At 43.2% G+C, this 121,896-nt stretch overlaps 8 protein-coding genes across 13 annotated transcripts; 7 read left to right on the top strand and 1 right to left on the bottom strand.

The window, feature by feature from the left end:
* Positions 1-611: 611 nt before the first annotated feature.
* pth3r (parathyroid hormone 3 receptor) lies at positions 612-16,605 on the top strand. Its single transcript, XM_035403400.1, has 13 exons — positions 612-1,172; positions 4,446-4,551; positions 5,621-5,731; positions 7,488-7,612; positions 8,136-8,230; positions 9,588-9,741; positions 10,837-10,990; positions 11,197-11,257; positions 11,406-11,472; positions 11,857-11,951; positions 12,694-12,835; positions 13,284-13,325; positions 14,329-16,605. Exons 1-13 carry the CDS (start codon positions 1,083-1,085, stop codon positions 14,752-14,754), a joined length of 1,668 nt encoding a protein of 555 aa, XP_035259291.1. The 5' UTR covers positions 612-1,082; the 3' UTR covers positions 14,755-16,605.
* A 4,846-nt stretch (positions 16,606-21,451) lies between these two features.
* ddx42 (DEAD (Asp-Glu-Ala-Asp) box helicase 42) lies at positions 21,452-34,264 on the bottom strand. 3 transcript variants are annotated; one of them, XM_035404137.1, is made up of 18 exons: positions 34,116-34,264; positions 32,745-32,964; positions 31,622-31,766; positions 30,888-30,949; positions 30,268-30,304; positions 29,346-29,498; positions 28,773-28,877; positions 27,945-28,064; positions 27,321-27,497; positions 26,584-26,712; positions 26,375-26,474; positions 26,088-26,135; positions 25,859-25,956; positions 25,172-25,448; positions 24,736-24,962; positions 24,444-24,554; positions 24,145-24,255; positions 21,452-24,053 (listed from the first exon to the last, which is right to left on the bottom strand). In XM_035404137.1, exons 2-18 carry the CDS (start codon positions 32,951-32,953, stop codon positions 23,406-23,408), a joined length of 2,757 nt encoding a protein of 918 aa, XP_035260028.1. In that variant the 5' UTR covers positions 32,954-32,964; positions 34,116-34,264; the 3' UTR covers positions 21,452-23,405. The 3 variants fall into 3 exon arrangements, with proteins under 3 accessions (XP_035260028.1, XP_035260029.1, XP_035260030.1); XM_035404138.1 differs by having other exon boundaries at positions 32,745-32,961; positions 34,116-34,261; XM_035404139.1 differs by lacking the exons at positions 30,268-30,304; positions 32,745-32,964; positions 34,116-34,264 and having other exon boundaries at positions 31,622-31,672.
* Positions 34,265-34,289: 25 nt separating this feature from the next.
* On the top strand, positions 34,290-48,930 carry LOC118220317 (STE20-related kinase adapter protein alpha-like). 4 transcript variants are annotated; one of them, XM_035404140.1, is made up of 14 exons: positions 34,290-34,529; positions 35,061-35,131; positions 35,474-35,537; positions 35,621-35,678; positions 37,698-37,726; positions 40,002-40,116; positions 40,997-41,118; positions 41,198-41,306; positions 41,652-41,775; positions 42,548-42,719; positions 45,682-45,786; positions 46,487-46,737; positions 46,921-46,963; positions 47,077-48,930. In XM_035404140.1, the coding sequence occupies exons 3-14, from the start codon at positions 35,526-35,528 to the stop codon at positions 47,230-47,232; spliced, it is 1,296 nt and encodes a 431-aa protein (XP_035260031.1). In that variant the 5' UTR covers positions 34,290-34,529; positions 35,061-35,131; positions 35,474-35,525; the 3' UTR covers positions 47,233-48,930. The 4 variants fall into 4 exon arrangements, with proteins under 4 accessions (XP_035260031.1, XP_035260034.1, XP_035260032.1 ...); XM_035404143.1 differs by lacking the exon at positions 37,698-37,726; XM_035404141.1 differs by lacking the exons at positions 34,290-34,529; positions 35,061-35,131; positions 35,474-35,537; positions 37,698-37,726 and adding an exon at positions 39,723-39,886.
* Positions 48,931-49,522: 592 nt separating this feature from the next.
* ccdc40 (coiled-coil domain containing 40) lies at positions 49,523-58,676 on the top strand. The gene is made up of 17 exons (XM_035406294.1): positions 49,523-49,785; positions 50,696-50,807; positions 50,930-51,013; positions 52,149-52,368; positions 52,904-53,061; positions 53,154-53,276; positions 53,394-53,515; positions 53,881-54,124; positions 54,527-54,709; positions 54,873-55,118; positions 55,566-55,779; positions 56,053-56,222; positions 56,391-56,482; positions 56,632-56,752; positions 57,020-57,208; positions 57,692-57,850; positions 58,340-58,676. Exons 1-17 carry the CDS (start codon positions 49,766-49,768, stop codon positions 58,589-58,591), a joined length of 2,709 nt encoding a protein of 902 aa, XP_035262185.1. The 5' UTR covers positions 49,523-49,765; the 3' UTR covers positions 58,592-58,676.
* A 1,684-nt stretch (positions 58,677-60,360) lies between these two features.
* Positions 60,361-73,744, top strand: LOC118221326 (RUN domain-containing protein 3A-like). Its single transcript, XM_035406295.1, has 11 exons — positions 60,361-60,792; positions 63,115-63,242; positions 65,224-65,357; positions 65,819-65,904; positions 66,467-66,556; positions 67,326-67,406; positions 70,241-70,406; positions 70,661-70,818; positions 71,349-71,468; positions 71,850-71,950; positions 72,510-73,744. Exons 1-11 carry the CDS (start codon positions 60,686-60,688, stop codon positions 72,650-72,652), a joined length of 1,314 nt encoding a protein of 437 aa, XP_035262186.1. The 5' UTR covers positions 60,361-60,685; the 3' UTR covers positions 72,653-73,744.
* Positions 73,745-80,257: 6,513 nt separating this feature from the next.
* LOC118221112 (protein FAM117A-like) lies at positions 80,258-90,996 on the top strand. The gene is made up of 8 exons (XM_035405841.1): positions 80,258-80,865; positions 83,428-83,573; positions 86,025-86,120; positions 86,698-86,814; positions 88,417-88,545; positions 89,022-89,193; positions 89,600-89,765; positions 90,350-90,996. The coding sequence occupies exons 1-8, from the start codon at positions 80,742-80,744 to the stop codon at positions 90,612-90,614; spliced, it is 1,215 nt and encodes a 404-aa protein (XP_035261732.1). The 5' UTR covers positions 80,258-80,741; the 3' UTR covers positions 90,615-90,996.
* A 7,757-nt stretch (positions 90,997-98,753) lies between these two features.
* On the top strand, positions 98,754-104,586 carry slc35b1 (solute carrier family 35 member B1). Its single transcript, XM_035407385.1, has 9 exons — positions 98,754-99,412; positions 100,002-100,105; positions 100,302-100,432; positions 100,905-100,935; positions 101,904-102,064; positions 102,357-102,483; positions 103,025-103,131; positions 103,399-103,552; positions 103,786-104,586. The coding sequence occupies exons 1-9, from the start codon at positions 99,291-99,293 to the stop codon at positions 103,836-103,838; spliced, it is 990 nt and encodes a 329-aa protein (XP_035263276.1). The 5' UTR covers positions 98,754-99,290; the 3' UTR covers positions 103,839-104,586.
* Positions 104,587-108,019: 3,433 nt separating this feature from the next.
* On the top strand, positions 108,020-111,007 carry ndufa4l (NADH:ubiquinone oxidoreductase subunit A4, like). Its single transcript, XM_035402158.1, has 4 exons — positions 108,020-108,197; positions 109,239-109,327; positions 109,581-109,641; positions 110,335-111,007. The coding sequence occupies exons 1-4, from the start codon at positions 108,147-108,149 to the stop codon at positions 110,389-110,391; spliced, it is 258 nt and encodes an 85-aa protein (XP_035258049.1). The 5' UTR covers positions 108,020-108,146; the 3' UTR covers positions 110,392-111,007.
* The last annotated feature ends 10,889 nt before the right edge of the window (positions 111,008-121,896 follow it).

Below are 121,896 nucleotides of genomic sequence, written 5' to 3'. Positions count from 1 at the left end.
TAAGATGGATTGGTCCAATATCTTTCAAAATGTCTTATCCAACATTGTCCAATATTATAGGAAAAGGCTCTGTGATGTTGTCCTTGCCAGGGGAGGCTCCGCGAAGAGCTAACCACACAAACCCTTTTTGTGGTATAAATTATTCATTTGAAAAATGTGGTGATTCCATTGAATCCTACAATATTTTCCACATTCAGGAAAATTACAATTTATCTTAATAATGGTGTTAATTTGTTTCTACAACAATTCCTATTCAATGCTTTATACAAAAAGTTTTTTTATGCATCTTTATCCATTGTGCCAATAATGCTGGACCTGACTTTGTACCATCTAAGTACTTTGGAAAAGTAACTGCTAGTTCAGTCAGTACACTTGGGAAAAAGGTGGCATATTCATTTATTAACAGAAAAAGTTCCATGAGATGCAAATCAACTTATAGTCGAAACACGATAACTGTGAACTACTGACAACTAAGACCTACAGAGAGGAAAGAGTTAACAACAGTGGGAGCTGGGAGGGTAGTCCCATCCCTCACAGTCAACAGTGGCGGGAGCTGCACTGTCAGAGATGTGAGGAGACAGCCACACCATCCCTCACTCCCCCACCTTTTCACAGCCGACTCAGCTCAGAGAGGGAGTACAGCTCAGAGGAGAAAGGCATTCGTCCCCAGCTAGAGCCCAACCCCACACTAAAGAGTGAGAAGAAGATGCCACACTGCTGAAGGAGTGCACACTCAAAGGGCAGTCAGAAGAGCGGACTGTGCAGAGCTACGGGAGTGATGAGATCCAGATCCCATAGGCTGAATGGCAAAGCATTTCAGAGACACTAAGAGTTTGCTGGGATTCTTTCATTAATGGGACATTAGGACCAGGGTAATTCCAAAGAGGATCTTCCAGTGATCCTCTTTTTTTCTCTCATTAACGGCGAATGGGGACAAAGATGGCAACAGTTGCAATGCCGCTTATACCCAAGAATCGCGGTTGGTGTTTTTGGGAGCTGCTCACCCAGATAGCCCCCTAAGGAGTTCAGAATCCTTTTCTACTGGAGTACAAAGCTTCGCTTTTGGGGTTTAAATAGATAGGATGGCTGCATGGGCCAAAACAGGAACTATGTCATCTGTGAAAGGAGTTGTCTTCCTTCTATGTTTTACCTTGGAGGTGATCAGTGCATTGGTGAGTCTGGCACTAATTACAGCATTTTGTACTCACAGAGAGATTCAGGTCACAAGATAACTTTAGTTGTTACTGTATGTCATGCATGATAATTACAATCTACCACATGATCAAGACCAGAATAGCACATGTACCACTCCTCATATGAACTGTGCTTTCAGATCAGTTTGACTGAGTAAACATCAGTGCTGTAAACATCAGGTTAATCAAAGGACCTTTATTTAAAATCAGCAGAAAACAGTCAGTCCTTTAAATAGTTTATTTCTGCTCATGGTGTTGATATTAAGAAATGTATATACCTCATTCTGTTACTGGACAGGGTTGTCAGATTTTCCCCTAATCATCACAAGAATGTAATGTTTAACTTGTGTTGGAAATCATGAACTGTACAACCATGTAAACAATTTAAATTGTAAATAAATGTCATATAATCACAGAAGCATACCAAATTGGTTGGCCTTGGTGGCACAGACTAAGCAATCAAATGACATGATGATTAATGCATGATGGATTACTGCATGCAAGAGTCACAGCTTTGACTGCAAACAGTGCTCCTCCCAGGGAAGAACAATAAATACTGTACTGTGGTTGGGTGGGCACCAGGCACATCTTAGGAAGGTACTACCTGGGGTCCCATAAAGTCCATTAAAGTGTAAGTTCTGCTGACAGAGTGGGAAGCCAGAGTGGGTGTGTGCTGAGAGAAAATCAGTAGCCAAATGTCCAGAACGGGTCACAACCCTGATTTAGCATTCCCGAGGTTGCTGTGACACGTTGTTTGAGCAGCGTCGCCTCGGCTCTCTGCAGAATGGGGATGTGTGCTGAAACAGAATTGGCCTCAGTGGTGCCCTTGCTGTCGTTCTAGAGCCTAATCGGTGTGTGAAGAACAAGTTTCAAGGTGTCCAATGGCTCAGGTTGTGGGTTGGGTGATGTTGTGGTTTCGGTGCTGCAGGAGATTGATAGCCTTAGCATTATTACAGGTGACGGCCAGAGTATAGCCTAAGACTATCTAGCATGAACCCCAAAACAAGAAACACCAAAGTCTATTTCAATACTACAGACCTGCTATGGAACACACACATGAAAAAAAACTTCATTATCTTGTCATAGCATCCCACTAATCTAGGCTCTGTTGTCACCAGATGCCAGAAAGATTTTCAGCCCTGTTATCATATCTGCCCAATATAACATGTCTCTTTCGGCCTCTGAACACTTTAATGCATACTTACTTATTGATGGACAGGTTCAAAACAACTGTGGATTGACCAGTGCTTTAATGTGCTTCAGTTAAACTGATTTTTGAAAGGGAATTACATTTTTGTTGAGAGAGCCACTGGAAATGACCTTTGTCATTAGATGTCCTACTGTATGCAAAGGGAACTATCTTTATTATTAGATCAATGTTTTGAAAGAGCTTTACAAGTCACATGCTAGTGCCCTCATTGATGGTTATAACTATGCTACTGCTGATTTGAAAGCACTACCTTCATTCACCTAACACCTTATTGCTAGTGAAAAAACTATGTAGAAGCAATCACCCCTGGTATATTGATTCATCCTTGTTTGATGGACTGCTTCAAGAAAAGGTCTTGACGTAATGATCTCAGATCAGCAGTGGCAGATTTATGACCATCAGTGAGCGCATTGGCACATGACTTTAATATATTGTAAAGCTCTTTTGAACCCAGTCATAGACAAAGATTCCTTTAGGGAAAATGAGAAATAGAAATAGACCGCACAAGAGAGATTAGTAACAAAAATATGTCTTCAGTCTGTTGGTTCAGACATGTACAAATCAGTTTTCAAACCATCTAATCAGTTCAGGACTGCATGTATGAAGCATCTGAAGGTATCAGTCCTAGGGTAGGGTGGTGGGCTGTTAAAAAAACTCAAACAAATCTTTTAGCTATGCTCACTGTCTTATTTTGGTAAAGAACAGACAAAGGCTCTATGACCATCAGAGAACCTGCCAAAGGCAATGATGGCAAGAAGGTAGATTTTCTTACTAATGACTGACATAAACACAACAGGGATGGGCTTTCAGCCCAAGGTGAGTAGAGTCGGTCTGCCATGGGCTATTTCAGCTCTGGTTATTGTCTCCCTCTGCATTCAGCCAGTGTCAGCCCAAAACAGACTTACTGCTCCCACTCAGTGAAGCAGAAAATGACATACCCCCTCAGTGGGAGTGGATCTAATTAAGAACAACAGGAGGATCTGTCACAAGCTAATTGATTTTCAAACACATTCTCCCCCCATCAGCAAAATAGACAGATAACTATCTGGCAGTGAGAACTTATGAGCATCTCACATTTAGCATAAGAACTAATAATAAATAATCTACAGGCATGGACTAAGATACATTGTTAATTACCTGGCATTTTAATATGACTAATATATATTTTACTCAAGTCTAAAGATGGATTTCACAGAAACATGACTTGGGTGGGAGGCCAGATACACTCGTGCACATATTCAATACCGCAGATGCTGTGAGCATACACTGAAGCATACACACACACACTCTCATACTCACATACTCACACACTCACTCATTCACACACATACACACACACACTCTCATACTCACATACTCACGCACTCACTCATTCACACACATGCACACACACACACCCACACAAAGCATTTCTTGGGAAGTGTCCAGGCAGCCCTATGTTTAGGAGAGCACAGTAGAACGTGCCTCTACAAAACCCCTGAGATACCCACAAACATTGAACTAGCCATTCAAACCAAACCAAAACCAGCCTGGAGGGACACCATCGTTCGTTGAGAGTCTACTCTTTTTCATTCTGACCATTTCTCTCACCTATTTCTTTCTTTTTGTCTCTGTTTATTTCTTCAGTCTGATGTTTGGCCCATGTGCCCCTCCCCCACCTCAGTCTGTCTAAGTGAATGTGAGAACTGAGGCGCTCTGCTGGTTTTGAGGAGCGCTTGCGAAATGCTTTTCGACCACAGAGCCGCCTGTGTTCCATCGTCCTCAGCTACGGGGGAGTTCCCCACCGGGGTGCTCCTGTGCGAGGGGTTTGAGAGGGTCCGACACATACCGCAGTCTGGCTCAACAATTTCACAACACTTGGAGGCAGCGGATTAAGCCCCTGCATGTTTGCAAATTTAGCTTCGGCGACAACCACCTAATAAATTTGAGGGCGCTGTGGGAGACACAATACCCCATGACCCTACATGAGGGCTCTCTCTTTCTGTAAGAGCAGTGATGTCGTATGCTGACACATGATGGAACACCCATTTGTTTCAATACAGGTGGATTCGGATGATGTCATCACAAGGGACGAGCAGATCTACCTCCTGCTTGGAGCCAGGGCCAAGTGTGAGAGGAGCATTCGTGCCCAGCTGGACACAGTCAGAGGTTTTGGCACCAACTTTTTCTCTGAAGAGTGCAAGGTTTTAGGTCTTGGGCTGTCTGTGTCTGTATTTTTTTGCAGCATGAGGCAGACTTGACTCACCTAATTTATGTTTCAGATACCATGTACAAATGCTTTGTTAATGTCTTGGCACTTGTTAGGGAACACGTAGAAGTAAAATCCATATTCTGGCCACCATGTTATCCTGTTAGACAAAGGAAAGGAGCAGGACAAAAGTCAGTGCATCTGACTCATGCTGGTGCTTGATTGGACTAAGAGATTATTTTTAATATAACTTCAGGGCCCTGTCGTGTTTCAATCAGTGAGGTGCATCAATGCAGGTTACCCAATTTCCTGCAGCCAATGGTCTCTATGGTAACAGAAGCAAGTTTAATGCTGAACAGTCTAATGAGACCACCGGGTCAATTGCATTGTCATGTTTTGTAGTGATTCATATTCACAATTTTACACGAGCCAAAGCTATGACTTGTTGCCTGTGGAGAGGCACAGCTAAATAAGCACCTCCATTTTCTCTCTTTATTAAAAGTATAAATTATAGGCAATCATTTGAAAGCAATATTGCCATAAAGTTTTGCCATATGGGAGTCTTGTGAGGTGGCACATAAGTGGCCTCAGTGCACTGCAAAAACAAAAAAAAAAATCTGAACAAGAATTTTTGTCTTATATTTAGACTTAAAATCTTATTTCTATTACCTTATTTCTTTTTTGGCTAAATAAGACAAAAATGTTAACTATGAGGTGGGACAGTTTGATTAATTTCAAGTTTTGCCTATGGGCTAAGGCAATTTCATTCAACAAGGAAAAAGTAACTTAAAACAAGCTAATATTTTCTACTTGAGAGAAAAAAGATTTAATGTCTCATATGAGACTAAAACACTTGTCAAGACAGACATTTGCAATGTGTCACATAGAAATGGAGGGGTTTCAGTTGGCAAGGTTGTCCTACCTCATTGATGTTAGTTTTCCTCTGTGTCTTATTATCATAATACAATACAATAGATTACTATAGTTTAAAGCAGTTGTGTCTTTTGGTAATACTTGGTTTGTTTGCAGACACTGACTGCGTGCCAGAGTGGGATGGTATAATCTGCTGGCCTAAGGGGAAGCCCAGCCAGCTGATTTCTGCTCTCTGTCCTGACTACATCTATGACTTTAACCACAGAGGTGAGGAGTCCCCATCCCCTGACACTGCCCTGACTGCATCTACATGGCAGATCAAGGAGATAAATTCTATCTGGGAAGAAGGGCAATAATAAGCTAAAAACACAAAATCAAAAGGGTATATTTTATATATTAATAGAAGATGCAGGGACAAATCACATCAGGGGAACAATAGATGCGTATTCTAGTGACTTATTGTCTCTTCTCTCTCCAGCTTCTTTTGATATCTGGATTGTGAAAAATAATTTGCGGCAGCCTCCATACCCTCCTGTTTCCTTAACAGTAATGATCAGTGACAGGTCCGCTGCCTCACTGGATTTATGTAGGCTGGCGGGGAAAGAAATCACCTGCAGTGGTGACCTACCTGGTGCCCTTTCTTTGTCCATCAGCTGTTTTACATTTAAGTAGTTTTGAGAACACATTCTCAGTTTATGTTTATGGAGAGCTGCTGGAACTATCCCTGTTAGTGCTGGCCACCAGCTCTGACCACCAGCTATACAAGCAATGGCAACATTTTAATAAAACACGACCAAACAGGGAGATAAGTGCCCACCCCCCCTCCTCCAACCCCCCCTTATGTGACATGGGTTGCATGTTTATTCTCACCATATCACCCATGAATGCTATTAGCCTGAAGGGAAGGATTGCTGAGGCAAGAGACAGCAGGCGGAGGAGCGGTGTGGTCTGTTATCTGAAGAGTATGTGGGCTCAGGAAAGCTCTGTGAATTGTCAATTATCTATGGTGTTGTGTGAGAGTCGCCGCTTCTACTGATTCCATTGAGACTTTAGCCAGCTCGTCTGTATGCCTGAAAGACCTGATGTGAGGCTTGAGTCTCTGCCCCTTTTTCCTTCATTTTTTTTCATCAGAGGGCAGGCAACTGTCGACGAAGAAAGAGGCAGCTATTTGTTTTTTTAATGTTAAGGGCACCCCTCCTAATTTCTAAACGGTTGCACTACACAACACCTTGAGAAGCGTTGCTCAGCGTGCACCCCAGAACGGACTTCCCTGACAAAAAAATGTCACATTTCGACATCTGTCGTTTCCTCCAGTGTGCGTGGTGTGCAGTGAATGATGCCTTGCTCTGTTTTTGCCTTGTCTTTTCTGACCAGGAGAGAAAGAGGTTTGCACGATGAAACCACTAGTTAAAACAATATCCTAGGCCTCTACTGCATGACCGTGTGGTCAGCGCACTATCCATTTTGTCATAATAATATTGAACAGGACAGGATGTGGGCAGGGAGGTAAGAAAGAGGGTTTGAAGTAAAACAGCAAATACAGCTCAACTAGCTCAGTTTCAGCGATGGCCACTGAGCTGAAAATAGACGGGGGTGAAAACTCCTTTAATAAATGGATCATTGTTTTGAACCTCTTTTCATGAATTTTTCTTGAAGAAGTGTGCCAACAATCTGAAGAATCATTTGGCAGGTATAGACACATCATCCTAGGGAGTTTAGCAATAAATTTAATTTAGAAAAATTGGTTTTAATCACTAAGTGAGGACACTTAATGGGTAAGCACCACATAATGACATACCCCAAATATATGACACTTATACATTTTAGTCTGCAGGTTTTTTGTAAAATTAAGCTGAAATTGTTGTTAGCATGGCTTCAAATTTGACAAATAGATCACACCTTGGAAAAACACCCCAAGTCACGCCAGAAAATTTCTTCTGTGATGCGTGACGTAATACACGGAAAACAAACATGATGTGATATGATACTGGTCTGACTGTGTTCGTCCTCTGCCATCTCCCAGGCCGTGCATACCGGCAGTGTGATGCCTGGGGGAACTGGGAGCAGGTGCCCAGTGTGAACCGCACATGGGCCAACTACACTGAGTGCACCACCTACCTGCTGTCCACTCACAGGAACCAAGAAGAGGTTAGTGCCATTCCCATTTACACAACAGAACACCTCACACAAACTGAGAATGTTACAACTCACTTGTACAGCTGAAGGATACAATATTTCCTCCTCTTCAGCAACCACATTTGACATAGTGTCCATTTATACAGTTGGATATTTCATATTGCTGTACCCCTGAGAGTGTCCTACCTGGGAACTGAACCTGCAACCTTATTGTTACAAGGCCAGTTCCTTATTCATTATACTACACTGCCTCCAAAATGTATAATCTATACTATACTACATTTGCAAATTTGTTACTTGTGAGGATTTATATAGCCTGATTTTCAGGCATGAACACAACAGATATTGTCACAAATCCTTCCTTTCACCTGAAGATGTACAGACCTACAGGACTGAAAATGGCAGACTATTATATTGGCAATGCAGAATGCAAGAATAAGAAGATGAAGAAGAAGAAAAATAATGCGTGTACGCACGCGCACACACAGACACACACAAACACCTGTGGGTTCTCATCCCCATCTCCGTCCCACAGGAAGTGTTTAAGCGCCTGCATCTGATGTACACCATTGGGTACTCCATCTCCCTGGTCTCCCTGCTGGTGGCTGTCTCCATCCTGTGCTACTTCAAGTAAGATGTGAGGAGAGCTCAGCATGTGTGAAAAGGCCTTCAGTGAATACTAATATCCACACAACCCTGACAGAACACCTGAATGTGCAGTAAACATTGATATTTGTGTAGGTGCTCTGTATTTAACTATGTATTCATGTGACATCGTGAACACTGAACATGTGAACAATTGTGATACAATCAGCTTGAACTTAATGTGACGTTATTATCATGAATGTTTTCATTTAATCTCTGAATTATTCACAGTGCTAACATTATTCCAAATCTTGATAAAATGGGCATCTATCACCCCAAGCAAAGTTTGGTCCAAAGACTTACCATTAGAGTACATGCGTGTGATATCTATGAGTTTCTCTTGAGATATCTGGTGTGACCTGTGTGTATGTTTTAGTGCTTTATGATAGTTGCCTCATACTCTGCAAATACATGCATTTGGACACTTATATAATGGGGAGAATCTGTACAGTTGAATCAACCCCCCCAAAAAGAAAAATAAATAAAAAATGAAAATACAGTAGATTAAGCACTGAACACACTCTTTAATGCCAGACTCACTGAGAATTGATCAATAAAGTAAGATGGATTTTCACTTTGATTAAACATGACAAAAGAAAAGAAAATGAACTGGAGTACAACATTGAAGGGAATCACAGGGTCCTGATTGATCATGCGGGATGAATTGTCTTCTGCCTGTACCATCCTGTGGCCTTCTAAATATTTTATTGGCTAAAATTTAGAAAAACTGAGCCATAAATTAGTAAACTGCATAGAGTCATAAATTAGTAACAAAAAATACAACAGCAGTGTGTGGTTAGCTTTTTTATTTTTTAGCAGTACGTTTACTGGCTGAAATCATCCATCCACCGATGTTCTAAACTGCTTATTCCTGGTCAGGGTCATGGGGGGAGCTGGAGCTCATACCATTCACTCATACCTATGGGCAATTTAGAGTACCTTATATATATTTCAAAATATACCAATTACTGCAGCTTTCATTAAACATATTTGGAGTTCAACCATATATTCAGTCCAGCCAAGATTTATTCAATGTATTTCAGTAGATTCTTCAATAAATGGCAATATATTTTGTTACGTAAGGGACGAGTATTGTGCAGTAGTGTGAATACACCATGTACCTGTATTTTCCTGTGTAACACTGAACCTAAATGTGCTCCCTGAAACAAGCTTGGAAAAAATGATGTGTCAGAGACAGACTGCTATGTGTTTTGTAAGTTATGTCAGGAACATGAAGACTCACAGTAGTACGTCAATGTTTGCCCCTTCTCTCTCACTCTATCTGTCTCTCCTCTCGCTCTCTCTCTCTCACTCTCTCTCTCTCTTTCTCTCTCTCCTGTAGGAGGCTGCACTGCACTCGTAACTACATCCACATCCACCTTTTTTCTTCCTTCATTTGTCGTGCCATCAGCATTTTTGTGAAGGATGCTGTGCTGTACACTGTATCTGATGAGGGTAGGACTGAGGACAACATCACTGGACACAGACCCCAAATGGTTTGTCAGCACCTCTGCTTCTCTTATTCAAGTGTTGTTTTGTGCCCTTTATTCTCTGTCAAAGTTGCCAACATGACCAGTATTGGTAGTGTTTTCATCTCTCACTGATCTCTCCTTTATAGTCATGAATTGTGAACAGTGTTTGCTCACCTGGTTCCTGGTCTTTAGAGTGTGATGACCATCTCCTCTGGTTCTTAGTCTTTAGAGTATGATGACCATCTCCTCTCTGGCTCCTGGTCTTTAGAGTGTGATGACCGTCTCCTCTCAGGTTCCTGGTCTTTAGAGTGTGATGACCGTCTCCTCTCTGGTTCCTGGTCTTTAGAGTGTGATGACCGTCTCCTCTCTGGTTCCTGGTCTTTAGAGTGTGATGACCATCTCCTCTGGTTCTTAGTCTTTAGAGCAAGATGGCCGTCTCCTCTCTGGCTCCTGGTCTTTAGAGTGTGATGACCATCTCCTCTGGTTCTTAGTCTTTAGAGTGTGATGACCATCTCCTCTCTGACTCCTGGTCTTTAGAGTGTGATGACCGTCTCCTCTCTGGTTCCTGGTCTTTAGAGTGTGATGACCGTCTCCTCTCTGGTTCCTGGTCTTTAGAGTGTGATGACCGTCTCCTCTCTGGTTCCTGGTCTTTAGAGTGTGATGACCGTCTCCTCTCTGGTTCCTGGTCTTTAGAGTGTGATGACCATCTCCTCTGGTTCTTAGTCTTTAGAGCAAGATGGCCGTCTCCTCTCTGGCTCCTGGTCTTTAGAGTGTGATGACCATCTACTCTATGGTTCCTGGTCTGTAGAATGTGATGACCATTTCCTCTCTTGTTCCTGGTCTTTAGAGTGTGGTGACCATTTCCTCTGTGGTTTCAGGTCTATAGAGTGTGATGACCATTTCCCCTCTGGTTTCTGGTCTGTAGAGTGTGATGACCGTTTCCCCTCCGGTTCCTGTTCTGTAGAGTGTGATGACCGTTTCCCCTCCGGTTCCTGGTCTGTAGAGTGTGATGACCGTTTCCCCTCTGGTTCCTGGTCTGTAGAGTGTGATAATTGTCTCCTCTCCATGTGTCCCTCGGGGCTTTAGAGTTTCATTATCAGCTCCTCTCTCTCCCTGCAGGCAGGCTGCAAAGTAGCTGTGACCTTTTTCCTCTACTTCCTGGCCACCAACCACTACTGGATCCTGGTGGAGGGGCTCTACCTGCACAGCCTCATATTCATGGCCTTCCTGTCTGACAAGAACTACCTTTGGGCCCTCATCATCATCGGCTGGGGTCAGTGCCAGGCCCAGCCCTTCCCTTCCTGATACAGTCACAAACTCTGGCTGAATATTTAAATGTAGGATTTCATAAGAGCAGCTGTATGAGAGTATTGGAAACCTAGAAACAAAGGTAATTATCAATGAAGCACAGATCAAAGGTCGAAATAGTGCAGCACATTTAACTGCCTCGCTCTGTCTCTGTTCCTGTTTCACATGTAGGGGTCCCAGCTGTGTTTGTGTCCATTTGGGTCAGTGCCCGTGCTTCACTTGCTGACACTCAGTGAGTAACATGGAACGCTAACACACTGAATTCTAAAACTGTAATTACAAGCACACACACATGTTCACACGCACGCACACACATGCATGCATATGTGCACGCATGCATGCACTCACACAGAGTCACAGAGGCTCATTTCTGTCTCCAGATGTTGGGACATCAGTGCAGGAAATCTGAAGTGGATCTATCAAGTTCCAATCCTGGCAGCAATTGTTGTAAGCCTCTTTGTCTTTCTGTTTCTACTTTCTGTCTTTTTGTTCCACATCTTGAAGCTAACATGCACATGCATCATGAGGTTTAATTATGAAATTTACTCACATGATTACATTGTGTTCACAAAAGTAGATCTAAATGCAAGTCCTACTGTAGCTTCACAACGCCTTATGAGTAATAACTGAGTAAAAAAATTCCAGATATCAGGAGGGTCTCTCTATTGCTGGGGCCCCTAACTCACCACCTTTCTCTAATCTTTCTTAATATTCTAACATTGGACAATTCTTTTAAATACGTAAGGCATAAATCAACTGTTGTCAGAGAAAGCCAGTCATGGTTCTGATAAGATATCATACCTCTGATCTTTGTGTCCTTCCTCAATCCAGGTGAACTTCTTCCTGTTCCTCAACATTGTGAGAGTTCTGGCCTCCAAACTTTGGGAGACCAACACAGGCAAACTGGACCCACGCCAGCAGTATAGGTCAGTGGCCATTCAGTCTCTCCCCAACAACTCACCAGCTGACCTCTAATTTAATCTGCATCCATCCACGTTCCTGCAACCTGAACTTTACATGGCACATGACCTACTGACAACTCATTAGAGCTATCAGAAACAGGCTTTCCTTCTAAATGTTTTTAAAGACACAAGGCACTAGGGATAGGGCTGGAGGCTGTCCAGAGGGAAATTCATTTTGGGGCAGCCTAGTATGATACACACATACATTACTTGTACTGTTTAATTTCAAGGATATTTAAAAAAAGCAACTTCTGAACATAAGCATTCATACTATGCTTAACTGATCTCAGGACAAAATTGCCAGTTTGACAACACTGCACATGAGGAACAACAAGCTGGACATGTTTTTATGGGCATGTATGCAAACATTCACTCTCCTGAAATGATGGAGGATGTTCCTGTGATGGGCCTACAGTTACAACAGGGAATTCAAAATTTGGGGAGAAAAAAATAAATAAGAATGAATAAATCTGTCTATACTGATGTGGTAATTAAGATACCAAGTTGTACTTCCCTCATGCAAATTTAAGAACGGAGTTGCAGAATACCTAAAACAGGAAGCATTACAAGTTTCCCACAATGAGAGCATACGCTAATGGATGAAATAATTTAATGAACCACCGTATGCATAGAATATGACCATGACCAACATATGATGTGCACACGGCTTACATATATCTTGTGTGATGTTCTATTCACCGTGCAGGAAGTTGTTGAAGTCCACACTGGTGCTGATGCCTCTGTTTGGGGTGCACTACATGGTGTTTATGGCTCTGCCGTACACAGAGGTGACTGGCTTGCTGTGGCAGGTGCAGATGCACTACGAGATGTTCTTCAATTCCTCACAGGTCAGATTTATTCACCCGTGCAAACAGATGCATCTGGTATTGGAGAAGGTCAGGCTTTGTGTTCATCCAGTGGTGGTAATAATAGACTATGACGGAGGATGTGTGAAGGATATACAGGTAGGACATTGGGTGCGTTTTCTCTGTGACTATAGAAAATATATTTTATGGAAACCTCCATTCTAGCACTTATCATCCTCTCTTCTTAAAGAGCACAAAGGTATAGAAATTGAGTTCTTTTTAGCCCTGCAAGTAATAGAAAACAGAGTGCAGCAATACAAAATGAGACTCAGAATTAGCTTTCACTCCTTTCCCAGTATAGCTGATTCTAAGTCATTTCAAATAAAGGCAGGCATCGAAATGAAAGAAATTGGTATGAAAATGGATAGGTTTGTTGCCAAAAAAATGTAGGGAAGCATTACCTTACTGTGCACAATTCTGCTCTGTTCAGGGATTCTTTGTGGCATTCATCTACTGCTTCTGCAATGGAGAGGTAAGTATGAGGGCGTTTTGGCTGTACCAGTGTGTGTGCCTGTGAGCAAATGCTCACCTACAAGGTTCTAGATTTTTCCATTTGGAGGCCCGTGGGCCGCTAGTTTTAGTTTATTTGTTTTGCAATTCATTGGTGCACAATTTTTGTTTTTCCATTTCATTTGTGTATTTGCATTTTGCACCTCAGAGGTACCTAGCAAAGATATATCAAGATAATACTAAAGCTTTAATACATTACATTATTTTACAATCTTTCAGCTGCGATATTCTAACACATAGACATCAAATCACAAGCATCAGACTAATGAGGCTGATACACTGAGAACACACACAGCCAGATTGCAAAATCTCAGGCTTTTCAATAGAGGCACTAACATTGGCTTTTCCGTGGCTGAAAACTGTGAATTTGGTCTATTTTTTAACCTAAAGCAGTAACAATGTGCCATGAAAACCGCAAAGATTTGTTAGCACCCTGTCCTCATTTTTCATTTTAAATTCATGCTGGCATAAGCAATCCATGTGAAGCCTGCATATTGCACATGCACCCTGCTTAGCGCAGCAGTCTCACATCCACATCATCTTTTTAATTAATTAAAGGAAGGTATTGATTATTAATGTTGGGTGAAGCGCCCTTGGCTTGAACATAAATATCTGATTAAGGGCACTTGGTCATCAAGGAGGAAAACCACACATAAAACCCTTTTCACAAGCCCATGGGAAGTCAATGTTTGACATCACAGACACCATATTTGCTCCATATTTTTTCTACAGTCTGTGGTGAATGCGCAGGTGTGTATGTGTATATGAGTGCACATGTTGGTGTGTGTTTGTTTATGAGTGCACATGTTGGTGTGTTTGTATATGAGTGCATGTGCTGGTGTGTCCTTGTATTTGTGCACATGGGTTGTGTACATGCATGTATATAGGTGCATATATGTAGGTGTGTGCCTGTGTCCGAGTGTATTTGTGGTCGTGTGGATGCGCACTAATGTCCGTGTGTGCAGGTACAGGCAGAGGTGAAGAAGGCGTGGCTACGGCGGAGTCTCACTCTGGACCTGAAGCAGAAGGCGCGGGTGACGAGCAGCGGGGGAAGCTGCTACTACGGCGGCATGACCTCCCACGCGACCAACAGCGTCAGCCTCAGCGTGGCAGCCACCAAGGGCCTGTCCCTGACGGGCGGGCGGCAGCGCCTGGCTCCGCTGCATCCCCTGTCCAGCCTCCCCGGCTACGTGCCCGGCGCCTCCGAGGCCCCCCTCCCCTCGCCGGCCCAGCGGGAGCAGGCCCAGAGGAGGCCGGGGCTGCTGCCGCACAGGCCCAGGGCCATTGAGAGGAGCGTGGAGGAGAGGGACGCTGTGGTCCCGCTCTCCTCCGACGAGGAGCCCTGCTGCCCCTGCTCCCTGTCCGTTAAGGAGTTTGAGACCATCCTGTGAAATCCCATTGCCGTCTGTTGTCTGTGTCTCCACAGAGAAATCCCCTTCCCTGCCTGTCATTGCAGGATGACATCCATTGTAATTGGTATGCGGTAGTTTCTAATTCTGTGGCATGTTCCATTCAACACTGCCGTGACAAGCTGGTTGTCTGCAGGCAGCAAAGACTCAAAGACATGAGACATGCTGCCATGTGGAAGTTCATAAGAAAATGAGGCTGCTGTGATGTCATTAACCCACAGTGACCTTTGGTCAGGTTAACTAGCTACAACATCCTATTGTAAACTATTGAATAGGGAAAGTGATTTTGAACCATTTAGCCACTGACTAGGGAAGTCAACTGAATTACAGTGAAGCAACAATTACAACATAAACCTTATTGTCTGTTGAGCTCATAGGTATGCTGTTGTTTTTGTGCCATTTTATTGAGTATTGAGTGCTGAATGGAAACTACCGTTTGCTACTGTAAGGGGTCACACCGGATTTAAAGAAACACCTGCACAAGTGGCTAGTACAAAGCTGAAATATTTACCCAATAGAAGCTACTTTTACTTGCATTTGGCAGCTTGGTTAGTGTGAATTTCAAGCCCTTTAACTACACAATAATTCAAGGCAAAATCCAAAGGCATTTGAGTATTTTCAAATACAATGCTTAAAAGCCAAATGTTCTTCCAAACACTTTTCAAATCTATACAAGTAACTTTAAAACCAGCAGCATTTTTCATTTTTGGCTTCCATTCAGGAATAATTGCAAAAATTTGTCTCTGTCGGTATCTTTGGCACCCCGATACCTAAGCCCTGATAACTAAAATAGCATTGCAACCATCCACATATGACTGTAAATATAACAAAAGTATTGTAATATGTTAATATGTAAATGTATGTGTAAACATTCAATCTCTTTGTTGTTATTAAATTAAATGGTGAGGAAGTCAAAACTTACATGAGAAGGGTTGGTGCTGATTATGGCCTTTGTTTAAATACCAGCATTAAGAACCTCATTCATTTATTCATTCAATGAAGACAAATTATTGGTTGATTTGTTGCAAAATATCTCCCAGAAATAAAATACTAAGTATTTGAAAGCATTTCTTACAAAAACCGTATAAAACTTTTTAACATAATCTCAGATACGTGAAAATATTTAAGTTGAATTAAATAGTCTGTATAGGAAATGTGCTGTTTCAAACAGATTTACATAAAATAATTAGAAAATACTTTAATACACATTAGACCCAGGTCTGATATAGCGCATTGAACACGGAACCAGTTTAATACTTGACAAGCTTGAGATATTTATGGCCTTGCTTGAGCTATTTGTAATTACTGGCAAGTTGATTGTAGTTTTATTTGGTAATTTGATGTAACTTTGTTCAGCAGAGAAGACTTTTGAGTTTGCTTGTGAAAGTCTCATGTAAAATGTGAAACGTAAGAAAAATGTCGGAAACAGTCCCATTTGCTGTTATCTGAAAAGGAAAGTAGTCAGGATTCATTGGACGCTAATCCGCTTACATAATGTCTGCATTCTGCCTTGTTGTTGGCTGTGCTGTATGCTCTCTGGTCTGCTTCACTGTTTACTGTGCCTACAGTTTGCTTGCCTACTTTCTAGTTTGACCTTGAATATTATCATTGTGAAGGCTATGTGGGTTTTTGATACTCTAGAAATCAGAAAATCTTCAGCATGAAAAACTTGACATGTCAATCACTGCATTGGTGTTATATAATGTTGGTGATAAGGCTGCCATCTTTATTCATGGCACAAGATTGTACTGTTCTGTAAAACTGCAATATAAAATGCAAGAGAAAAAAAATGAAGGGCCGTTTCATACATAAAAATCTTCAGTGCTGTCTTGAAATGCCTCATCTTTGTGTGAAATGTTTTTTTTTTCTAAAAATAAGTCTGAAGCCAAAAGATATTAATAGACGTGCCACCAGACAAGCCTGCTAACACAGACCAGTCACTGGTATGTCGTTACCTCGTTATTTATGCTACTTATAACGTTGCAGTAACATCAAATTAGACGCCATGGGGACAATACAAGTGAAGCTCCTTTTAACGGCACAAGTATGTTGTGTAGCGGCGTTGTTCTCACCAGTAATGTCCATAATACTGTACATTGTGGGGACTACAGTCTGTGGTGAATGCGCAGGTGTGTATGTGTCCCTGTATATAAGTGCATGTTTGTTTGTGTTTTGAAAGTACATTGTGCAGCGGAATTTTTCACACATCCCAGTAACCTCGCATTGATGTTTTGGGGACTATAAAGTTAAGTTCCTTTTAACGTTGCAAGTGGCCTATGGTATGTACCAGCCTTGTTCTGACATCCCAGGCAGTGCCACCCCCCACGGCTGCCAGATTTACAATTTGTCCAACCCAGGCAACATACGCAACATACAAAGCTTAATCACGAACAAGGTGGGATGTAGCCGTGCTGTCTAAATGGCGGACCAGGGGTGTTGACCCTTAAATGAACTGTGAATATTTGGTTACGCTCATGTATGTAAAATTACCAGTGTGCCAGTTATATGTTAAATAGTGCTATTTAGCAAGGTCACCACATAGCCAGTGATAGCTGCGTACCCACATTTGCCAGCTAGAAGGTCAGCTATTAGTAAGCTTGCTATCTAGCTACAGTGCCTAATTTGCCATTTCAGCATTTTTCAGCATTCAGCAGGAAAAAACAGGCAATAATGTCTGTTGTCATGGCAATTGCAGTTTCAGACCAAACGTAATTTAGTTATAATCCAAATACATTGCTTCACCGCCAGCTTCCCCTTTGCGCTAGGCCTACCACACAGACCTTTCTACAGTTAACTGGCTTTAGCTAATAACTTCATTAGCCACCAGGCTAATAGCGTGAAAGAAGGTCCTACGTTGGTCCTACGCAAATAAACACACAATTATCCATTCTTTGTGTTGCATCCAATAAGGGGTTGAAACATCCCAATTGCACCTGAACCAGAAACGGATGGATGCAGCCAGTGATAATCCTGTGTAGCAAAACAGAGAGAGAGCAGGATCTATAAGAATTTCTTGACTGTGATCATTTTTCCCTGGACCTCGTGGGCCCCCTGACAGCATCGGCCCCAGCATTAATCCAGAAACTTTTCAGTTACATTGTGACAACATTGTCTTTAGGTGAAAGTAAAGTTCCTTAAATGTCTTAAAATTAGTGTACGTGCACTTAGCAATTTACACAACTTTCTTATTCTTACATATTGAATATACAGTGCCATGAAAAAGTATTTGTCCCCTTCCTGATTTCCTCTTTTATTGCATATTTGTCACACTGAATGGTTCAGATCTTTAGAGTGAGACTGAGTAAACAAAAACATGTTTTTAAAATAATTTCATTTATTTAATGAAAAAGTTATTGAACAACCATTTCACCCATGTGTAACTGACCCCTTAGTAATCAACCAATTAACAAATTTTAATTTATAATTAGATTCAGCTGATTGAACACAGCCAGGCTTGATTACAGCTAGCCCAGTTGAATTTAAATCTCACTCATACTGAACCTTACCATCGGAGTTAAATAATCACCAAAATGCTTATACAAGCACACTATGCCATGTTCAATGGAAATTCCATAAGAGATGAGGGAAAAAAGTTTTAGAAAAACATTAGTCTGGAAAGGGTTACAAAGTAATTTCTAAAGATCTGGGTCTCCACTGAACTACAGTGAGAGCCATTATTTCCAAATAAAGAACACTTGGAACCATGGTGAATCTTCCCAGGAGTGGTCGCCAGCCAAAGTTTCTCTTCAAGGGGCTGCAACAACTTATCCAGGAAGTCACAAAATATCCCAGAAGAACATCCAAAGAACTGCAGGCCTTTCTAGCCTCAGCTACGGTCAGTATTCATGACCCCACAATAAAAAAGAGACTGGGCAAAAATGGGATTCATGTGAGAGTAGCAAAGCGGAAATCACAGCTAACCAAGAGAAACATCAATGCTCGTCTCACATTTGCAAAAAAGAACCTGGATGATCCCCATGTGTTTTGGCATAATGTTCTATGCACAGATGTTTAAAAAGTGGATCTTTTTGGATGACACAGGTCCCATTATGTCTATGATGCTTTGCTGCCTCAGGACCTGGATGAGTTGCCATTATTGAAGGAACCATGAATATGCCTCTGTACCAGAAAATTCTTAAGAAGAATGTCCCGTCATCCATCTGTGAGCTGAAGCTGAAGGAGCAATTGGGTTATACAGCAAGACAATGATCCAAAACACAAAAGCAAGTACACACCTGAATGGCTGAAATGAAACTAAACTAAAGTTTTGGACTGGCCTTGTCAAGTCCTGACATATACAGGTGTTGTGGCAGGACCTGAAATGAGCAGTTCATGCTTGAAAACCTACCAGTTTGTAAATGGTAAACCCCATCAAGGCAGACTCCCTGTTACTTCTTGTAAAAAATATCTACAGAGCAACAGCTAAAGCGTAAAATGGCAACGCACCCCCTCACCCCTTTGGCACACAACCCCTTCCTGCCATGGCTCCTAGAGTCTGGGTCCAATCATCTCCTCAGCTGGTATTTCCTGTCTGTCCCATTCACCCTCAAAGCAAACAGCCAGGGGCCCAGGGGAGGGACAGCAGTCTGAGTGACAGATATATCATGGAGGGGTGTGGGGTGGGGTGTCTGCCCACTTTGCTGCCAAAGCATTACAGGCCCCAGCATACTGCAAGATCCCACCATCAGAACACCAGGCACATTGTCAGGGTACCCAGTAAAAAAAGAGAACTGCTAAATTGTAACTAGCACTATTTAATACTAGCTGAGACCTGTTTGTGTGTTGCAGTTTCGTTATAGAGACATTCCTTTCCCATTTTTCTGTTGAAAGAACTTTTCTGAGATCCTGGCCCCTGAGTGAGAAGTGAGAAGAGTGTCTGATTCTCTCCAAAGCCAGAACTTTCCAGGCATCATCTTCGAGATGTAGGAGTGTGCACAAACATCCCCCCCCCCCCCCCCCAAAGCTTTTTACCTGGTCTGGATATGGTGACAAAGTGGGTAGGGGCAACCCATGCCAGTGTTCATTTCAAACATCAAGTGGACAAGCGGTTCAAAGGCGAGTCTCACTCGCCCCTCTGTCTGAGGGGCAAACCGCACTCCTGTGCATCATTTCCTGTGCCACTCCAGCTTAAGAGATGCTAGCCTGTTTCCATCGGCAAATATTTGTTTCTTCACTGGGGCAGGTTTACAGGAGCCAGAGCCACTGAAGACTGGAAAAAGCAGAGGCACTGACCTCATAGACAAGATAGTGCCAATCATTCATTGTGCATCAGCCTGGGTCTTTAGTCCAACAACACACTGACAGAAGAGCAGTGTGAATGTGGCAGTAAATCTGGCTGAAGGCAGGTGTGAAAATTTACCAGTGACAGTTGGTACAAATCATGCATAGGTGCAAGAAGCATGTCTGGACAATGGTAAGCAAATGACATCATCTAAAGAGATCAGGGTTTAATAGTTAAATGAAGCTTTGATTCTCAGTAACCCTACGATTGCCATGTGAATGCTGTCCTACTCATCCAGGAGTTGTGTCAGGTAGGGCATCGTTGCTTTACTCCTATGAATGAAATACGATAGAACATTCATGAAAGATCGCTTACAGTAAAGATCGCTTACAGTTAAGCTGAGCTGTCACTTGCAACCAGTAATGAACACAGTGCACCAGTGCAATCCGTTGTGTGCAATTGAGTTATGTAACCAAAATCTGAAAGAGTGTTTACGATTTCAGATTTCAGTTCAGGTTAGAGGACTGGAAAATCAGTGACCTGAAAGGAAGAATGCAGAGGCGAGAGTCCAGAGATGGGAGCCGTTTAAGAAGATGTGGGATATCTCTTTTTACTTCCACAGTAGTATCCCCCTCCCATTGAAATGCTCATTTCACCCGCACCCTGCATCCTGTTTTCAGGTCCCAAAATCTCTGCCCCAGCCGCCATCGCAGTCGGGCCAGGAATTTCACACCAACCCTCAGTTCTTCCATCTCCAGCCACGACTGTCTGTCTGTCAGACCAGCCGGTGTGAACTCTTCATCCTGCTCCTTCTCCTTGACCCTGGTCTTAGGACAAGGGAAGCACAGCAACTGCATCCAATTACACCCAGGCTGTCTTCTGTTAAGCCTACTTGTATTCTGCAAACGTTCATACTTGTAGCATGCAAGAGAGTACTACTTTTAAAATAATGAGAACGTGATCAAGTCGTACTTGATAACATCCTCACTAGGAATAAATGCATTTAATCCAACACAAAAACAATTTAGCAAATACTTGACTACTGCCATTAATAGCTAACTGGGTCCCTCAAGCTGCAAAATGAAATAGCTAGATCGGGACTTGGGGGATCGAAGTACAGCAGCAGTGTAAACTTGTTTATCTGTATTTTTGCCTATATCAATATCGCTAGCTTGCTATGATAGCTAGTAAGTAGACAGCTAATCTGCGGCTATTTTATTACTATTCTTGCCACAGTGACATGAAGAAAAGCAATGAAGAAAAGCATGAATTGGCATGCACTTGCTGTTTACGTAGCTAGGAGGTGCACTTATGCCAGACATTATGACAACTATGCTATTCGCCCTATATAGCTTGAACAGAAAAGAGTCCCAGTTAACGTTTTAAAAAATGAGCTGCAAATGTTTTGCGCTACAAGTTAATTTGCTTGACTGGAAAGATGAGAACGGAAGAAACCTGTGTTGGAAAACAACTTAAATTTATTAAAGAGTGACAATGCGGAAACCAACAACAAGTTGACTTTATGTACATTTTTAACGAGAAGGTACTGAAGAATTACTGGTGAGAGCAAGATAGACACATTTACATTTAAATAACACTCTTCAGGGAGCACTAAAATGGACTCAAAACGAAGTGAAGCAGTTGGAAGGGTTCAAACTCATAAAACAAACAGATCAGAGACATCCCAGAGGGAGCTGAAGGCTAAAGCATTTGGCTGGCTCGGGTCAAAGCGTCAGCCGAGGTCAGGTTTACCAAGAGCCAGAAAACCATTGTTGAAAGACAGGAGAGGTGAGATCTGTCACCACTGAGTCTGAGACCTCGGGATCATATTTACAAGTCAAACTGTGAGCAAGGTATGCATGCAGTTCTGGGAATGCACCCATGAGCAAGTCAGGCATCTGCTCATCAACAACACAATGTCGTAGCGGAGTGCTGGCTGAGACAAGCCAAAGGTTGTACATGTATATGTACCACAGCCCCAACCCAGACCACCCCTCAGCAAACAAGAAATACTAAACTAATAGGTGGAAGGTGTAGCGAACACCACTTTATTCTTGACCAGAATCAGAAAAGCACACAGGATCAAAATGCCTAGAGAATGATAAACGAGATGAATTTACATTGCTTTGAATTCCACCATTTTGGTAATGAATTCAGACAGGGATTGGAGAAGCATTGAAAATAATGGGTCATTTTCCACTCCAATTTAACTGTGGTATAAAAAAATAAAAATAAAAAAAACCTGAATTTACTTATAGCAAGCAACAGGATTTCACAGTTGTCCTTAGCATAACACTATTTCTGACAAGACGGTACACTAGAAACAAGTTCTGCACAGATGTAGGGTTTAATGTGATATCGGCTAGAGTCAAAGACGAAATGGAATACACCTCTAATGGAAGAGTTCATAAAGCTAAAGGAACAGGACTGATCAATATACAGCAAAAAAAAAATTTCCATCGGAAATCTGATAACTGTATCGCTTTCACACAAATGCAGACGCGCACACATCCAAACATTATCATACACACACAAATGCGGCCCAAAAAAAGTTATGACTTCCCTTCAAAAAATATATATATATTTTTTTTTTTAAACTAAAACCTACCCATGCCAGGATCATTTCAATATAACCTTCAATGACAGGCCCTTACTTCTATCCTTGGGCCCCCTGCCCAACCCAAATAATAATATCAGTATTGACACAAATACAATCTTAATAAAACTTGACAAGCCTTGAGAATGTGAGTCTGCATCATTGTGCACAGACCGAAACACATTCAATCCCTTCAGCTGCATCATAAGAAACAGACCTAGTCTGGTCCAACCTACTACCCAAATTTCCTGGGCCTCATACCTCACAAGTTCAGACAGGGGGAAGAGTAGGGGCAAAAGCAATCATGCACACTAGACCACAGGCATCACAATACAAGTCCCAAGCCTACAAGGGCTGCAGTGCGTTGGTTTTTGGCATATTTCAGCACTAGTGATTAATTTCAGTCGTTCATTGGCTGAAGAATTCACACACCTTGTTCACAAGCCCTTAATTGCCTGCCGACTGCACGGAAACCAAATGCCTGCAAACACCGTGGCACTCTAAGATGTGCGTTTGACAGCCCTGCTCTGAACTACCAGAAGTTAAACCAGATCTGCTGATCACGACACACGCTGTCTTGCTGCATGGGAGGTCACTGAAAGCAAAACGCTTCCATCCCAGCCCGTGGGAGCACTGTTAAACTCAACTGTAAAAGACCACAGTAGAAAAAATGGAAAAGCAATATTACAAGATTATGAGTCTCACTGCATCAGATCTATGATGTTCCTATGGTTTCTGAAGAAGTAGCTGTCTGTCTATGAACTGTACGCGGTCATGTTAGATTGATTTTTTTGGGGGGGGGGTGGGGAAGCTGGCTTAGCTGTCCCACCGGGTCTTTTTGCGTTTGGGAGGATCTGGGACTGCAAAGCTGTCTTCGGCCCTCTCGCTCCTGTCCCCCCTGCCTTCGCCCCCTGACCTGTCCCCGGTCTCCCTGTCACCCCTCCACTCCTCCCGCTCGCCCCGCCCCTCTCTGTCCCGGCGGCTCCCCTCTCCGTTCCTGCCGTCTCCGTAGCGCCCGCTGCTGTGGCGCTCCCGGTCGGCGAAGCGCTCGCGGTCTCCGCCGTGCCGCTCCCGGTCGCCGTAGCGCTCGCGCTCTCCGCCGTGCCTGTCGCCGTGGCGGTAGTGGCCCTCCCCGTGACGGTCGCGCCCGTCGCCGTGGCGATCGCGCGGGGCCTCCCGAGGCGCGGGGGGAGCCGGGAAACCCTGGGGCGGGTTGCCGTAGCCCTCAGGCAGGGAGCTGAGGGTCCCGGCGCTGGTGAACCCCGCCATCCGGGTCCCTGTGCTCAACTGAGGGGCGGCGCCCGTGGGCGGAGCCGCCCTGGGACGCTCTGCCTCGTCGGGGTCGCCCGAGGGCACGGAGCTGAGGCTGCCGGCGCTGGTCCAGCCCGCCGAGCTGCTGGAGTTGGTGCTGGTGACCTTTGGGGGGAGCCCCGACGCCGCCACAAAGTGGTTCTTGTACTGAGCCTGGAAGGCAGAGGTGCGAAGGCAGGTTAGAAGGGAACGTTCAGAGCAGGCAGGCGGGAACGAGAGAGGACAAACGGACGGACAAACTCACCTGGAAGGCCTGCTTCATGGCCGACATGCGGTCCCCCATGGCCCCGGAGGAAGGCTTGTAGGATTCGTAGTTGGAGAGAATGCCGCTGCCGCTGCCACTGCCACCACGGTCCTGCCGGACAACACACAGATTCTCAAAACAGCCCCCGTGTGGCCGGAACCCGCAACTACAAGCCGTGCCGATTCTTAAAACCTGGTTGCGAAATGGGAGACGCTCGTAACTGTGACTCCATATGGGAGTTGAGCTCTCCGGCTTGGATGTGCATTGACAGGATAAGCTGCCAGTCAGGGAGGGCGTACCGAGGTGTCTGCTCCCAGCCCGGGCCTTTCTCTGTAGCCCAGGCCACCACCCCCAATGTTCAGCTTCTTCCCTTTGCCTCCCTTGAAGCGGGACTTCCTGAACCAGGGATTCTGCACAGAAACACAGATACACAAATATTAGTTAGACCCAACTGAAAAACAGGAAGTGAATAAAAATCATTCCATCCTGACATCACAAAAACTTACAGAAATCTTTATTAGTGAACAGTCTGTAAAAGGTATGAGGTGGGGGTGTTGTGCAATATTAGCTATCCCAGAGTGTACCCTTTACCTGCATTGCCAGGTCCATAAGCTCCTTAGAGACACTCTGATTGGCTCCTTCAAGGTTGCGCACCAGGTCCCCAGCGAATGTGGTGTCCTTGTTGGTCAGGAGGGTGTAGGCCACGCCTTTCTCCCCGGCGCGGCCCGTACGCCCGATGCGATGGGTGTGTGTGTCGATGTCTCGTGCCACGTCGTAGTTCACCACAGTGCGGATCGACGGGATGTCCAGACCACGGGCTGGGAAGAGGAAAGGGTTAAAAAGGGAAACGGAAGAGAAATAAACGGGCAAAGGGAAAGAGACATTGCAGAGCGTCTTGGAACTAAAGGAACACTGAATTTTAACCAATAGCAACAACAATAAAGAATAAAAAGGAGAAAAAGCAGAAGAAGCATCAGCAGAAGACACAGAGGAATAACAACTCCATATCCCAGCTCTCCTTTCTCACCGGCTACGTCGGTGGCCACCAGCACGGGCAGGTTCTTCTTCTTGAAGTCGGCGATGACCTTGTTCCTCTCGCTCTGGTCCATGTCCCCATGCAGCAGGCCCAGGCTGTAGCCCTCCTGCGTCAGGTTGGTGGCCAGCTCCTCGCTGTTGGCCTTCTTGGTGACGAAGATGAGCACGGAGCCGGCAGAGGTGAACTCCACCACGCGCCGCGTCAGCCAGCCCCACTTCTCCAGCGCGCTGGGCAGGATCTCCACCATCTGCGTCACGTCCTCGTTGGCCTGAGGGGCAGCGATGGATACGCACCCTGAACACACCCTTACACACACCACACTTTACCAACTTACTTACAGAGGTGGGAAGTCCTGGGGTCAGAAAGTAAAGGTCCTTGCTCGTGTTTCTACCAGCCATGAACTCATTTGACAATTGTTTCTACCTCCTGGCTGAAGAATTGTGCTAATTAGCAAATCCAGGTGATTGGAACACAATACAGGGGAGGACTTTTACTTTCTGAACATGGATTCTCCACCTCTGCTTATTTGTATCTACTACTGACTCTTTTAATCCTGAACACTGTCCAAGCTGCCCTCTGCTCACGGACATGGATTTACTCGAGAAGTACAGACCATGATTAGGACACTTTTTGTTACCCCTACAACGGGGAAATGACAAGAGTGTGCGGGGGCTGTACCTCCCCGATGTCTCCCTGAACCACGCGGATGGGGTCCACCAGGATGTCCCGGGCCAGCCTCTCAATCTTCTTACGGAAAGTAGCGCTGAAGAGAAGAGCTGTGGAGACAGAGTTCCTGTTTAGGAAGCAGAAACGCACTCATGCTGCTTCACACTCACACAAGAAGCAGAGACAGGAGTGACGTTCAGACTCTCTCACACACACACACACACACAAACAGGGTACTTACTCTGTCTGTCGGGGCGCACATGACTGGCAACGGACCTCACCTGATACTCTGAAAACCAAACAAGCAGGCGAACACACACACAGCACAAGGGTTCAGTAAAATATTATATCTTAAGGTCCCATTTACATAAGTAATGTACAAAACCGCACATTGACCACTGACATGCAGCTTGTACAAGCGTGTGGCCACGGGCCTCGAGCCTGATTTGACTGAACGGCTCCGCTAACAGCCGTCCTTCAACAGAGACAGAGCAGAGGCCCTGGGGGGGGGGGGGGGGGGGCACCTACCAAACCCCATGTCGAACATGCGGTCCGCCTCGTCGAACACCAGGTAGGTGACCCTCTGCAGGGACGTGGCCTTCTTCTTCACGTGGTCGATCAGGCGGCCCTGGGGAGACGAGACGCGGTCAGGGAAGGAGGCTCGGGGGGACCGAGCGCGGCCCGGGTCCGTCCCCGCCCCTCCGGCCCCACCCCGAACCCCCGAGGGAGGCGCTTACCGGGGTGCACACCACAATTTCGGCGCCCTCCTGCAGGGCCTTGGCCTGCTCCCACATGCTGCCCCCTCCGTACACGGCCACCGAGCGCAGGGCGTAGGCCTTCCCGAAGCGCTTGCACTCCGCGTGGATCTAGGGAAGTCACAAGAGGGGCCGTGCTGAGGGGAGACCACATGCAGACCGTACACCCTCACTGAAAACCAACCCCGCACAACTAGTCGTATACCTATGGCGACATCTCCAATTCTTGCTGAACAAATGCAACTACAGTGCCAACAAGTACAAGGCGTCCATGGGACCATTACCAGAGCTGGTTAAGTTGGGTCACTGAGCATTTCTTTTACTACACTGCATTACCCATAAAGATGAAATGTCACCACATTGTTGCCGTTATGACTTTCTCATCCAACATTTAGCACATCGTCAGATTTCATTTAAAAAAAAAGATTTCATTAAAAAAAAAGTTTGTGTCTCCAAGCTTTCTGACAGAGCCATGAAATACTGACAGACCACAAAGGAGTATGCAATGATTCAAGGTTTCTTTCTATTCATGCATCAAACTCAAAAGGTTTTTCTATGACTGACAATTTCCAGCTTTGAGGATATAGCGATGTAGTGTCAGGATCAATCAAGGGGTGGAATCTGTGAGATGAGCGAGACAGAAAGCACAGCTCCCACGCCCAAACGGGGCTCCTGTGTTCACGGTTCACCCCCCTCCCCCGTCCCGACCGGGCTCTGACCTGCTGGCACAGCTCTCTGGTGGGGCAGACGATGATGGCGATGGGCCCCTCCCCGGTCTGCAGCTCCTTCTGGTCCATGATGTGCACCAGCATCGGCCAGATGAAGGCCGCCGTCTTGCCGCTGCCCGTCTTGGCGATGCCGATCATGTCGCGGCCGCTCAGGGCGATGGGGACCCCCTGAAAGAGAGGGGTCCACGGGGGGTCAAGGCCAATAAGAGCCCCCGAGCCACCGAACCCTGTGCGCCGGGTGGGCGGAGACTGCGGCCTTGTCTTAACAGCATTTGCGATTAGCGCGTAACACCAATGGGCTTTATCTGGGTGCCGGTTATGGATGTACGGATACGGGCGTGTAGTATAATGGGTAAGGAGCTGGTCTTGTAACCTAAAGGTCACAGGTTCGATTCCCAGGTAAGACACTGCTGTTGTACGCTTGAACAAGGTACTTAACTTGCGTTGCTCCAGTGTATATCCAGCTGTATAAATGGATGCAATGTAAATGCTATGTAAAACATGGCTCTGGATAAGAGCGTCTGCCAAATGCCTACAATGTAATGTAATGTAATGGATGTGACGGGTGCGGAGTGTGTGTTCCACAGGTGGGGCGTGTTTTGCAGCGTCTCATACCTGGCACTGAATGGGCGTGGGCTGCGTGTACTCCGACTTGCGGATCTGGTGCATCAGCTGCTCGTCAAAGCCAAAATGGGCGAAGCTTGTGCTGGGTTTGGGAGGGGCAGCGCCTGACACCTGTCAAAAAATTTTCATACGTAAATTGAACACAAACACACACACGTGAGCGCACACGCACAGTATAGGCTGAAGGCAAGGATTAAAGTCGTTTCTTTCGATCTACAGTACTGTGCAAAAGTCTTAGGCACCTGTAAAAAAATGCTGTACAGCTAAGATGCTTTCAAAAATAATGAAATGAAAGGTTATAAATATAAAGAACAGTAAATAGTTAAAAACTAAATAAAATCAATGTTTGGTGTGACCACCCTTTGCCTTTAAAACTACATCAATTCTCTTAGGTACACTGTCCGGCAGTTTTATAAGAAAATCGGCTGGTAGGTTGTTTCAAGCATTTTGGAGAACTTGCCACAATTCTTCTGCAGATTTTGGCTGTTTCGCTTACTTCTGGCTCTCCAGGTAATCCCAGAGACCCTTGATCAAGTTTTTATCTGAAATGTAGTTCATTACTTAAAATATTACTTTATTTAACAAAATACAAAAATGTATCTGTAAAATTTCATTTTTTGGAAAATTCATGTTTGTAAATCTCAAATTTGCTCTTTTCTACTGACACACTAATGCAGGAAACAAAAAATAAACCAAATAAGACCAAATATATACTATTTATTATATTTAAAAATCTAGGGTGCCTAAGACTTTTGCACAGTACTGTACATGTGAAATGTTGCACCGCTGTACAAATTGCACGCATTTCTGTGCACCTACCCGTAGGTTGAGTTTCTGTCTGAGCTCAACCACCTGTATGGGAGTAAGGATATTCAGCTCTTCGTGCTCGTTGTAGAAGTTCTTCTCAAAAGGGGGGTAATCGATCTGTAAAACAGGAGGAGCCGGTCAAACACAGAACCAATGCACAGCAAGCCAGAACCAAACTCACAACCATACTACCCCTACCCTGCAACTGCATGTCAATAAGCACATACAGACTTTGAATTTAATCAGTAGATAATAAATGCATGCATTAAATGTTATTTTGCACAAGTCTGAATATAATTCAGGGCGCGGGAATTGTGCTACCCTTTCCCATTTCTACTGTTGAATGGCTCTTTGGTATAAAGTACAAATTTAATTTAAGGATCTCACATTCAGAGGCTGCTTAAGAAAATAATTGAGCCCAATCTGAGAGCAAAGTGTCACAATCAATTCAACAGCCAACTGCTCCAACCAAGGGGACAATCAGTTTTTGTTTCTCATTTGACAGCACCCAGGATAAGCTCAACGCAGCAAGGTCAAGAGCAAGACAGAACGCAATCCCCGTGCAATCGGGAGGCGAACTCTTGCCTCGGAGTGGTCGATGGGGGGGAGGGGCAGGATGATCTTTTTGGCAAGAGGGGCGATGGGGTTCCCGTCGCTGTCGTAGTCCACGTTCTCCTCCTCCTCGTCCTGGGTCAGGCCGGCCGTGGGGTTCTCCGCCATGTACCGGAAGTAGGCCTCCTGCACAGAGCACAGCAGGCCTGCGTCACAGCCTGACCCACCGACCAGACCACCCCTGGCCTGGGAGGACCACACAAATCTCAGGCAGCCAAGCACGGGGCCTGACATCTCGCTTGGTACCACAGACTGTGGAGCCAGCCTAAAAAACCAGAATCGTGACCCGTGCGTCTCTGTTCAGGGAAGTGCTCACATGAAAACAAAATACTAGAGCTCCGTCAGTCGTGACAGACCTCTTCAAAATGCAACACTGAACAAATACAGGGAGAAATGAATGTCTTAAACTGTGTCTTTACAAAAAGTTCTGTCTCAAGGGTAGCTGGTGCTGAATGGGGAGAGTGGGCGGAATGGTCTATGAGGCTTGTGTTTACGGTCACAGGTCCGAGTCACTGTACTACAATCGCTGAAACTTTTGCGGTTGAAAGTTTCCTAAAAAAAAAAAAAAAGGGGGGGGAGATGAAACAATAATATTGAGAGCATAAACACTATTGCAGAACACATTAGTTCTACTGTAAATATATCTGCTTTCAAAGTCACATTGTCAAGACTGAGGAAGTGGTGTCAAATCCACTGAAATCTGTCCGTGTGTCTAAAAGGGATAACCTGGATTCAGCCATTAAAAGTAAAACATGGGCCTTAAAAGCAAGATGTCACAGGGAGAGAGAGAGAGAGCGAGCGCTTTCTGGCCAGGTGAGAGGGATGATGGGACTGAAAGAGATGGCAGGTGGGCAGCTCAGAGATACAAGAGCAGAACGCTAGTAGTTTCACTCACTTGGTCATCTTCCTCTTCAATGTCATCACGAATACCCCTGGAAAAACAAGCGGAGAAAAAAAAAACTTCCCTGCAACTCGTTCACACACCCGTCATCACCCCCCCAAAAGAACTCTCCCGCCTCTGCTCGACTAGCCCCTAAAACTTCCCCCCAGGCACATCCTCCTCCACTGAGCCGAAGAGGAATCAGGCAAGAAATCAAGACCAGATTCACATACCACTTCCAGTCAGACTTTTCAAATAGCCACTTTTGAAGCTTTTGATTCCAGCCATGTCACACCATCGTTTTCACCATTACACTTATCTGGTGATATACATTTTGTAGTCTGGAGGTATCATAAATGCAAGTAAACATTGATGGCCACACTCTATCTTTACTGATATTCCAGTAACAACCTTAATACGCAAAGAAGAAAAAAGGAGATACTGTGACCCTATCGTATGGGACCACCTCTGGCCATATCTGTACAGATACTGCCAAACATCGACAGCTGTAGTAATGCAAAATAGCATTTTCTAAGTATTGACCTTCTTGTAGAACACACAGAGCAGGTACACACTAGGGAAAAGAAAATACCAGTATGAAAGTCTTTTGCTGTGAAAATGAAGGATGTACTTACTTTTCTGGTTTCTTCTCTTTCTCCTTGTCTTCTAGTTTCCTTAAGTCTTTTGTAGCTTGGTCCTGGAAAAGTTATAGATATGAAACAGAGCTATGATAGAACACAGTTGATGGTCTAACCAGATAACTAATCCAATCTGAGATAACCATTTGCTTACAGAGCAATGAATATTCTTCCAAATCTTGGAACTGATCTCAACACTGACTTTCATGGTAATAATGTGGTATGTATTTCCTTAGATGCTTTTACTTGTTAGCAAGTTTCTCTTGAAAAGATATTTCAAAAATATACATTTTTAAAGATATGGTTGTAATTGTACATACATCCTCCAAATGACTCTTTTCCCAAATGGTCGTATTAATCTTTAGTATCTCAATATTTTTTATATTTTTAAAACAGAAATTTTAGCTGGATCTTCCTCAGCCACAGACTTATATCAAGTTTGGAAATTAAACTTTGTTAGACCTTCATAAGAAAAAATATGATGCAGAAAGTAGTCACTGTTGCCTCAAAAGACATTTACTGAGGAAAAGAAAATGCATGAACGACATTCATTTTTTCAGCGAACTATTGGGTCAGAGAGAAATTACTAACGTTAAGCCCGCATTTGACTTCCATATAGATTTTAAAGGCTAATACTGGACCTCCAACATCTTCATAACAGATTGCAGCTCAAAGCCTGCCGCAGATTGCAAACACACAAGTTCCAAACAAATGGCCACTCATCTACTCACCTCCACCTCAGCCATGAAGGCATCTAATGGGTCTTCCTCACTGTCTGAGCCCTGGGACTGGAACTGCTGTCGTGTTGGAGAGTTCTCTGCAGGGATGTAAGGCAGGTCCACATTGCTGGACTCTTCTTCATCATCTTCAAAATACCTGGAAGACAGCAAGACAACCCCCATGCCAGGTGCAAATGTTGACCTTTCCAATACGCAAGAGAGTGGAAACAGGAATATCTATAATACCTGGACAGGCTGATATTTAGTGACCAAGGCTAATGCAAAGACTACAAGATCTGTACAATTGGCAAACTATTTCAACAAGGCCTCAGCAGGGTTTCCCACAAGTCAGAAATGTACTTGTGGTTGAGTGGTGGGGGGTGGTTGTGGTATGAGACCCAATCGGCACAAAAATTGTACATTACATACATTGCAATAAATAAAAACTAAAATCAATATATTAAACATGTTTCATATATTAAACAGATATGACAAATAACAAATGGCCACCTTAACACTTATTTACGGTTTCCAATATTTTTCATAATTTCACTTCACAACTCCAACACCAAAGCTACATTATTGACTAAATGAATAGCTAAAATATATTAAAAAGCTAGCTAGTGCCCTTGAAATATATGAACCATTTTTTATGCAACTTCGGGAGAAAAAAAACAAGCCCAAAGCCACGTAATATAAGCAAATTTGGCAACTCTGGAGAGCATGCACGATTCTGCACATCCCCTTTTTGCACAAAAATAGTTGGAAGGGGTAGAACAAGGGGAGGTTGCCTGCTAGTTAATTGATTGAGGATTGCGTCATTTTCTGGGAATAAGACTGCCGTGGGAAAGCCTGTTAGGTGACTTAGGATACTAATTGGTATTCCAGAAGTGCATGCAGGATTAGAAGTTCATGACACTGAAGTCAGTTTTATTTAACAATGAAAAGATCTACAATCAATCAAGAACATATCACCCAATCACTGATGTGTGAGTGTGGACTGGGAATATGTGATGCACACTGCAGCACATCATGTGTATTGTGGACAATGAATTTGGCTGCAATACAGTGACATGAACTATCCTCATTAAGCCATTCTGCACCGATGCAAATCCAAAAATCACACAATACTCACGCATTCTCTTCATCGAAATTAGCCCTTTTTGTGCCAATCTTGTAGAAAGAGGGAAGTTGCTGGTTTTTGCCATATCCTGATGCAGTTGCTCCAAATGAAGAGTGTGCTGGCTGTGGCAAGCGGGGCTCCTCTTTTTTGCCTGTTGCCAGGCTGAAACCGCCGAAACCAAATCCCCTCTTAGCCCCAGGGCCGCCCTTGTTCCAGTTCATGACTGTTACTGCTAGAAAATGTAGTTCAAATGAAAACCAGACAGGAAAACCACAACCATCTTTAAAAAATAATCATTCACCGTTAGCAGATAAGATTCCTCAAAGACCCAGGAAATTGTCAATACAAAAGGGTACAATACTTATTTTCCTTAAGACATCCTGTAAAATGCTTCTATTATCCACTGTTTATATTTCTAATGTTTATGCAACTCAACGTGCATATTGTGTTAAAACCGACACAAAATGTAAAGCCATACGGCCAGAGCGAACTGCTGACGCTTTTGGTGCACTTCAGAGTGCTGTACACCGTTAGCCAATTCAGTTAGCTTTTAAAAAGAATCCGGGTTCACATAACTGAACATACAAAGGACAAACTGGATATAACCACCATGTTTTCTAACATGCATATCTATAAAGTAAATATGACGCACGCCCGCGTTCACTAACTATATTGCCGTACTTAATTGTTATGATTTATCACATGAATTGACGTCCACTACAATACAAAATAGCACCAAACGTCGTGGACGTCGGACCTGGCTAAGTCAGGGAGCTAGTTAAATGTATAATGACTAGCAAAATCTTACGCTGCTTTACTACGTGTTGTAATACGGTCCCTATGTGTACTGTATCCGTTGATAATTGAGCCAAGTTGATCATTCATAATTCAGTGTCAACTAAGGTGAGTAGATACTGACAAATAGCCTCCAGTATAACCAGCTAGTTTAGGTACATACATTACCGTTAGCTACAACGTGTCTGGAGCTAGCAAAGGTGGCTAGCTAGCAAGCTAATTTGACACAACAATGGGCGTATTCACAAGCAACACACCCCAGATATCAAGTTACTTACACTGTTAGTACAATAATCCCAATTGCAATTTAAACGGAAAATTGATATACATTTACAAGGCCTCGACAAAATACAACTCGAAACAACAAAAGCTAAATATGGTTAGCACCCCAGCTTAGCGAGCTAGCAGTGATACGGTTGGTTATTCTCGGTTTTACACTGCTTTCGCTAATCGTATAGCTAGTTCGTGCAACAAAGTAAGCACTAGCCGACGTAAAGGATATGCACATTTGTATACATTCAATTACACTACGAGACAACCTAAACCCTTCAAATGTCTGTAATACGACATTGTTTACATGAAACTTACCAAGTTTCCAATTCACACTGAAATAATGGATACAGTCACCTAGTAGTAGCACGGGCCCTGGAATGCAATGGTGTTTAGCGTCATCAGAACTCAACTATGGGTGCAACGTAATTGACGAGCGACGAGAAAGGTCTTCTTCTTCTTCTTTTTCTTCTTCTTCTTTTTCTTCTTTGGGTTTGGTTGGCGGACGACGCTAAAGTTGGGGTTGTCCATCACTCTTATATCCAATCATCTTTTGGCTTTCGCCGAAATCTACGCCTTTTTAAAGTACCAATCCTGTATTAGTAATTTCCTTGGAGCCATTTTTCATCCAACCAATGAATTATTGGAGGTGTCGCTCGATGGGCGAAGTCAATCGTTGCCTCTTGCAGTTTCGATAGAAGAATTTTGATTAGGATTACCACATATATATGGGTATGTAAACTGTGTTTATGGCCACTTAAAACGATTGCATCTAATATACGGTTGGCTGGATAGCTAGCAAGCAGCACGTCGTGGATTAGCTCTGCAGCAGCTGCTGATATCGCCGGGTCAAAATGGTCTTGTTGTCCTGTTAGCCACGCTAGCTATTGACTATAATGTTTCTTGTAGCTGGCTAGCCTTGATGTATTTATGAAAAAGTAATTAATGTAACTAATTTGCTGGAATACGTTTTCTTTTCAAAATATGGGGCAACAGCCTTGATCTATCAATGCAGTAAGCTATCATTAGCAAATTCAACGTTGCTTAACTTCGAACAGTCTCTGTGGTGGTTTAGCTACAGTCTATTCATTTGTAGTAGTTTTATTTGAGCAGCATTACATCGCTAGCAGTCTCCCAAGATTGGTTTTATGTTACTAAAGTCTGCGTGTGTGTGTGCATATAATCACATTTGACAGGGTACTAGTTTGTTTTTATATTTGAATGGTTGTTAATTTGTTTTTTAAAAAATGTCTTCCTCTTTAGTTGATTATTGGATGTTCCGAAGCCGTCATTACTGAAACACAAACTGTGCCAGCGCCTGCCCACCTCTCTCTGTAAGTCAGTGTGATTTTTGCAGATCATTGACTATTTTAACCTAACCGAGCTTAAAGAATAGTTCACTTTTAAATATATATATAATTTCAGTTTTGGTCTGTGCTTTTGCTAGGCCCAGACAGGGTTTGTGTCCGATGAAAGGAACTTCAGATGCTTAGAAATTTCTTAGGACCTGCCTGTTTCACAGTGGTTGGTGTGAGAGCGTTAATGGGTTTTCTTAAGCAAGAATGTATTTAATCAAAGTCTAAAGCAGTTCGTACAGCTTGAAGCAGTGAAAATCCATAAAAGTGTGATGGATAATATTGAATATTAACTAAAAAAATCATTGTTCTCCTCTCTAGGATTTTATTTTTGAATGGACATTCTGAAGCTGTAGCTGGAATAGCAGGATCCATGTCGTTTTTGGTAAGTCAGTGAGTTTATCTTGCTTATGTGGATAAGAGTGGTTAAGTGTGTGTGCTTTCTCATTGTTTCACTTTTTTCATCAGCGTTGGGTGTCCGAGAAGCTAAGCGTGGAGAGCTTAAGGGATCTGGAATTGTTTGGAGGTAAGTAAAAAAGGAAGTTGGAAATACACTCACAATCATTTCTTCAATTCAGCAAAACACCTTGCTCTGGCTTCAGATAACTGACTTTTGCCTAGTGCTGGTTCAAGCAACATACTGTCACAAACAATGGAATATTGCTGTATCAGGGGTGTTTTGCAATTTTGTTAGTATGAGGATTCATCACAAGAGAATTCATGCACCTGGTTAATGAGTTCTCATTAATAAGGAAAGTCTAGGTAAAATCTGAGATGCAACTGGATATGTTGCGCAGACAGTGCAGTGAAGTGATGTCAGTCAAGGCAGACCAGGCTCTGAAAGGCAGTTGGCAGCAAGAAATGGAAGCAGGGTTTCCCTTGGCTGACATGTACTGGCTTTTGGCTGGTCAGAATTGGAATTGTTTGGACAAATAAATCTTAACCACCATAAAATATTTCAACAAAAAAATACAGCTTTTGAAAATGTATTAAAAATAAAAATTCAACTTTGAGGTTAATAGTGTTTTGTTTTTATTAATATATGCTGACAAATACTGAGACTGTTGGGTTTTTCAGCTTCTGTGTTCATGTATGTGTATGTATGTATGTATGTGTGTATATATATATATATATATATATATATATATATATGTATATGAGAAGATGGTGGAAGCCCTTAAAACGAGAGGTATGCATATCTATTAAATTGTCAGTATGAGGTCAGACAGAGCCAGTGGAATGACTGATAAACATACTGGCATTGGTGCCCTTTGAAAATAGACAGCCTATTCTCTGTTCATTAGTCACAGCAGATGCATCAGAAACAGAAAAGCATTTAACAGACATAGACGCCAACACAACTTGTAGAACTTTTTATTTTTTCAACAAAAACCTTGTTACACTTATTTCCCATGGTTGCTCATTTTTAAAATTAAGCTAAAGCAAAATTACTTCTTTTAAATGACTAATACATTTCTTTTGGCCATGTTTAATTTCGGATTCAATTTTATACGTGGAATATTCATTATTCATGCATTTAGGTAGAAAATGTTTCATTTGGCCAATAAATTGCAATTTTGCTGGCCACCTTGGCCAACTCAAATAATGTGAAATGGAAACCCTGAATCAATGGAAGATATGTGACATAATCACTTTTTTTAAATTATTTTTTTTTAAAACTATTTGGCCCATACTACTGTAGCATAGTATATGTGGCAATGGAGCAACAATAGACCCCTATCTTACTTAGCTTTTCTGTAACATAAAGTTGTCTTGATAGGAGCGAGTGCGAGAGACAGTAAAATGCTATTTAAAATTAGCTATTTAAAAACATCATTGTTGGCCTAAGTTAGATATTGGAAGAACAGTCAATCCTGTATCCCAAGTATAAAATTAAGCAGTCGCTTCTTCTGAACCACCTTCCATTCCAAATGAAGAAGGAAAGCACTGGAGCTTCCCATGTCCTTTAGTGTGCATATCTGTGCCCTCACCATAGCATAGTTTACCAACTCCCACAAGCATCTTAGCCTGGATCATGATCTGAGTAATTAAGTGTCTGTCTGCTAATTTCTCATTCCATCACCTCTACTATATGCTGCACAAGCTGTGTAACTCTGGCTCATTCTATTGTAGGGGTTTTCTGTTTCTGTTTAAAGTATCCTTTGAGTGACATCCTCTTTCCTCAGTTTTTGGAGGTTAGTTTACACTAAATGTGTCAGACTACCAAGTCAAAATCACAAATTCTTGGGAGACTTCACTTCTATGATACAACTATAATACTTGCTGTGGAAGTGTTATACCACAGAGTCACAAGAACCGGGTAAGCTGCATTGTAGCGGACGCTCTTTCATCGAAAGTGTCGAACATGGTGAACCAGACTGCAAGTATACTCTCAATTAGGGCCCAGAGTTGTCCTGTAGCCTTCAGAAGAAGCAGACTTCAGGGATTCTTGTGCCAAATGGTTTCTTAATCAAAGACCAGACTCTCTCTGCCTCTTTTTCTGTTTGTTTTTGTTTCATTGGTGTCTTGGGTTCACCCACCCTAGAGCAAGCTCAGGGGAGCATTCACAGGAAAGTAAGTGTGGAATTCCTTCAGATCCCCCTCCCCTTTATGTCATCTGTGTGCGTACTGAGTGCGTGTACGCTTGAATCCAAGGGCCTCTTGGCTGTGCGCGTCAGTGCATGGACACCTGCTTGTCATGCTGTGCAGTTACTGTGATGAGTCTTGTCCAGTCTCACCTGCCGTCCGGGTTTCATATTGAGGGAGAGGGTGGAGACAACATTTCACAAGGGGTTCACTGATTGTAACAAGCACCTAAAATGCACAGTGGGGGCAGGTAGTACAGTGCCTGACTAAGCAAATGTGCAGTAAGGACAGGATGTATAACATGTCTGCTTGAAAGGTGATGTGTACATAAATTAGTGGTGTGGCAGGAGCATCTGGGTTGTCTTGGTAACCGCTTTAGCAAATGTGTTTAGGTTTGTGCAGAACTGTACAGCATGAGGTGGATCAGGATATTGCTTCCCAGTATGCTTTACTTTATTGTTGCTCCCATTGTAATCATGTTTGGGGAAAGACACTGGGAGCAAATTGCTAGTAGACAGAGTGCCCAGTAGTCTACACCACATCAACCGTTACACTATTGCTATGAAAATCACTAGATAAGCAGGTGAAATAAGCTCTCCAACACTGAATAATGCAGAACTCTGCATCCTCTTCAGTCAGCCTGTCTGGGTGAGTTATAAAAGAGATGGCCACAGATGCAGTGCACATGCTGTACTATCTTGACATGAGCCACTGTATCTTCCAGGACTTCACCTATCTGAGAAGCCTTTGTGAGGTCACTGTAAAATGGAGGCCAGTGGTTCTTTTGAACAGGGAGTGCTTTTGTGCCAGTTGTATAAAATGAATTCATGGACTAGAATGCACTAAGAGAAAGTTCTGTTGGTTGATTTGGCAGTGGAGCCAGTTGAGATGGAAAACTTAACTTGTGTATAACCTTTGCTTTTACATTTTTTTAATGCTCAATTTCAGATACAGCATGGCTCAGGGAGTCCCAGATTTGAGATGTCTAAACTGAAAAGCTTGTCAGTGCTCACATGAAAGGATTTTGATCGTGGTTTCACAAACTAGAAATGGCTACAGCATATGTTACGCCTTGTATTTGCATTTTCGTGTTATTATGCAAGCCCAGGACTTTTATGTCTTCATTTCATCTTATATTAATTTTATTTGATGAAGTTTTGACATTATGAAACCCTGTCTGGTCTGAATATTGGGTCCACTATATTGGGCTATGTTCTTGAGTAGTCTGCATATCCACTGTCTCCATTGATATCCTCACAATGAGCATTTCTTTCTCTTTGCCTCCCTGGAAAGTGAAGGGAGATGTGATCTGCTTATTCTACGCTTCCTTGTTTAGTCGGGACTTTTATCAAGTCAAGAGGCCTCCCCTGTTACAAAGGGGCAAGATGGGGCATGGCTGAATACTGATAATCTTGCATTGCTTGGTGCCAGAGTTGCTCTGCAGAAGAACCGCTTTGTTGTGCTGCTGCCAGACTGGAAAAAAAGTGCTGTGCTTGCTTCGCTGGTCGTCGCTGAGAGCCTTTGCACCTGGGTGTGTCCCAGCATCCCCTGCTCCATGCAGTATGGCAGCTGCTACTGGTCAAACTCCAGGCCTCAAGAACCAGAAAAGTCTCCTGGCCTCCTGGCTGTCAGCCACTTCCTGTTTGCCTCATTTTGATTGCTCAGAATTAGTTTATTTTTTTCAACATGGAATTTTGTGGGCTAGATAAATAACTTGTGTATATTAAATGAGGCAGTTTGTCATTTGAGTGGCTGGAGTTTGATGACAAAGCTTTATGAAAATAAGCACGGTTTAATTTCAGTTTGTGTCATTTAACTTATTAATATGTAGATCAAGATCTATACTCTAATCCATTATTACCACCTGTAAGTGATGCATTTTAATAGGAACTTTTAATGGAGTTCATGGAAATGCTGAAGACATTGTTGGACTGTGACATGTGGTTTGTATCCCTTTTCCCTTTTCCTATGGTATACCTGAAAGGAATCTACCCCCACTCTGCATGTGTCCTGTATTTGGGTGTAATTACCTGCCTAAGGCACTGAATGTGTGAGGAATATAAATACCCCTGTAAGGCCTGGTGTACAGCCGTCTAAAGCCTGCTGCCCAACAAAGATTCACTCCACATGTCACAATCACTGCAGGGGGTAAGCAATGTCAGCACACCAACCCCACAGCTCCGAAGCGAAGTAAAACATGGCTCTGTGGTTGGGTGTGTCTGCTGCTAAGACTCTTTATCTCTGTGTCCACCCCCGCTACCAGCCTTCCACTCAGATCCATGAGGACAGCTGTGAGTCTCTGACCTCCGTTCCTCGCCCGGACACCATGGGGAGCTTTCTACCGGACAGTGCCTCCTATGAGCTCCTCACCATCATAGGTCAGTACAGTACGGGGCCCTCCTGCCACCGCCAATGGCAACTTGGCGGAATACAAACTGCTACATCAACCAGTCATCCTGGATTCCGCTGTACCATTAGATCTGATTTAGAGCAGGGTTCCATTGTAATATTCTATGCTAATTTGCAGAACACTTTTGAGTTACTATCAAGTTTTTTGTTTGTAGGCTAACTCTGTTGAATCTTCACCATCAGATTTAGAAACAGCTGACTGAGTATCACTGTTCAATAAGGATGTAAAGATATATTTAGCTAACAATTAGGTATGATACACAATAGACTACAGCGTTCATGATGGTTGGGCTTTTGCGATTGCAGACCAAGGCTGGGGGATGAAGGCCTAAATTAATAGTACAATTAATAAGCAAGCTAGTGTCCTTCTGTCCTTGAGCAATAGTAAGCATAAATGTTGGAAAAAACAGGTTGCTTGTTACATTTCCAAACAAGCAACCAGATTTCTTTTAAGAAGGCCAAAACCGCAACCCTTGACTTCTCGTGTTTTTCAGGCGACTTCATTGCGTATTACCGGACTTGGCCAGCAGCTTATGTTGTTCAGTGCTGTAGCTAAGCGCCGTTCAACACATTGTGTCCTACATCTAGTTTAGGACAACTTGTTGCTTCATACCATGTTGTGGTATGAAGATATCACATTGGGAATATAAGAATGAGTTTGGAAACATTACAAGACAACCTGTCTTTTCTGCAACCAAAAATTCATGGTGATGGTTTATGATCGTCTGGAACGCATTTTTTATCGTCCCCAGGACATCATTAGTCTGGAGCCCTGTTAGAGTGATAACTAACGGAGTTTACGAGCATCCCACCACATGCTGCAGTCTAACGCACGTCTTCTGTGTGCAGGCAGCGGGCTGGAGGGCCTGATGACTGTGAACCTTGCGAGATACCGGCCCACCGGCGAACACGTGGCCGTCCGCCGCATTGACCTAGAGTCCTGCACCAACGACATGGTCAACTACCTGCAGGTCAGGGGTCTTTGCTGCACAGAGAACGCATCCCGAACCCAGGAGGAATGAAATGCTGATAGTTTTGTTTGTGTTGCAGGGGGAGCTCCATGTCTCTAAGCTGTTCCACCACCCCAGCATCCTCCCCTATAAAAGCATCTTCATTGCAGAGAACGAGCTTTGGGTTATCACCCCTTTCATGGCCTATGGTGAGAGAGAGAGAGAGAGTGACCTTTCTAACCTTTTCTCCTTTATCATACTGTGTTCTTTGCAATATGTACTGTACACACACACACACACACACAGTGTGCTCACTCTGCCCTGTATACACACACACACACACACACGCACACACAGTGTGCTCACTCTGCCCTGTACACACACACACACACACACACACACAGTATACTCACACTGCCCTGTACACACACACACAGCATACTCCCTTTGCCCTGTACGCGTGCCCACACACACACACACAAACACATTATACTCACACATGCACACTCACTCACACACATATGCAGTGTTCTGACTCTGCTCTTTGCTGACAGGCTCCGCTAGAGACCTGATCACCACGCACTTCACAGATGGCATGAGTGAACTGGCCATCGCCTACATCCTGCTCGGTGTAATAAAGGCCCTGGAATACATCCACCACATGGGCTATGTACACAGGTGAGACCCCATACTCAAATCAAAATGCTGTAATAAGACACACCCCTCTATTCTACAACCTCAGGATGGCAGGCTCCTCCCCCTCTGCTAGCCTGCATTTCCTGCTCACATCAGCTGTCCCTTGGGGGTGGAATGAGCTTCCCTCAGCAGTCAGAACTGCAGAGACATTGGCCATCTTCTGATGCAGTTAGCTGATGCACTTCTTCAGACTGCACTTCAGCTCCTCCTCCCTGACCCTCTCTTGCACTTTTACCTAGTCATAACATCTGATTAGGTGTAACTGTCTTTTTTTTGTTTTTGTTTTCAGAGCCTGTGGCTCTTTGCTGATGTTTTTATCTAGTTTAATGCACATTCGATTAGTTTGGTTCTTGTTTTAAATTACGTAAGCTTCAGTATCAGATGATTGATGGTAATTGAGCAGACTTATCTAGAGCAACTTGCACGGATTATTATCGTTTTTTGTATACATACAGTCCATTCATCCAGCTGGATAGCAGGGCCCCACCTTGAATTGAACCTGTGACCTGTGATTTACAAACCATTATCATATTGGCTCACAAGTAGTCAGTTGAGTGTTCACTTCTTGCACCTGCAGTCCCAGTTGGGACTATACTTTTCCCACTCTAGGAAATTGCTGCTCTTTGATCCTTGATAGCAATTTTATACTCCTTGAACAAAAGATTACAATTGACTAAACCTGCTGTTATTGAAAGGGTTTAATGTCATGAGCTCTGAACAGTTCTTAAAGGCAGCCGTGTGTACCATGTGACAGGAGTGTGAAGGCGAGCCACGTGCTGGTTTCTGCAGACGGCCAGGTGTTCCTGTCAGGACTGCGCAGCATCTTCAGCCTGATCCGCCATGGCCAGCGCACCCGCGTCGTCCACAACTTCCCCCAGTACAGTGTTAAAGTGCTGCCCTGGCTCAGCCCCGAGGTCCTGCAGCAGGTACCACAGCCATGCCTGGAAGATACGCACATGCACACTAGGGATGTATCCGAATCCGAATACTGTATTCGGGAAAGCACAAATAATGCGATGGAAACATTCAGGGTCCAAGTTGAACTATGCGGTTGTTCCCTGCACTTGGACTGGTACTTCTCTCTAGGGGTTTCGTCATACTTGTTCCTGGTTATGGTTATACACTTTGTTGTACGTCGCTCTGGATAAGAGCGTCTGCCAAATGCCTGTAATGTAATGTAATGAAACAGATATTTCTTCAACTTGAGGTTGCTTGTTATTATTCGGATTTGGGGAAAAAAAAGTCAGCTCCATGTCGAGTTCTCATAGCCTCTATCTAACATTACACGGGCAGAGAGAGAGAGTATCTGGAACTCCGGCACATAGCAGCTGCCTCATGACGGCGAACCAATCATAAAGCAAGCTGGCTTTCAAAACCCGTTTCAGAGGGTCTTAGAAAGACGTTTTGTCTACACTGCGCGACCACACCATTTAAAACGCAAGACAGTGCTAGGGAGATTAATTTGATTGACTTATGGTTTCGTGCAGTTCAAATAATGTAATGACAAAAAATGTATGGTACATGGTATAAAATAATTGTATGGTATAAAACGAGAAGGAACTATTTTTTCTTGATAGAATCATTGTTTTCATAGAATTAACGATCAGAGGTGCAAATAGAACTACCAACCAGAGTTTTGCTTGACAACGGTAAAATAATATGCCCAAACGCCCGCGAAAGAATATTTCACTTTCAGCTGATTAAATCTATAAAAATCAATACATATAAAAGTAACCATATAGCTATATTCATTGTTGGTAACCCGTTGTATAAGTGGAATAAACCTCTCCGGGCTGTCCCGTTATTGGAAAATAATGTACTTCGGGGCATGGTTAATTTTTGGTTTTAGGTCAGAATGGTCTCATGGCATGCTTGCTGTCCCAGCTAGCTAGCTAGCGAGCTGACTATTGAATTGTCTTAAAAACAGCGGTTACTATAAATGCAGTCGTTCACAAAAATGCGTCCCGTAGCCATGAGTTAAATCATCACCTATTCTATTGTCCAAATAAGGGACGATTCCGATTTGCGGGATGCGTAAATAAAGCTAGCAACAGTAACTAGAAATGTGATTCAACGTTGCCATAAATTGTGAAATTGGATATTGAAAAGGGGAGGGGATGGAACAACAATTCAAAAGCGAAAGAATAATGTTGCTGTTTAAACTGCTTTAGAATGCTGGATTTTGTAGTGCATTGATTTTAGAACTGTTAAAAGGCCGAGGTGTCCCTTTACTGGGAAATAACGCCCACCCTTGGACCAATCAGAATCGAGTATTCAGCCAAGCCGTTGTATAATTTCCAATAACGGGACAGCCCGTCGTGTTTATTCCTTAGCCTACATAACACCGTTAACAAAATGACGTTAACAAATCACTGCAAGCAATGACATTCCGTTTTTATCAACATTAGACATTACAAAATGGCGCATGCCAACGTTGCGAGGTAATGCAAAAGCGTTGCGAGGGAACGGAAAGTAGCTCAAAAAAAAAAAAAAAATCCCCACCATGACCCTTGGGGCTCCAGTCCAGTTTTTTTTTTAAATTCCAGTCCAGGTTTTTTTTCTTCCAGTCCAGTTTTCTTTAAAAATTCCAGTCTAGGTTTTTTTTTTCTTCCAGTCCAGTTTTCTTTAAAAATTCCAGTCCAGGTTTTTTTTTTCTTCCAGTCCAGTTTTTTTAAAATTCCAGTCCAGGTTTTTTTTCCTTCCAGTCCAGTTTTTTTAAAATTCCAGTCCAGGTTTTTTTTTCTTCCAGTCCAGTTTTTAAAAAATTCCAGTCCAGGTTTTTTTTCTTCCAGTCCAGTTTAAAAAAAAATTCCAGTCCAGGTTTTTTTTTCTTCCAGTCCAGTTTTTAAAAAAATTCCAGTCCAGGTTTTTTTTCTTTCTTCCAGTCCAGTTTTTTTTTCATCCAGTCCAGGTTTTTTAAATTCTTTTTATTTTTATTTTTTTACCTTGCAACAAGTTATTTCTCAGTAAAGGGACACCTCGGCCTTTTAACTAAAATCAATGCGCTACGAAATCCAGCATTCTAAAGCAGTTTAAGGGGAGGTAACACCGTCAAAAACGATGATTTTGGTTCCATCTGCCGATTTTGATATTTTTTGATATTTTGCTTCTATAACTTATTTAGCTTCATAAGATGAACAAACTAAAGGTAAACAGTCGTTATAAATAGTTAATTTAGATGATAATATAACACCATCGTCAAGTACACAAAGCATAAAATGAGCTTATGATAGCATCTTTTATGAATAAATGCCTCTGCGGTTTTAAAACTGACCTGGTTGAATCATATATCGTTAAAAAGCTTGTTTCCTGGAGCGTACTGCTAGAACGGCCATTGGTTCATAAAACTTAGTTTATGTAAAATTAAAAAGAGAGAGATGAAAAGTACAGTATGAGGATGTGGAAATATATTTCATAATTATTTGTATGCCAATATTAAATCAGTTTGGTGCTTTGAAGGCACAACAATTGCATTGACAATGAATATTAGGTTAGAAAATCCGTTTACCCGATTTAACGGGACTTTCGTATAAACCACGCCCACTTCCGAATACAGATACACAGACAGATAATTTTGTTGGTTGAACAGATACAGATAATGATGTCTCTGCACACCCCTAATGCACACACACACACACACACACAAAGGCACGCACACAAACATGCACGTACACTCACGCACACGTGCACGTAAACACACGGACGCAAACTTGCACGTACACACGCATGCGTGCACATACACGCATGCACAAACACACGCACACACACAAACGTGCACATACACACACTCGCGCACATGCGCACGCACACACACACACACACACACACACACACACACATACTGTAATCACAAATGAAGCAGGTTGTCCTCTTTTTTTCCCCCCACAGAACCTGCAGGGCTATGACTTTCATTCTGACATCTACAGCCTGGGGATCACGGCCTGTGAGCTGGCCAATGGCCACGTCCCTTTCAAGGATATGCATGCCACTCAGGTGAGCCCAGTTGCATTGCTTTGTGGTTCTGTGTGGTTCCTTTCTTTCCTTTTACTTGGCCTGCTGTAAATCCAGTATAGGTAAGGTACCCCTTTTTATCAAATTTAAATGATTTATGCAAATATTATTTATGTTATTATCTCTTTTGTAGTTTGTACTCATCCTTTAATGTCATCTTACGTAGCTAATTCACAAGCTAACTACAGGTTAACAAATGTGAAATTCACTGGATGAGCTCTAGTCTTTACTTGCATACATTGGTGACATCACAAGCATCTGGAGCTTTGTGGTGAGAAGAGCAAATATGTTAGCTAACCGGCCGCTGAAGTTGATGACTAGCTTGTTTGTAATGGTCATAGCACAATATGATCAAGTATCCACTGCTTTTTCAAACTCATACTAACCTATAGTTGTGTATTACAGGTGCAGTAGTGCCCTCTACAGTTCAGTGTGTGTAAAAAAGCAGTTAAATTAGAATTATAAACTACACAAATTAAAATAATTATTCTACTTTATGGATTATACCATTTTCCTCCAAAAAGGAGGTGCACCTAACACAACCAGTGTATCAGATCTACTGAGGTTCACAGCAAATGGGTATATGCATTTTTCATAATGAAAAGCCTAGCAGCCTCAGAAATGCTCCATCACATTTGTAGCCTGGTGCTCATAAGAACCCTTGTGTCTGCTAATGCTGCAGATGCTGCTTGAGAAGCTGAACGGCACGGTGCCCTGCCTGCTGGACACCAGCACCATCCCCCCAGAGGAGCTCACCATGAAGCCCTCCTGCTCTGGAGCCGACTCTGGCATCTGCGAGGGCCCGGGGGCCAGCGGGTCCCGCCACACCAACGGGGAGCCGTCCGCTACGGGCCCCCACCCGTACAGCCGCACCTTCAGCCCCCACTTCCATGCCTTTGTGGAGCTCTGCTTGCAGAGGGACCCTGAGAAGAGGCACGTGTCATTGTACAATGAGTTACTGTCAGCCCTCCTGCTGCTGTCACGATTGCTCCTGCCGCTCTCTTTCAGTTATTTAATTTGCATTTTCTGCAGGCTGATGACTGTTACTATTCATATTTTTTTAAATCAAAGAGACAAGTGATTGACCTTCTTCTGTTACTGTTTCACCTCTTTTAGACCATCAGCCAGTGCACTCCTTGGACACCCTTTCTTCAAACAGGTGAGTGGTACCTCCTCTGGCATTACGACAGATGTGAGCAGAATCTGCAGTACCACAGGTATGATGCTTCAATGAGGACTGTCCAAATCCTTAGCATTCCGAATCTTCCCCAGATTAAACGGCGCCCCTCTGAGGCCCTGCCCGAACTGCTTCAGCCTGTGACGGCCATCGCCAGCTACGACTGCGCCCCGCCGGCCGACTCACCCAACGGCATGGCCAGCCTGGAGTCCAGTCTCAGTCACCTGGACGTGGATGACTGGGACTTCTGACAGTGCTGAGGAAAGAAAGATTGGTCAGCCTCAGTTCCGTGTGTCGTCAAAAGGCTAATTTTAGACAGGACTGACCAATTAATTTGAATGACCTGACTGAAATCAGTTAGTCTACGGCGGCCTGAGCTGACGGACTGTGGATTGGACACGTTGATTTTTAAACTGTAAATATTTTATTGCTAACCAAGGATCCTTCGGGTGAACTTTGAGAGTTGATTAAAACTAGAGGAAGCCTCCTCTTCTTTCTTTTCCTGACCTCTCCCATGGCTTCGGGATGCATGTGCTGCTAAGTTCAGATTCTTATAGATGATAAAGTCGTGCCATTGGACATACTGAAAGACCGCAGAGTAGCAGCATGTGCATTCTTGCCTTTGCAGCAGTGTTATTGGACAACCGGAACTGGTGCTGCCTCACAGCTGGCTGAAAACGCACACATGCACACACACATACACTTTACTTGCCCTGTGCCATTGTGCAGTTATACTACAGTTTGTTAGGTGTTTTAAATAAGGGACCCGCCTTTCTCAAAATCCTGTTTGTATTTCTGCCGCTTGAAAGCTGTGGAAATCCTTTTTTGAAAAGTTCAGATCACTGGGGAAGTAAGAATCTGCTTTGTATAATACTGTTTATTTATAAACAGAGAGGGTCACAGTGATGTTTGTCTGGTTCAGACCTGGGTCAAATACGTATTTGTGTTGGATTCAAAAACTCTTTTACTTTGCTTTACTGATCTGGTGTCTGGTTACTTGTCTGGTCTATTGGAACCAATGAAATACTCAAAAAAAGTGCGAACCCCGCCTTCAGGTCATATTGGCAGGCTCTGTTACACCAGGCAAGATTAATAGAGCACAGAAAAGTATTTGAATCCAAAACAAATACGTATTTGACCCAGGTCTGGTCTTGTCACAAGGTGAACATACGGCAAATGCTAGTCTAAAGCTGCCAGTGATTGATGCTGGATTGAAAGTGCTTCTCACATACTTTTATACTTTACCTGAATTCCCCCAGTACATTAATTCCCCCTGTACCATAGACTGCAATAACTGAAATGAGAATCTAATAATACGGTCTAATAAATAAAGTAGCCTGCCAGAACAGGATTTTCTCAGCAAAAAAAAGAAATGTCAGAAGAAGCAGCTAGCTTAGCTTCAGTGAACCCTTTCAGACTTTGATTAGGAAAGTGTTGCGCGATATCAGTAGCTGTGCAGCAAACATTTTTTTAATGATGGTGATACATTAAGTATATGTGAAAGGACAAACAGCTGAATATACTTGGCTGTGATTTTGTATTGTATTCTAAAGCTTACAGCTGAGAACGGACAGCATACCAAATACCGCCAATGTAGAACTTTCCCACACATCTTTTCTGAAACGATAGACAGTACTATCTTATTCTAGATTCCTCATTACAGGATACATGCAACCTTTAGGCAGACAGTTCAATATTTAAATCTTCGATAATATAGGTAATTGTATTTTCATAATGAAAATGTATGGATATTCACTATTGCTGATTTCTTTTATCTTAAATCGGTTCCCTCTCCTATATTTTGGATGACAGTATTGGTAATATTGATCTTCACACTTTCCACTAGTGCTGAGTTCATCATTGTTGGGGCTGGAGGTTTGGAAGAACACACGATGTGTTAATTGTCCTCATCTGTCAAATAAAAAATAAAAAAAAACAATGTGAATGTCTGCCAGTGGGTGTTTTATTTTTGATTGAATAATTTATTAAAGAATATTTTTTTAAAAATACAGGTAGAACATGATAGCATGCCTGTTGTTCACTTTGACTGCTATACATGTGTTGGCCAGAAGTTAAGGATATAACTGTGGGTTTGGTGTATTTCAATTTATTCTGTTCTTTAAAAAAAAACCTCTGCAAGGCAGTATGCTGTAGACCTTGGATCTAAGGTCCTCCCATATCATGCTTCCGGTTTCCATTAAAAGCCGTATAAATTGGTGGATCACAGCATTCAACTTATTAAACATTTGTAACTACATAAAAATGTTGATCAATTTTGAAACTGCTGAAGTTTTGCAGTAAGGTATTTTGTTCATCATTGTTCTGTTTGAAATTTAAACCTATCTCCAGGAACAACACACAAAAGAACCACCCACGTATTAACATCGATAAAAACATGTGCATTGTGATAGGACTATTTCACAGCAAAAAGGCAGATAATTAAACTGTTAGCTAGCAAACCCCCATAAATATTTTTTTGGGAAACCCTGTGCTTCAACCTCTGACGTCATTATTTACGTGCTATAAGTACTGTCTGAACGTCGTATCCATGCACGCTTTGCACTCCACAATGCCTACGTATCAACCTGGCTGTATGGAAGAGACAAACACCATTCAAGGTTGACACTAGCGAAATAGCTCTCCAGCTATTTCGTTGTAAAGGATATATTTTTTGCTACATTGCAGTACTTTGGGACTCAATAGTTGTTGGTATCATATTCGCCATAATTGTAAGACCACTTCACCCTCCTGTCTTAGTTTGCAACGTTGCCTAGCAACACGAACATGGCCGAAGAACACAGCAGGTAATGGAATTGGGGATTTTAATTGATATTGTGATTGCGCTGCACTGCTGAATCGCCAGTCACGGGATTTAAATTAAAGAGCAGTATGTATGTAACCATTCTAGTCATTTCAGAGCTTGATGTTATTAAGTAGTTGCAGCTAAAGTTATACTAGAGGGACTGAATTTCTGTAACCTTCGTATTAGCTTCAGAATTAATGAAGCAATTGCGTTTCTAGCTAAGTTATGAACAGATATTTTCATACACAAGTACTGGTTTCAAGTGAACAATTCCCAGTCAATATTTACAAACACGACCACGAGCTAATTATTATAGTTTAACCCTCTGAAGAGTGGGCTTTTTTGGAATGTTGTCTCCAAGTTCTGTGTCCGCGTTCTAGAACTCCATTGCTTTCAATTACCAGTAGTGATAGTTGAATCAGCATTAGAATGTTCATTAGAACACTCTAATCACGTATTTGTGATCTTACACCTAAAAGGGTTTAACAAGTTAGTAGCTAAGTTTGTAAGCTTCTTTGATTCTTCTGAAAGGGTGTCCAGCAGATACATTTTAAGTAATGGAACTACCTATATTAGCTTTTATCTAGCTATGTAGGCCTAAATGATTTAATGAATTTGCTGTTCTTTGCAGTTTGCTGCTCTTGTTAGATCACAATATCTAGCCTATATATTTAGTAATTAGTATACTCATCCTATTAGTAGGCTACATTTCATCAGAAATGCCGATCAGTGTTTTACCACACATACAGAGAGGTTCAGACCAATTCAGTATTTATGGTTCTGCATTAATTATGCTATGAATAATTTAAAGTGTATTTACCAAACAAAATGTAGTTTTATGGAAAAAAAATAGAATTGTATCTTATCAGTGGTGTAATGTTTGAATGGTTGTGTTCTACTTTTTACCCAAGCTCAGAGGCTCTGCCTCCTCAGAACTCACTGCAACTATCCATCCCGCCGTCCGAGGCTGTTGGGGCCGAGGAGGAAATGGAGGACGAACTGGTTGTGTTGGACCCAGACCACGTCAGTAATGAAACGCCATTTCCCACTGAGCAGTGTGCAAGACTTGGATCTTTTCAATGGCCTTGTTTTGTGTCGTCTCGCCTACACACCTGTTTGACAGCCCCTTATTGTCTTCACTGTAGCCTCTGATGAAAAGGTTCCAGTCTGTTCTGAAGAGCCACCTGGAAAAACAGCTGGAGGATCTCAACACAGATCTGCGTGAGAATGTTCGTAATGTAGATTTCTTCCACTCACTTTTGCGGATTCAAATAATTTTCACATTTTATGCAATTTCCAAATCCAGCAGTTTCAACAGATAAGACCCTTGTTTAATGTTCAGAACTCTGAATACAGAACACAAGCGACATCAACAGTTAAAACTCTTGACATGTAAAAAAAATTATTTAATTTTATTTGTTAATTATTATTATTGTAGAAAAATTTCAAACCCACTCTTAGTTTAGGCAATTTTTCTCTTGTTGTATTTTATTAAATGCTTTTGGGAAGTCCAAATATGTAATATCATCGGCCTGCTTCAACGCAAGACATTTTGCTTACTCAGAGAAGTCCAAGAGGTTTGTTAGCCATTGCCTCCCCCTGCAAAAACTATGTTAGTATGTATTAATATGCATTTTTTTCCAAGGAATAATTCCAATTTGCCCCTAGATTTCAGGACTTTACCTGAGATACATGTTACACAGGTCTGCAGTTTCCCTGATCAGTAATATCCTTCTTGTGGATTGGTATTATATTACCTTGCTTCAAGTCATGTGGTACTTCTGCAGTTTTTAGAATCGTCTTCAGTAGTTGAGTGCTTGGGCAGGCTGGCAACACACCATGCAAGACTATTCATATCTCTAATAATCGACTCCTCTGCTTACCCTGACTCCCTTTGAGGGTGATGCCACCTGGGGCACAGCAGGGGCTCAGCAGTCCTCCCCGTCTCAGGGCTTTGCGCCAGATTCTCTTCCTTCAGGGGCTAAAATTGTTTGAAAACCATGATATCTAGAGATGCCACCACTGTGTGGTGTCCTTTTCTCCCCACCTGCTGGTTGTGCACCTCCTCCCCTGCTTTGGCCTGCACACAACCTCTCTGAAGGGAATGTTAACCCTTTCTAGAGCTCTAACAATTCCACTCTCCATTGGATGCCAGGAGATTGGTCCTCAAGATTAAAAAATAGTAATCATGGAAGTGACTAATGTACCCAATGAACCTCTGACCAATTAAAACCCACTTACCCACAATAAAATCAGCTTTGGAATAATTGATGTGTGACTGCTCTCACACAGTTGAAGGTATTTACTCATGGTGCACTTGAATATATTTCTCCTAAGTTTAGCCCTGAGTTTTTGCTTTTTCAGCGGATTGTGGAACATGCCGAGTGTAAGGGGCGGGAGGAGCTGGGTGTGGAAGTGTACTCTGTGCAGCATGAGCTAGCCAGGCTGCAGGCTAACCTGGAAGACCAGCATGATACCAACATGCAGATGGCGGCCCAGCGTCTGCAGGCTCAAGGGCAGCTAGAGGTCATACGCAGCCAGTACCAAACTACCGTAAACCAGAGCAGGCAGCAGAGAACGTGCGGTAAGGAGGGATGTGGGACTGCTGTGAAGTTAGGGATTTAAGCTGATAGACACTCTGCAAAACCAAAACTAAACTGTAAATTGAGCAGCATGGATTTGTCCTTATTTTAGAACAGATAGATTAAGTGAGACAACTTTCTGGGACAATGCTCATACAAATTGCAAATTGTGATTTAAACCAAATGAAAATATTCTTTCTTTTTATTCTTGCTGTTTTTCCTTTAGTAATTCTAGGTCAACTTTGCAAATATCAGTAAAAGCCATTGCAGACATCTGCTAAAATGTAATCGTATATGTAAATTGTCTTATTTTTAACTGTGATGTGATTTAAGATAAGAGGAAATAGAAGGAACAAGTGAAAGTGCTGGTACCAGATGTCATAGTCCTCTGATTTGTGCATCTGGTGGTCTGGAAAGTAATTTTTATGTAAGAAAGAGAACAGAACTTGAAGAAGGTGAAGTACATGGAGGAAGGAAGTGGATATTATCAGAAGATAATTTCATGAATATTCATGTTCTGCCTGTCTTTACCCATAGAGTCCCAGCTGCAGACGGAGGTTGACAACCTAGCTCTGCGTCTCTTCTACATGCAAGGAGTGAACAGGGACCTACAGTCTGACATCACCGCTGTGAAGAACGCCTCCCGCAAGGCCCATTCTGAGAAGTCCCAGGCAGCGGAGGAGAAGAATGCGCAGGTAGAGTGTGTGAGGTGTGGGTGTCCTCTCCGTCCTTCTCCTCAGGCAGATAAAGAGGCTGAATATGAGTCCTGTACCCATAACCCTTCCAGGACCTGTACGTGGAGCGCTTGACCAAACAAGTGGAGAGATTGACGGTGCAGATCGGTCTCTACGGTGTCCAGACCGATGAACAATCTGCAGAGACGCAGGTGGCCAAGGAGGCTCTCACAGAGGTAGGCCACAGTCAGCCTGGGGATCACTAGGGCTCCTAATACTGCTGCAGAAACACACAGAGATATGAATCTGCTTAGCTGATCAGAACAGTAATCTCTCACTGCTGTCTGTCCCAGGCTCAGATGGAGATGGATTCTGTGTTAGTGGAGCAGAAGCAGCTGCTGCAGCACTGGAACAGCAGTCTGCTGGGCATGCGGCGTCGTGATGAGGCAAATGCCGCCATGCAGGAGGCGCTGCGGTGAGAGCGCTGGCCCACACCACGCTACTACACTCTATACCACTCTAGTGCCCTCCATACCCCTCCATACCATTCTACTGCAATCCATACCACTACACTGCCCTCCATACCACTCTACTGCCCTCCATACCACTCTACTGCCCTCCATAACACTACACTGCCCTCCATACCACTCTACTGCCCTCCATACCACTCCACTGCCCTCCATACCACTCTACTGCCCTCCATACCACTCCACTGCCCTCTATACCACTCTACTGCCCTGTACTCCCCTCTACAGCCATCTGTACCACTCCACTGCCATCCGTACCATTCTGCTGTTCTTCACATCACTGTACTGCATTACACTGCACTAAACCCCGCAGAATGGTGCGAAACCAGGTGCGGCTACTGGACACTGAGATGGAAGGCTTCAAGAAATCGATCACAGATGAAGAGGAGCGCAACGAGCGGCTAACTGTGCTGCTGAATCGCACCCAGCTGGACTGCGATACCTCGCGCAAGCTGATAGCGCAGAGCCAGGCCCAGCAGGAGGCGCTGCAGGCCCAGTACAGCACCTACACGCGCATGCTGCAGGAGACCGAGCAGATGCTGGCCCGCGTGACGGGGGTGAGGACGCTGTGTAACTGCGTGACTTCTCTGGTCCCTGGGCCACCCTTCATTTGTCAATGAGTAAATAATTAGCAATAAGACTGACGCCTCTGTCAACTCTTACTAATTCCCTATGATACATTGGGCAAAAATGAGCCTTATGTGTTATAGGAGCTGGCACCAGTGTGGTAATATAGCCAGTGTTGTAGCACAGAGTTGTAATGGCAGTGTTGTAGCACAGTGTTGTAATGGCAGTGTTGTAGCACAGTGTTGTAATGGCAGTGTTGTAGCACAGTGTTGTAATGGCAGTGTTGTAGCACAGTGTTGTAATGGCAGTGTTGTAGCACAGAGTTGTAATGAAAGCGTGTTGTTTGCTACATGCCCGCGGTGCTAGCGCTGTTACCGTTGTCTGTCGCGCAGGACTGTGCTGTGCGGCAGGGCGAGCTCGACGTGCTGAGGAAACAGATCGAGAAGGAGGCCTCCGTTCGCCTGGAGCTCGAGGACAAGATAATGACCAAGATGCGGGAGCACCTCACGCACGACCAGGCGGCCAAGTATTCCCACAGGCTGATGGAGGAAATGGCCGCCCACAGGACTGACAGGGTGAGCGCCCCGTGAAGCTGGACGCGGAAAGACTGCTTATTTTCCCCTTAGCGTGAACGTTTGAGGGACTGGGGAAAAGTTAGCGATTCTGAATGCGTTTTTTTTTTTTAGCTTAGCGCCACACTAGACGCGGCGGTAAAGTTGCGTGTGTGTCCACGTGTAGGATCTGCAGCTGTCGCAGCTGGAGAACGAGGTTGCCCAGGTGACGCTGGGGAGCACGGAGGTGACGCTGCACCTGGAGTCGCTGGCGCGGGTCCTGGCCGAGCTGGGGAGGCAAATGGACCAGAAGCACAAGCAGCTGTCCGACAAGGAGGCCGAGATGAAGAAGCAGATGACCGTCATGGAGCGCAAGCAGGACGCCATCAGCATCTGCAACAAGAAGATCGATCAGATCCGGGCTGAAACTGGGGTCAGTGCTCCAGAGCTGATGTGCACTTATATTAAACACAGCTGGCACAGTCAGTTCATGGTTAGGTACACCGCTGTGTTTAACATTTACCGCTGAGCTGTGCGGATTGTGTTACTAAACTGTTATGTTTCACACTATCAGTCAATTCTCTTTTTTAGTTCTGAGCATAAACTGTGTTCAACTGGCACCTGTAGGCCTCCGTTAGTATCAAAAAAAAGTTTTTATGTATATCTCTGCAAACATGAGACAAAGATTGGTGTCTGCTGAGGAATTCACATTTTTATGGAACAGTTTTTAACAATCATTCAGATAATGAAGGCAAAGTGTTGAATCTTTTTTTGTTGGGATCACTCTTCTCTAGTCAGCTGTGGCTGTGCGTGCCTTTTATTCACATTTCATAGTGTATGTGCGATTATGTGTGAGACGTGTGCGTTTGCGTGCACGCAGCACAAGGACATGGGCGTCCTCGAGATCCGTGTGAACAAGCTGAGCAAGGAGCTGGAGGAGGTGGGCGCGGAGATGAAGGAGCAGCAGCAGCACTGGCTGCGGCAGCAGGAGGAGCTGGTGCGGCTCAACCAGGAGCGCCAGGCCCAGGGCGGGGCTCTGCTGGCCCTGCAGACGCAGCTCACCATCCTGCAGCAGAGGAAGCTGCGCCGGGAGGGTGCGTACCGGCCCGCTCGCCGCCGCTACGCTGCAGGGTGCCGCTAACTGCCTGTCTGTCACGGCCTACCAGCTTGTGAGGACTTGCACGGGACCGACTTTGCACTGCCCGCTGTTCAGTGTGTGTGTCTGTTGGTGCGTTCAGGTCCGTCCTGAGTAGTGAGGCTCTCATTTTTCTGCTGGAGACGAGGGGCTATATCCTGTTTTCCCAAAGTCTACTTGGGTGTATGTGTGTGTGTGGCTCTGTTCAAACTTGCGTGTGTGTTGTGCTCAGGTGAAATCCAGCAGGAGAGTCACGAGCTGACAGAGGTGGACAGGAACATGAAGAACTTGATGCTGGACTTGGTGAAGCTCAACACTTTGGTGAACAAGAACAGCCAGCAGCATGAGGCTCTGGAGCAGAGCAATTCCTTGATGGAGAACGACTTCCTGCAAAGACTGAAGGTCAGCCTTAATGCATGTGCAGGAGCACTGCAGTCTGCAGGACGCTCAGTGGTGTTCCCTCTCATACTGTCTGATTCAGCAGGCGCTGCCTGGGTTCAGTGTGTGGAGGAATCATCTACTGTGTGTCTGCGTTGCATTCATGTGTGTGCGTGTGTGTGTCATCTCCAGGAGTCTGAACGGGAATCCATCACCATGCAGATGAAGCACGAGAACATCCTGGAGGAGAAAGAGAGACTGCTCAGCCTGCTAGTGGAGACAGAGTGAGTCACTGAGGCTGCAGCAACATCCTGGTGCTGCTGTGTGTATGTGTGTGCATGTCAGTTCAAAGGTGAGCGTGTGTGCCTGCATGTGCGTATGCGCAAACGTGTGCATGCGCATGTTTGTGTTCATTTTCGCCTGGGTCTGTCAGGAGGCAGATCATGCTGTGGGAGAAGAAGACTCAGTTGGCCAGGGAGTCCCGGATGGCCGTGGACTCGGAGATCGGCCAGGGAGACATCCGGAGTATGAAGGCTGAGATTCACCGCATGGAGGTCAGTCTCCTGTACGTGTATTACCAAGAAAGGAGGAAAGATACGAAACTGCATGTATATATTTACAGTATTGTAGGAGACAACAAGCAACCAAGTCAAGATGGAACATAATAGTGACTACACTCCATGACACTTCAGTGCACAACTCTGTGACTCCACCAGCTTTTGCGTAAAAGATCGGTTATTTGTGCTGTGGTGTAGCGGCGACAGCCAGCTCTGTCGCACGCACGCGATCGGTTGTACTTGTTTGCCTGCGCATGCATGCAGGTGCGGTATGGGCAGTTGATGAAGCAGCAGGGGCGCCTGCTGAATGAGATGGAGGCCATGGTGGCCCGGCGGGGGACCATCGAGACGCAGGCCAAGGCCCAGGCCCGAGCCGACAGGAAGCAGCCCACGCACACAGACTTCCGCAGTGTACTGCAGAGCCTGCGCAGAAAGATCCAGGACACGCACAAGGTGGGACGACCTCACTCAGTCCTGACCCACACCCACTGAACCTCCCACTGACCTGTACCCACTGACCTGCACCCACTGACACTCCCACTGCCCCACAGCTCCCTCACTCAGTCCTGACCCACACCCACTGACACTCCCACTGCCCCGCAGCTCACTCACTCAGTCCTGACCCACACCCACTGACCCTCCCACTGACCTGCACCCACTGACACTCCCACTGCCCCACAGCTCACTCACTCAGTCCTGACCCACACCCTCTGACACTCCCACTGCCCCACAGCTCACTCACTCAGTCCTGACCCACACCCACTGACACTCCCACTGCCCCACAGCTCACTCACTCATTCCTGACCCACACCCACTGACACTCCCACTGCCTCATAACCCACTCACTCATTCCTGACCCACTCCTATTGCCCTACAACCAAACTCGGTTGAACGTGAGAGCATGCGCTAGAATATCTCATGGTTGTGTATTACTAGCAAGTGAAGGAGTCGGACGGCGTGATTGAAGACCTGCAGGACGCCCTACAGACCATGAGCGCCAACCTGAGGGAGAAGCAGCAGCAGCTGAATGATCTGCAGAGTGCCAGCGCGGTCCGGACCTCAGACCTGCGCAGTCTGCAGGACTCCAAAGAGCGGGTCGGCCATTAACACTGCCCTTCAGTGACAATCCCTCGTTCCTACGCACTGAGATATCCACATGGACGCATTCGTACAATGCAGCACAAGCACACTGTGACATACAGTACCGACATTACATTACATTACAGGCATACTTACAGCGACTTACACAACTTTTACATAGCATTTTACATTGTATCCATTTATACAGCTGGATATATACTGAAGCAGTGCAGGTTAAGTACCTTGCTCAAGGCTACAATGGCAGTGTCCTTACCCGGGAATCGAACCTACGACCTTTCGGTCACAAGCCCAGTTCCTTACCCACTGTGCTACACTCCGTCCTCCATGAGACATGAGTGAGACTATTAACACACTTTGCTGTCTGTGACTCCCGCGGTTACCTTAAGCGTGTTATGAATACTAATTGTATCGCCTGTCTCTCACCTGTCTCTCCTAGTGAATCTGTGTCTCTTTCTCATCTGCACGTGCGTCTCTGTGTTCCAGAACCTGACGAGGCTGATCGCCCTGCAGGCCCGGGCCAAGCAGCTGCAGGTGGCGCGGGAGGGGCGGTACAACTTCGTCTCCGCCAGCGAGTCGGCGCTGGAGCCCGCCAAGCAGCGGCTGGAGGAGAGGCTGCACACCGTCAGCACCGTCCTGCACCGCGTGTGCCAGGAGTCCCCCCAGCACGAGGGGGCGCTGCGCCACGTCTCCCTCATCCTCACCAACCGCCTCGAGAACCAGCAAGAGACCACATGACGGCCATTTGAAGCGGACGCAGGGGAGAGGAGATGTCCTCGAAGCGGCAGGGATTTCCACAGAAATAAAACTGAATGAATCATGATAGTTTGATTTAGTCCTCTTGTATTTGATATCATTGACTACTACAGATGTAAATGAGTCTTAAATGTCCAAATTGGCAAAGTGATTGGGTAATTGAGCTGCATAGAATAACATACAGTTGCAGGGCTGTGGCTTGGACTGTACACCTGGACCTCATACTTGGAACTGTGTATAGCTCTGGGATTTATACTGCTTCTGTGTGGTTCATCCAGACTGTAAATCCTTTACTGTATGTCCCCATGCAGACGCATAGGTTTTGGGGGAGACGGAGACATGTCACCCCCAATATTTTCATATGAATTAATTGCTAGACTAGTTAGTATGCTTGAGACTTGATGTTTGACTATGTGAGACCAGTTGGTCCAGCAGTGTGTCTCCCCCCAATTTTTTTATGAATCCTATGTCAAAATTCTGCCCCTGTATAACACTGCATGAAAAATTGAGTTTCTGGAAGATACCCAACCTTTTAAATTTCAATGAAATTTGGAGTATTTTTGGTCAGTTTCCCCATGTCAACACACAAATTTCCAGAAACTTCTTCACGCTCAAGGTCCACGTCTGTGATTGGGGATTTCCAGACTCCGGTAATCCCAATTAATTCATGGGTTCTGTAAACGCTGAAATTTATTTCTGAGTCCTGAGATGTGGATGGCCATGTATGGTAATTTATGCTAAGTGTCTGGATAAGGGAATGTGTCCGTTTTCTGACTTGTGTCCACACGTAAATGCAACATTCCATGCAGTGTAAGCAACCAAGGAAGGTTTTGCACTCCCTGAGAGAGGTTCATAAGATTAGAAAATTGTAGGGATTTTCATACCCATCTTCCTATAGATTTGCTTGCTGAACTCCATGGAATGGCTGGTCATTGAGTGATTGGCAGAGTGAATAACCAGTAAGTTATTGCATTTTGATTAGGTCTCTGTCTTTTCTGAAAATGAGTTGTTGCTTGCTTGTCTATATGTTAGTGCCGTTTGTTTTGCAGGCTTGCAGATGACTAATGAAAGCCTTGGGACTTTGTATGCAATTATAAGAAAGCTCCACTAGGAGGAGCTGAGTATATTGTAATTTTTCTAGAATCTCGATTCAAAATGCATGCAATAACACCACTTATTTTACATTAAGAGCAGATTGAGAATTAGAGTTTGTGCTCGTATGTTGGAAGGAGTGTAGGCTCTCTTGTTCATTTGTCCATAGCAGCTGTCCTGAAGGCCAGTTGAAGGGGTGGGTCATTTTCGTTGCAGTTCAATTGGATTGTTGTCCAAATAACCAAAGTGTTTACATTGAATTGAAATACTTTGTCCACTGTGGCAGTGCAAATCCCTAAGTACATAAAAGGTAAAACTTGCACTCAAAAATAAAATAATTAAGATCTCATTAATGTAGTACCGTACATGTAACATGTTTACACTATTTCAGCAGGGCAATTAACAATACTGAAAATATAGAATGAGACGAATTAAACAAAATTGTAGCAATGGACAAATAAAAAAATATATTTGTATGTTAAATATTGTATGATATGTATAAGCTATATGATATTGCATGTGACTGTGATTTCTGATAAAGGTGCGCTGTAAATAATTTAATTGTGTCCGTAAACGTGCGTATGGAATTTTTTCTGGCTTTCCATCCACCGCTGTGGGTGAGTTGAGATCATCAGTAAAGTCAGAGGGGAGGGGTATAGAAGGGGAGGGTTGATAAGGAGTGGAGACAGAGGACGCTAGGCAAACCGAGATCGTGAACACAAGCGGAAAGAGTCCTGTCATTTGGTCAAGGAACCAAACGTGTGTTTTGCCGTGACACGCGGAGTCAGACAGGAATGTGAAATAAGGTAATCTGTACGGACGTTCCAAAGGTTCAATTGCTTCCCTCCGTTGGACTGGATGCCCTTTATCTTTTTGCCCAGCATCCGTCCTTCCTTGACACAGGAGTCCAGCGAGTTTTTGTATGGCGTAACAAGGGAGGGGTTTCGCCGTCTATGGTTACAGTGGGCTTCGTGCCGCCTCTGAATGGAATCGAGCTGTGTCCAGTCAGCAATGGCTATGGGTCTATCATCGAAAAAAGCATCCTCTCGAAGCGTTGCCGTGGAGCGCAAAAATCTCATCACAGTTTGCAGGTAATGCATAAGCTATCATTGCAGGGGTAATTGAACGTGGCTGTGCTAGTTGTTCTCAGATGGTTAGATTAAATTGGCTACCTACTGGAATTGCTCAAAATTGAGTTGAATAAATTGAGTTGTTTCATTTGATATTGTCCTGGGTTTGTCAGTGGTTTGTTTTGGCCATAAAAGAACCTTCCAATGTATCAGTGGCTCGATTAGCTAGTTAGCTTACCTTAGGAGGTGTAGGCCTGCTGCGGTTTCAAAATTGTCGAGAAGACAAAGCAATCTGTTCATATTAGCTAGTGAGTCATATCGTTATAAATTGCCCTCAGTGCAAATACAAATATTGTTAATATTTTACACATCTACAAACTATATTTATATGAATAATAAAGGCAATTGGGATTGATAATGGTGACATTTTGCTGGGCAGCTCTCCCTGAATATAAGCAGAAGACTCAACCCTATAGTTTAATTCTTGTAGAGGGTGATGCATTTCGCCGCACGAATCATTTGATTTTTAGAAGATAACATTGTGTGCTGTTGCGTTTTTTTGGAAGGGTGTTCAAAAGGATGCAGTAAATCCACCATGATCGTCGCCATAGAATGTGTCACGGGCCTAGCTGAGGGGGCCGCCGTAGCCTATATGTTATTTTTTTCCAACAGGAATGTCAGGGGTGGTATCGTTGCTATGACGACAACCTTCTCGGGACAAGGACGTAGCTTTCTAGCCCGAAGGACCACTGTCAGCAGAACATCAGCCATATCAAACGCCACAGTGAAGAAACATAATGTACTCGTTGCGAAAATTAAGCTGTGGGGCTTCGGATTGAAGTATTCCAAAGTCTGTGGTTGCGACCTTTATCATCACTTATGGCGGCCTGAGTTGATACAATGTTGCCTACAATGCCCTGCGCCCGGTTGATGGTTAGCTAAATATAGAATGGTCTGAAGGACCGAAATAGATCAAACTGCTAAGCTATGGGAATCATAATAATAATAATGTCTTCTAGATTCTGAACAACACTCTCCTGCCTTTTTTGGTTGCAGATAGATCCTGCTTCTCAAAGACCAGCAGTGGATTCTGTATGACTTGTAAATACTAGACCGTGGCAGTCAGAGAGTGTCATTGGCTATCTTGGACAGTGGGGCGATTGTCTTGTTGTCATGGGAACACTGTGGCATGGCTGAAGGAGACATTGTTGCTCACAAGACAATTGATGGTGAAATAAAAGGCAGTGTGCCCAAACTGTTAAAATAAGCGTATTAGATTAGAGCTTTATTTGTCTTCAACAGGAGATTCATTTTCACATTCTGCCAGAAACAGGCTAGATAGACACATACATCTATATGTGCATAGCCAACACACATTGACATAATGCAAAGCCTATACATCAGCTAATAATATTATGTCAGGTGCCATGTTTTATACAGAAGTTCCTTAAGTGAGCAGTTCTGCTATAGCACCATTCACACTGCTTCAGTAACTAGGTGTTATCAAGATAGAGTATATTGATAGAGCAAGGCCACTCTTCCTCATACACACAGCACCATCTAAATATGTCATTCTCTCTACCTGTCAGAGAATTCACAAAACAAAGACCAGCGAAGCGTTATGTCATGAGGAGTCATGAATGGAATTTACAGTGTGTCAGCACTGTGCTCATCCAATCACTGATGAGAAAAGGCTTTGAGAAATTTGATTCCGGTACATCAGTCCTGCTCACCACTCGTATCAGCATATCCAAGCCTGCCGGAGTAAGATGACAGGAACTACATAATTTAGAATTGATCACATGGTTTTACATCCCAGTGCATGAAAAGCTGCTGTGGATTGTTCTCTGTCATGTTGCTTGACTTCTTTTTGTAATGGAAGTGCATGGCTAAGATGTACTCTTTGACTTTTATCTCAAATGTCATTTCAGCGCTGATATTAAATTACATTCATTTAGCTGATGTTCTTATATCGAGCTTCGTACAGTGTACTGTAAGAGAACATTGCAGCAGGAACTGATGGCAAAAGACCTCTGTCACTGAGATGAGATCTGTGCAGTGTCAGACCTAGAGCCAATTCCTGGATGAGGGCGTAATGCGATTCTACACCGGAATTCTGTGGTATGCCGGTAATGTTCATCATAACACTTTGGCCCACGTTAGTTCTCGTGTCTCCTCGATGACATCACTGCTGTCTGGCTAATGGTGTACCCTGCGGTGATGGCTTGATTGCTTTGCTGATGGTGATGTCACCTCGGGACACCCCCTCCATGTTGATACCCTCATCCGCGGTAATGGTAGGCCCTTTAGCCTCATTCGCCGTGTGGTGTGTGTCGCGGGCAGGTTCTCTGTGAAGACGCTGCTGGAGAAGTACACGGCGGAGCCCATCGACGACTCCTCCGAGGAGTTCATCAATTTCGCTGCCATTCTGGAGCACATCCTCAGCCACCGCTTCAAGGGGAGCTCTGCAGGTAAAGGGCATCCACGCGGGGGGCTGTCTGTGTTTGGAGACTAGGGAAAAGGGCTGGCATTTTCCCTCCAATCGGGCCGTAGAGACTAAAGTGGCTGCATTGTGCGGTGACGCGGAAGGGAATGGAGTCAATTCAGGGGAAGCAAGCGGCTCAAAAAGAAGGGAATATTCTCCTATCTTTATCATAATGGATTCATGTTGCCCCACCATGCATGTAGGAATGGATTAATATGATGATATATGACGATCTATTAGTGACATAAACAGACCATTTTGGCAATCCAGTCTGATCACATTGAATTTATCACACAGGGACAAACCACTTTTTGAACACAGAAACACAGATTAAGCCTACTCCTAGACTAAATTCAATTCTCTATTCAAAATTTAGTCCTGGTCTGAGCTTAATCTGTGACTGTGAAACCAGCCCTTAAGGGTTGTGTTTAAACTGAGACATGGCAAGCTATTCCATTCATTAATTCATAAAACGTTTTCTTGTGTTGAGGGTAGAATGAGAATTATTTCAATTCATTCCTCATAAATTGCTGGCATTGCTTGTTAATAGCTCTGTGCTTATCGTACAGACTATTAACTCCGATAATATAATTCCCCCCATATGAAGCATCTTACTTTTGGTGATCCTGAATTTCATTTACCAAGGGTCTACCTGGTCGGTATATATTACTGTTAATATGTATGCAATATGAGTAGAGATATTAACAAATGATAATGCATGTAAGTTATGAATATAAAATTAAGAAAATTCAGTGACTAAAATCCACACTATATTATTAGCACCTTGTTCTTCACTGTATGGATTGGTGAATACCCCCAAACCTCTTGCTATGTGTAACTGCTTCATATTATCATCATATCACTCAATGTAAATGGCTCCATCGCCCCTCCCTGACACGCGCACACACACACACACGCTTGTACATGCACCATGCTGCTCTCTGTAGGAATGATGGGATGTTTGCCACCTTCTTATACTTCAGTTACATTAATGGATGCACTATCACCTCCGAATGAGAACTCTGTGGCTCCCCTGTTCCCCTCCTTATTAGAGCCTGACCGATATGGGATTTTTGAGTCCAATACCAATTTTCTAGGGGGAAAATTCACCAATTACTGATATGGCAGCCAATATAGTGAATTTTTGAGCTGGAATGAAAATAGACCTTTTCTATGTGGATTGTGCACAGATTTTGTACTGATATAACTATGCAAAGGTACAAATAACTTTATTAAAGAATATTTAACATTATTATATTATTATTATAATATTAACATTATTAACACTGTCAACCAATAGAAATGAACACTGAGAAAATAGTTCCAGGTCACATGAACCTTGCTGATGTTGTGGGCAGCGAGAAACACTAGATGGAGTGCTAGGAGCGCCCATGTGTCAGTGCTAAAAAATAAATAAAATTATCGGTCCTACATATCGGCCACACGTCGTCCTTGACTACCGATACAGATATGGTCCAAAAATGCAAATATCGGCCCGATATATTGGCCGTCCGATATATCGGTCGGGCTCTGCTCCTTATCCCTCCCTGTAGCAAGCTATAGTGAGGGCTCCCCCTGCTGGAGACAATGCCCTTTAAGCCCATCAGCAGCAGGTCCCGGCCTCTGATATATCACACCTTTTAGGAGGGTGGAGGGGGAGTCAGAGATTTCCTTAATGGCTTCCAGGAATGGATTCAGACAGCCTTCTCTTTCCTTTTTTCTGCCTGAGTGGTGATGTGTGATTGTGTGCTTTTGAATACTACTTAAATATAGCTACCAAAATAATTCTCCCAAGCGCACCTCCCAACTATCCTGATACAAGCATGCATGCACTAATCTCAGAATTCTATAGCATGTTTGTAATGTGGAGTGATTGAATGGCTTTAGTGTGCGTTTTTTTGTGTTGGTGTGTGTTTTTTACTTAACGTAACGTAATCGGCATCCCTTGGCTGTGTGCTCGGTGTCAGGTCCGGGCAGCTGGTTCAGCTACGATGGACAGCGCAGTTTCTGGGACTTCATCCGCCTGGCCTGCAGCAAGGTGCAGAACAACTGCATCGGCAGCATTGAGAACATGGAGAACATCAACACCTCACGGGCCAAGGCAAGAGCCGCCGCGGTCTGACGCCGGACACCGCTTTAGACGCGTCATATCTGTGCCACAGCATTTACCGTACAGCACATGCAGAGCGAGGCCAGTACACACATAGCTCCCAGCGCAGTCATGGTCTGTGTAACCCCCCCCCCCCCCCCACCTGTTTTGCCTGCAGCAGACATTTACCTGCAGTGACTGGTTAAGAGCAGAGGCTTCAAGTGAACAAAATATCCAGAGGACTATTGAGTTGGAGGAAGGAATTAGTAAAGTCCTGCAAATGGACCACTCCCTAAGTAGGACCAGCCAGGACATTTGTTTTGTTAGGAACTATGTGCACTGTCAGCAAGGGAGAGACTAATAGTAGTGGTTTAGTAAAGACAGGAGAAAACTAAGCCATTTTACTGGGCATGATGTTTGTAAAGTCAGTAAGTTTATCAGGTTGAGGTTGAGTGACTGTCTCTGTGTCGCAGGGTCGAGCCTGGATTCGAGTGGCCCTGATGGAGAAGCGGCTGTCGGAGTACATAGCCACAGCCCTCAGAGACACGCGGACAACTAGGTCAGCACTGCACGGTACAGCAAAGCAGAACACAGTGCCGCAGAGCACAGCATTCCGCTACAGCACAGCACAGGGACAGCCTGTATGGGAACACTGAGCCAGCAAAATAACACTGCCCACGTCAGCAAAGACGCTGCATAACAATGAATGACAAACAGCACTTTACTCCTGGTGGGCTGTTTGGGGCTGCACTTGTTTCACTTTATGGCTTGAGCTAACTGCTTCCTGTGCGGCTGATTGTTTTAAGCCAGAGCTCTCTCGCTATCTACCGTGTTCATTCTGATTAGCTGGGGTTTGTCAATTATTACTGATGCCATCAGCTTAAGCAGTTCAGCTCCTGTTTTTTCAAGCCACTGGAATATGCAGTGTAACACGCACTGAACTACGTCACATGGCTGAGCAGTAGAATGTACCAAACAACTGGCCAGTAACAGAAGTACACTGCAGAGAGAAATACGCTGTACTGTAGAGCTCAACAGACAACACTTCAGTTTGATATTTAACCGTGAGCTTCTATAGTGTGTGAATAGTTACGGTTTGAATGGTTATCTCTGTGATGCAGGAGGTGCTATGATGATGGTGCCATTATGCTACGGGAAGAGGCCACTGTGCTGACAGGCATGCTCATCGGACTTGGTGCCATAGACTTCAGGTGACCTTGCGCCCAATGCATCTTTACTCTGTCTGTGTGGAAGGAAATACGGAGCCTTGTTTCCAGTGTCTGTAACTGCTTCATTGCAAACTGCCCTGGAGTCAAACACGTGAGCCCTTAGACGTGGTGAATCATCAGTATGGAAATGTCCTTTAGCTTCTTTGTTGGGCTCCTTTATCAAAAAGCCACTTCTGTGTTGATCCAAGGAAATGGACTCTTATTCAAATTGAATTACCCTTAACAGTTGTAAATCACCTTTAGACTTGTTGGAAGAGCTGGCGGTTTCAATAATATGATCTGTATTGAAGCTGCTATATGAATTAATTGTGCATTGAACATTATTTGGTAGCTTAAAAGGCTCCTGGTGAAAGCAGTAAGGCCAGCCATAATTCATAAAAGCGAGTATTCAGTTTGCATTCCTTTGTGCTGTGGCTAATGTGTTCTGGCCAATGTTGAAGCTCTTGAGGTGTTAAGAAGGTCTGTGGATGGAATATCAGCATGGAATAGGCAGAATGTGGGGATAACAGTTTTCGGTGCAAAATGCAAAGAATTTGATCTCTTATTACTGCTTTAAAACCTTTGTTTGCCCATTGCTTGTTTTCATTAGGTTGTAACTAATCACTGTGAATATACCACCATCATCATCAGTCTTTAAGTAGTGGTGTAAAACTCTGAAGCGGTGACCTAAATAAACAGAGACTGTGTCACATGTTAATTAATGGATTCTGGTTGTACCAACTACACAAAATATTAATAATTTCTCTCCCAGTTTCTGTCTGAAGGGTGAGGTGTTGGATGGAAAGTCTGTGGCGGTAATCGACTACACGCCCTACCTGAAGTTCACTCAGAGGTAAGGGCAGAGGCGAGATGGGCTCCACAGGAATATGTAACATGGTCCCTTTGATAGTGTGTGTCATGATCCCTTTGATAGTGTGTCTCATGGTCCCTTTGATAGTGTGTGTCATGGTCCCTTTGATAGTGTGTGTCATGGTCCCTTTGATAGTGTGTGTCATGGTCCCTTTGATAGTGTGTGTCATGGTCCCTTTGATAGTGTGTGTCATGGTCCCTTTGATAGTGTGTGTCATGGTCCCTTTGATAGTGTATGTCATGGTCCCTTTGATAGTGTGTGTCATGGTCCCTTTGATAGTGTGTGTCATGGTCCCTTTGATAGTGTGTGTCATGGTCCCTTTGATAGTGTGCGTCATGGTCTCTTTGATAGTGTGTGTCATGGTCCCTTTGATAGTGTGTGTCATGGTCCCTTTGATAGTGTGCGTCATGGTCCCTTTAGCCGCGTTTCCACCGCAGGAACTATACCCCGGAACTAGGAACCTTTTGAGGAACTCAGTGCGTTTCCACCGCAGGAACTAGGGTCTAAATTTAGTTCTGGGGGCTTTGTTTTACCCCCCAAAACGTTCCTGCTCGGAGGGTAGTACTTTCCGAAAGTACAGGAACCTTTTGGGTGGAGCTTGCAGCGCTGAACATTTCTGATTGGTCGAGTACTCGCAGCGTTTGAGTTGTATTTATTTTCCGCCATTACCCGCCATGTTTGAAAATATGCAGCGGCAAACCAATTTATTTTCATAATAACTTCAAATCAAACTTGTATGTTATGCGGCGCAGTAGCCTAGTTTTGGTTATAGCCTGCCAACGTCTTGGAATTATAACGTGTGCTCTTCTGTTCTTTTCTTGCTTTAGTATTCGTTTTATAAAATGCTAAGCATTCGTGCTGGGACAGCATATTACGTAGGCTACCAAAACATTCAAACGGATTAATTCGGTTGCTGAATATTTTCTTCCGGATTTTCTTTGTTAGCCCGTTGTAATTGACTCAAAACGTTTGATACAGTTATGTGAGGTATGCGGTAGTTCTGCATAATTAACATTGGTGATACAGTACAAGCAAACTGGAAATCACCTTCCGCACTTTTTATCCGGGTAAAATAACAGGTTAATTCTAGTAATCTTCCCTTTAGCTTTTTCAGACTGCCGTAATTTTACTCAATTTTACTGCCATTTTTCAATTCCACGAAAAGACTATGGACTAATTTATGGTGCATGGTTCGCATCTGGAGGGCACACTTCGCTGCTCGGCTAGCAGTAACTTCGAAGGAAAGCAAACGGTGGCTGTACCACTACTAATTTACATTTTCACGCAAGTCTGAGTTTTCGTTCTATTCTTGTCATTTTGCCATTAGCCTATATGGAATTGACGACGAGAAAGTAATCAAACAGCAAATTGTTTACAACGTGTGCATGTTTTCTGCTGTTGTTGCCAGTTATACATATAAATGTGAATGCATTCTGTCGCTTCGGATTTCAAGACATGAAAGCGAATGTTCGCATAAAAACATAATGAATGTGTTTGAGAGGATATATGAAAATCAATAAATACAAAAGTAACCATATATAGTCATTGTTGGTAACTCGTTGTATATAAGTGGAATAAACCCCTCCGGGCTGTCCCGGTTATTAGAAAATAATGTAGGCTACTTCGGTGGTAGAATGGAGTTACAGAAGAAATCATATGACAGATGGACCGACGACAACGTCGCTTTTTCAAACGTCAGTGGGCTAATTTGCCTAATCTTCACGGTACTTTAGACCCCGGTGGAAACGCAGACAACCATTGGCTGAAGGAACCTTTTAGTTCCTGGTAAAGTAGTTCCTGGGACTGAAAGTTCCGGGTAATTTTGGTGGAAACGCGGCTTTTGATAGTGTGTCTCATGGTCCCTTTGATAGTGTGTCTCATGGTCCCTTTGATAGTGTGTCTCATGGTCCCTTTGATAGTGTGTGTCATGGTCCCTTTGATAGTGTGTCTCATGGTCCCTTTGATAGTGTGTCTCATGGTCCCTTTGATAGTGTGTCTCATGGTCCCTTTGATAGTGTGTGTCTTGGTCCCTTTGATAGTGTGTGTCTTGGTCCCTTTGATAGTGTGTGTCTTGGTCCCTTTGATAGTGTGTGTCATGGTCCCTTTGATAGTGTGCGTCATGGTCCCTTTGATAGTGTGCGTCATGGTCCCTTTGATAGTGTGCGTCATGCTCCCTTTGATAGTGTGCGTCATGGTCCCTTTGATAGTGTGCGTCATGGTCCCTTTGATAGTGTGTCTCATGGTCCCTTTGATAGTGTGTCTTATGGTCCCTTTGATAGTGTGTGTCATGGTCCCTTTGATAGTGTGTGTCATGGTCCCTTTGATAGTGTGTGTCATGGTCCCTTTGATAGTGTGTCTCATGGTCCCTTTGATAGTGTGTGTCATGGTCCCTTTGATAGTGTGTGTCTTGGTCCCTTTGATAGTGTGTCTCATGGTCCCTTTGATAGTGTGTGTCATGGTCCCTTTGATAGTGTGTGTCTTGGTCCCTTTGATAGTGTGTGTCTTGGTCCCTTTGATAGTGTGTGTCTTGGTCCCTTTGATAGTGTGTGTCTTGGTCCCTTTGATAGTGTGTGTCATGGTCCCTTTGATAGTGTGTGTCTTGGTCCCTTTGATAGTGTGTGTCTTGGTCCCTTTGATAGTGTATGTATTCGTCAGCTCATGTTTAATGTGCTTTGTGGAATATATAAAGTCTTCAGTATTTGTGTATTTTTGTGACGTATCTACAAGCTGCTGTGTTTTATTTACTTAAGCATGATGAGTGCCTTTTAGGATGTCTAAGCGTGTGTTCGTTTGTGCACGCGTGCGTGTCTGCGCAGCTACGACTACCTGAGCGATGACGAGGATCGGTGCAGCGTGGACAGCAGCACCAGCGACGACAGCGTCCCTGAGCACCCCTACATCCCGCTGGTCACCGACGAGGAGAGCTGGAGCAACAAGTGCCGCAAGATGGAGCAGAGGTTCAAGATCGTCTATGCCCAGAAGGTGAACTGTCACCAGGGTCTCGGTTACATTTAATTGTAATGCCGTTATGCCCTTATCATTTAAAAACATTTTTACAGTGGGATGCTTCCTGTAGGCTGTTCCCTGTTGAATGTCAGAGCCATTAGCAAAAATACGTCTGTAAAAATGAATGAATAAATAAAACATTTAAAGTTAATGTGCCCTGTGAGGTGCCCTCCTGTGCTGTGCTCAATGGCTGTGCCCCCTGTGCCTGGCTACGCTCCCCTTCCCCGCAGGGCTACCTGGAGGAGCTGGTGCGCCTGCGGGAGTCCCAGCTGAAGAACCTGGAGACGGAGAACAAGCGGCTGACCCTGCGGCTGGAGGAGCTGCGGCAGCAGAGCGAGCAGGAGAAGAAGGAGCTGGAGGGCATCGTGCTGGAGCTGCAGGAGCAGCTGTGAGCGGGGGACACGGGGGGACAGAGGGGCACAGGGGGACATGGGGGGACATGGGGTCCGGGGGTGCATGTGGGGACACGGGGGGACAGAGGGGCATGGGACAGAGGGTCATGGGGGGGACGGGGGGCAGAGGGTCATGGGGGGACGGGGGGGACAGGCAGACAGAGGGACATGGGGGGACAGACGGATGGATGGACAGAGACTGGTTCAAAGTCCAGTTCAGACACGTACTGCCAAGTTGCAGAGATGCAGGTGCACTTGTTGATACTCGCTCTATCTGACACACACAACTGAAATCAGAACACTTTAGAAGGTGGGAAACCTTCTAAAGGTGGGATAGTGATATACAGTTAGGCTTATTAAATATCCAGCTGATTATATTGCAGTTTTTAAAAAACGTATTCTCTTCTTCAGGTTTCTCACACACACACACTGACACACACACACTTTTGCACACTGACACATGCACATGCGCACACACAGTGCAGGTAGTGAGATATTTTGGTGCTGTTATTTACTGTCTGTCCAGGACGAACCTGATCCCCTGCGATTCTAACCACCTGGCTAAGGATCTGTCCATCCCGTTGGTCAACCAGTGGCCCTCACTCCAGACCTTCAACAACCAGGAGGATGTCAAGCTCTTCCGCAGGTGTGCTTCCCATCAGTCGCCACATGGATTTTACAATATTTAGATGTCATTTTTATAATTAATACGGTAGTGTCGGTGCATCTGTCAGGAAAATTTAAAGATACAAATATAGAGAAGGTGCCTAGTCCATGGAAATGAGCATGAAGCAATAAGGCTTTAGGATGGCACTCTTCTAGGAATATTTTGTTAAGTCAAGGTAAAAATAAACACTGACGTGTTTTGGAGCAAAGTTGCTTCATCAGAGTGCATGGACATTGTGTCAAACAGAATGAAAAGGGAAATTTAGGCCTTGTCACTTCAATCAGAAATTTTGTAGAAGAATCGTCATGAAACCAATGAATCTGTCCGTCTGTCTGTCTGTCTGTATGCGTGTGTCTGCAGGAGAAGCTTTCCTAGTGTGGAACAGCTCTCCACTGAGGTCAGTCTGGACTCTGAATCCCACAAGGAAGGGAAGCAGAATGGCGAAGCCTGGTGCACAACAGGTACTGCGCACGCACGGACACACTTAACAACACATTCACAGTAGATTTATAAAGGATAAATCTGTAAAAAGAGGGATAAAGAAATGGTTTCATCCTGGAGATAGAGTAGACCATGACGTCTCTGCTGTAGAAGGTGTCACAAAATATGTTTATTGATTGTTTATTGATGATTTATTTGCTTTGCTTCTTTTTGTTTTCTTAGTTTAAAAAAAAAAAATACTCTGCTTTGATTGTGTATTACTATTACTATATTTGTGTGTGTATGCATATATTAAATAATCTTATTTTTCACTTTGGTTTTTATTTTTATGCATGCCTGTCTTGTGTCCTGTGTATTTATTTCCACTCGCTTTTTCGCTCTATTGGGTATTGTTTTGTGTGTCATGATTATTTGAAAATAATAACAATATAATTTTTTTGTTTTGTTTAAGAGCTTTGCATTGATTTGGCTATACTTTGATATAAGTGCATGACATCATTGATGTACATGATGGACATGTAGAGCTGTCATTGTCATTTAGATTTTGATGTGTTGCTTTCAATGCTTCCTCTTCCCTAGGAAAAGACTACACCCCCTCCATGCTAGGCTTGTGTGGGTCTCTGGCCTCTCTACCCAGCTGCAAGTCCCTGGCCAGCCTCAAATCCAGCGAGTGCCTGGTAAACATCAGCACAGAGGCCAGTCCTGCCCTTTCTCCCAGCTAGGGGGCGCCATCCCCCCATCTTTGTACGAGGAGCCAGTGTGACGGCTCTGTGGTGCACGGCGCCCGCTCCTGACCGCAGTGTGGGCCTCTGTGCCTTCCTTGGCCTTGACCCTGCTAACCAACACCCACAACCATCTCTACTCCATCCCCCCTCCTCCCCCAGACAACCCCCCCCCCCCCTCCACAGACTATTTTGTTGCACTGCAAGTAAGGTGGAAGACAACCCCCACAGAGAAGAGAATGAAGGATGCAGCGTGTCTTTCCCTGAGGATTATGTTTGTGTCATTGTACGATGAGTCGACAACAGCTGGGTCGTCCACAGCTTCAGTCCTCCTTCAGCCCCGCCCCACTACTTCCCTCAGACTCTGTTGGATCTCTAGAATATATCTGTTGGAATTTTTCCATGTATAGAATGTCTTTGGCGCTATCATACCATTTCATTCCAGAACTACAGAACTCACAAAAAATGTATTTCTGCCCTTCTCTCCACTTATTTCGGTGTCCAGTTCTATACCTGATATATCTATCTATTTATGTCTGTCTCTGTCTTCTCAGCCTATCTATAATATCTCTCTATCTGTCCATGGTAGGTAAAAAAAAAAAAAAAAAAAAAAGAGCCGGGACTGACAACTATCAGGATTTTCCTCTTAAAAACTGAAAGAGCAGGCTACTTTTGGCCTCTGACTCTCCGCCTGGGTTAGTGTCTTCGGTGTATTTGAGTAGTAGCTAACAAAATGGCTGCCAGATGTGTGACCTGTGTGATCTGTGAATGCATATGATTGTTGCGATGTGTGTTGATTTTTTTCAAGCATGGAACCTCTCTGCCCATTATTAAAGATAAAATTCCCATAGGAAGTGGGGTTGGCATTCATTGCCCTGACTAAAATGTCTGTATGGATGAACATGTGGATGTATGTGTGCAATTACTGAAATTTTTCTGCTTTATTTTTCACGATTATTGTTAATGGTTTAATTTATAAAATTGTTCACTGGTCTGCATTTTGGTTTGTTTGTTTTTAATTACATATATTTTAATGGCTATGCTGGCTGTCACCTTACATTGCAATAAAACTGCCTTTTTGTCATGTCCTTATATGGCACCTCTTCATTGAATGGTTTGCATGGCTCTGTTCTGTGCAGGCTTTTGTGGTGGTACTGTTTGTGTGTATTTGATGGGTGCTGGCCCTTCGTAGATGTAATGATTACTACTAATCCCTGGCTGAACTACAGCAAAATGTTAGCAGTAATGGCAGGATGTAGAACAGATTTGACCGAAGGACATTTGACTAAAGGAACACTATGTCTTATGACCAACTGAAGCATAGATAGGCCAGTATGACAGCATACGGTTTATGGAGCACCCGTGGTTCTTTTGTCAGATGTTAAGTGAGAGGGAAGGTGCTTGACATGATAGTATATCAATCAGCTTTATGCGTGAACTTGGAAACCATTAGAAGTGTGCTGGCTACTCTAGTTCATTTCAAGCTCAAATTATTGTAGATGTACATAATGAATGGTAAGGTAAACTGAATTTTTTTTTTTTTTTGAGGAATCTTGTAAAAACCCTAAATCATTTTGAAAATGTCTTGTCAGTCCTCAAAGATGTCTGTGAACGGTGTAATCCATAAATTAATATTATTACTATGTTGAAGCAAATCTTCCATAGAAAGCAGCATCACCATGATTACAATTGTTTTAAATTCAATGGAACCGTTCATAAATGTAAAAGAAACTTACAAATGGTAAGCTTCCAGCTGATGACTGTGTTGTATTTGCAACTCAATGATTTTGTGTTGCTAATACCCTTGGATGAAATACAAGTGGAATAATTTTGATTCCGGGAACGCTCAATGCTCTGGTCAAATATCTTTCTCCTCCTCCACTGAACGAGTGGTTTGTGTTGTAGCAAGTAGTGATGGCATTCATAATACATGAGCTACGGATATATTCATAAATTAGATAAATAGACAGAATAAAGCAGCAGTGTTTGCTTTGTATTAAGCATCAAAACAACAAATATTTGCATTCATTTTACAGCATATTGTGATACATGTGACTGAACTGCAATACCCATATTAACATATATTAGTATCTCAATTCATTGTGTGTCAACTGAAACAAGCACACATTAGAGTTTAAGTTTGAATATTTTAATATGGATGTATTCAATTGTATCAATTTTATACAGCGTACCCAACACTGGACATAAGAGGGAGACACCAGGATTAAATGGACACTTTGGGTGTGGTGGCATTCTTTTTGTCTTTTTTTGGACGACAGAAGAAAGCCAGTGGTGAGAAGGGTGCTGCTTAACACAGGGACAGAGCCAGGTTTATTTTCAGAGATACACAAACAACTGCTTGAGACAGCTTTGAGGTAGACTCTACCCCCCACCCCCAGTGCACAGTCTCAGTGTAGGCACAATCCTAATTAGTCCCTGTGAGAAAATGGGCTAGTGCAGGCAACGTTAGCCCTCGGCCTGCATTAAAGTGACAAGGCTGTGCTGGGTTCAGTAAAGACCAGAGAGCTCTCTCCATGTTCTCAAGTGTCACACAGAGTTAGGTCACGCCCCACTGGTCTGTTTTCCTCTGTCTGATGTGCCAACAGTGTTTCTGATGACTGAATTCCCAGCATGTACTGCATTTCTGCTCACTGTTTTCTTATCAGAAGAATTTAGGCTTTGTTTTATTTATATAACCTGCCTCAATGCCTGTATCTGGTTATATGCCTGCAAATGTCTCAGTAAATGTGTGACAAGCCTGAGCCAGGAAGCTCTCTGTCTCCTGTGTCACATCTGAGGACTGCTCGACTCTTCCTGTTTGCCTCTTGCTCCTCTGTCTCTAAGGAGGCCATGTCGTGCAATGCTGTTCGCTCTGGAGCTGTGAGTGAAAACAGTGAGGTTCAATAGAGAGAAAGAAACTGCAGATGGCGGCGCATTACTCCCATTCATCTGTATATAACTGCTTGATGGACATTTTGTCAATGAAAAGAATTGGTTATAACACATGCTTTAGGTGTACACTGAAAAAAAGAACATGCAAATTGGGTTCGCGATGGGCAGCTACGATGTGCCCTCATGTGGCATCTCCTGGTAGTGCATGACTAAAGAACCATAATAATGGATGTTGAAGTAACACTTGAACCTCAAGCTGGTGCGGTGTCTCCACATGGCTTTGAATAATCTAGTTGCTCAAAACTTAATTAAATGTTGCTGAAGTAAAAAATTGTCATAAAGGCAAGGTAGTCTGTCTGCTGGAGTCCCGCCATAGGACAAAGAGGAAGGTTCACAGAAATTACCTCTTGGTAGCAAAAACATGGTGGGAAACAGCTCTGTGGCAATAACACTTGGTGACAAAGCATTCACCACATTTACACCAGATGGAAATCTCTGTGCTGATAGCCCTTGGTGGCAACCAAAGCATCTCAGCTGCATACAGTGTGGCTGTAGTACAAATAAAAAACAGGTACAGTATGCATCAGGTGTTACAGTGCCTCTCAATCACAAGCCACCTCTCCAGGTTCACATCACACCCCTTCAAACCTTGTGTACACTAATGTCAGCCTTCAAGTCACAGGCAGCCACTGGAGCTGCCAGCCAGCCTTAAGAAGGCGGGCTTAACATTGGTTAATGTTTCTGTTCTCCCACAACTGGCCCTTGCTCTCCTTGAGACAGGGATAACACTTAATAATGCTGTCATTCTGTTGATGCTCTCCTCTGGCTACAGCAGTCATTTTCCAATGATGTCTGCTTATATGACTGGGGTAGACAGCAGTGGGTTGGTTATATCTACTTCATGGTATTCTTGTTCTAGCCCAGCTCATCTCTCTATCTCCTGACTTGTGTATCATGATCTTACCACTATAAATGAAGAGATTCCAAATGAAATGTACATCATTGCCCTCTATTGTCCTCCAGTGTTTCCACATGAGCCTTACCTCAGAGCTAGCACGCTAATGATTCTGCTGAATGACTTCAATATCTAACCACACAATCCCCAGTCTGCCGGCCTCCACCCACCGCTTCACTCATTTAACATTGCACTGGCACAGATACAAAATGTCAGACTGCTCCTCTGTGTGCTATTCTCTTCCCTGTTCCTATTACCTATTAACAAGGACCTTGGTGGTGCAACTAGCTAAATGCTAGTCATTAGCACTGTCACATGGCTCACTTCAGAACTGAATCATGACTCTGCTCGTGCCGACTGTAGATAGACAACCCACAGGGTGACTTGTGATTAGCTACAGAGTCACCCAGGGAGGCACGGTTTCAGTTGGTTGGGTCTCCCCTCCTCATTGCTCATGAGTGACATTTCTAGCTAACTTGGCACTAGTGGCATGCATGCACAAGCTATGCAGGAAGTGTAGTCTTCTGATATAATGACAGCATAACATGACTAATGGACTGCACAGTGAAAACACTTAAGGACATCCCAATTATTGTATTTTATTAGGTCGTAAAATCATACACCAAGAAAGCTGCGCTTTGTAATGCTGATTTAAAAACACTTCACCAGGGTGTTGTTTACTCATAGAACATCATATATGTCCTCTAAACCGCTTAGTGATAAAGAGGCCTGAGGTATTCTTGGGATGGGTGTCGCATGTTTGCATGTTTATGAGATGGTAGTGCTGCCAATGCAGTCCAGAAGGTTACTTGAAGTTGGACAAAGTGAATGGCACATCATAAATCTAAAGTAAAACAGAATGCTTTATTATGCTGCTGGATTCCAGTAGAGCATATGTGATGTCATATAATGATTAATATATATGTATCTGTAAAACACTCATGCCATATCCACCAGGAAGGCTTTGGATCACCAGTGTTAGGACCATAATAACTGAATATTAACTCATACCTGTGGACCACAGGAACACGGAAATGAATGTAATATAATTACAATGGTCCAAATCAAACCACTTCTCATGTTAGTAAACCTCACAGCAAGTCAATCATAGATTTAAAAATGTTTTAAGATTGTGGAAACTTTGTAAAATGTTATGTTGTCAAGACTTTAAACTCATCCTCTGGTTTTCCTGTGATGTGTGGAAAAGTCTTGACCCATTTACTGTGTGGCCGGAAAGATGTGGTTTGGGGTTGGCAGAAAAAGAAACATTGTAAGAAGTTGCAATAACATTTTATGCTAGCTGGGCTATCCTGTAACCCAACTCTGACTTCAACCAGTGTGCATATGGTGACTTGCAGAGCATAATGGGATATCCACTTGTTTTCCTTGTGCTGTGAAATAGGCCTGTTCTCATGAGCCAGTTGTGGGCATTACTAGGAAGCTTGACTCCCTTGGTGATATTACTCATTCATTCCCATCCCTGGTGGGGGGAGCCATGTGAAAGCCTGTTATCTGTTAGCTTCTCCCACACCACCAAAGGCACTCCCTGCACGGAAAACCCCAGCCCAGTTATCTTCCACACCACACGCTGTCACACACCGCCTGGCATTCATGCAGACCTGCCCAGTGCTACTACAATCACTTGCCTGAGGAGATACAATGCATCATCCACCCAGCCAACACCCCCCCAACCAGACAGTCATGAAACAAGAACTGCTTTGTAATCTTCTTAAACAATTGCCCATGTACACTTACATAGAATCACAATATCTAGCACTTTGTGTTTCTTTATGACTATGGCACTCACTCTATCTCCTTTCTTAAATGGAAGCATTGCTTGAAACCTCTACCCAGAATTTGTCACCACAGATTATTATTATTAATGATTTTAGCTATTGATCATATTCTGCCATCAACAGATCCTGCTACTTCACACATAAAATTAATCATCACCTTCCTTCCAAAGGGAATTCTATCATTTTGGCATCAGCCCAAACTATAAACACCTGCAAAGCTCTCTGTTGCTTCAGGACACTTTGGGTATCTGAATTCCTTTTCAAATGCCCCTGAATGTTTCAGTGGTGGTGGAGATGGATAGCCTTTGAAACCCTTGATTCAGTAAATGAAAATATAATGAAATAATGGGAAGTTTTGAAATCTCTTGCTTGGCTTTATATGCATATTACTGTTAAGTTGGGAATTCCTATTTGGGATTAGTATTAAATCCCCTGTTTATTCACCCCTTCGTGCTGAACTACTTGTTATGACTGCATATGATTTTTCCGATCACTCTTATAACTATGACCCAAGTGCTCTTCCTACAAGCCCAATCTTAACTTGAACAAAGTCTCTAAGGGGTGTAGAAACCATTTCTTGTCCCAATTATGCATGTGTCTTGACTTTTATAATCCCTGTTTGCTCAGTTTCACATGCATCAAATTCATGATCCCGATGAAGGTCTTCTAGACTGTCAATCACGCAGCTCCATCCTGCCCTCATCATCAGCTCTTTCCTCTGTAACCTCTCCTCATCCGGAAGTGCTTCCTAATCCATGGTCGTCTAAATCAAACTTACATCTTTCCTACATTGATGCTTCCAGTGGTGGAAAGAGCTACACTGCTAAAATTGAATTGCAACTGCATTCAAGACTGCAAACCTGCCAATTCAGACTTCCAGGACAATGTCCTATGTTCTGCAATCAGTATGTATGTATGATGCAAACTAATGTTGCCCCTATGGACCTTTGTTTGGAAAAATGTCAATGTTGCAAAATGAGGTAATGTTAATTTTAAAAATCTTTATTAGGTTCAATGGGCCTGTTAAGATTACATTGGTAATTCCATGTTAAGGAATGCTATTATTCACAATGTGTATGCTAAAAAAGATTATTGGTGTATCCTCAGATTTTGTACTTAATGCACATTCTGTTTAATGCACAATCACTATCTTGTAAATTGTTCTCTAACTTTGTTCTAGGTGTGTTTTGACGGTCCTGCGAAATTGAATTAATCTTGGTGAACAATTAGTTAAATGATTTATGCCATTATTGTCATACTTGGTCTCAGTGTTCTTCGTTCCTTGCTTTTTAAAACTATTCAGTCAAATAAATATAAAGGCACACATGCCTAACTTAATAGTACGAAAGGAGAAGATGACAGGTGCATGCATGTTTTTATTAATTTCCTAAGTACTGTGTGACTATTATGCAATTGTATTAGGTCAGAACTGCCCAATCCTGTTTCTGGAGATCTACTGTACTGTAGGTTTTCATTTCAGCCCTAATGAGGTGTGCTTTGTTAGGGTTGGAGTGAAAACCTACAGGACGATAGCTCTCCAGGAACAGGGTTGTGCAGCCCTGTATTAGGCTATGATTTGTTCATCAGGTTTAGTATTTATCAATTTATTTTAGATGTGTCATCAGCTGAATTATTTTTTGGAAACACGTGGTCATATACAAGACGCTTTTATACGTAAAGGTTATTTGAATAGGTAGCCATTTGGTGTCCAAACACGAGTACATCGTTTTGGTCTTCAGTTTTATTTCCTTCCCACTAAAATTTCAGAAATGACTGGCAGCATAGCACACAACGCAAAGATAGTAATATTCATAACGTAGGCGGGGATGTTAGATTTAGGGGGTGGTACTTTAAAATATTGATGCTGATTTGACCAATAGAATTCAAGTAGTACATTTAATAACCAACCACACCAGCGATAGAGATTCAATCCCACCCCATATAATTAAACAGGACACGAGCGTGTTAGCCTGTTGTCAGTTTTCAGAGATAGGTGGCAGTTTGAGAGAATTGAGGCGGAAAACCTTGCTACTAAGTTGGTAGCCATAATATTATTAACCGATGCTTGAATTAATATTTTGGTTTGTAAACCGACAATAAGATGTAGAGTTCATAGTAGTTTACTATTGTTGATGGTTCTGGCCGAACTTCTGTCCAGAAGACACGAAAAAGAGCATGATCGTCACAAAAGAAATTATTCTCTCTGCAGCGGAGACAAGAGTGCTGTGGATAAGCTAACGTTATTCATGTCAATCACTAGCTTTGCTGCTAGCTAGTTTGTAGGTTTCGTTTATAGACTAAGTTTCAAGGAAACTTAAAATAAAAACTTAACGTTTAGATAGCAAGCGAATGCTTTTATACGAAGAGGCGAAACACTGGCTAGCTAACTTTGAAGCTCGGTCTTGAGAAGTTGCGTGTGTTCCGATTCAAGTAGCCTTCGGCGAGGATGTCGTGCCGTAGCGGAATGGGGGTGATAAGGGGGGGCACCACAGGTCTACAACCTCTAAGAGCCACGGTTCCATTCCAGCTACATAACAAAACGCAGCCGGGCCCGAGAGATGCCAAGACAGGTAAAAGAAGCCACTTCTGGGTATGCACAAAACACAAAGGGTCTGCTTTTGTGGGGTCAGCGTGCCGAAAGAGCTAAGTTGGTTAGCAACGTACCAATAATTAATGTCACTTGTTAGCTTTCTAGCCCTCTAGCAAGCCTGCATACAGCAACTGGTTATATTACTATAACGTTATAAAATAGGAGAAGAATGGCCTTCGATTAAATCCAGTAAAGCATGGTAGCTTGCTAGCTAACTAATGTTCAAGTCTAAGTGCTATTGTTGATGCCAAGTTGCTAGCTACAATGAATTATGCATCTGTTGGGTCAGAAAGTTCGCGGGGCTTGTATTTCGGTAAGCTTGACCGTATATCGTCCAGAAACACAACTTCAACAAAATAAAATTGAGAAAGTATCGGCTCTAGTTCTCATTACAATAACTTATGTCTACTTTGTTTATCTCTGTATGACACAGCCTGCTAAGAAACTGTTGGACGAAAGCAACCTTAAAACAATTGTGATAGTTAAACTTTAAAAAATCGTTTTAACAGTTTAAATATTCTAATACTTATGTCTGCCTCTAGTGTTTTGTCCTGCGGCTCAGTTTAATTGCAGTGATGTTTTTCATCATTCATGGCCGTAAAACAGACCTTTATGTGTCTAGGGCTGTGATGCATTTTCTATAATTTTAGAATGTTCGTCGACTGAAATGTGAATATTGAAAAATATGCAGGAATATTTTAATAATTAGTGATGACGACAATGCAAATGATCACTCGTATAGGGGGTTGCAGTGCGAGCTTGTTAGCTGCACTGTTCTGGCAGATATTTGTACCAGAGAGCTAGTTTTAGTGCTCATGTATGTGCAACCTTAACCATTTTATTTGACGGTTTGCTGTTTATTTCACGTCATCTAGAATTTAATTAATGCATAAAGTCCTCCAGTACAATAGGCATCTATGTGATTGTCACGACAGCACTCAGTTTTACATTTGTATTTCGTTTTTTAGCAGACACGCTCATCCACAATGTGTGTGTGTTCAACTAAATACAATGTTTATCTAGTTTTGTACCAGGGTTCACTTTGCAAAGTCGGAAAGCGTAACCTTATAAATACAGAATGTGGCTGTGCTCTTGAACAAATTCCCACACAAACAGGAAGATCCATCTCATGTCCAATTGTAGAGAACACACATTTCCCCATGCTCATCTTGCACGCCCTGACCCTCAGGAGTGTAAGGCCATGATTCAGGGGTCCAGGCCTGCGTCATACTGCAAGTTCTTGGCTGTGGCCGAACTTTCTTTGCATCAGCAGGGTGTATTTTTACATTCTGTCAGCAGAGGGTGAAGGGTCTTTGTGGTGGTGGGCGGAAGTGCCACAAAATGATAGCCATAACATTGCATAACTGATCTGCTCCCTGCTACACCACTTGCACCTGTTGAAGATTATCCAGTAGGTGATTATTTATATGTTTATATATAGGTACTCAGCAAGAAGCTGATGGGCTTTATTTATGAATGACAGAACTTATGTTTGTCCATTCTTAAGTACATAGCTTAATTCCACCCCAGTTCCACAGCCTTTATTTTGGAAATTTCATGTGATTAAACTATCATGTTACAAGGAATCTTGTTCACAAGTCAGCTGGCTCTAGTCCCATCACTTGTTTCAACAAAGTGTCCAGTAATGCCAGGAATGAACCACAACTACATGTTCGTTGGGCTTCAGGTGACTACAGGAACGTCCTCTCACCGAGCAGTCATTTTAGTGTTCCGCAAAAAGCTCTGAGAACTTCACTGGTTGTGTGATTGTGTGGGATAAGAGATAACTTCCTGACTCGTTACTTAAGGGTGGCACTGGTTGTCCAAGCAAGAAGAGTGGTGAACTGCCACACTTCCTTCTCTTGTGCCATGCCATACAATTAATTTTTCCCTGCTCTGAAAAGCTATGAGCACTGTGCTGTTTTACACAGGTACTTCATTGATTTTCACTTGAATGATGCCCGGGTACTTCCAAGGTTTAAAATGACTAGGTTTGAATTTCACCACAATCTCTTAAAACCGAGTGGCTATTGTCTGTCCAGGCACTAAAGTGACCGTGTTACAAGTAAGCGCCTTTGGCAGAAGTGCCCATTCCCAATGAAAGTGCCCATGACCAGTATGGTACTGTAGCTACAAGTTAAAAACTGATGGCTTGCTATAATAGCTACATATTTCAAAAAATGGTTATTCCACACTGAGGTTACTGCCTGAATTGTGTTGTTTATACACGATAATATACAGTACATAATTCACCATTTTGATATAGTTTTGTTATTTTGTAGGTCAGTAGCTCATCTGATTTTTGCTTAATTTGGCCATATTACTACCATGACTTCTTGTGTCCACCCAGCTGTATTTCAGGTGAATTGTTCAATCAATTTTGTCATATATGACTAGATTACAGCATTTTGCTGTAGATCCATTATTTCTGTGAACTGTGTGGCATACACGCCAATGTTATCATCATGATGCTGTGAAGCTCCCATCCCACTGTTCCTCACTTCCTACATTGTTTGCATACAACCTTTTCCCTCTTAATCAGCTGAGAAGACCAAATTGCGACCCCCAAAACCAAGCATCCGTCGTACACTGTCTCTTGACACCATCGTTGGACCCTACCTGCAGGGCCAGTGGCCAAAGGAGCTGGACAGCCAGGGGATCTACTGCATGAACGACAAGGCCACACAGGTGATTAACTTGGCGCCCCTCTCCTGGGAGGTCCAGGACCCTCCAACATCTTGCAAGCATTTGTCTAGTTTACGTCCTCTCAGTAATGCACACAATTTCCTTTGGTCTTTCGCACAAACTTTCTTACATCACATCCTCTCTGACTTAGCACCAAAGTGGAAGTTGTGTGACTTGCTCTGCAGAGCCTCAGAACGATCAAGTTCATGCAATTTGTATTAGGGCCTATGTAATGAAAATGGTCTTTTTTTTGCTTGTTCTTGGTTTTTTTTGCTTGTTCATCTTTTAAAGCTGTTAAAAGATGCATTTAAAAGTGAAATGGGAATTATTTTCATCGTAGCAGATAATTTTGCCTTGCTGAAAGGTATAGTTCACTTTCAGTTTCGATTATTGTATTGTTTTTACATGGCCTGGACAGTTTTTGGGTGCTATGAAGGGTATTTTCTTGACATTAAGAGAAAACCCTAATTAAAATCCTCATCTTTAAATTGTAATTGAACACTGGCACGACATGCTCACAGCACAGACAGAACAATAAATGATCAGTGTATTTGTACTTATTTTAAACAAGTAATGGAAAGCTCACACCATATTACAGCCTAGATCAGTTGGAAAAAGAAAGCTTAAAAAGAAAGCTTTGCTTCATCAACCAGTGCTGAAATTCTGAAAGACTGTCTGGGTGTTTGACCCGAAACAAGATTGTAGTCTGAATGTAGAATACCTCACGATTGTATTCCAGGCTTAACGGGGACTGGCACTGGACTTTAAATTGCAAACCACACGTTAAGGAAAAGTTCAATGCCCAAATGTCTTTGGTTCAATTCTGGGGAGCATCTGGAAAATCTTGTTGAGTGTAGAAGTTCTCCAGGAATCATCAATGTTCATATCATCTTAGGGCAGGTTTCACCCATTAGTGCCAATTTTTTGAAGAGACTGAAACCAGCTAACAATTATTACATTTAAAATACAACATTTTAAATAAACATTTCCCACCTTCTATTATCTATTAAAAACTATTATCTGTTTTTGGTGGACATGTCAATGTTTTATCACATTGGCTAATACACTACACTAAGTATGGATCATAAGTGTCAACAGACATAAATGCGACACTGTCATGCACCTGATTAGGTGGTAATTGAATGGGTAATCGCAGTGTAATCACAAAAGCAACAATAAGTAAGGTTAGATGCTGATCAGAAATGAATGGATGCAGACTTGCGGTCTGTAAAGTCAGCAGTTCATAACCCTTGCAGGAGAGAGAGCGAGCAGGGGCAGTAAACCGATACTGTGTGGCTTTTGCAGAGCTGCTGAAGAGGTGGCTTTGCGGGCACAGCGAGCGCGACATCGCCGTCGCGAAGCAGCGTCACCGAGTCAGTTGTTGTGCCTCTGAATAAATTTTGTCGAGGGGCGGTCAAGCGGTCTTAGCTCTTTCCAGAGCTTTGCCGACGGACGTTCACTCGCGGCTCGCGCCGAGACGCTTTCCGACGCGCGTTTCCCAGAGCGGCTTCTTTTCGAGAGGGTCGGCGGCCCAGCCGAGGACACGCGGGACGGCGCACGTATTGTTTGCCACTTTGGATAAAATGTGTCCGGCAAATTAAGTGTAATGTAATGTAAAGAGAAGCGGTGGGGAGTCTGCGTTTCCTGAGGGGACCGACCCGAGTGAAACCGCGGGCGCACGAGAAACGCATCAGTCAGCTGACGGGGCTTTTCGTCCGACCAGAGCTGCGCCCTCCTCGCTGCAGATGACAGCCGCGCGCCCACATCCTCCCGGCGAGGACGCGTCGAGCGCGCAGGGGCTGCGGGTGCGAGGCCTGGGAGCTTCAGCTTTTGAAGAGGCATCCTCTCGAGTCTTGTTTTTCTTTTTTGCTTTCTCTCTCTCTCTCCCCCTCCCCCTCGTATTTTCGCAAAAAAAAGAAGAAAAAAAAAAAAGCTATCTTTTGATCCGTTCCGCGAGTTTGCAGTGATAAAGCCACTACACAGCAGGTGCTGAACTGACACCTGGGCGTGTGACACTGCTCGGATGCATCACTGCCGTATTCAAATAAACCACTCGAGCAGTAGTTTCAGGAGGACGGTGCCCCATGCAAACTGTTTTGACTTCTCGTCAACCAGATGTTCACTTCAGTTACATGCAGATCAGATGGTCCCAAGTATGCACGTTATGTTGATTGTTATGAGACCCGGTGTTCTTTCTGTGATTTCAGAAGAGGCCTCTGCCTTTTGCTCCACATGAGTCATGTTAAGCTAGGCTTATTAAATGAGATTTTATTTCATTAGTAGTTTTTATCCGTCGTCATTGCCAGCATTTGATCAGCCTAAAATGGTCTCGTCTGTGGTGTGCACCATAATTGCTTGTTTGTCTTCGCTGATTGGATGCTTATGTAGGACGGTAGACCGCTGAGATGATGCGCCGGTTGATGTCGGTGGTTCGGCTTTCTCTTCTCTCCGCAGACGCCCTCTTCGTGGACAGAGGAAGTTCAGGGCAAAAGGGCGGGCGGGGTGCACAAGCGCTCCGCGTCCTGGGGCAGCGCCGAACACCTAAGAGAGGCGAGTACCCCCCACTCCAGACCATCTCGGCCATTCCTGCCGCTCATTCGCTTCCATTTTATCACAAGATGAGCAATTGTTTGAAAACCAAAACGGCTTTGATTCCTGGCTACTATTACCTATTGATTTATTTATTGCGGGTTTTCTTGCCAAATGGTAGAAATGAAAACTAAGCTTAGGTATCAATTGTTTTCCATTATGTTTGTAAAACAGTCATGGGGGCCATGGCAGTCGTTTGTCAAGGTAGAATTTAACCATTTGCCAAATATTCTAAACCTTTATCAAATTCTTATTTAAACTAAATGACAAGCACCCTGATATTTACTTGTAGTTGAAAACTACAAGTAAATATTGGATTTTTAATGTTTTCTGTCAAGAATACATGCTAGTTATACATGTCACCAAAGTTTTACAGTCACAAATAACTGTATAATAACAATAAGAGACAATAAGAGTCCAACGTGACTCTGCTTTTGAGATGATGTCCCCTGACTAGGAAACAGATGAAGCACAGTGTTGGTGGTGCGGTGCAGGATGGGATAGGCTGACTAGCACGTCCTCTTTAATTTCCCTGTAGATCGCTAAGCTGAAACAGCAGCTGCAGCAGCGCTCCAAGCAGGGGTCCCGCGGGGGCCGCGACAGAGAGCGGCACCCCCCGCCCCTATCTGGGAGCCATTCCCCCGGGGCCACGCAGGTACTGCACAAAGCACTCGCACTCCATTTCTTACACACTCGTTTCGCTTGTTCTAACCACTTCCCTTTCTCTTAGAGTGAGTGTGCTTGCAGTGGTGTGCATGCGTACGTGTGAGGGTTGTTATATATTCACCCTCGGTTTGGTAACTTGGTCAATGATATTACTAGATATTACTAGCCGTACACAAAGGCCATTTGTGGTCATTGTTACCAGTAATCTCCAGCATTTTTGAACTGTAACCTCAATGCATTTCTGCTTTTTTTTTTTTTTTTTTCAATGGATGTTTATTCCATTTGAGGCAGTGTGATCATAATGTGCTCAGTATGGTGAGCTGAGGACAGGATTTCAAAATGTAATGGGGAACACTGATTTTGAAATTCATACTGGTGTGTGTGTGTGTGTGTGTGTGCGTGCAGGGCAGGAGGAGGAAGAATTTGAGAGCATAACAAATTGTCATTTTAGGATGCTTTTCAGTTTTTGCAGCCCGATATGTAAAACAGCGGAACATATATTTTTGGAAGCCGTGGTTTCGCATATGGTTGTAGCAAAGTGTTACACGCCCAGCAATTGGTATGCTTGAATACCTTATTGTCTATTGTATGAAGAGAGAGCACATTTACTCCTTGGTTTTGTAAGCAGGCAAGTAGTGCCTTTTGTTTCAAGATAGTTTGTATTCTAAAAGAAGTCCCCTTAGATTTTCCTTTTCTTGTGGGCCTGTGTCTTTGAGAATTACAATCGACTTTGTAAGCTTGACTGATATCGACTGCCTCCTGCCTTTTCAGCCCACTAGACTCTGGCCAGGCCAGGCCAGTACCACTTTCTCACTTTTTTAAATAACATTTGAAATGTGCATTTGTCACCCCCTGTAAGAGTTCTTTAAGCTTTTGAATGTCAGCCCAACGAAGGCGATGGGTCAGGCGCACCGTTTTTGATAAACGCCTGTCCAAGCAGCCCCTTGCCCTGGGTGTGTGTGCGCGACGCAGAAGAAGCAAAGCAAACTCTTCCTGATGAAGAAACCCGAAATCTGGAAGCAGTCACTTGCCCCCCGGGTGGCTTTGAAAGCAGAGGGGAAGTGAGGGTGCAGCAGTGCGCACACCGAGAGCGGAACTGGGCGCACGGGCCTGGGCCGCACGCCAGGGCTTCAGACGGCCAGCGCTAGGGGGGCCGCCGCTCCCAGAGAGAGCAGCGACGGGAGGGGGGGGGGTGTTGGAACCCCCCCCCCCCCCCTCCAAAACCCCCCCAGGTGGACCGGCCCTCGGAAGGTTTGCACGCTCTCAGAAAAGCGTGTCAGGAGGAAATGAATCAGGTCCCGGAGTGAAGCAACAGGAAAACGAGAGATATAAAAACACACTTCTGCTTTTTTGTTTTTTTTCTTCTCTCCGCCGTTGCCTTTGCGCCGCTGCCTGCCCTCCTCGGCGATGCGTGCCTGCGGACACGGTCTAACGACCGGCCAACGGCGAAGTGAGAACAAACAAGTTGCGTTAGGACGGGGGGGGGGGGGGGAGAAAAGGGTCATTATGAGCTTAAAGGAAGTGCCCTCTCCGTAGAGCGGGCACAAGGCTTCTCTGTGTAACGGCGGCGTGCGTCCGCTCTTTCTGCCAGACGATGCCCCTGCCCATACCCCTGACGCCCCTCAGCAAGCTGACGCCCCGCCTGCGCCACAGCGTGGAGGGGCTCAACCAGGAGCTGGAGGGGGTGTTTGTGTGCGGGACGCCTGACGAGCAACACCGGGTGAGCTGACCCCCGGCCCACGGCCTGCCTGGCCGGCCAGCCGGGACCTCTGCATTGGTGCCAAAAGTCTGCTTTGGCTGTACCTGTAACTGATCAACCGTGAAACTCGTTCTGATTTCCCTCGACTTGAAGGTCCACTTGCCACTGTTACTGCTGTAGCCGTCGGGCCGGTGGTCCTCAGTCCTGGTCCTGGAGAGCCGCGAGGCCTGCTGGCTTCTGCTGTAGCTCAGCACTCGAGCAGCACAGCGAATGATCGGTTTAAAGCAGTTGATTACAAGACTAACTCGGGTCACCTCGTTTCTTGGGTCTGAATCGGTTGCTATCTTCGGCCGAAAAACAAAAACTGGCAGGCTCTGTGGCTCTCCAGGACCAGAACTGAGGATAACTGGATTCTAGGATTCATGAGGATTCTAAAGTCCTTGTTTTGCTGTGGTGTGACTGACGACTGACTGGCTCTTTGTTTTCTTGGTCCTTAGTTTCTGGAAGTTCCAGATGGCCACAAAGCCCCCGTGCCCCCCCAGAGTTGCAGCAGCGGCGGGTCCCAGAGCGACCCCTCCCCTGCGCTCCTCTCGACGACCTCCTCCCCGTGCTCCTCCCTCTCCCCCTGCGCCCTCGGGGACGCGGCCACGGATACGGACACGGACGCGGGTCAGTCTCGCCGCTCTCCCCCGCCGCCGAGCCCTTCTTTCCCCCCCCGAGATTTGGCCGTAAAGTGAAACCGCTTGAGTGTGTATTTCCTGTACTGCAGAGCTTGTAGACTGTGGGATGCTTGTAGCTTTGGCTGTAAAGTAAAACCGTCTGAGTCTGTGTCTCCTGTACTGGAGAACTCGTAGTCTGTGGGATTTTTGTACCTTTGGCCGTAAAGTGAAACCCCGCTTGTGTCTGTTTCCTTCTATACTGCAGAGCTCTTACGGAACGGGATGTTTGTAGCTTTGGATGTAAAGTGAAACTGCTTGAGTCTGTGTCTCCTGTGCAGTAGAGCTTGTGAGCTGTAGGATGCTTTTAACTTTGGCCATAAAGTGAAACCGCTTGTCTGTTTCCTCCCGTGCGGCAGAGCTCATTGGCTGCGGGATGCTGTGCCCGTCGCCTTCGCCGCCCCTGAGCAGCGCGGAGCCCTCCCCCCTGGAGCTGTCCTCCTCCCCGCGGCCCAACAAGAGCTACTCCTTCCAGAGGGAGCCCCCCGAGGGCTGTGAGAGAGTGCGCGTCTGCGAGGAGGCCCTGTGAGTTCAGGCTCCCGTGTGTGTGTGTGTCACTCATTCAGCAAACATGTGCACTCCCACACACACACCACGCACCTCTGAGCTCACACTGAACTTAGCCCTCTCCGCTGGAGCTTGCACATAAACACACATTCACCTGGTGACTGTTCAGTCATGAGGACAAAGTCGCTGATTTGAGACTTTACATTACATTACAGGCATTTAGCAGACGCTCTTATCCAGAGGGACTTACACAACTTTTTTACATAGCATTTTACATTGTATCCATTTATACAGCTGGATATATACTGAAGCAATTTCGGTTTCGGTTTCGGTACCTTGCTCAAGGGTACAACGGCAGTGTCCTACCCGGGAATCGAACCTGAAACCTTTCGGTTACAAGTCCAGTTCCTTACCCACTGTGCTACAATCTGTCCACTTTATACACAGCACCCTTACTTTAGGGCATGCGGCCTGCTTTGACTGACACCTGAAGGTGTGATGTCAGTACCCTGTGTCTTGGAGAGGAGTGGAGTGTGGAGAGGTGCCATGTTCGTGCATGTATCTGAGCTCTTTCCTAACTAGCCCTTCCCTTTACCCCCCAGCTCTCCCTGCCTGGGCCAGGCCTCCTTCCTCTCGTCCTGTCCCGACCCCAACAAGGTGAACTTCACCACCCACGGAGGCTCGGCCTTCTGCCCCGTCAGCCTGCTGAAGCCTCTCCTCCCCTCCATGGACATCTTGTTCCGAAGCCTCTCCGTCTCTCCCGTCACCGGCTGCTCGGGGCAGGGCGGGGCCGCCTACCAGCCGGCCCCGCCCGGGGTGGGTGTGTACCTGGGCCCCCTCTCAGACTCTGCCACCACTGCCATGTAAGGGGGCACGCCCTTGGGAGAGAGTAGACAAACGGCAAGGGTGGAGAGTCTACTGTTGGTTATGAGTGCGAGTGCCTCCCTGCGTTCCGTCTCATCACCAGTTGGTTTGACAATGCATCAAGGACTTCCTGATCGCTTGAGAATGATTGTGGCTCCAAAAAAGTGTTCTGGGGAGGGGGGTGGGGATGGGGAGTTACCATAATGATCAGGAAAAACTGTCTCACTTCTGAGTTGCCTCCACAGTTTTTTTTTCTGAGATGACACCAAAGCCACTGTGCTCTGCTTCTGTCGAGCCCACCAGCAGAATTGACCAATGAAGGATTTATCAGGGAATTTGTTTGATTGCCATACTCCCCCCCCCCTTGCAGAAAGAAAAAAAAAAAGAAAAAAGGTTGTTATTCGGTCATCAGGTCTTCCATCATCGGTTCGATGACGGTTTCTTAATTTCAGTTCATGTTCCCTTTTAGAGAAAAGGGCAGTGGATGAGAACTTGCTTCCCTGTATTGCCATCTACCACGTGCACTTCCATCCAGTGCACGTGGCAGATGGCCCTTGACTCAGTTTGTGGGCCTTTAGACAAACTGGTCTGATAGGGATAGCCGAGGAACTGACTTCTCTACTCTTCTCTTTTTTTTTTTTTTTTGAGACTCCTATTTTCTTCAACGAAAATACTGGACTATTGGGTAGGGGATATCTCTCACTCCGTAGCTGTGTGAAGATTTCTGAACAATGGTACGGAGGACATGCTCTCCTAGACTATTTTTCAGTTGCTTTGGAATGATGGAAACTGAAAACTTGTGGAAACCACTTTGTTGAGTTGTTAGGATGGTTTGATTAGCACTTCTAGAGGAAAGCTTTCCTCATTGGCTGGTACTTTAGCTTGGCCAGGGGAGTCCCTGAGACTTATATAGACTGAGCTCTTATATCTTTCTGCATTGTGCCTTTTGATGCCTGAATCTTTGATCACATTGCACATGATCATTCATAGCTAGATCATTGTGAAAATTTAAGAGAGCATGATGTTGGATGAGCTTCATCCAAAAACGTATCACAATTCAGTTGCTCAAGTTTCACTTAATACAGTAACATAATAGTGGAAGAGAATTATTAAGAAGCTATTTTCCCTCATGAATTTCCGGTCTTGTTCCCTGTTTTGATCTGTTTCAGGTTTCTTTTGGTTGCACTGATTCTCATTTTGAAAGTTGTAGTACCAGAGCTGAATCTTTTAATGCCATTTCAGTGTTTGAACAGGTAGCCCTTGGCTCTGCATTTACTGCAACCTCACTTAATAGGATATCTCTGGTACCTAACAGTTTATTGGCACCAATATGCCTCTTTGAGGGGTGTTTTCTTATGGTGAGTAAAACCTTTGAATCATTTATAATCCTATCAAATGTGTAAAAACATTTAAATGATCTTTTCAAATGGGGACACAAAGACCATAGATGCCAAATCTGGCCTTTTTAATATCTAAAGCTAATATTTATTTAGGATCTTCGGCTGAAAAGAAACGCGCACATTCTTTTTCCTTTTCCTACGTCATGCAACACGTATAGTGATGGATAGTCCTCTGCATTAAAAAATAGGCAGTAGTGGTCATTATTTTTTTGTCCATTTTAATATTTGCAACACTACCATTCCATTAAGGTGGTGAAAAGCATAAATTATTGTATGCATTTCAATGAATTTAGTACAGCAGTACTTTATGAAGTGCTTTTTTGTGAAGAGCTGTATGAATTGCATTGTCCTACTGAAGGTGGGAAGCAGTTGGCTAAGTTGAAAGTTTTGGTTAAAATGTTTTGCCTTGCTGTCGAGTCCAGGTTGTGTTCTGTCAAACATTGCCTTGATGAAGAAAACCTTTTGAAGGGGCATTTATGGCATTCTTTTGATCTGTTGAAATAAGAGCATATGGATTTGTAAGGAATTTCAGAGTTCAGAGCAGCATTGAAAACTTAAGTGGACTCAATACACACAATTTAACTGTGTGTATGGAGTGTGGTCTTCTACTCTGTTGTGAATGTACTTCAGTAATTGTTCATGTTTGAATCATTCATGTTTTTATTCTCTGCCAAGTGTATAGGGAGATTCGTTTTGAATAGAAATATTAACTGTCTTTTTTAATGGTAGAAGAATAAAATGTTTGCACAAAGGATTGTTGAGGTAGCAGTTCCTATTTTCATAGTTCACTCCAGTTTACCAGTGGAGTTAGGTGGAGGAATGTATTGTAGTTCTATCTTCAAATATATACTATATAAGCTAAAGTCATAACAATAGGGATCATTTTAGTTTATTTTCACGTTTGTCTTTACAAGTGATCTGAGAGAATTGAGTTTTTTGTTTTGTTCTACATTTCTAAGTGGGTGAGGCAGGGAGTTATTTGAGTGTGTTTGTATATGTATGACTGTATTCTACTAACCTTACAGAATTTCATTATGAAGCAAAAGCTTAACATGTAAGGGATTTTTGATGTATGGTGTAGACTGCATGACTGAGGCTAAGAAATTAGCCTAGTTGGCGTAGAATAGAAATTGGGTTGATTTGAATTCTGGGCCATCAGAATCTGCAGAAGGTCAGAATGTTGGTGATCAATCAGTTCATAAGTTTGGGCCCTGAACAGGCTACGAGTGTGCTTTTTTTGTTTGTTTTTTTACTTAATATAAATTTATATTGAAAATATTAAATATTTTTGCTTGATATTTTCTTTGTGTTAATTTTTGCATTGTTACTTTGTCTCTTACATGGTGTGCAATTTGTGAAGTATGAACACTTCACTGTCAATGAAAACATTTTGTTTCACATAGCACTGCATCTTAATACAAGGGGGAAGGTGACATGTGAAAAAATTTTATTGTACTGTTTAACATTTGTCGTCTTCAGTAAGAAATTGGGTTCTTGCAAGTCGCCGGCCAAAGGGGTAAATTATGTGTCCCGCATTTAGAAGCAAATGAGTGGCACATCTGTGATCCATCTGGCAGATGCCATTTTGTGTTACTGTGTCCTGTTCCTCTTGCAGCAAACATGTTCTTAGTGCTGGATCACCTAATCCAACACATTTTAAATGGGGCTCATATTTGGTAAGATATCCATAGCATACAGCAACACTGATCTTACAAGGAATCTGTGATCCAGACAGCCGGAGGATGTGCATTCCATTAAATTCGGTCATGTCAGAATTGGCAGTCACAGCTGGGTAGGCCCTATGATTTTTTTCTCAGCATATTGCTGTGCAAACGGTTGGCCAGTCACTGCAAGTGAAGTGGAAGAAGACAATTCTGCTCACACAGTCTCGATTGGTCAGTTGTATACAACTGGTGCGTTGTCCTGCATGTTTGCGTCATGTTGACATCAGCCTAGATGGTCTACAAAAGAAACCTTGATCCCCCTGAGGTTACTGATAGCATAACATTCTTAAGAGGGGAGGATCAACAAACACTGCGGAATTGTCTGACCTCCGTATGCCTGGGGATCGCTGTCACCTGCCGTTTCTGACAAATGGAGCAGTGACAGTGGGACATTTTGTACACACGATGGAGCATAGCGAGTAACTTGGTATCCCACATCATTGCTGTGTTAGAAATTGCCAGTTGTGAGTGCCCCCTCACATCAAACAGTCCTGTGAAACTTCAAACAATGTCTGGAACATTTTATTCTTGTGATAAGCTGCACATATTTATTTTTTTTTAATTTTTTTTTTTTTTTTTTTGCTAAGCTTTGTCAACAGGTTCTCATCTTGTCAACTATATCCAGACACCTCGGGGCTGTTTCTCTGTCATTAGCTTGGCTGAGTTTAAGCGTGCATTGTCTGGAAACGGGTCTCGTGATCTCCTAAACCTGATTGCTACGTCCTCAGAACCAGTGGTTTAGTGCTGCACCTGCGTTTTAGCCTAAACCCAGTTGCTGTGTCTAGTTGAAATCACCTAACTGGCAATAGAGGTCACATTAACTGTGAGTTAAATCTGCTGCACACATGGCTTAACTGCGGATTAAGGGTAGGCATCTACTGCTCAGATCATTTTAATACTTCAAAGCATTAATATCGTTATTTCCGTATGGCATTATGTAGACCACTCGAATACAAGCGTGAACCAAATTCAATATTGTCTATTTAAATGCATTTAAAATGTCATATCTGCCTTAATGATTTTTAAAGGGCAAGGCTGGCGTAGAATAAAACATACAATGCTTCTGTCCGACTCAACGGCCTGCTGTCTGGCATTCTCCTACCCCATGTACTGCACAACCTTAAAACATTCATTTTAATTGTGTGCTAAAATCGTTAAATAGGCTATAGCTCAGAAAGCCATATTTGAATTTTCAGAAAACACAACATACAGTGAGCACCATAATTCATTGGACAGTGACACATAATTTTATTATTTTGGTTCTGTACTCTAACACTTTGAGTTTGAAAGGATACAATGAGGTTGAAGTGCAGACTGTCAGCTTTAATTTGAGGGTATTTTCATCCATATCGGATGAACTGTTTAGAAATGACACCACGTTTTGTACGTGGTCCCCCCATTTTAAGGTACTACAAGTATTTGTTGAATTGGCTTCACAGATGTGTTTCGTTAGGCAGGTGTATTCATTTGTATCATTAGTGAATGCAGACGAGAGCTGTTAATGTCTAGTCTTGATTCTAGACTTTGCATTGCCTTTGGAGATTGTTGTTGGGGTGTGACAACATGAGGAAGACAGCAGTGTCAATGCAAATTAAGCTGGCTGTCATAAGGCTCAGAAATGAAAATCAATCAATCAGGAACATTGCAAAAATCCTGGGTATGCCCAAGTCAACAGTTTGATTCATCATTAACAAGAAAAAAACAAGTGGTGAACTTGATTATGTCAAAAGACCCAGCAAACCGAGGAAGACCACTGTAGTGGATGACTGGAGAATGCTCTCTATGGTGAAGAAAACCCCCCTGACAACAGCCCAACAGATCAAAAACGTGTCAAAGTCTACCATACGTAGAAGACTACACCAGCAGGACTACAGAGGGTACACTACAAGATGCAAACCACTGATAAGCCTGAAGAACAGAAAGGCGAGATTACAGTTTGCTAAAAAGCACCTAAAAGAGCCCCAAGAGTTCTGGAACAAAGTCTTGTGGACAAATGAGACAAAGATTAACATGTACCAGAGTGATGGAAAGAGGAAAGAGAAGTGTGGAGAAAACAAGGAAATGCCCATGATCCAAAGCATACCACCTCATACGTGAAACATGGTGGAGGGGGTGTTAAGGCTTGGGCCTGTATGGCTGCCAGTGGAACGGGCTCACTTTTCTTCATCGATGATGGTGACTGCAGACAGAAGTAGAACAATGAATCTGCAGAAATATTTCATCTGCTCAGATAGAACCAAATGCCTCAAAAAACTCATTGGACAGCACTTGATCATGCAACAAGACAATGACCCGAAACATACTGCTAGAGCAACGAAGGGGTTTTTGATGGCCAAAAAGTGGAAAATCCTTGACTGGCCGAGTCAATCACCGGATCTGAATCCAATTGAACATGCATTTTACATGCTGAAGAGGAGACTGAAGGCAAAAAGTCCCAGAAACAAGCAGGAACTGAAGATGGCTGAAGTACAGGCCTGGCAGAGCATCACCAGGGAAGATACCCAGCGTCTGGTGATGTCTATGCGTTGCAGACTTCAAGCAGTCATTGCATGCAAAGGATATGTGACCAAATATTAAAAAATTATTACTTTATTCTACATTATGTTAAACTGTCCAATATTTTTTGATGCCCGAAAATGGGAGGGGGGGGGAGACTATGTACAAAAGGTTCTATAATTTCCAAACGGTTCATCCGATATGTATGAAAATACCATCACATTAAAGCTGACGGTCTGCACTTCAACCTCATTGACACACATTGTCATTGTATCCTTTCAAACTCAAAGTGCTAGAGAACAGAACCAAAATAACAAAAAATGTGTCACTGTCCAATGAATTATGGTGCTCACTGTATCTTCACGAAAAAGCATGGCCGGCATAGTTTTAAAAAAATAAAAAAAGTAAAAGTTTTCAGTATGTCGGTGCCGGAACTACTTTCCTCATATCATAGAAGCAATTGCTGTCACTCAGCACAGCAATTGCTGTCTCACAGCACAAAATTCAAATGGCCATGTTCATCGTCATGATTCATTTTTGCTGACCAAAGCAACAGTGGCCCATGTGTCTGACTAGTTTTAATAGTTTTATGACTACCAGGATATTGGTTATATCTGTCGTTGGCAAGACAAACAATGCTTGTTGGTGGGGTAAATTTATTGTAGGTTTCCTTCTTTTCACAGGAAATGTTGCTCATAAGAAACATTAAAATATGCCAGCATTATCCTTTATGTTCCATTTGGCCTATTGTAGGGGCAAATCTCAGTTATTTGAGGACACAATCACTTGTATGAAAAGTGGCTACATGATATCAGAAATAGGCTTAATATTTATGAGAATCAAAAGTACACATTAGCAGCCTTAAATGATGAGCTATATCTATGTGTACCGATTCGTCCGTGTGACACTTATCAGTTCAATTTTCTGGCTTCCCTCCGCAAATAGCGAAATAGTAGCCTACTGTAGCCTATATAGGAATAAACTGATAAACTGAGACCAGGTTTCGGTTTCACCATTTGATGAGGGACGTGAAAAAAATGAACTTCTACGGACCATTAAATATTATGTGATGTCCCTTTAAATCGCCCCAGTGTGGGGCGGACCTTAGGTCACTTGATGGTAACTGCAGTCTAGCTGCGGTTCAGTTGAATCCGTGCTTGTTTCAACAAAGCAATCACGATAAACTTAGCACGCAGCTGCATGCTAAACCCCTGAAAGCACCGGTTTAATTGAACCTGTCCTAAACCGCAGGTCGAATGCTAACTGACAGAAGCTCCCTCGTGAGCACTGAAAGTCAACGTATCAGTCTGTTAGGAATGGTTAGTTTGATTGCAAAAACCTATAGCTTAATTTTTCACAAACCTATAGGCATAATACATTGTTTAAACGATCGGTACACTCATATATAGAGTCGATAACTTTCGGTAAGCAGATTTTCTAATTCGATGTAATTATTCAAACTGGCTAGGCTATTTAAAAGTTGATTAATTCTTCCAGTGTAGGCCTACTCCAATACAGAAATTACGTATCACCAATCAGTTAAAATCAATAATCGCTGGCGAATCACCTTACACGTCCTGTTCTATGGTCTATTTTTCTACAGTTCTATTTTACAGTCTCTGTTCTAAACACGTGTAGTTAAGTTTATAGGGGTGTGTTTAGTAGGCGTCGCCCCGCCTCGTACTATTTAAACCAATGAAGAGCATCCACATCCTAAAGAGATTAATCTACAGTGACAGATGTGTACGGAAGCCCGTATTGGAGGCCGCGAATCTTGCCCAAGATCTTTCAGAATAAAAAAAGCTTATTTATAAAAAACCGTGCCATTCTTAACTGGCTGACTGCGGTTTGCGGGGGCTATGTTATCCTAGGACCAGTATATATAGATGTTATCCCGGAAATTCTGGTCGTCCCCTAGCGAAATGACCAGGCTTGCGGCTATGTGGAAACGTAAGGCAGGAAAATGTGTAGCCTACTTAAATACACTTAACTGTCATGTGGTAGATTTTTAAAATACATTGTACCACAAGGAAAAATTACTTTGGTTTGTTTTTTTTTCTATCGTGGATGTATTGTTCGGCTAAAGCACACACTTTTTGTGAATTTGTAGTAGGTCCCAGCCTAATTCAATTGACATTCTAGAGACATTTTTAAACTGCTGCTTATTACTGTATAAATATATTATATGTCACCACTGATCCTGTTTTGATAAAACGTAGAACAGATGATATGTCATAGCCTATATATGACGATAACACACAAATAAAAATATAGGAATCCGAATAACCGTATAGATTTGTCTACTGTAACGCTAACTGATGTAAAAGTGTTAAACATCAGAAAAAGAAATAATTTTAATTATAACAATATAATAAGTTCTGAATGTGACCGGTTTGGTCTTAAATGTAATCACTGAGAATTACTGAACTTTACTGAAAATATGACACTGACATAATTATTGTTTACACATTACTGTTTCGCACGGAAAGACAAAATGACAGCACTTCAGGCAAGTTCAAAGGCATCCCTGAGCCTATTGGTTCGTTTGGTCTTTACACGCGTTGACGCGACACTCAGCTGAATGAAACAGAGATGGAGACAGCCTAATCTGGTTACATCCTACGGAGACAATTAGACGCGTTATGGATTGATGGCCAACGATTTCGTTAACTCCAGACACATGAGAGGAAAAAAATACGTAGCCTATTGCCCTCAGTTGTGGGGCTCCTACGAAGAGAGCTCCGAATTTCTGTGGAAGTTTTGGGAAAGTAGCCTAGTTATTCTGGACCTGAGGTGGAAGCCGAGTGGGTGCGCAACCGGGTTCCAACAGTCCACTCTTCCCGGACTCAGCTACTAAGAGATATGATCCGACACTGCATAGGATAGGCGACCTCCTCCAGTAACGGATACCTTAGTCTTGACCGAGGAGCCCCCATTTCGAGGAATAGCAGATCCATTGTTTGGCTTGTGACCGCGGGAGAGTGGAGCGAGACGCAGCACTGGAGAGCGTGGGGAGCGGGGCTGTGTTGGTGCAGATACCGGCGCTGCTGCGGGACAGTATGGCTGCGGGGAAAAGCACAGAGAAAGCGTCGTTGTTACAAAATGAGCGACTTCGGCTTCTTGTTTGTTTTATAGGGGTATTTATTTGTTATTTCTACTATGGGATTTTACAGGAGACAATGTGAGTAACTAATCTTACTTGCGAGCTGGAGTTTGCGCACGCTTTCCTGGAAAGTTAAAGTTATCCATATAATGTATCATAATTTTGTGATGTGCTAACTACTACATCTAACGATACCGATTGCAGTTGACTCAGTATGTTTTGACTTAATAGCTAGCTGTAACAGTTGGTACAGTTTTATAGCCAACTATAGTTAAGAAGAAAACAATAGCTTGAAGGATAGTTATCTAGCTACATAACGTGCCTCATGAAAATGCACTCCTGCATGGGTAAGGATGCGAAAATGGCAGTGTTAAAAAAAAAACTTCTCCCATTGAGTGAGTTGGCGAATTAACTTTACTGGACATTAATTGTGTTCTGTGCTAGCTGACTACATTTCTAATAGGTCGACCATGGGAAAGATGGAAAAGCCTACTTGAATCTTTATTTTATAAACACAATTTTTGATAGGTTTGTTACCAACGGTTGACTTAAAACTAAGCTAAAATTTAGGCTGATTCTGTGGTACGTGTAGGCAGTTCTGTTTGTTGCAAAGGAGTTGACTGCTCGGTTGTTGCCGAAGTAATGTATTTTCGATCCGCATTTGCAGTACGAGGGGCGTCTACCGACAGGGGGATAAGGAGGAAAAGTTCACATACGCCACAACCCTCGTCTGCATTCAGTGCATCATCAACGCCTGCTTTGCCAAGATCTGTGAGTAGCGATCCAAATTGATATGCAGACAGGCATACTAGCCAAGCACGCAATAATATAACACAAAAACGTTAAAACGTTTGCTTGCTTGGAAATTAGTTAATAATATATTTATGGAGCTTCAGACTTCAGATGTATTGCCTTTTCCCTTGGTTGTGAGAGGTTTTGTGTGTAATTTCTCTCATTGCTATCCCAGTGATCCAGTTCTTTGAGCATTCCAACCCTGATCACACCAGGAGCTGGCTCTATGGTGTGTGCTCCCTCTCCTACTTGGGAGCCATGGTGTCCAGCAACTCTGCTCTGCAATATGTAAACTATCCAACCCAGGTCTGTACCCTGCAGCACAGTCACTGCCTGTGTCTTATCTTCCGTGAGGTATCTTCTGTGTTTGGCTTTGTCTGCGCCCTTGTCTCTCATTCCCTTTCTCAACCTCTTTGTGTTTCCCTGGTCTAGCTCCCTGCGCCTCCATGTTTGCTGTGTCTGTCCCTGGCTGCTGCTCCTTCCCCTGCCCTTGCATGCTGCAGTGCCTATGAGAGGCTGCCAGGTCGAATGTGGTTCTACCCTGGTCTGTGCCAGGAGCCCCGTGCCCTGCCAGGCCAGCTGTGTAGTGTGCAGCTTGCCTTTCAGGCAGGGTCGCGGTGCCCCGGCAACATGCCCTTGATCTTCTCTGCTGTTCTCTCTGTGCACGTCAGCACGGGAGTTCCCAGAATTCTGACCACCTGACTCCTGGGGTAGAAATGGGGAAGAGGGGGTAAAACTGTATTTTAATTTTTTCTTCCTTTTGGGATTTGTTTGCCAGGTGCTGGGGAAATCCTGTAAGCCCATCCCAGGTAGGTGGGATCACTGTGCCAGGCCTTAATCCACCCAGAAGCCTGGCTGTGTCAGGCAGTCATTATCAGATTCCACAGTGTCCTCATTATTGGGTGAAAGGGTGTGGGGCAGACCACACTTCCTGACTAAGTGCTGGTTTGCTGGAATACACTGCTGCTGTCTGTGTTTGGCTATTGCACTTCCAGCAGTACAGCCGCACAACCAGATTTCTAGGCAGCTGTAACTGTACTCAAGGTACTGTTGAGTGACTCGTGGTGTAAATCTATATCTTTTACTGCTTAGGGACAACATATAAGCTATGGGAGTTACCCTGTGAAGCACATTCAGTACTGATTGATGGGTTATTTGTCAGTCAGTGGATGGCTTTTGCAACTGAATGTTATGGTTACTGAGGTCTTTCAGGGAAGAAACATTTCCACATTGTGGGTGCATTTGCACGATACTTGGTGGTTATTGTGTAATTGTTAGAACTCTATTGCATTATATTTATCTCCTCTCCCTCTCAACCCACCGTGGTGTGCTTGATCACTGAATGTTGCCAGAAAACTGGTGGAAAATGATCCCTTTGCAGGGCCTGGGTAACTGAGTGCCAAGCAGGGCTGGAATAAATTCTGCTCAATTTGGTCAGTGCGCTAAATGAATTGAAACTCAATTAATTAATTTATAAATGGCAGTGATATTCTATGAATTTTCTTCCAATTAATGAATTGAATTTCAGCTCATTTTGTGAAATGAGAGAAGTGAAATGGAGTGGTGCTGTGTGGTGAGCAGGGATTGGTGTTACCGTGGCACAAGGCACAAGGGCTGGGCTCAGAATGCTAGCTGCTCTGAGTGTTTTCTGCCACTCAGAATGCTAGCTGCTCTGAGTGTTTTCTGCCACTCAGAATGCTAGCTGCTCTGAGTGTTTTCTGCCAAGTGTCCTGTATGAGTGACTGTGAGCTCTTCTGACCCCCCACCCGATTCACAGTGATGCTCCTGGGAGTGACGATCCTGAGGAAGAAGTACCCACTGTCCAAATACCTGTGTGTGCTGCTGATTGTGAGCGGGGTGGCGCTCTTCATGTACAAACCAAAGAAGGGCGTGGCCTCTGATGATGAGCACCTCTTTGGCTTTGGGGAAATGCTGCTGGTAAGTCCCCCCGGGATCTGTTTACACAACCACATTGTTTCCTGTGCTCTTTTTCTCATTGTTACAGTGTTAAGGGCTTCCTGTGTGATCTCTGGATCATTACTTTAACATGAAACTTACTGCAGACTGACTTGAGAGATGGTGCGTCTGTTCATCCGATGTGTGACATCCTGTCCCTATTGACATGGGCTCATATTGAATGCGTTCCTGCTTCTGTGCTTCTGCACCTGCCTGCTTGGCGTGATTTCACATTTCAGTCTTGTCTGTACTGCCTTGTGGCCCTGTGCTTCAGCTGCTTTCCCTGACCCTGGATGGGCTAACAGGTGTGGCTCAAGACCACATGCGGGCACACTATCAGACCGGCTCCAACCACATGATGCTTTACATTAACTTGTGGTCCACCTTTGTGCTGGGACTTGGTAAGTCACCTGACCTTACCCATATCTGCCATATCTGCTCATCCACACCTGTAGCAAATTAACTACAAAAAACGTGTGCTTTACTTCACTTCCCTGATCATTCCAAACAGAGCTGCCTTTTGTGTCATCTGCCACTAGAGGGAGCCAGTTACTTGCAATGATTTAGGAACAAATTAAATCCCTTTTAAATAGAAATTGTGTGACCTACTTAAAATATATTATATAATAATGTATACAGTGAATATAGTAATCAGTTTAATTTTTTTTCAATAAAGGAAGCAGTCCTATTTTAGATTCATACATTTCATGTCACATTCAACATTCTTTAGATAAAAAATAAAAATAAATGCATGCATATTAAGTGCATAAATCTCTGGTCATAAATCATTGAGGAAAAACATTGTAAAAGAAATAATGTAACTTAGACCATGCCGTTCTGAGAAAGTCTGATCATTGTCTCAGTGGCTTTGGGATTGCACAATGTTCCAGTCATTTCTGGTAAAAAGATGTTGTAACTCTGTTGTGCCTGTCGCTCTTGCAGGAGCACTGTGGTCCGGGGAGGTGTGGGAGTTCCTCAGCTTTGCTGACCGCTATCCCAGCATCCTCTACAACATCTTTCTGTTCAGCCTCACCAGTGCTTTAGGCCAGGTGGGTAACGCGTCAAATTATTTCATAAAAAAATGGAGGGTGGCCGTTATGTCGAGATTGAAAGCGCCAAGTAGAGAATTGACAGCATTGTCATGGCACCTTCTGTGGTCAGAGTGAGTCAGGACCAGGGTTTAAAGGGTCATCAAAAAATGATGCATCTGACAGCACTTTTTCCCAGCATTGGTTTTCTACAATAAGTCTTAAGAGTCTAAGATGTTATGACCTGCTGTTATTACTTTAAACTGTTCCCCACCTCTTCCTTCTCAGAGTTTCATCTTTATGACAGTGGTGTACTTTGGGCCTCTTACCTGCTCCATCGTCACGACCACACGCAAGTTCTTCACCATCCTCGGTTCTGTAATCCTCTTTGGGAACGTCATGAGCGGCATGCAGTGGGTCGGCACCGTCCTGGTGTTCTTGGGTGAGTCTCAGCTGCCATAACCACCCCATCTTCAGCCCTTATTCCTCTCCTCTCTCTTCCCCCTCTTGTGTATTCTCTCCATCTCTCTCTTTCTGCCCACAACTCTCTGTCTACCTGTCTCTGTTGTTGTACTGACGTCTGATTATTCCTTGTTGAATTGTTTGATTGTAGCGTGCACACATTGAAAATGTCTCTGAGCTAGTCTCTATTTCAATAATGATCCTTCTTTCAAGGTCTGGGACTGGATGCAAGATTTGGGAAGGTGGCCAAAAAAACAACGCACTAGAAGTGAGATCATGTGACTGTGCATCGTCGGGCTGCAGAGTCGCCGCTCCTGTCTCCGTTCTGATGAGATGCCCCACCTCAGACCTGCTCAAGCTGCCAACTATCTCCTGCTTCATTTTTCCTCTACAGTCATTGCAGGGCCAAATCTCTCTTGGTTGCTTGTAGCTGTCCTGGTGCTCAGAGATGGCTTAAAGTGCTGGGTTATAGAACCTTTCCATGCTCCAAACTAGGTAGTGTACATTATACCTTTGTTTGTTTGTAAAAATCATATGTGCCCGAAATTGAACTTTTATTTAACAAAAAATCAAGGGCAACCAATGGGAGAGCAAGAATGGATGCAAAGAGGCAAATGGGCTACACCTGAAACAGCAACAGGAATTAAAATAGGCACACTGCTATATTGCATTCCAGCTACAGATGTAGTTCATAATTCCAAAGGTTAAAGCAGGAACAGAAAATAATGGGGAAAAAAAACTTTATTTGACTTCCTAAGGTAAACATATTATACACACGGCCAGTTGTAGGTCCAGTGGCCCATGCAACTCCATGCATATTCATAGAGAGGCTGTCAGTGATCTATTTACACAAGGAATAACTTACCTAAACTCTATAAATATGCATTTGTTTGATATCAACAATGTTTTCTGATTTTTAAAAACCATTTTATTTATCTTACTTCACTGATCAAGTGTAGCCAAAGTTAAATTATTTGCAATTATTTGTAAGAAATAGTGAAAATTGTTTTTTTTTTTAAACCTGTAATATCAGATTTTGTGTTTATTGTAGAACAATATCTTTTATATGACAGGCCTCATGTCCTGTCCTGATCATGTATGACCTGTGCCCTTGGCAGTGAGAAAAATAATAATGTTTTATGCAGTCTTTGCCTGAGTGTAACATAACTTGAGCCACTGCCTGTATCAATTTAGATGGCACAAGATTGCTTTGGTCCACTTCATTTTTCACAAGGCTCTGGGACCTCAAACAAAATGACAAAACAAATGAGAATTACAGGAGAAAATGAAGAATGAAAATGAGGAAGAACAATGTGGCACAGCAGTGTGGCAGTAATGGTTGTCTCTCCTGTTTGTTTTCAACAAGTCCATTTTTAAAAATAAAATTAATCTAGGTGTTGAAATATGAAACTGTTTAGAGAATGGCAGAAGGGACGTAAAGGATATTTTAATTTTTTTTTAAATACAGTATATTAGATATATATTAGAAACCATGGCCAGTTTCATTCTGGACCATGGCAAAGATATTAATACAGTGGGACTTTACAGTTTTTATGCTATGGCAGTAATGCTTACTGTAGATGTTTTTTCAGCCTTAGATTTGCAGCTATAATGTGGTTTAATCAAGGAAGCTTTAGGCCTGGGAGGAATGGAACTGGTTCAAATCAACCAAATTGATTTGAAAGCAGAAAATAAGGGGCGACGTAGCTCAGGAGGTAAGACCGATTGTCTGGTAGTCGGAGGGTTGCTGGTTCAAACCCCGCCCTGGGCAAGTCGAAGTGTCCTTGAGCAAGACACCTAACCCCTAACTGCTCTGGCGAATGAGAGGCATCAATTGTAAAGCGCTTTGGATAAAAGCGCTATATAAATGCAGTCCATTTACCATTTACCATCAAAATAGGTACAGATGTACAGATGGCTGCAGTACAGGCCTGGCAGAGCAGCACTAGGGAAGATGCCCAGTTTCTGGTAATGTCTGTGGGTCACAGACTTCAGCCAATCATAGAATACAAAGGATTTGCAACCAAATACTAAATATGAAGACTTTATGTTAATTTGTCATAATATGGGGGGACCATATATAAAAGGGCTGTATTTCCTACGCTGATCACCTGATATCGATCAAATACCCTCAGCTGATGGTCTGCACTTTAACCTCATATTCACTGATTTGTTTCACATCCAATGTGGTGGAGTACAGAGTCAAAACTACAAAAATTATGTCACTGTTCAAATACAAACTGCACTGTATGCTTGTGGCAAAAACAGGCATTGTATATTTAAAAGGCTGTGAATTTTGAGGCTCTCTGGAAGAAAAATATGAGGGGGAATTCTTTTCCTTGAATGCTCACTGACAGTCTTCTTATTTGCATAACGATCCCTTTTAAGTTTGAGGCAGGAAATCCTCTGTAGATCAAACTTTTCACATTAAAGCACATTTATGGCAACTGTTCTATCACTGTCCTTCTGTTCACGTGCAGGCAATCTGGGAGCTGATACTTCCCTAGCCGATAGACTGGAGACTAATTAAATAATACTGTGATAACTACCACCAATTATTCTGATTGTTCTTACCACAGTAATAGCAGTGTAATAGCAGTACAGTTACAGACGCTCCACAATGGATATATATGGTTTCTGTGTGTACTCTCCTACTTTCTGTAGTTGTCATCACATGTAATTGTTCCAGTTCAGTGAAACTTATGCTTATATGGTATGCTTATAGGGCACAATGCGTTGATTGAAATTGATTGAAATTGTCCATACGCTGTGTGTACAATAACTTTTTTTATATTGTGTAAAGTGAAAAGGGTGGGTTGCATATTTGCTGTTAATGTACCGGCTGTCTCCTAATCAAACTGCAAATGACAAATATGATATTTCATACAGTGACAATACTCTTTCTCATTGGCCTTTAATTAAAAATTGTACATGCCTTTTGGACACTGTTCATTGCCGTAGAATATGATCTAATTAAATTCCAAAGTAATAGAGCCTACATTGATTAGTTTGGTGGCAGTGGCTTCTAGAATTATTGTGTATGGGGAATATTCTACAGAAACTATTTTCTTCTAAACTATCATTTGCAGAAAGCTGATATTAAGCTTGTAGTTTAGTTTTGAGATCACCCTTTAGTATGATTTACAGATGCCATATGACAAATATTAATTTTGTAACCAGTATTAACAATATTGTATTAACAATAACCCCAACCAGTCACCCACATAACCTTCAAATGTAGCATTTAGGAATTTGCTGATTTATAAAAATAAAAAAAAAATGGCTAAAGTACATCAAAATGCTACAGTACATTGCAGTAATTAAGACATTAGTTGTCCGATAACTGATTTGACTTCATTAATAGTCAATATGGGATTTGAATTCTATACCTGATTCTGGGATAATGTGACATTAAGAATGTAAATCACCCCTCATAAGACATTAATATTTCAAGCTAAAAACAATTAACAGCTATTTAATCGCTATTGAGGTTGAAAAGAAAACCAGGAAACTTGGTCTATTCTCCATGTCTAGGGTTGGGAGCCTCTGAAATCAAGTAACTTATTTAATAAAATTACATAAATGGCCTAAATATGTTCAACATGACCCTTTTTCAACATGGCTTGTTTCTACATTTATTTATGCAGGCATGTTAGCATCTATTTTTTAAAAGTGAAGAGTTATTTGCTTTTACCTTAACAGTATAAAAGCACGTATGTAAACTAATTTGAGACGATGCTTCTTGGTATGCACTGTACAACTGCGGGAACACTATTCTCATGTAATGGCTGAGACAACCCTCAATGAGGTTATATTCCATTTTTAATTTGAATCTTTCGACTGTCCTTTGCATTTGAGAACTATTCGCTTGATTATCTTTGCCACGCGCGCGCGCACCCACCCACACACACGGCGATATATTAGGCTTAATTAGTTATAAAGCCTTCCAGTGGCAAATAGAGATAACCTTATGAGGCACTTGTAATTTATGAGTGCCCCCAGCCACCAAGAATCCTACTGTGATTTCGATAAATTCTGCATTTACTGAATATAAATTCCCATTGGTTTTGTATAATCACACGCAGCAACCGAAACAAAATTCACACGAGCAAACAACTTCCAAAAAAAAAAAAAAAAACACATTTCGAATATTATTTTGAATATCAAGCACTTTATAACAAAATACACATTAAAATTACGTTTTACGCGCTTACTTAATTCGCGGAATTACGGACCGCTAGCCTACAGCATTTATTGGTTTAGGGATGTCTATGACACCGCCTGAAGAAAATGAATTCCTTATTAATTTTACACAATTTAATCGAAGTGTGTCATATATGAGTTTTTTTTCTTATTTTCTTTTTCACATGTGTATTCCATTTTTTTATAGTTAATGTCATTCCTTTAACGGTGTTCCCATGGTATATTTTTGGACACCCCATACAGAAGTCCCCTCTCTACTAGCGTGTTGTACTCTCGCTGTAACGGAAAGAGGGTGAAATAGCTTTGGTCCCTGTGAAGGCATCAACTAAAACGTTTGAATTTGTACGTTTTGGGATAAGGAAATATTGACAATGAGCGGGCTGTTAGGCGCAGTCAGTAAACAGCTCAAACACCACCCTGCAGTAAGTACGGATTATGGTAATACAATGGATTTATCCTGAATGACATTGAAAGCGTGAGGTGACATTGCAAGCTAACTTTGATCTAGCGGACTTAATGCTGTACAATTGGTCGAACTGCTGTTGGATGTTTTAAAGCTAGCCACTGGGTGAATACAGTACTACTTATCTAATGATGTTTGTCGATTGATGAGCATTTCATTTTAAGTGTTACGTGAAGCAGTTATATTTCGACAATTGAAATCTAGCTTTGGCTGTGCAACGGTATTAGCTAGTATGTAGCGATGGCGTCATTAACAGGCGTAGTCACGTACTCACAAGTGTCTTTTTTCCCACCCAAATGCCATCAAGTGGACAACTACCATATCGGTTTTCGCTTGTTTTAGAAAGTCGAGCAACATATTACTGGAGAGCTATAATTAAAACACAGCTACTTTTCAAATGTAGAAAGTATATGAGGCGGTGTAGCCTACTTCCGTGTAAATGTCCGCGAAATATTGGTTCATACAAGGTCAATGGGATTAAACGCTCGGACTGCGTCGAGTCGTTCAGTTTATTATTATTCTTCTATTTAGAATTGTATCGATATGAAGGTGTGTTCTTTAAAACGTCATGTGAGGTCATAATTTTCGACTGAATTTACAGAAGTTTTAGCTAGGGGTTAAGCAAGGTTTTCCCAGGTCGCAAAAGTGCCAGCTAGAGAGGTACTGTACCAACTCTAGAGACAAGTATCCAATTTTAAATGGCAGTTATTATTTTTTTAGTCTACTGATAACTTTAGGAATGGGAAATTGGAGGGTTGAGCAACGACTGCCAATTGGAAGGAAATAATGTAGATCTACATTCAGCTATTACAAATAAATTCTGTAGCACGAGAAGCTAGTTGACACCCTGTTTAATGAATGCCTTGAATTAATAATAAAGGCTGTATCCTCAGGCCAGAAATGGTCCAGAGTACTGAACTGCCAGAGAACTTCTATGATTTTAAGTACATGATACAAGTATGAGGAGAGTCCCATAATAGTGATTTTTTTCACCTTGCAGTTGATCCCTCTCTTCATCTTCATTGGTGGTGGAGCAACAATGTCCATGATGTACCTGGCACGTCTTGCCCTGCGCAGTCCTGACGTCTCGTGAGTGTACACACTTGTCATTACCGGATTCAGTTAGTTCATCTGTCTGGAGTATAGCTAAGGGGGAACTATATCCTGTGAAGTATGCCAGTTCTAGAAATGCATTAACTAACCACTACTCGGTGGCTTTTATGGTTGGGTCTGTGCCAAGCAAATGCATAATGTATATTGGGCCAATTACGTGGTTACAGAGGTTTAGGGTTTGTGATTGGGGAGGTTGTGAGACGACCTTGTCCTTTGCTGTGATGTGCAGGTGGGATCGCAAGAACAACCCTGAGCCATGGAGCAGATTGGGCCCCAATGACCGGTACAAGGTATGGGCAGTTTTGCTCGTCACCTCAGTGACCCGACACTAGTGGTGGTTGGCGTAACGAGCCAGCCGGTTCTGCCCTTGGGTGTATCTAGGGGTATATTAATAAGGGCAACCTTGGACAGCCTGCTAATGAGCAGCTCAGTATATCCAAGAACTTGAGGGCCACAACGAGCAATTCTAGCAAAAGTATTTCTCATTAAGAATAAAAGGGAATGTGCCCTACACTGTCTTGTTACTGCAATCCAGGTTTTTCCCTAATTTTTCCCTAATGGAGACCAGTGCAGCATTCAAATGTCCAGGCTCCACATCCCAGGATCAAGTTTGCGAAACATTCTGTGGTGCCTGAAAACATAGAGCATTATCTGTATGGCTCAGCAAAACGGTTGCTTTCTCACACATTTTCTAATGTTTCACTTGGTACTAGAGGATTTTAAAGGCAGTGGGCCATGTTTTGCTTCTGGGCCTTACTGCCAGTTTTCAGCTTTAATCCCTTGATGTGCTTACGCATCGGAAGTCAAGCAAGCTTTCCAAGTTTATCCCGTACTAAACCATTAAACTCAGGTTAAAGTTATTATAAGAATTGCAACCCAATCGAATTTGACCACCAAATTTGATATCAGTCCTAACATGAAAAGTGCATATATGTTGCAAATAAAATGTGTGGCTTTCTAAAGCGGTCTGAATTGTTTTGCAGATGTTTGCTGTGAACATGGACTACGACAAGCTGAAGAAGGACAGGCCCGACTACTAGAGCCACCTCTCTGCTCAGGCACCAATGAGTCATGGCACTGGGGAAGCCATTCCACACAGTTAACAGAAAATTATGAATGAAACCACTGAACAAAATATCAGAAGCAAACCGCACAGTTGAATCTCCTCCTATTTTAGATTGTAATGGGAGATAATCTGTACCTGATCGGTTATCACTTGTCACTTTTAATTATTTATGGTTGTCTGCAAAAATCAAATAAAGCAGGCAACCACCAGTACCAAAATGTGGATGTTGTTTTTTTTTTGTTGTGTAATGATTATTGCCATTTAATGGCAACTGAAACTTTTAATTTGTTGTAAATATTGTTCACCTAATCCGATAAAGCTGTTTAACTGTGTAAATTGTGTGTGTATGTGTCTGGGAACTGCAGATTCTTTTCATACTGTGGTAATAGAGTCAGGTGTTGACCTATTAAGACGAGTGAATAAAATAAAATGTTCTGCTGCTTTGGTGAAGCAGCAGTGTGTTCAAGGTGGAGAAGTCACTCCATAGGGGTTTAGATGGACTGTTATTGGCAAGTGGGATTTAAAATGTCCTATTTTGCAGGATGGGAAGTGTAGTGAAAGTGGCAAAATTAAATGGGGCTAGAAACATTCCCGTTGAGGCTGGTTTTTGAGAATGGTTAAGAATAGCTCCTTGGGGAAAATGTGATTTCCAAGAAATTAGTGCATTGAAAATGTCAGGTAATATATAGACCTAAGAGGATGGGGATTTGTGTGATGGATGGATAAACGAGTCACTGAAAAATGTTTCAAATAAATCATCTCTAAATTCTGAGGCATCACAGAGGTAAGATGATGTTGAGGTCAAGGAAATGTTTGTTGTGGACAGTAAACATGACATTCACTTCACACAAGGACCAAACATTTTAATGGGTTTTTCCGTGAATGGAGCATACAAAGATGTAATGTAGTTTTGCAGTAGCCTGTGTAAAGAGGCTGCTAGCATTGTGTTGAGCAAGAAGGACCGGCATGGATCTTTGCTTTTCATGTTTAGAGCAGCAGTGAACCCACATCTTTGCATGATCGGTGAAAACGATTAATCCCACCTGTCCTGTGAGTCGTTTCACGAAAGCGATTTGCGAGGATTTTCACGTGCAGGTCGCAATATCTTGTCAAAATGCGTTTCACGAAAATGTGTCGCTTGCAAATCGCAAATACAAGTGCGGAGACCACAGACCTCTCGCACAACCAATTTTTTAACTTGCAAATATGGCGATAGCACGGAGACGGAGGCAGGCCCCAGAAATACAGTAATCTGATTGCGCCCACCCTTTAGGTAAACACGGGGATTGAGGTGATTGGACGATATAGATTTCCACGGCAATAAATATTACGTTTATGCGACCTGCTTGACGGAAATATACGATCAAATACTAACAGGAGCATGTCTATTAGATGCTGTGGTTAAATAGCCTGGGATCACAAGAGCTACATTTGGTGGCACCGTGGTTTGTGTCACCACTTCATTATAGGTGACATTACTGATGGATGGCTAGGTTTAATTTGAATAGCAAATAGCAAACCTCCTAGCGCTACTAGGCATATAATGTGTAGGCTAGGTGTACCGGAGAGACGTAATAGTTCAGATAAAACAAATGATACAAATTGCATTTTTATATCACAATTCAGGCATATAATTGTAATTTAATCTGACCGCAAACTGAATTTTTCAACCCCTCGGGTACCCATTGAAACATTGGCTTCTGACGCGCGTGGCCAATCCACGATGAGTTGAGGACCGCCAAAATGCCGTGCACAAAAGCGAAAGTACGATTCAAAACCAAAATTCAGGCTGATGAGAACGATATCAGAATTACTGAATGTCTACACGCACGCGCCTGCGACATGCGTGCGTGGCTTGCAATTGCGATTTCTACGTGAAACGCTCCAAAAAGAGCAGGATAAATCCATCGCGTCTCGTAGATCTCTCCTCGCACATCGCAAATTTCGTGAAACGAGCCCCTAACCATCTGGACAAATGAAATGAAGGCGTGGTGTGGTTGCTGGCCCCTCTGCCCTGTACTGCCACCCCACTCTGCCCACTGACCCCCAGGATGGAAAAAACCCTTGTCTCTCACTACTTCCAAAGCTACTTCAGAAATAATGAGCAGAGGAGCAACACTGGATGTGTGCTTTGTTGTAAATAGTGTTTTCCACCTCATTGTGCAGCGGTAAATCAGTCTGAAATGCAGCAGAGTTCACGACCCAGGGACTCATAATGATGTTATTTTACTTGCCAGTGGAGCCACAGGGTCCTTAAATTAAACACACACCTAGTTACAATGTTTTTTTTCTTTCTTTTTTTTCCTGTTTAAGGATTCGAATAGATTACTTTTTTTTTTTTGCTTTGCTCATTATGTTTTTACATGCAGTACAATGCAAGTGAAGGTTTTAACAAAAATGAAGTGTGTTGATGGTCTTCCAGAACACATGAGTTGTAGTAGCACCATATCTCATTAATACTTGTATAATGAGAGGTTGTGGAGTGCAGTGGTGTGGCACTTGTCCATTGTTTTAAAATACAAATGTAAGCAAATCTTACGTTTTTTTTTTTTGGATTCTTGAACATTTTTCTATTTGTTAGACTGCTGAAAACATAATATGCGAGAACAACACCATACCTGATTAAGTTCTGAACTTATTAAAATTATTTACTAACTTCATAACAATTAGATTTAATGCCCTAATAAGCTTTCACCTGGTATTTCTTAATTCAAGTGGAAATATAACAATGGCATTTCAATCAGTTTACATTTTGGCCCTTTATGTGTGTACATTTTACCAGGGGACTTCAACCCTGTTCCTGCAGATCTGCAGGGTCTGATGGTTTTTGAATCTATCAAAGGTAAGTTAAGGGTATATTGTAATTATTAATTTAACTCACCTAAATTGTACAGAAGTTGAGTTAAGTATTTAATCAACTGCTTAAACTGATCAATTGAGTGTAGAGCAACAAAACCCCATAAGGTCCTGCGGCTCTCTAGGTAACAGGGGGACAGGCCCGTGTTTGATCTATTAATACTGCCAGTGCTACTTTTCTTCTTCAAACAATAAGTATCTCCCCATACTTCATTGGCAGGCTCAGTAGAAGAACTCGGACATCCCAAAGGTGGTGGTAGGAGGTTAGGCTACACCTGTCATTTAAAATCACAATCCCTGCTTGGGGTAAAAACCTCACTCCTGAAGGAGATTCACCTGTGTGTCCTCAGCATTGCCCATTAAAGCAGATTAAACTGGTTTGAATCTTGGACAGCCTTGCTGTTCCATCTAAACTGGCCAGCATTGAATCACAAGGGCTAGTTTATTTCTGTGGGTAAACCCTCAAAATAAGAGGATTGCTCACTCCTTTTACTCCTTATTTGGCAGCGTACTGTACATCCAACATTCCAGCACTATTTACCTTCATCAGGAATTGCTTCTGCAAATGCAGTTATTGATACATATTACTTATTACAGGTGTAACACATTAACACAGCAGATGACAAATTGACATAACTGGATACAAAATAGTTTAACAATTATGAAATGCATATATCATTTGCAATCAATTCCATTGGTCATAAAACGTTTTCATATCATAACATACATGTGTGTAAAGATTAATTAAAATGTTGTTTAGGTTTAAATTCTCTACTTACAATTTACAATTATGAATTTATCACCTTTTATTGATCAAAACATGTTACGCAGTGAATTCCATAAAAACTGTTATATATGGTCATAAGCATTTCCACAATACCAATTTTACAGCATTAAATGAACAACATGGGTAAAATGACAGTAATAAAAGGCCTAAAGTCAAGATTTAGTTCTCATGGGGTCAGCATGTTTTAGCAAGAACAAGAATAATATTTATTGCCACTTATGCAAAGGAACAGCTGGTCTTCTTAGTTTCCTCTGTGTAGTACATATCTGAAATGCATTTCAAAGACACAGGGCCAGATTGGATTAAGGACAAAGCCCAAGTAGTGGACCAGCTGGAGACTCAAGGCTGCCTTCAACAATCTTCCAGACAGACTGAACAGAACACATTATCATCACATTTGCATTTTATTTGATGTAAGTATCGCCTCATTATTCCAAAAAAGTTGGTTTAACTACTGAAGCTCAGCTAATTGTTAATGTTCAATTATTACCTCATACCCTGTGGTCAAACAGAAACTCTTTGAGACCTAGTGACAAAACAAAATAATTGAAAAGCTGTGCCTAAAAAAAACAGAGGTATTATTTTACTATTGCTAGAAACTTATCTACTCAATCAAATTAACTAAATAAATTTGATTAAAGGACAGGAGAACCCTTGAACCAGATTTGACTATAGATAAAGAAACATAAAGAGTGGAAAAGTACCTGTGTACACAGGCGGTGGTGTTGACAGGACAGATGAAGGACAGGCTTGAGCACTTGCTCCAGATTGAATTACAGTGTGGGGCGGGCCCACTGCTGACAGCTTCCTCCTGCCCTCCCGCTCTGTCCTGCTCTTTATCAGACACAGTGGTTTCTGGGAGAGAGAGGGCATCTAAGGACATGCCAGTGACAGAAGGGACAGGACTCCCTTGGATTCATTTATTTTTATTGGAAACCTGGTTAGATGTGTATTGATTATTCAAATACTTGGCCTCTCCTGTCTTGTGGTGCGTTGTTTATACCTTGTTTCTTTTGATCAGAGGAATAGGACTGTGAGGCATCTTGTGATTGGCAGCAATTTCAGTGACCAGGCATACAGAATTATGCACTGGACTGTCCTTTGCTCATGCCCTTTTAAAATGCTTTTCTACAACTTTATTAGAGGTATCCCCACAATTAAAGCTGATAGCCTGTCATTGCAGGAACACTCTGGAACAGAGGTTGGCAACGAGGGCCATATCTGTTTCTGGTTTCCATGCCAACTTCTGGCCTTGATTTCTTAATTAGCCCTAACATTTATTGTCATTTGATATGTTAGCTACATTTCTTGATAAGCACATGGATAACAGCCAAAGACCGTTATTGTGTCCCTATATGAAATGTTTTATTGTGATCTAATCTACAAGTGAACAAACGTTGGTGTGCCAGTCAGCTCATGTAGCTTGGGTAATTGGTGGAAACTAAAACCTGCATGCACACCGGCCTTCCAGCATTGGAATTGCCCACCCCGACTCAAGAGCATGGGAGTCAGAATCCACTCCTGTAGGGGGCCACAGTATCTGCTGGGTTTCACTGTGTTTCAGCACCACTGATTCAAGTCATTAATTGGCTAAAGAATCTTCCCTTTGTTCTCAAGGCCTAAATTGGCTGCTGATTGATACCTGCAGGCACAGCGGCCCTCCAGGACTTCAGTTTGACACCCCTGCCACTGAGTGTTAAATCGAGAGGTGGTAAGGGTGTGACAGAGAGACACCACATGGGGGAGTAATGTGCTTTGGATCGTAGTGGGAGAAGGATTCACACTCAAATCCACAGTCACACACACACACAGACACACACACACACACACATGCATACAGGGATATAAATTAACTAAATACTTTGTAAAGCTAAATATCTATGTTAGTGGTGCTCAAACTTGGTCCTGGGGGACCACTGTGTATGCTGGTTTTCGTTCCAACCACAATTGCAATCCCAGAATTTTAACAAGCTGTTCATTATTCTTGATTAGGTGCTTTCATGTTTTAGAGCAGGGGTCCCCAGTCTTATCCAGAAAGGGCCAGTGTGGGCATCGGCTTTTATTTAAACCAAGCAGTAACACATCTGACTCTACTAATCAAGGTGCTTAGCAAAGCACCTAATCAAGAAAAATTAACAGCCTGTTAAAATTCTGGGATTGCAATTGTGGTTGGAACGACAACCAGCATGCACAGTGGTCCCCCAGGACCGAGTATGAGAACCACTGACCTATGTAAACCTGTTACATTAAGCAAAAAAGAAAAGAATTTCACAATTATTTGAGCTGGTAAGAGCACAAAAGAAAATTCAGAAACCTTGACAGGGGTACACAGTAGTGAAAAAGATTTAGAGGTGTTTCTGTCACAGCTGATGAGGGTAGGCTTAGAAATCTATGTCAGTGATGTCACTTTGCAATCACCTGCAGGTAGAGTGCCCCGGTGGAGTCAAAGTCTGTTTAATATCTTGCCACTCTCAGCAGAGTTCTGATCATGGCATCTGCATTTCAACATGTTATTTATTTATTTAATTTTTTTTCCAAAAGAGAAAATCAGGTCAGAATTTAAATAGCTGAAAATAGAACAGCTGGCTGGGCTTGTCAGTCAGCACTTAATGAAATATGGAAATGTGCCGATCTTCAAAGAGAGCCGTGCTTCCATGGTGGCCTGGGTCCCCAGCCAACAGCAGCCCTCAAGTCCCCGCCCACAGACCTGTGCCGGCTTCCTGGTGCAGCATACCGCCAGCTTATCAGCGCCTGCAGGGAACGGCGCCTGGCAGCTGGCATCATTAAACTTCAAACCCGGCATAAGCATGGGCGCCATGGTTGTGCCACATGCTCTCACATTGCCAGCAGCTGATTAGCTCCCCCTGTTAGTGACTTCTCTGGTGATGTCTTCATCCATGACCATGCCCCATTTTACTTATCTGACAACAGGTGAATCTCCTACTCACCAGATCCTCAAGTTACGGCAACATGGCTGGTTCAGTGTAGGAAAATTGGGGGTTATGGTGGGTGATGGTCACTGTTGGAAAGCAACACTGGTATGTTATTGCTTGTGCCATAATCAATCAGCTAATGTCAATCTATCAGTAGCCAGTGTTGGTCCAGTAATACCCTATAAAGTTTGTCCAATGTCATCAGTCAGCTTACACAACTGGAATTATGCTAATCAGTGTCCCCTAACCGATGACTTAGCATTCTGATCAAACTGTGTCCAGTTTATGGCATGTTCTATTGGGCCGTCTGTCAACTACTTGCTTGATACACAGAGCATGGCTGGGCAGCCCTGCCATAGAGTAAAACCCAGTAAGGGCCAGGGCCTTTGCGTTGCTGTCAGTGTCCATCCATCCATCCATCCATTATTTATACCTGCTTATCCTAGGCAGGGTCACAGGGGGTGCTGGAGCCTATCCCAGTGTGCATTGGGCGAGAGGCAGGAATACACCCTGAACAGACCGCCAATCTATCATAGGGCTGCTCTCAATGTCAATTAAAAAGGACCACAATGGAAATAAGCTGTTATCTTTATTGTGCCTATCCTTGATGGTTTTTATTTTAAATAATGTGTATGAGAAGCTGGCTTCAGATGCATGATTTTCTCTTTTTAAAAATTATCGAATAAAATCAATCAATCAATCAATCAATGTGCCACTGATAATAATGAAAGTGGCCAAGCCTGGACCACATATACTGGGTATTTCTCTCACCTAAAGATTATTTATGTTTTATTTATTATATGCATCCGGACCTTCTGTTGTGATTCGCCATGGAGGTGCCGTTTCCTCAAAGTCAAAGTGGTCTGTTCTTATATTTCCCCCCGGTTTAAAGTGGGCCCTCAGTAGACACATGGGATAGGGGTTCAGGAGGGAAGGTTGTGCTCTGTGAGTAACACGGTGATCTCACTGGTAGCCTTTGGACGTGGGTGCAGAGATAATCTACACTATTACCAATGTACCCACAACATGGAGGAGATGCAAATATAACCCACAATGAATTCAGATTTCACATGGCACATGCAAAACACAAACTTGCTAGATCCGTGAATGTCGCAATCATAGAATTTGCGAACAGCCACACCACCTGAAGCAAAGCAGGTGCTGCTTGGTTCGTATTTGGATGGGAAACCTCCTGGGGAATCTAAGCTGTTACTGAAAGAGGTTTGCTGGCCTAAAGAAAAAATAAGTTCCAATGCATCAATGATGTAGAAGGTGCCGTCTTTCAGATGCGATGTTACAACCCATGGTCCTGACTCACCGCAGATATTTATGAGTCCATGGCAATTTTTCAAGAGTAGTCGTGTAAAGAGTTCCCTGGGAAAACTGGCTTTATTTATCTGTACACAATCTGCTGCATTACTTTGCCATAGATTACCCAGACCTCCCAGGCAAATGACAGTGGAGTGTTCAGTTGACCCGCAACAGCAACTGTTAGAAACAGTGAAAGCATGGCTTTTTGTTTGATTTGTTTGCATTCTGAGAACTATGGGGTACATAAGTTACTTCTGTGCTGAGCACTAGAAGGTCTTCATGCCTTCTTTTTGAGAGTGGACAGTCATCACACTGTCTTTGTGGTGATACATTAATGAGGGCAGTGCTGTGGCCTGGCCTTTCTGATGCAGCGTCACTGACAGTGAAAAAAAAGCTGGAGATTGACAATGCTCATGAGCTTGACGGTAACCCTAGTCTCCTAGATGACTGACCCAAATGACTGCTGGTCATTTATGGGCTGGTTGGCTGTAATACTTTGCTGGCATTTTTGGCTGTGAAAACACCAAAAGTAAGAGATAAGAGAAAAATAATGTTATATATGCATGTGCATAATATTTCAGTTTTGACTAGAAAATTACCATTTTACCTTCCTTCAATCAAGTATAATTTTGTTGCAGACTGACTGCTGATATAACAACCATATTTCACATTCTGGCAGGGCCTTATATTGGTACTAGCTCACAGCCTATAGCCCCATCGCCTCTCTTCAGCTGCCGAACCCCAGCTTTCCAACACCCAGGTGCCCTCCGTGACCTCTTGTCACAGGCCAAAACGGCGTACCTCCCCCCAGAGTCTCATTATTTCCTGACCGCGCTGAACAGGAGCCAGTGGTCACTCTAAGCTCTGGCCACACGTCACTCTGGTCAAGAAAAATGACACGGGCCTGGACCCTGCCAGGTCACACACTTTGTCCTCAGCCAAGGGGATTCCCCCGAGGACTACTTCTTTCAATGAGACAGTTGTTCATACAATACAATAGGCAGCCATTTGAGAGAGGATTGACTGAATACTACAAATCCAAACACTGCTGCAACACTGCTGCTGTGTCTCCTGTTGTGCATCTTATGGACCTCCTTGAGGTGTTGTTTTGATGGTCCGATTTTCAGATCACATTTGCTCAGTGGTGTGCTGTTAGGGTATGCTAGTCAGGATGTGCATGGCCAGTAGCTTTTTGTATATACAATATATAAAAGATGTGCGCACGCACGCACACCCACAGGCACGCACGCATGCACATATTATATATACATGTAAACCCCGTAAGTGGTATTACGATGCCATTTAATATAGTTCAAGTTCTACAGTCAACATTAGGCTATAACTCCATACTCTCCATTTATTGCCCTTCTGTGGCACTTCATCTTAGAAAGGCAGTGTTTGTTTTTAGCTAAAACACTTCTATTCTGCTAATGTTGCAGTGCCAGTTAGAAACTATGGGCAAAATAAGTTGTCTCTGAAACAGTGTATACCAATCTGAGATCAGCGGTAAAAGTTCACATAGGCTTAAAAATAAAATAAATACTTTACATGAGTTGCAATGGTCAACTTGCAGTCTCCCTTGGCATTTATTGGAAGGTACTTACCAGGGTCGCCAGTGTGGTATTTACACACCAAACTTTTATTTAGCCTTTATAGGCTGGCATAGAAACAAAACATTGGCATTATGAATTCTGTGATTGAAGGCATCCATATTCTGTTTTAAAAAACAATTTCTGCCAGTCTCACATGCTATCCTTTTTGTTCAGCACTTATATTGTAAACAAAAAATCCATTTGAAAATTAAAAGAAGCACTAATAGCTAATAGGCAAGTAAACAAAAACATTTTTACGTTTACACTTTTATGAAGATGGACATTTACTTAATGTCATGTTCATTCTTTTGGGATACTTTGTGTGATTTATTTAAAGGAATAAATATTTAGCTAATACAATAGGTTGCAAGCACCTATCCAAACATCTTTGTTTTGATAATAGTTAATGTGTTCATATACTTCAAAGAAAAATGCGAGGGTCTTTCCTAAATGCTAGGATTCTTTCCTTTGATGAATGAGAACTAATGTGTATCTTATTAAAATAAACAAACACATAAATCAAGCATACCAATGGTGTTATCTTAAAACATAAAGTTCTAGTTATTGCTTGCCGTTTGCGAGAATAGCAAGCTAATTCCAGGATAAAATATATTTTTGTGAGGATAAAAATTAGCAGGAGTTTAGATTGGCTTTTTATTTTTCTTCATGTGGCATTTTATGGATACATTCGGCATGAAACCTTCCTGAAATTCTTGCAACCCTGGTGTTTGCACCGTTCATTATACCTGCTGTAAAAATTATAGTGGTAAAGTTAGCCATTGCTAGCTAACTAGACAACTCAGAAACAGGTTCATTTCCTTTGTGATACTACTTAGCAATCTATCATTACTTGTTTGTCAGCATCAATTTGATTTCATATTAAACCAGGTTTGTAGCTTGGTAACTTCACTAGCAGCTAATTCAGTTAATGCTAACTTGGCTCACACATACAGTATTCACAGGGAGAAGGACACATACAACATCTCAGGGCAGGAAAAGCAGAATTTGTATGAACATGAGAAAGATGTTTACCCAGTACTGAGGAGTCCACAGCTTCAATTTCTGTGCTATAGCACCACTTCACTGCCCTCCTGTTACATATGAGGTAGGATCCCTCTAATGAGTGTAGTTCCTGGGTTCTCAGCAGTAGGGCCTTTCTTTTTATAGACGTCTTTTTTAAAGTATATTCTTTTCTAGACATTTTCTGACACTAGGACATTCAACACAAATAAAAATGTAATGAAGCAATTTATTTATTTTAGTTTGGTTGCCTTATTTAATAGATGCATATAGCAATGCCCTCCTCTCAGATATCCACTGGATAAATTTTCTAAAATGGATTCTCGAAAATAAAAAATCCCTTCCAGATAGCAAGACCTACCTTAAAACCTACTGCAGATCGTCGCATTTACCAAAAACAATTAGTTGTGATAATGGACCCAGCAAACACCAAACTGAAATGCACAGACACTTATAAACTGGAGGGAGAATCGGCCTTAAGCAAAAAATAAATGATTAGGGATTTCTGCAATAACTGTGTCCAGTGATGGCATACACCGTAAGGCAGGTGTATGATGTAATATGATTTTATGAAAGAAAATATTTGTTCAGCCAGTAAAAATGCAAAGGCGTGTTTTCTTGTGAATTTGTCCCACATTATTGTAAGCCTGATGTCAAGTGTCAAAGTTATATGGCGGTAGAGGTGTCTCTTCCTCCAAAGGGTTTACCCTCTGGAATAAACAAGCCACTAAAGGACAGTGCCCTTGTGTTCCCCTGGCTTGTCCACCATGCTGTGGGAGCTGAGAGCACTGCTGGCAAATGGAACGGAGCCCCGGACTCCATCTGCTGGCCCAGTGGAATGGGGAGAGGGAGACAGTGACAGGTGTGGCCACCCTACCAGCTGTTACTGCACTTTGCATCTGTACATACCCCACCTCTCTCTCTCTGCTGCCATTACATCATAAAAACCAAGGATTGAAGGGAATAGTGTAGACATTTAC

The sequence above is a fragment of the Anguilla anguilla genome, chromosome 2 (genome assembly GCF_013347855.1).
Source record: "Anguilla anguilla isolate fAngAng1 chromosome 2, fAngAng1.pri, whole genome shotgun sequence".
NCBI classification, from domain to species: Eukaryota; Metazoa; Chordata; class Actinopteri; order Anguilliformes; family Anguillidae; genus Anguilla; species Anguilla anguilla.
This window is presented reverse-complemented; position numbering and strand designations above follow the sequence as displayed.

What these genes read in the sequence shown, in the direction of transcription:
- LOC118221112 (XM_035405841.1), top strand. Translation starts at nt 80,742, where the DNA reads ATGTCGTGCCGTAGCGGAATGGGGGTGATAAGGGGGGGCACCACAGGT. An exon ending in ATTCCCCCGGGGCCACGCAG is followed by an intron (nt 86,815 to 88,416) that starts GTACTGCACAAA and finishes TCTTTCTGCCAG; the next exon opens with ACGATGCCCCTGCCCATACC. An exon ending in GGATACGGACACGGACGCGG is followed by an intron (nt 89,194 to 89,599) that starts GTCAGTCTCGCC and finishes CCCGTGCGGCAG; the next exon opens with AGCTCATTGGCTGCGGGATG.
- pth3r (XM_035403400.1), top strand. Translation starts at nt 1,083, where the DNA reads ATGGCTGCATGGGCCAAAACAGGAACTATGTCATCTGTGAAAGGAGTT. An exon ending in CTATGACTTTAACCACAGAG is followed by an intron (nt 5,732 to 7,487) that starts GTGAGGAGTCCC and finishes GCCATCTCCCAG; the next exon opens with GCCGTGCATACCGGCAGTGT. An exon ending in ACTGCTTCTGCAATGGAGAG is followed by an intron (nt 13,326 to 14,328) that starts GTAAGTATGAGG and finishes CCGTGTGTGCAG; the next exon opens with GTACAGGCAGAGGTGAAGAA.
- ccdc40 (XM_035406294.1), top strand. Translation starts at nt 49,766, where the DNA reads ATGGCCGAAGAACACAGCAG. An exon ending in CGGAGGAGAAGAATGCGCAG is followed by an intron (nt 53,062 to 53,153) that starts GTAGAGTGTGTG and finishes TAACCCTTCCAG; the next exon opens with GACCTGTACGTGGAGCGCTT. An exon ending in AGATCCAGGACACGCACAAG is followed by an intron (nt 57,209 to 57,691) that starts GTGGGACGACCT and finishes GTGTATTACTAG; the next exon opens with CAAGTGAAGGAGTCGGACGG.
- ddx42 (XM_035404137.1), bottom strand. Translation starts at nt 32,953, where the DNA reads ATGAACTGGAACAAGGGCGGCCCTGGGGCTAAGAGGGGATTTGGTTTC. An exon ending in TGTGCGCCCCGACAGACAGA is followed by an intron (nt 25,957 to 26,087) that starts GTAAGTACCCTG and finishes CTGTCTCCACAG; the next exon opens with CTCTTCTCTTCAGCGCTACT. An exon ending in CCATGAAGCAGGCCTTCCAG is followed by an intron (nt 24,054 to 24,144) that starts GTGAGTTTGTCC and finishes TCTGCCTTCCAG; the next exon opens with GCTCAGTACAAGAACCACTT.
- LOC118220317 (XM_035404140.1), top strand. An exon ending in TGAGCTCCTCACCATCATAG is followed by an intron (nt 40,117 to 40,996) that starts GTCAGTACAGTA and finishes TTCTGTGTGCAG; the next exon opens with GCAGCGGGCTGGAGGGCCTG. An exon ending in GACACCCTTTCTTCAAACAG is followed by an intron (nt 46,964 to 47,076) that starts GTGAGTGGTACC and finishes AATCTTCCCCAG; the next exon opens with ATTAAACGGCGCCCCTCTGA.
- slc35b1 (XM_035407385.1), top strand. Translation starts at nt 99,291, where the DNA reads ATGGCTGCGGGGAAAAGCACAGAGAAAGCGTCGTTGTTACAAAATGAG. An exon ending in ATGTAAACTATCCAACCCAG is followed by an intron (nt 100,433 to 100,904) that starts GTCTGTACCCTG and finishes TTTGTTTGCCAG; the next exon opens with GTGCTGGGGAAATCCTGTAA. An exon ending in CACCGTCCTGGTGTTCTTGG is followed by an intron (nt 103,553 to 103,785) that starts GTGAGTCTCAGC and finishes CCTTCTTTCAAG; the next exon opens with GTCTGGGACTGGATGCAAGA.
- ndufa4l (XM_035402158.1), top strand. Translation starts at nt 108,147, where the DNA reads ATGAGCGGGCTGTTAGGCGCAGTCAGTAAACAGCTCAAACACCACCCT. An exon ending in CTGCGCAGTCCTGACGTCTC is followed by an intron (nt 109,328 to 109,580) that starts GTGAGTGTACAC and finishes TGTGATGTGCAG; the next exon opens with GTGGGATCGCAAGAACAACC. An exon ending in GCCCCAATGACCGGTACAAG is followed by an intron (nt 109,642 to 110,334) that starts GTATGGGCAGTT and finishes ATTGTTTTGCAG; the next exon opens with ATGTTTGCTGTGAACATGGA.
- LOC118221326 (XM_035406295.1), top strand. Translation starts at nt 60,686, where the DNA reads ATGGAATCGAGCTGTGTCCAGTCAGCAATGGCTATGGGTCTATCATCG. An exon ending in TCAACACCTCACGGGCCAAG is followed by an intron (nt 65,358 to 65,818) that starts GCAAGAGCCGCC and finishes TCTGTGTCGCAG; the next exon opens with GGTCGAGCCTGGATTCGAGT. An exon ending in GATGTCAAGCTCTTCCGCAG is followed by an intron (nt 71,469 to 71,849) that starts GTGTGCTTCCCA and finishes GTGTGTCTGCAG; the next exon opens with GAGAAGCTTTCCTAGTGTGG.